Source organism: Xenopus tropicalis, chromosome 3 (assembly GCF_000004195.4).
Source record: "Xenopus tropicalis strain Nigerian chromosome 3, UCB_Xtro_10.0, whole genome shotgun sequence".
Taxonomy (NCBI): Eukaryota; Metazoa; Chordata; class Amphibia; order Anura; family Pipidae; genus Xenopus; species Xenopus tropicalis.
The window spans coordinates 122,358,222-122,481,836 of NC_030679.2; the positions used below are offsets into that span (position 1 = coordinate 122,358,222).

The 123,615-nt window shown below is 41.3% G+C and overlaps 2 protein-coding genes across 5 annotated transcripts; both read right to left on the reverse strand.

The window, feature by feature from the left end:
- Window positions 1-12,924: 12,924 nt before the first annotated feature.
- Window positions 12,925-50,279, reverse strand: gmcl1 (germ cell-less, spermatogenesis associated 1). 4 transcript variants are annotated; one of them, XM_012966753.3, is made up of 16 exons: window positions 49,952-50,257; window positions 43,099-43,148; window positions 42,175-42,335; window positions 40,404-40,527; window positions 39,328-39,424; window positions 36,194-36,291; window positions 35,812-35,924; window positions 34,889-34,954; window positions 34,456-34,540; window positions 27,363-27,453; window positions 23,538-23,678; window positions 21,649-21,718; window positions 20,731-20,806; window positions 18,985-19,130; window positions 18,315-18,402; window positions 12,925-17,389 (listed from the first exon to the last, which is right to left on the reverse strand). In XM_012966753.3, exons 3-16 carry the CDS (start codon window positions 42,324-42,326, stop codon window positions 17,261-17,263), a joined length of 1,476 nt encoding a protein of 491 aa, XP_012822207.1. In that variant the 5' UTR covers window positions 42,327-42,335; window positions 43,099-43,148; window positions 49,952-50,257; the 3' UTR covers window positions 12,925-17,260.
- A 4,863-nt stretch (window positions 50,280-55,142) lies between these two features.
- anxa4 (annexin A4) lies at window positions 55,143-78,265 on the reverse strand. The gene is given in 13 exon segments (NM_001016047.2): window positions 55,143-55,283; window positions 55,682-55,804; window positions 58,645-58,703; window positions 60,032-60,127; window positions 60,686-60,779; window positions 63,537-63,593; window positions 63,990-64,069; window positions 64,854-64,944; window positions 66,218-66,331; window positions 67,746-67,840; window positions 68,216-68,303; window positions 69,048-69,101; window positions 78,247-78,265. Coding segments are annotated over 12 exon segments (966 nt in total). The 5' UTR covers window positions 69,057-69,101; window positions 78,247-78,265; the 3' UTR covers window positions 55,143-55,223.
- Between the last annotated feature and the right edge of the window lie 45,350 nt (window positions 78,266-123,615).

Here is a 123,615-nt window from a genome sequence, read left to right on the forward strand (position 1 = left end):
AGAGGGGGGGGATATGTGGTATGGTGACAAAAAGGTCCCCGGTTTCCTGGGGAAAAGTGATTGACAACAGGTATGTTGGGCCACGGATTCTCAGACATTTTTACTGAGGTGGGACCAGCAGTGTTTGGGGCATAGAAACACTTTGTTTCTCTGCAGTTTTTTAAATTGTTGATCCGGGGCTGGTCTTACTGGGAATCCGCAAGAGCAGGGTGGGTGGATTCCCAAATCCATAGGCCAGGTTTTTCAGGAGGCCCTAGGCCTATTTGTAGTACACCTGAAGCTGTGCAGGAGAGCTGATGAGCCTGTGTGTGTGAGAGAGAGACACGCTGCTGGATTTGCTCAGCTTCAGGAGAAAGGGAAGCATTTATTTTTGTGTTAGCCAGGAGGCTTGATATTTCTGTTCCAACTGTTGTTTTATACCCCCTGCGAGGGGAAACTTCTGCAACCGCTGAAAAATAAACGCGGGCAGGAAGCCCTTACACCGGTCTTGGTGTGTGAAGTTGCCTCAGTTGCAGCCTACCAGCGAGTGAACCCCCACAATATATATATATGGAGGTGAAACTGCTTGTTTCTGAAATTGAAGGGTATTAGTTTTGAGAAATGGTATGATCTGAAACAGATCAGTACTACCTATATCTTTACCTAATTCAGTACAGGGGAACTGAACTGAATTTGCTGCACTGGGGACAAGACTGGATTTAAACAACTGTCAAAATCTCCCATCCAATCCCCAGTGCAAATACAGCCAGTGGTTGGCATACTGCACCCAGACCTTTGTAGCCTGCCCACAGATCCAGGCCTGGGTGCTGGAGGGCTGTTTGGGTCTCTGTGTACTTGAGTTGCCAGGGCCTATTTAGAATCCCAGTGCAGACCTGTCCTGCTGTAAAAGATCCAGTGCAACCACTGGTAACCTGCTACATAGAGGTAGAAAGGCGGAAAGAGTTTCAGAGACATACTTTCTTAGGAAGCAAGGTTAGATGAGAAAGTTGGAAACAAAATTAACAACAACCGTGCCTGATTCTAAAGGTAATTAATGGGTTGCTTGACAGCCCCCCTGAGCAGGAGAAGTAAAATAGTGTAACACCTATTTCAGCTCAATAGCTGCTTTCCCGGACTAGTACCAGTAGAACATGGGTTACACTGTACTCTCTCACCCAGAATGGGCCTTCGCTAAGTGGAAGAGGAAGGTGAGGGTGTTGTGCAACTACACCTCTCTTGCTGCTATGCAGAAAAATGAAACCAGAGGGCGCCAGAGGTTCTTGCAAATAACAAAATGATAAGTGTTTATTGAACATCCACAGGGTTTACTCACAATACAGCTTCAGAGGCCATTGGTACATGCAACACATACCGAGTGTATATTCAGACTCACACTCTCCTGCGGGCAGACTGGCAGGAATCTCCCTTCACCTCTGCGACACACCCTGTAGTGGATCCCTCAGGGAATTCTCTATCCTGATTCCCTATTCACTTGGATCCCTACACTACAGGCAATGTGGCCTGGGAGAGCTATCTCCAGAAAAACTGCAAATCCTATGCAGGAGCTCATGCTGCTCATTCTAGCTCAACCCTAACTGCCTTACACTCCTAGAGTGTACTATATAGGGAGCTACACCTGCCACTATCTAATGCCTCATTCACGGGGCCCTGTTCCCCGACTTCACTGGGCCTGGGCCCATGCCCTGGGCTCTCAGCACACATCCACCTTGTCCCTAAGGTGGAAGCAAACAACAGGAAGGTGCCACTCCTCTCCCAACACTATACCAAAGTCAGGCAGGATGTGGTCACTATACCTTCTAACCAATAGCACACATGTTAATGAACTCACTTAGATACATTCCCTTCTGCCCAGCAACTAAGGGAACTGAACCTGTAGGGATTTAAAGCCATAGGGACCATTTAACCCTATGGGTCCCTACAATAGCAACAGAATTTTCCAATCCTGCTACTATATATTCAGAACCAAAAAGGCTCCATAGAGCGCTTGCTTGGCTGCCATGTTGTCCCACACTAATTGATAGGCTCTGATGAACATCATGAAACTGGGCACGTACTGTGGCCAAGCAGCTTTTACTGCATATGGTCTGAGCTTCAACCAGGCAGGTGGATGGGAAGAGAGGTAAGCAATGATGCAGACGAAGGTTCTTTTGCTAAATTATGCTTCAGATTTTAGAAGAAAATGTGCTGAAAAAAAGGTAAATCAAGCCTGCATAGCCTGCACAAACAGGGTGAGCCTTACAAGGCTTTGTTTCCCCTTTAAATGTACAATTTATAAACAAGTTCTTCCTGACATAGCTTCTGAACTAAGGCACATCCCACTGATTTTTGAGAAGTGAACTTAAACTAAAATATACTGCAACAGTGACAGAATGAGAAGGCAGCACAATCTATAGCTCCCAGCTGCATGGCCAGCTTGCCAGGTCTCAGCCAGGTGTCCACTTGGAAAGGAATCAGTGTCAGTACAAGAAATAAATTACACATTGAGTAAGCCGCCAAGCCATGTAGCAGCACTTTGTGATTCCAGAGTGTTGAAATGGTTATAAACAGGATCGCCTGTAAGGACAATGTCCAACTGTGAGGCTACTGGCTGCTAATGGAGATGGAGGATGTTCAGTGAAATAATTAGAAACCATCTAGAACAGGTGTAAAATGACATGGAAAAAAGGACAAACCAAGTACAGATTGAGACATCATAGCAGAAGGGGACTTAGTATTTCTATATCTACAATAAGCAAAAACATTGCTTAGATATTACTTGATAATGAACTTCGTATGAATAGTGGAACTTCAATGGGAAATCTGAAGATGGGTCCGGGTGATTTCTGAAATCTAATGTATTTTATTTATTAAGGCAGTTGTTGCTAGACGTCAAGATCCGTCGATGGCCCATTCTTGACTGCCCTTGAAGATTCAGCCTTTAGTCAGAGATCCCTAACTCATAAAAGGATACTGATATACTGTAGGTGAATATGTTATTCAGCCATAGTTTCAAGAATATCTGGGTCAGCAAATATATATATATATTAAAAAAAAAAGGGAAAGTTGTGCTCAACCACTAAATTTTAACCCTTTTACTGCCAGCCATTTTGGTCAAAGCGGAACTTGTATTGCCAGACAGTTTTTGAACATTTTGCACTGTTTCACTTTAGGGGCCTTTCCTCGGGGGGACTTTTAGTTTACCAAGGAAAACAATATATCGTTTTTTTCAGAACAACCTAAGCTTTCAAAATATGGTAGAATTTTTGTGTAATTCCAATTCTGTAACAAGATATAGGCTTCTAAATGTCTAAAAATGCAAAAAAAATCAAATTTTCCATAATATAATCACACATACTAGAAACAAAAATTATTTTATGCACGAATATACAACTGATTTGGAAAGTCCCATGTCTCCTGAACGTGCCAATACCAAATATATATAGTTTTATGGAGATTTCTCACTTGTATAGGTCAAAAACTCCCAGCAGTACACTACCAAATTCCCAAAGCACTGCTCCAAAAAAACTGCATACTTTGGATTTCAAGGCCAAAATTCCACTAACAGAAGGTTTATCCCAGAAAATTGTACATTTTTGGAAAGAACAGATTCTGGGGAATACAGAATAGGCACAACTGTCTGTCTACTCCAAACTATCAAGTCGCAATGCTTTCCTAAAGTTATTGGTTTTTATCAAAATTTGTGATTTTTTTTAAAAATCGCTTCAAAGCTTCCAGTCTATAGTATCTTATCTCCTACAGGTCATAAAGTAACCAAATAAAACACCCTAAATATGAATGCCTGGGGTCCACTGAACAGTTTGATGCCCAATATGTATAGGTTTACCTAAGTATGTGGCATGTAGGGGCCCCAATGTGAACATACCCCATATGAACTGTCATTTCTGTCATTTCAGCTTCTGCAAAATCAACACATTTACATCATTATATGTGGGATAAAGCTAGTAAAAAGTATGCTCACCCCAGAAAGTCATATATTTTTGGAAAGTACACATTCCCCCGAATCTAAAATGGGTACCCATGTCTTTCTACTCCAAAGTACCAAGCCGCACAGCTTTTCTAAAGTTAGCAATTTTGATGACATTTCCAAAAATCCCCTCAAAGCTTCCACTTTGAAGCATCTTATCTCCCACATAGCATTAGGTACCAAGATAAAACACCCTGAATTTGAACGCCAGGGGTCCACTGAACAGTTTGATGCCCAATATGTATAGGTTTACCTAAGTATGTGGCATGTAGGGGCCCCAATGTGAACATACCCCATATGAACTGTCATTTCTGTCATTTCAGCTTCTGCAAAATCAACACATTTACATCATTATATGTGGGATGAAGCTAGTAAAAAGTACGCTCACCCCAGAAAGTCATATATTTTTGGAAAGTACACATTCCCCCGAATCTAAAATGGGTACCCATGTCTTTCTACTCCAAAGTACCAAGCCGCACAGCTTTTCTAAAGTTAGCAATTTTGATGACATTTCCAAAAATCCCCTCAAAGCTTCCACTTTGAAGCATCTTATCTCCTACATAGCATTAGGTACCAAGATAAAACACCCTGAATTTGAACGCCAGGGGTCCACTGAACAGTTTGATGCCCAATATGTATAGGTTTACCTAAGTATGTGGCATGTAGGGGCCCCAATGTGAACATACCCCCATATGAACTGTCATTTCTGTCATTTCAGCTCCTGCAAAATCAACACATTTACATCATTATATGTGAGATAAAGCTACAAAAAAGTACGCTCACCCCAGAAAGTCATATATTTTTGGAAAGTACACATTCCCCCGAATCTAAAATGGGTACCCATGTCTTTCTACTCCAAAGTACCAAGCCGCACAGCTTTTCTAAAGTTAGCAATTTTGATGACATTTCCAAAAATCCCCTCAAAGCTTCCATTTTGAAGCATCTTATCTCCCACATAGCATTAGGTACCAAGATAAAACACCCTGAATTTGAACGCCAGGGGTCCACTGAACAGTTTGATGCCCAATATGTATAGGTTTACCTAAGTATGTGGCATGTAGGGGCCCCAATGTGAACATACCCCCATAAATACTGTCATTTCTGTCATTTCAGCTCCTGCAAAATCAACACATTTACATCATTATATGTGGGATAAAGCTACAAAAAAGTACGCTCACCCCAGAAAGTCATATATTTTTGGAAAGTACACATTCCCCCGAATCTAAAATGGGTACCCATGTCTTTCTACTCCAAAGTACCAAGCCGCACAGCTTTTCTAAAGTTAGCAATTTTGATGACATTTCCAAAAATCCCCTCAAAGCTTCCACTTTGCAGCATCTTATCTCCCACATAGTGTTAGGTACCAAGATAAAACACCCTAAATTTGAACGCCAGGGGTCCACTGAACAGTTTGATGCCCAATATGTATAGGTTTACCTAAGTATGTGGCATGTAGGGGCCCCAATGGGAACATACCCCCATATGATCTATCATTTCAGCTCCTGCAAAATCAACACATTTACATCCTTTATGTGGGATAATGCTACAAAAAAAGTACATTCACCCCAAAAAGCCATATATTTTTGGAAAATACACATCCCCCCGAATCTATAATGGGTAAATATTTCTTATTGCTACAAAGTACCAAGCTGTAAAGCTTTCCTAAGTTTGCAGATTTATATGACATTTCGAAAATCGCATAAAAATGTTGCAATTTGCCGCATTTATCTCTCACAATTTCTTGATAAAGATCAGATAAAGACAAATCACCCCAAAAAGGAACACCAGAGGTCTACTGAACAGTTTGATGCCCAATATGCATAGATATACCAAAGTCTGCGGTATGTACTGAACCCAAAATGAAAATAGCGCATAAGGATTTCTCGCCTGCCAGCTCAGCTTTTGCACACAGAGCCCCCTGTCAGTGTATTATGTGCCAAAACTTCCCCTAACCATACAGTGACCCCCACAAAACCATATATTTTTGGAAAGTACACATTCTGACAAATCCAACAAGGGTAAAGAGTCCTTTCTACACCAAAGTACCAATCTGCAGTTATTGGTTTTTATGACATTTCAGAAAATCGCCTAAAAATGTTGCAATTTGTCGCATTTATCTCACACAATTTCTTGCGTACAAAGGCAAGTCACCCCAAATAGGAACACCAGAGGCCTACTGAACAGTTTGATGCCCAATATGCATAGATATACCAAAGTCTGCGGTATGTACTGAACCCTAAATGAAAATAGCGCATAAGGATTTCTCGCCTGCCAGCTCAGCTTTTGCACACAGAGCCCCCTGTCAGTGTATTATGTGCCAAAACTTCCCCTAACTATACAGATCCCCCACAAAACCATATATTTTTGGAAAGTACACATTCTGACAAATCCAACAAGGGTAAAGAGTCCTTTCTACACCAAAGTACCAATCTGCAGAGCTTTCCTAAAGTTATTGGTTTTTATGACATTTCAGAAAATCGCCTAAAAATGTTGCAATTTGTCGCATTTATCTCACACAATTTCTTGCGTACAAAGGCAAGTCACCCCAAATAGGAACACCAGAGGCCTACTGAACAGTTTGATGCCCAATATGCATAGATATACCAAAGTCTGCGGTATGTATTGAACCCAAAATGAAAATAGCGCATAAGGATTTCTCGCCTGCCAACTCAGCTTTTGCACACAGAGCCCCCTGTCAGTGTATTATGTGCAGTAACCCCCCCTAACTATACAGAGACCCCCAGAAAACCATATATTTTTGGAAAGTACACATTCTGATGAATTCAAAATAGGTAAAGTTATTTTTGTACACCAAAGTTACACCTGGCAAAGCTACGCTAAAAACAGATCAGGAACACTTATATAGGGATAAAATGTGATAAAACCACAAAAATTGTGCAAATCAGTGAAACAACAAAATAAGTTACATGACAGTGTAATTAGTGGCCAGAATATCTGATCCAATAGTTACGCTGTCAAAATAAACAGTTTTTAGGTAAAAGAAAATAAAAACAAAGTGGTAAAATAAAAAAATAAAAAAAAAAAGCAAAACAAAAAAAACCCAAAGTGTTTGTGTATACATGTGTGTACATGTGTAAAAGTTGTGTGATAGTGTGTAAGTGTGTATATGAGTGTAAATAAGTGTATAAAAGTGTGAAAAATGAAAAAAAAAAAAAAATGCTAAAATGTGTGCTGTAAGTGTGTGTAAATGTATGTAAGTGTGTATAAATGTATGTAAATGTGTGTATAAGTGTGTAAAAGTGTGTAAATGCAAGAAAAAAAAAACTCCTTACCTGTTCCTGAAGACCGATCGCCTCCTTCCTCATTTGGACCGGCGCTGGGGGAGAGGGAGGAAGCAGGAAGCAGCAGACGCGATGCGATCGCGTCTGCTGCTTCCTGGAGGGTCCTGCGAGCGATCGGCTCGCAGGACCCTGATGACAGCCCCCCTGGCACATTGCCCAGGGGGGCTGTCATTGTTAGAAGCCCTCTGCAGCGGCGGCACATGCCGCCGCTGCAGAGGGCAGCGCTTAAACGCCAACGACGTATGAGACACGTCGTTGGCGTTTAAGCCCTTTTACTGCCAGCACGTATGCCATACGTGCTTGGCAGTAAAAGAGTTAAACCATTAGGCAGTGGTGCAATGAGGTTGTGACCACAAAATACATAGAAACAACAACAAGAGATCCTCTGCACTCACCCATTATCAATATATATATATAGGACATTAAGACATTCTGTGCATTAAGCTACTAAGAAATGCCCTCCCCTTTAAACAAAACAGGGATTGTTTGTCCATACATTGCAAAATACTTCAAGCTGGCCAACTGTGTCAAAGTCATCCCTTCTGGCCAGTTCCTACACTGACTTATGTGATTCATTAAGAATTCTACTGCTTCAATATACATTTAGCCAAGGGACTAAGTTTTACCTGCAACTTTCTTGCTTTCAAGGTTAAAACTCCCAAATGATCACCCTTTTTATTGGCTCCACTGGGATCACCATCAGAAGGCATGAGTAGAGAAAGCATGAGTAGAGATGGTATGGGCAGAGAAGGCATGAGTAGAGAAAGCATGAGTAGAGATGGTATGAGCAGCGAAGGCACGAGTAGAGAAAGCATGAGTAGAGATGGTATGGGCAGAGAAGGCACGAGTAGAGAAAGATTGAGTAGAGATGGTATGGGCAGAGAAGGCACGAGTAGAGAAAGATTGAGTAGAGATGGTATGGGCAGAGAAGGCATGAGTAGAGATGGTATGGGCAGAGAAGGCATGAGTAGAGATGGTATGGGCAGTGAAGGCATGAGTAGAGAAAGCATGAGTAGAGATGGTATGGGCAGAGAAGGCACGAGTAGCGAAAGCATGAGTAGAGATAGTATGGGCAGAGAAGGCATGAGTAGAGAAAGCATGAGTAGAGATGGTATGGGCAACAAAGGCATGAGTAGCGAAAGAATGAGTAGAGATGGTATGGGCAGAGAAGGCACGAGGAGAGAAAGCATGAGTAGAGATGGTATGGGCAACAAAGGCACGAGTAGGGAAAGCATGAGTAGAGATGATATGGGCAGAGAAGGCACGAGGAGAGAAAGCATGAGTAGAGATGGTATGGGCAGCGAAGGCATGAGTAGAGAAAGCATGAGTAGAAATGGTATGGGCAGAAAAGGCATGAGTAAAGAAAGCATGAGTAGAGATGGTATGGGCAGAGAAGGCACGAGTAGTGAAAGCATGAGTAGAGATGGTATGGGCAGAGAAGGCACGAGTAGAGAAAGCATGAATAGAAATGGTATGGGCAGAGAAGGCACGAGGAGAGAAAGCATGAATAGAAATGGTATGGGCAGAAAAGGCACGAGGAGAGAAAGCATGAGTAGAGATGGTATGGGCAGAGAAGGCACGAGGAGAGAAAGCATGAATAGAAATGGTATGGGCAGAAAAGGCATGAATAAAGAAAGCATGAGTAGAGATGGTATGGGCAGAGAAGGCACGAGGAGAGAAAGCATGAGTAGAGATGGTATGGGCAGAGATGGCATTAGTAGAGGTGGTATGGGCAGAGAAGGCATGAATAGAGAAAGCATGAGTAGAGATGGTATGAGCAGAGAAGGCATGAGTAGAGAAAGCATGAGTAAAGATGGTATGGGCAGAGAAGGCACGAGGAGAGAAAGCATGAGTAGAGATGGTATGGGCAGAGAAGGCATGAGTAGAGAAAGCATGAATAGAAATGGTATGGGCAGAAAAGGCATGAGTAAAGAAAGCATGAGTAGAGATGGTATGGGCAGAAAAGGCATAAATAAAGAAAGCATGAGTAGAGATGGTATGAGCAGTGATGGCATGAGTAGCGAAAGCATGAGTAGAGATGGTATGAGCAGAGAAGGCACAAGTAGAGAAAGCATGAGTAGAGATGGTATGGGCAGAGAAGGCATGAGTAGAGAAAGCATGAGTAAAGATGGCATGGGCAGAGAAAGCATGAGTAGAGAAAGCATGAGTAAAGATGGTATGGGCAGACAAGGCACAAGGAGAGAAAGCATGAGTAGAGATGGTATGGGTAGAGAAGGCATGAGTAGAGAAAGCATGAGTAGAGATGGTATGGGCAGAGATGGCATTAGTACAGGTGGTATGGGCAGAGAAGGCATGAGTAGAGAAAGCATGAGTAGAGATGGTATGAGTAGAGATGGTATGGGTAGAGAAGGCATGAGTAGAGAAAGCATGAGTAGAGATGGTATGGGCAGAGATGGCATTAGTAGAGGTGGTATGGGCAGAGAAGGCATGAGTAGAGAAAGCATGAGTAGAGATGGTATGGGCAGAGAAGGCATGAGTAGAGAAAGCATGAGTAGAGATGGTATGGGCAGAGAAGGCATGAGTAGAGAAAGCATGAGTAAAGATGGTATGGGCAGAGAAGGCACGAGGAGAGAAAGCATGAGTAGAGATGGTATGGGCAGAGAAGGCATGAGTAGAGAAAGCATGAGTAAAGATGGTATGGGCAGAGGAGGCACGAGGAGAGAAAGCATGAGTAAAGATGGTATGGGCAGAGAAGGCACGAGGAGAGAAAGCATGAGTAGAGATGGTATGGGCAGAGAAGGCACGAGGAGAGAAAGCATGAGTAAAGATGGTATGGGCAGAGAAGGCACGAGGAGAGAAAGCATGAGTAGAGATGGTATGGGCAGAGAAGGCATGAGTAGAGAAAGCATGAGTAAAGATGGTATGGGCAGAGAAGGCACGAGGAGAGAAAGCATGAGTAAAGATGGTATGGGCAGAGAAGGCATGAGTAGAGAAAGCATGAGTAGAGATGGTATGGGCAGAGAAGGCACGAGGAGAGAAAGCATGAGTAGAGATGGTATGGGCAGAGAAGGCATGAGTAGAGAAAGCATGAGTAAAGATGGTATGGGCAGAGAAGGCACGAGGAGATAAAGCATGAGTAGAGATGGTATGGGTAGAGAAGGCATGAGTAGAGAAAGCATGAGTAGAGATGGTATGGGCAGAGATGGCATGAGTAGAGGTGGTATGGGCAGAGAAGGCACGAGGAGAGAAAGCATGAGTAGAGATGGTATGGGCAGAGATGGCATGAGTAGAGGTGGTATGGGCAGAGAAGGCACGAGGAGAGAAAGCATGAGTAGAGATGGTATGGGCAGAGATGGCATATGTAGAGGTGGTATGGGCAGAGAAGGCACGAGGAGAGAAAGCATGAGTAGAGATGGTATGGGCAGAGAAGGCATGAGTAGAGAAAGCATGAGTAGAGGTGGTATGGGCAGAGAAGGCACGAGGAGAGAAAGCATGAGTAGAGATGGTATGGGCAGAGAAGGCATGAGTAGAGAAAGCATGAGTAGAGGTGGTATGGGCAGAGAAGGCATGAGTAGAGAAAGCATGAGTAAAGATGGTATGGGCAGAGAAGGCACGAGTAGAGGAATTATAACCATGCGAAGTGCTTTGGCGCTACAAGAAGGTAAGTCAGCAGTTTAATACAGTTTAGGCAAGATGGCAGAATGAATGAGTGGTAGTTTCAGAAAGAAAGCCATAGAAATATGCAGTTACAGAGAAATACCTTTTAGCCTCAGAGCATATAAGGACCGAGAAACAAACACAAATCAATGTTAATCTACTAGATATCATGTGAAGTGCACTGGAGAGACCTTTGACCCATACATGGTATTCTTAACTCCAGATATTGAGCAAGGCTTGGGTATAACACACATTGATTTTAAAATGTCGATATGCCATTGCACAGTAATACAGATTTTTATTGGCAATGTAAAGCAATGGAGATAGAGATAAAATGTCATCTATACACAGGTAATAACCATCAGCCACTTGGATGCCTAGACCCCTCTCCTCTCACACACTCCCTACAGATAGGGCTCTACAACTCTGTGCTCTTGTTTTTAAAAAGTAAAAAATACCCATTTGCTATGCCCAATTTAACCAAACAAGAACATTATTCCCTTTTATGTTTGAGCCTCAGAGGCGAGCGCAGAGACCTTCTATGCTGCAGTGTCAGGGACCAGTAAGCCAAACAAGCATTGCATTGTATCTTCCCAGTAACAAGACTTATCCCCCACACTATTCCATTTGAAATGTCAGTTATTTTTTAATAAGGAGTTTTCCTTATTAATAAATAAACACGCATTAGAAAAGCGAGTATGATAGATAAGCTCATAAGTCTGTTATTTATTGAGCTAAATAGGAAACTTGAAGATACTGCATTGTTTGGTCCTTGTGAGGCAGATAAATAGAGCTCACATAATCCACCAACATTCAAAAGATTCCTAATAAAGTCACATTATGGAAAACCTCTGTGGTCAACTTTGAAGGGCTGGAAAGGTAAAAACTCAGTAAGCTTTATCAGAAAGGTCTATGTAAATACAGCCATAAGCACTCACAGAGTCCTCTATCAAAAGAAACACAGAATTTCTTGTCTCTTTTTTGGGAACATGTTCTTAGGGTATCTGACTTCCTCTCTCAGAAAAATCCTTCATTCCTGGGCCAGAGTCTACTCAGCTCTCTCCTCCTTCCCCTCCCATAAGAATTCATTAAACCCACCCCCCAACGCTTACTGAATGTGTGATCTGAGCTACCAATGGCTTAGCTACAGCAGGAAGATACTGAGACCGAGCTAAAATGGCAGCTGCTGTCTTAAACAAATGGAAGCTTCTAGGGCTGTTTATGCAGGTACAGTAATGCTTTCTGCAGAATAAATATAGCGTTCTAGGTGGCACTAATGGGGTGAATCCATTGGCAGTAAAATGCCAAAATGACTTTCCTTCCCCTTTAAAGGTCCATTTATCAGCATTCTCCTTTTCATGGTTTTAGAGGTTTTTGAAACCACCCATAAACTAATTTTATCTAAAACTACAAATGCCATTGACTTCTACATGGTCTCAACAGTCTTAAATGAGGTATTTTTATATTCGGATTTGTTGTAATTTTTACTCAAATTGTGTTTTTTTTTTCCATGATTTGTATTTTTGTGCGCAAAAATACTTTTCTTTCGTGGAAACCCCCCCCCCCCCCCACAACCTTTAGTTAATGGGCCCCTTAATGGCAACTTTAGTACATAATGCACTGCTTGATCTTGAACTCATGAGAATCTCAGGCACCATTGATGACCTGCCCAATATATAGCTCCATGGATAAGAAATTCTTTATTCGTTGTGCTGATTGGTGCACTAATACCGCAGCCCTATATATCTCTAATAAGGTGATTAATTAATTCTCCAATTACATTTTTTGCGCTAAAACAGCCAAATTTTAATTATGGTTTCAAAAACTCGACATTTATCAAGCTCAAAACAATCTGAAAACTTGAATGTAAAAGTTCAGCACCAAAATGATGCTTTTGAGTTTTCTGCCACAGTTTGATTCTATCAAATTTTTTATATTCATATTTTTACATAAATAAATAAACATGCCAGTTCATTCCATCTGAATAAACCTTTAATCCCGCAGCCCTAGAGTTATTTACAAAGTTACCATTGCAAGATACTTTTTTCAAAAACCTTTATTGAGGCCTTAGGAAGCAGAGTAATTACAAAGAGAGTTTTTGCCAAGACACAGTGATGAATGTGCATATAAATCAGGCCTTACTGGCTGCCTCTTCGGTACAAAGCATATTGGGAAAAGCATCTGTCGATTTGCGGACACAGAATTTCCTTCAATTTCACAGCAAAAGGACAAGTGCTCCCACTCATCACTTGAATAAAGCCAAAACGTTACACTAACCAAGTTCGCTTTGTCTTTATAAATATGTCAGTTTTACAAAGCAAACAAAACCAGCGTGGATGCAACATTAGAAGGATTCATCGTAAAAAATAATATTTAAAACAAACAGAACGTTTTTTTCATTTAATGACAAAATGCGGAGAATGAACTGTATCAACAAAGCACCAATATCTGCAGTTATACAAATGTATAAATAAAAAGCTTTTCACCATGTATGAAATAATACAGCCTTGCCCCTGCCCCTAGTATATTAGCGGCCCCTTGGATATGCACGCTTCAGTATGGACCCGTGCGTTTTTAGGGTACGGCCATTTAGAAGATTAATGTAATGTAATTAAAAATAAAAAAACTGTTCCAGGTCTAGTAAACATCAAGTTAATGCAGCCATGCTGGTTGGTTCTTATTGGTTCTTTGAATGGAAGTTGTGTTCCTGCTGTAAGATTAACCCCTTAGTAGGGGGAAATTGCTATTAAGCAAATATCAGGCCAAGAGGTTTAGCAATGGCCCCTCCCAGAGGGGTTACCTGTACACTGTACTGATGCAGGAGTGAGAATTCAGCTTTAAAACTACTACACTGCATACCCAAGTTTTACATTTGTACATTCTTGTACAAAAATGTACTCAATTAATAAACTTTTATTTAAAAAACAAAAAAAAAGCAATCACAGTGTTAAAGTACATGGCAAAGATTTGTCTTATAACAGTCATTTGAGCCGTATTTAGAATATACATATAAATAATGGTGACAAGTTGCAACACAACAGGAAGTATATCTACATTATAAAACAGGAGCCACAGATCAGATTATATCCCCATATTAGAGATGCACATGTATAATTACATATATTACATTGTAGGCACAAACATTAGCCTGGTCGATAAAGAGGTCTTACCTTCTCTTGTAATAAGAACATACATACATTTTATACATATATATACGCATGTGTTTAAATGAATAGATATGTGCCCAGAAAATACAGATATTTAGCAAGTATTTCCCTCTTTGGCCACTAGAGGGTTCAGTTTGCACCTTGTATAGTTTTGACTTATATTTATGTTTATGATCATCTCATATTTTGGCCTTTGAGGAGAGTTATTCAGAAAATAAAGATGGCTTTGTAACAAAAAATGATGGCAACCATTATCTTGCCAAACTTTACAGCATTTACAGCAAATGCAGAATAACGGGCGGACCTATGGAAAGCAAACAGAGGGGAGAATAATGAAAAGGTGTTGTGAATGCTAGGGACTGGTGTTGCTTCTATACAAAAGGTTTAGAAACCTAAACCTAGGGCGTCTTTCAGATGCCCTAGAATTAGGGGGACCAGTCAGGAGGATAGGGTGCTGGAAGCACGGTCCAGTGATTTGCAATAGGGGTTTACCTACAGTATATTTACACAGGACCATTAAGCGAAATGGTTTTCCCTTTTTCAACTAAAACATTAAACTGTGATGATGGTAACGCCTACTAGCCACATACAGCACAGAGCAGAGGTAAACACAAGAGGTTTTTTAGAGAACAATTCATGGGTCAGTATAGCAGGAATATCTGTGTCCCACATGTGTATTAGTATAGAGAATACAGTCATGTCTAATGCAGATGGAAATCAGGTATGTATCCCAGTAACCTTTCTGTTACCACTTGATTCAGGGTGTGAGGAAGGTGTTTAAATGTGTAACTGTGTCTCCTTGTTTTACACTGCTTTTCCCCCAACCTGGTTTCTTTGCCAAAGTAATATTAAGCTTTGCCACTAGCCCATCAGCATGCAGTCAGTAGCTTGGTAACGTTGGTAAGAGCTACAGTATGAAGAGAGTTTAATGATATGACATAAAGCTATTATACCCACTCAGCTTGGGGGGCAGTGGGCATAACTTACATCTACTCATTGAACACAGTAAATCTACCAAGTTTCCCCCAACTCTCAATCAGCAAGGGCAGAGGGTGGCTGTGTAACATGAACTTATACTTCAATAAATACAATAAATATGCAATATGCAGTTTCAAAAACTGATTTTCTAAACAAACAACTGATTTGGATCACATTGCCTGCCGTGGCCACACTTCGCTATGGTTGGAAATTCCTGGCGGGAAGTTATTGGCTGCTGGGCAGCACTCAGTACATTGCCCCTACACACTAGCCGGCATAGTGTAGCTCGGTGACTAATCCAATGGCAGCTACTGAAAATCAGTTCCTATTCAGTCCATCACACACACAAGCTGAAATTGTGCTGCTTACAAATAATGCTCCTGCACAGACATACTTGCCAATAATTAAGGCAACACTTATCACACTAATGATGTGTAAATAACTATTAATTGGTCATTGTTGTGATAATTGTTTTGATGTGTTCCTTCCTGCATTTGCAATCCTTGGATTTCTGAGATTCCCATGTCTGGCTCCTTTTCAAATTAATGGTCAAATAAATTTTCTGAACAATCTTATAAAGAAAACACCAGCACCATAAAACCCTGTTAGAATTAGCCAAGCAGATACTGCACACAAACTAAACCATGGGCTGGAAACCTAAAACCAGAGTGTGAATTCCAATCTGGCTCTGGGATCAAGCATTGGGGCACGCAGAAACAGCCAACAGTTTGCTCATTAGGGAAGATGTTCTCTGGTAATCAAAGGACACAGCACACTGTCACTGCACTGGCTAATGAAGCACGATCATTAGAACACAGTAGTTCAAGGCTACATTAGACAAGAAGACACGTAAGGCATTTAAGGCATGTGGCTGGTGACTTTTTCATACCTCATTGCTTACAGTGAGCTTACATTCTATTTCATTAAACAAGGGTAATGCTGTCTGGATGCATAGATAGGGCTGTCATTCTCTCTCACAAGTAGAAATCATCAAGAATATACATTATCCCAAATAAATCAGCCGTATCCCTGGAAACTTAGAAAGAAGTAAGAGCAATGTGCCTTGGTCGTTATATACGGGGAAGTAAATAAATGCTTCTGCACATCAATCCTTAACAAAGATCTGATCTATCAAGGCTGAATACTGCTCAGATACAACTGCACAGCCATTTTTGTAAAGGGGCACAAAGCTGACCCCTGCTTGCATGCACTCTTGCATGAACTCTTTCAGATCTTTAACAGAATTAAAGGAAAGCCGGGGGCACAGCAGCAGCAGCCATCCATGGTTTGGATGCATCTCTAGGCACAATTAAAGTTAAAGGACAAGTCAACTCAAAATATAATTTTTTGCCTAGTAAAAGAAAAGATAATTCTAAGCAACTCTGCAATATACATTCATTACAATGGTTTTGACTTGACCAGTGTTCCATTAAGAATCCAGTGAGAATGCCATTTGATTTTTCATAGTTTTTTATGATGCAACTGGAGCTGTAAACTTAAAACTAGTTTTTGTCTTGCAGAAACTAAACAGCATTATGTGCTGCTGTCTTGTGTCTGAATGAATGGAAAAATCATGAAACCAAAACACAATCTGTGCATGTAAGCTGACAGCAGATGACCAACAGTGCTGGAAAGCATTTTGCTTGGTGAATTGCATGTGTAATTAAATGTTAGAGAACGAGGGTGAGTGGTGGCACAGGTTATTAGAAGGAGCAGATCCCTTTCAATTTACACGTAAGTGTCCCTTTTACATGTATCAGAAGAGTAAAATTTAGTTAGCCCCACTTGTCTTTGGTGGCCCACTCCAACACTAATAACTGCTACGTGTGCTTCCAGCAAGGGTAGGGCTGCCTCTGAGCACCAGTGTGGTCCTTTGACATTCAGTAGCATAGAATGCAGACTTGGCTTGCTAAGAGGTTTGAAGTAGACATCCAATACTTTGGTTGCCACATAGTCACATATTAGCACATTTGCTATTATGGGAAAATGAAATATTTTGGGCATTGCTGCATTACTAAAGCATGAGGAATGTGCTTTTTCTATGTTAAATGACTCTATACACTTTGGGATATATTAATGTACAGCTGACAGTCGGGTCCCTGTGTAGCTTATATCTTTCCAGCATAAACATGGCTTGAAAGATAACAGCCAAGAAATGTGAACAAAATGCTATGGTCACTTGTAATAATGGGAAGGAAAGTTCCAATATAATGAGTGCAGGCTTATGCGAGTCAGTTCTCAGGATTATCTGTCCGCTCCACTCCATCCGCTCTTCTCTCGGGGGAGGTATACAAGAAGTTGCAACAGATGTACAGCGGGAAAAGAAGGAGACGGCTGTCCAAGTTCATCACCACTTGTTCCTACAAGGTAAAAACAGACAATGTTGGTAAAGATACAAAACTAAAATACATACTTGTCCTTTACCCAGGATAAAGTGAGTAAGAAATGACAAACAAAGCAGTTTTCTTGGCTACTATGCTCATATATAAGCCAAAATGTTTAATTAAACATAAAATAGCAGAGGAATTAACAAAATAAAATATAGATGGCAACAAACAGGCAGATTTAAACTACTGATTCTGCCTCTTCAGACTGATTTAGCAGTTTAGCATCTGCTAATGGATCTACCCGATTGATATCTTTCCAAAAATCTGGCAGATGTCAATTGGGCAGGTTTGATTTTCTGCACGTCGATGTGGTCCTCAATTGGACTGCCTATGTTTTATGATGTGATTGTTGTCCCTAGGGCCAAGTGATGGGATCATCCTGATACTGCCCATCTCAAAGTGGGTATATCAGTGAACGACAGACCTACATGACAAAAACTGGCAAGATGCCGATCGGGCAGGTTTGATATCCCCCATAAGATTGAGGACCGCTTAAGTGCATGTACCCCCAGGTCAGCAAGCTTATTGGTCACTGGCAGTCAGCTAGGTCCCTACATAGAAAGGCATGGCCCAGCAGGATATCATTCCTTATACAAAGCATGATTTGATGACATTTAGGCTATCACAAGCAAATTAAGTAAAAAGAAGAGACCTGCAAACACATCAGGCAGAATTGTTTGTGTAAACAAAGGTCAGTAATTCTTATATAAGGAGAAACGGTGGGCAAAAAACATGAAGAAGAAAATTCAGAGACAGCCTGTGCAATTGCCTGAACTGGGCCAATATTATCTAGGAGCCAGAACAGATTTTACACAGGGCAACCAAATAATCTTTGCAAGTTACTGCAGGAAGCAGTGCAATTTGCTACCCTGCAGTAACACCCAAAACCACTGCTTACCTGATCTTTTTCAAGGCTCAGTATCTGATATCCACTTGTCTTGCTGCATATAACTTTCCCATCATTATCAAAGGAGGCCAAGCGCAACCTACAGATACCAAAAACAGAATTATTTGTAATAATAAATATATAATATTAGAAATAGGTCTCCTAAGACTGATAAGTACTGTGAAATAACATAAAGGAAAACAAAATGCAGCTTTTTATATATAAATGCTACATGGAAGGGCACCTCTAGGTATGAAATGGGATGTGGCAATCAACACCGGAAATCAACATTTGAAAAGTCAAATTTAAAAAAAGTAAGAAGTATCAACACCAAGAATTTTGGATTTTCTTTGAGACTAAAGGTCCCCATTCACGAGCCGATAGTAGCTGCCGATTCGGCAGCTAATCGTCGAGTGTATGGGCACTTTCGACGGGCCTGCCCCGGATCGGGGACTGCATCGGCTCATTGATGCGGTCCCCAGAATGACTTTACCTATGCCCGTCATTATAATCCGATCATTTGGCCCCAGGGCCAAACGTTTGAATTACCCTGGATTCTCCCGATTTCGCCCACCTGTAGATGGGGGATATCGGGAGAAGATCCGCTCGCTTGGCGACTTCGCCAAGCAAGCGGATCTGCCAGTGTATGGGGACCTTAAGATGTCACTGATGCGCTCCTCACCTGAATGCAATGTTCCTATGAGGCTGCAGACTGACAGAGCAACTGCACGGCTGGTTTAGGGTGTTCCGCTTAAAGATAATGTAGCGGTTTGTGTATGTAACCAACAAGTCAAAGCCAAAGTTAAACCCGGTCCATCTCCAGCAGTACTACAAATAAGAGAATAATATGCAAATTTGTAAAAAAAAATCGCTGCCATTTTATTCATTGTCATTATATTTTACAGTCTAAATGTAACACAAGTTTTGTATGCAATAGAGAGAACATTGTGCCTGTAAATATGTAAAGGGAAAGTTACAAATTGCTGCTAGACCTGCTCACAATTACTGACTGGATTACACACATGGAAAAATCTATCCTGTAAATGGTTTCTGAGATTTCTTTTCCCAGCATGAAGTGTCTTCTCAGCACAGAAAGCAGCTGTGTTTGCCTATAGCACTTTCCCCCTCATTTTCAGAGGAGCAGGGCCATGAAATTATTTTGGCCAATTAGCCCCCAAGGAGCTGCTAGCGGGCTATCTCACAGTTACAAGGTATATATAAATACAATACAGAAATAGAAACCCTTATTATGGCAAGGGAAATGAGAAGGTATTTCTGCTACCAGCAACATTAGTAGAAAGAGAAATGCACAAATCCATTTTAATTGGATGTAAACCCATGAATTAAAGGGGTACTACGGGTTAGGAAAAAAATCCGCCAAAATCTTATTTGTATTAAAACAAATGTTTTTCTCAACAGGGATGTGTGTGTGTGTGTGAGCGTGTGTGAGTGTGTGTGAGTGTGTGAGTGTGTGTGTGTGTGAGTGTGTGTGTGTGTGTGTGTGAGTGTGTGAGTGTGTGTGTGTGTGTGTGTGTGTGTGTGTGTGTGTGTGTGAGTGTGTGTGTGAGTGTTGTGTGTGTGAGTGTTTGTGTGTGTGAGTGTTTGTGTGTGTGAGTGTTTGTGTGTGTGAGTGTTTGTGTGTGTGAGTGTTTGTGTGTGTGAGTGTTTGTGTGTGTGAGTGTTTGTGTGTGTGAGTGTTTGTGTGTGTGAGTGTTTGTGTGTGTGAGTGTTTGTGTGTGTGAGTGTTTGTGTGTGTGAGTGTTTGTGTGTGTGAGTGTTTGTGTGTGTGAGTGTTTGTGTGTGTGAGTGTGTTTGTGTGTGAGTGTGTTTGTGATTGAGTGTGTGGGGACAAGAGGGCTGGCAAGGCACCAGGGAAACTCATAAGAAATATCAGGACAGGAATTCTGGGGGAAGTAATTTTTAGGCATGGCATTTGTAAGCAGCATGTTTAACACGCCTACATAAGGGGCTGGGGAATGAAAGGGCTTTAAACACAGCTCCCCCAGAAGTGCAGCAGGACATAGATCCTAAAGGATTCTATTAAAGGAGAAGGAAAAGTAGAATCACTGGGGGCTGCTAAATGCCAGGCACCCCCCCAGTGATTGTAACTTTAACAAAAAAGCCAGATTTTTTGTTAAAGTTCAGCTTTTCACTCGACTGCACACGAGCACCCACGCAAAGACAGAAAAAGGAAGAGTATCAGTGGCTTACATGTGCCTTGGGCTGGTGCAGTTTTCTGCTAACAGGGGCACAGCCCGGGGCACCCCTCGGTGATCAAACCTTTCCATCTCCTTTAAAAGGGGCAATATACACCTCAGTTCAAAATTACCAAAGTATGGCGTGTGCTAAAAATGTACTGCATGTTTTGTGTTCTTTTCATGAAAAAGAAAAAATCCATATTTTTCCAGATATTTTAATTCAACCTTACATCACCATCTTTGGCCAGTTTCCTGCCACATCTCATGCTGTTGTTTTCCAGGTCATCCTTACTGATTTCCTGAGGCCTGCAAACATATAATGGAGATACAATGATTAGTTTACAATAAAAATGTGAAAAGCAAGCCCCGATACAAATTCAACTGTCTACTGTGACTTGTAAGTCACTTTGTATTTCTATGACAAAGCAGCCAAGGCTACAAGCCAGGTGCCTCTGTACATGTCCCAGAAATACAAGGTGCCCAATTCTCCCTCTCAAGAACTGCAACTGTATTAAAGGACAAGGAAAGCCTTATTCACTGGGTGCCAACTGGGCTGAAGGCAGGCTGAGGACAGTCCACTACAGTTACATTTATTTGAGTCTCAAAGTAGGCAGCCAGATCAGTAGGAGAACAGAGGGCCAGGCTTAAGGAACTGTTCCAAACCATATTATTACATTAAAAATCATGAAAAGGCTGCATATTTTTAAATTATGTAAATTGCAAAGTTGCTTTAAATTAGGTTTACTTTTCAAAAAGTTGTGTTTGGGTGGAGTTTCCCTTAAAGCACTGGTCCTAATCACGTTAAGGAATTAAGATTATATTTGGTAAATGGTAACTGGGACATAATTGCAAAGGATTTTAACCTTCCAATAACTAAAACTGTTTAAAAATTATTCTGCATGGATGTCTAGTACAGCTGTAACAATTGAAAAAGGACGTTATAGAATTCACTGCCACCCTGAAATGACATGAAGGCTGTATATCTCTAACAATCAGATAATTTGGCCTCCATGCAGAATGATCAGATCATCCACAGAGCTATCTTACTAGTACTACAGATTTCATGCAAAATGAATATACTGAATTACACCTTTTCTTCATTTAGATGTGGCTTGTGGAAAATCATTTCTAACAGGGATTATTCTTACCCCATATCATTGTCCTGTTCTGCTCGGAGCATGGTGAACCACTGTTGCTTGTAAATGGAAGACAGCCATTCTGTAACATAAGATGGTAGTGCATAAGTTGTGGGCAGCATGAAACCTTCTGCATTACCTACTAATAGCCCGCTAACATTTTCTCACTGAAATACATTGACTGTTGGATGGAGATGCAGGAACAAAACACACTATCCGGCTTTCTCTGATCCAATTAGAGCTGTGGACATCAGATTTTGTAGGATCCTACTAAATCTAATTGCATGCTGTTGCAGGACAAGATCAGATAAAATCTTTCCCACAAAATCTGATCAAAATCTCCCATGGAGTGTAGCCCTTAATCACTTGTGCTGGGACTTTTAGATGTAAGAACCACTTCCTTTGAGTGGGTCGGCAGGTTGCTACAGACTTGGAATAGTGTGAGCACAGTCTGTGGGGGTCATTTATAAAGACTGGGCAAATTTGCACCTGGACAGTAACCCATGGCAACCAACCAGGTATTTGATTTCACTGCTCAACCTGAGGTTGGAAAAAAAGGGCTATAGGTTACTGCCTAGGTGCAAATTTGACAAATGTTTATAAATTACCCCCATAAGAGCATGATCTGTGGGTCCCTTTTGCACTAATACAAATACAAAACAATCTGTGGAGCACACAGAAAATGTTGTATATCTTCACACAATCCAATACTTGCTTAAAGGAAAGATAAACCATAAAAACTAATCAGAACAGCAAACATTTTTTATATATTGAACTGACTGCAAAGCTAGGGTTCAGCACCCCGTATAATATCAATGATTCAAACCTTTAAAGTGTTGCACAGGAGTTCTCCATCTTGGATTTGTTAGAAGTGTCACTGACACTGCACATGCTGAGTGTGCTCTGGGTAGCTGTTGGAAAGCTAAGCTTAGGGGTCATCACAGATCATAAAGCAGAAATTAGGTCTGCCTGTCTTAGAGGCTGATGCTACAGGGTTTGACCAGCCCTGCATTGTGAAATTTATATTCTATATATACAGTACATTGCGTGTCTGCTCCTAAGCTCTGGTAACAGACAGCAGCACAAAGGATGTGCTGTAAATGAGCAGAAAAGAAGACGGGTAGCTATTAAATGCATTATTCAGAGACAGAGATCTTCACTATTAAAGAGCTGTGGTTGTCTGGGCTGATACAGAAGCCAAAAACTTAGGGCGAAGACACATGGAGCTACTAGTAGCAGCTACTTTTTAATGGCTACTAAACTTCAGAAAATACCCTGCTATACACAATACTGAGATTTGCTTCTGCTAAAACACATGTAGAGACAATAAATAAATGATCAGCATTGTTTATTTTAGTAGCCACAACATGTAGCTGCTACTAGTAGCTACGTGTGTCTTAACACTTAATTTGCAGAATTTCTACCCTACTTCTTATGACCCTCTACTTCTCCTTTAAAACCTACACACCGCTTTGTGCACACAAAGGGGTTTTTTTTGCACATATGCCTATAGACTGTAAGCGCTTGTGAGCAGGGCCCTTTGATCCAATTTTTTATTCTGTAACCCTAAATTATTGCAAGATCTCTGTTTCTATAAAAATGTAAAAGCCCTGTGTAACTTACTTGCACTGTATAAATGAAAGATTTGGGTAATGATATGAACTACACAAGTGAGAGGGAACACTGAGCACAAGCAAATATATAGATTGTGAAAGCTGTTAGAAACCAATGTAAAACCGTAAAGTTGCTCAAATAAAAGATGAAATAAAGAAAGAAAAAAAAAAGTAGCAGGGGGAGGGTTGAAGAATCATGAGGTGAAAGCAATCCCTCCAGGGTTTCTCACAAGTTTATCCTCCTGGCTTTCAAAAAACACCACCTCTTCCCGACCTTCACTTTCTTACCTGAAGGAACAAGGCAATCTCGCTCAACAATTCTCACTGAAGCCAAGTCGCTGATTATGTATTGTAACCTTAAGTGCCTGAAAACTGGCATAAATGGGGAGCCTTGCTCACATTCCAGGAATGTTATGTTCTCTTCAATCTCTAGGGAAGAAACACAGGCAGCAACAGGTAAACGATGCTGACAGCACAGTTTTCTACTATAGCTCACAAAGGAAAATGTGTTCGAAAAGACAAATACAGAACAGTATAAAAATTTAATCAAAGAGCCAATAAACTTCACCATCTACATGTATCATGTTCACTACTTCAGAGTGAGAAATGATTCTACCACTTGTATAAAGCTGAGCTCTCTCTCCCATTTCATGAACATGTCTTATCTAAAATCCCACCAAACTGGGGAAGGTTTGTTTAGACCATAAATAAAAGATGATTACATCAGAGCTGATATTAAACACTCTGCAGTAAAGATCGGGACTACTACGTTGAATAAAATATTGAAATGGAGTAGCTAAATTACTAGTATGTCTATATTTTAGTTACTGATCCTTTAATGCCTGTGGCCATACTCCTGCTGACATTTAGGTGATTATAACCCATTAGGAGGGATATGAGAAGAGGTGGCTATAATTGCTGTATCAGAAACACCTTGATGGAAACTTGAGGGAAAAAGCAAAACGAATACAGATTATTCATTCAGCTGTTTTGGAAAATTAAAACAAGAGATATAGTAACCCATTAATGAATATAGAAAAACTTCTGTTGGGGAGCACTGTTACAGATTTATGCTTCTCCCACAAATGGGTAGAATTAGGTAGGATAATACAAATACATGTAATTAGATTGAATTTTACTTGTTTTGCTTGCAGTGTTCCTGTTTGTACCATTGTGAACTCACAGCAACCATTCCAAGTCCTTGCTTTAGGCTACCAGACTACTTTCACACTACCTATCATGTTCTGTCACATTAAATTTGTCTCTCAGGAGCAGAACAGCATATAAATATTTCCAATACAAACTGCATTAGTTTAAATGAAAAAAGGGGAGTTTTAGCCTTGAGAATTCATCTCAGCAGCCTGAAAATGACATAAGGACTACAAAATGGATCAGGCAAGCCAACTATTATTTAATAAACAGACCATGGGGCTAATTATTAAACACTGTGCAAATTTTCACATAGGCAGTAACCCATAGCAACTAGTTAGCAATTGACTTTTTTTTATCCAGCTACAGACTGAACAATGAAAGAAAACATTTGATTGGTTGCTATGGGTTACTGCCCAGGAGCAAATTTGCCCAGTCCTTATACATGACTCCCCCTTAAGTACAGTTTTACACAAACCTAAAAATTTTTAAGGGGCAGTATACACTTGCTACACCCTTCTGTGTACTCTGCACCCAATCCCTAATTTTTGGATTCAAATAACAAAATCTTTTTCGACTTTTGTACAGCAAATAGGTCCCTCCCTGCATCATCTCTTCCAGGGATCCCCAATCTACACGCAGATGTGAAAAGTGTTGGTGAGCCACACCAGCATGGAAAATGATCTTTGGTGATGCCAAATAAGGACTGTGATTGGCTATTAGGTAGCCCAATGCAGACTGCTAGCCTGCAGGAGGCTCTGATTGGAGTAAAAGTATGCCTCTCTGCCAGTGTCGGACTGGGGTGCCAGGGACCCCCCAGAGAACCTTAGACTGTGGGCCCAGTCTCCAAGCATTTTTTTCTTTTGCATTATTTATTCTCTTAATCACTTCCCCATACATATTATTTATTCTTCCTTCTATTTATTTTCTTTGTTCTCATATAGAAATGAGGAATGACCGTGGCAAAGGCACAACATTTATGTTGAGAATGAAGATCAGAAGCAGACAGATTTCCTGTAAATCAATGCAAGACAGGTTTCTGGATCATAGCATTGTGTCTGACCTATTTAACCATAAGATATTGCTGGGGATGTGAGCACTAATAATAATGAAAATGTTTCTGCTAAGAGAGGTCCATTGTCTCCCAAGATAACTCTATAAGAGATGTGTTACAAGCATATCCAATAATGGCTGCTTTACGTCCAGCAGGGACATTCCACTGACCCAGAGATATCATACTTTTGCAGCAGGGCCATTAAAATAGATTAAAATGACACCAGCAGAATTACCCACTCTTATAAACATATTAAACATCAGAAAATACAAAGATGCTTGAAAGTTTGTGAACCCTTTAAAATGTGTCTATTGCATGACCCAATGTCTCTTGAGATTCATTTCAAACACACAAGTTGTTCTACCAAAGAATAAAGTGAATGTTCTGGAATGGCCAAGTTAAAGTCCTGACCTTAATCCAATTGAAGTGTTGTGGAAAGACCTAAAGTGAGCAGTTCATGTGAGAAACCCCACCAATATCCAAGAGCTGAAGCTGTTCTGTATGAAGTAATGGGCTAAAATGACTCATTCAATGTGCAAGACTGATCAGCAGTTACCGCAAATGTTCATTTGCAGTTATTGCTGCACAAGGGGGTCACACTGAATGCTGAAAGCACCATTGACTTACTTTTGGCACAAGAAGATATGATATTGGATCATTTTTTTCAATAAATACATGACCATCTCATCTGTTTAACTAGGGTTTCTTAATCTATTTTTAGGACTTTGAAAATCATGATTTTCATAGATTTTCACAAATAATGTTTTAGGTTACGTTGATATAAAAATATAGAAAATTTTAAAGGTTTCACAAACTTTTGAGAAAAACTGTACATTCAAAACTCTGGTAATATGTAATAACATAATGGCAAATCCTAATTCTTCAAATAAAGACGTCCTACATACTGTACTTTGTTGAGGGAATGGAAAGATTCACCAAAAGTGGTACGTGACAAAATAAAAACCATCCAGCAGCTTTTACCAAATAAAATCTATCCTGCAGTGTCTGTATTAGGCTAAAATGGTTGTCAAGATACAGATTAATAGTTCTGTTTTTGTAACATATAACCATCAGCAAATCTACTGCATTATATAAAATGTAAAAACTACAGCAACACCCTTGTTTACTAACACTGGACAAAGTTGTCCCAGTGCAGTTACCCATAGCAATCAATAACAAATGTACTTTTTCATTCTAATTGCAGTAAACAGATAAAAGCTTATTGCTGATTGGATAATATGGGTTACTGCATTCAAAAACAATTGTAGAATGCTGAAAAATGAAAACTCTTACTGCTTCCCTAAAATACAATATAATACTAGAAAATACAACACAGTATTACAATGTATAATATGATATTACGTCTAAAAGAAGGAAAAATAAAGATGGACAGGTGAATTCCAGGTACCAAAAAAGCAGCTTCTTACATCTCTTACATCACAGGATATTCGTATCTAAATGGGGAGCAATTTTAAGCATTTTATTCCCTCCTAAAAACAGAGAAAATACAAAAATAGTAGAAAATCTCTGTCTACCCATTCATGGGCAAATTTAAGCTGCTGATTTGGCCTCAGTCTACAGCTTATCTTCCTGTGTTTGGGCCCCTCCGATCAGCCCAACCCCTGAAATCAGGATGACATCCTTGCCCTGATGGCCATAACCCTGTTGTTGTGATCCGATCCGATCATTTGACGATCTCATCAGTCTGCTATAACCCACCTCAATACTCAATCCAATGGCTCTGGGGCAGATTCTCAGCCCCATTGTCAGGATTCTCTGTTTATCTGCAAGCCAATAATCCACATATACAAAAACTTGTATACACATAACATATCAGCTTATCATATTAGAATACAAAATGCTATACTGAGAGTAATTTGTTTATGTAAAAATGAACACATCCTACTAACCTTTACGGCGTTTGGAAAACCAAGCGTCAGCTTCAGGTAGCAGTTGTTTTAATGAGCCATTCCAAGAAGGCACTAGTTGCAGAAACATCCACTAAGAGGAAATACATATATTTATTTTTTTGTTTTTAAATATGCATGGAGAAAAAGCTTTGATTATAAAATTAATGACTATACAGAAATCCAAGAGAAACATCTATATATCTCTATATCTATCTATCTATCTAATATATATATTAATATATATATATATATATTATATATATATATATATATATATAGCAAAAAAGGGAAAGTTGTGCTCACTAAATTTTAAACCCTTAGGCAGGGGTGCATTAAGCTATTAAGATATGCTTCCCCTTTCAGCTAGTACAAAGGACCTCTTGTTGTTGTCTGTATATTTTAAATATACATACACACACACACACACACATATATATATATATATATATATATATATATATATATATATATATATATATATATATATATATATATACACACACATATATATATATATATATATATATATATATATAAATACATACACACATATATATATATATATATATATATATATATATATATATTATGCAGCAGAGGCCAGCACTCTCGTATAAAACGAATACAGATGCCTGGGTGCAGTTCCACAATTATTGTTCATAAGTACTCGAAGGAAGGTACCGCTCACTCAGGTCTTAGGTTCAATTTTGTAGTTTTATTGAAGAGGCAGAGGAACTGACGTTTCGGCTGCAACACCAGCCTTTGTCAAAGTTACAAATACAAGTGAAAAAAAAACCTTATAAACAGTGTTTGGCGGGAACACCAACGGACAATACCGTGAACGTGAGAAAACACCCCCCAAAAAATGCAAATGTGATGACATCAGACAGTACATATACACAATCCACACTGAGGTTACGAAATATAACAGATAATTATGCTAAACGATCCGAATAAATAAAAGAGTATGTGTTTATGTGAATTTACCCAAAAGAAGTAAAGGAAAAATAAATAAATAAAGAAAATGGGACACAGATAATATACACAGCGTGACACTTATTCAAAACAAGGTAACATTATTCAGAACCGGGTCACGATCTCGTGTTAAACATTGTTGTACAAATAAAATCCAATGATTCTCCCGAACTTTAGGGCTTGCTATGCCAAAGCAGCAAGCAGTCGGAAGTCAAAACCAAGAGTGACACGTATAACTGATGTATATAATGTATACAACACAAACATTCCTATCTTAATTATGTCTGTCCGCATACTCATCAGGGCCACTGATCACTATCTGTGACAAAAAACAGAAACTCACTCCGGGAGAAGGAAACTCGTCAGGCCGTTCAGTCACCTTGCAGCAGCAAACTTGAGGGCTCATGGGGAACCTTTAGCACACGTATAGGAGTTCAAGCAGAGATTTATACCGAGGATTGCTGTGCTAATCTGGGGGAATCAATCACCAGCATAGTTTGTCCTGTTGGATCGGGGGTATCTGTGGCTTTCCTCCGGATAATTAGAGGCATCAATCATTTATACTGCTAAGTTATTGCTTCTGCTGGGATAACTATTGCTACTTTAGCACATAATGAATGGTAAGAAGTCATCGTGAAAGAATGTTACAAAATGGGTACTAAATGTCAGTAAGTTGTTATCTGTAATAATATGTTCTCCCATGTGTCGAAACTGTTACACTTGTAAAAACTTATTCTCATTCGGGCCCCGTGTCATTGTCTTGTAATAAATTGTAGTTGTACCAAAAACTCATTGCTTACTAGTTACATAGTGACTATCCACTATCAGAAATCGGGATATAGCACTAATTTTTGCGGGATAGAACACGGATATAGTGTATACAAAAAGTGCACTTGTACTGAAAGTCAGCCTAAAGTTTTCTGTGTATAATCTAGTGGAGAGCAGTGAATAACCCATTCAAAGAGGTGAGTTTAAACAACTGCATAATTAAAGATCGGCCAGGCTGATAAAGATGCAGTCCCAAGGGTAAGGGTAAGGGTAGAGTATCACTTTAAGATGGCATAAAGAAGCAAGATAAATCCGTGTCAACACAGAAGAACAAGATAAAAGAAAAAGCATAGAAAGAAAAAGGAAAGCAAGAGTAAGTGTGGGCAAGGTCCAGGTACTTACCAAATATCCAAACTGCCGTATCCCGTGTTTAGTCACAAACTTAAGGCACAAGGTGTAGGGTATGGAGGTAACACGCTGTAGGCATTGGCAGCCTACATCAATCTCAGAGCGCCCAGAACTCATTGGTTGTTACTCATTGGAGTGGAGCCGGGTAGAGAATACCACATAAAGTAAGACAGTTACATGTCGTCAACAGAGGAGACCATCACCCCCACTGTGCTCTATGAGCCCAATGTTCAGCCGAACATATCAGAGGGGGGACTGTATAAGCATAATTTCCAACGTCTATCCGAGTCGCCCAGTGCCTATTTATTGAGGAGGAGCCAGGCCGGTATCAGGACATGGTATAGATTGGTTCCGTGTCTCAGTAACGAGAGATATGTCAGTACAGGGACTAGGTGACGGCTGTGATAGTAACACTCCTGTTCAGTGGAGGTCATTGATCAACCGACCGTGCCGCACGTATCCCATATCGCTGTTGGCGCGTGTACCTCTAACACCCGCTACTAGTTCCCGTGTCCATAGCAACTGAATACCTTAGAGGTGCCAGGCTAAATTTTGTGGTGGATGTAAAAAACGTAAGGAAACACTGGGAGGTTGGATAGGGTGAGTAAGCATGGTGTGAATAAACGTGATGATACTTGTTAAAGAAAAAAAGTTGTAGCATAAAGTGATCATATATCAGAGCGAAGAAGGTGTGAATAAAAGAGTTGGCTGCCGGGACTTAAGGGACCGGTTCAAACCAGTAGGGGTTAAAACAAGGGAGATGGTATTACATATAAAGCATAAGGGTTAAATCAGTTACATATAAAGCATTGTGCAGAAATCATTAATATATCAAAATACAATTATGGCAAATAAAACGGAGAATATGAGATTAGTTCATTGAGTCCAAAAGGACTAACAGTATTGAGTCTATGTATCCAGCGTAATTCAATCTTAAGCAGCAATTTCTCACGATTACCTCCCCTCTCTGGTGGAGGCACATGGTCTATAATCATTGACCGTAAACTGGCAAGGGAGTGTCTGAAATGCAGGAAATGGGCGGCAAGTGGAGTATCTGCTTTTCCTGTGTCCAGCGCGGTTCTAATGGTCGACCGATGATTTGCCATCCTATCACGAAAGGTCGTGATGGTCTTGCCTACATAGTATAGGCCACAGGGGCATTTAATAAAATAGATAATGTACTTGGAAGTGCAAGTGACACGGTGTTTGATGGAAATTGGTTTGCCCGTGTGAGGATGGTTGAAATGGGTGCCGGTGTTGAGGTAATTACATGTGGTACACGATGGGCATCTAAAACAACCCACTTTGGTTGTGTTAAGCCAAGTGGTAGTAGTATCAGTCTTGTAGCAATGCTTCGGGTCGGTTTTCACCAGCAAATCCCTGAGACTTCGACCACGTCTATAAGCAATACGGGGCTGGTCCCTGAAAACAGGAGGTAAGGTTCTATCCTTACTAAGAACTGTCCAATGATCTTTTATTGCTTGTGTTAAAAATCTAGTTTCAGGGTTGTAGGTGGTCAAGAAAGTCAGACATTCCTGTTGGTCAGGACAAGTGGCCGGCCTTCCTGGTTCAAGTACATCGTTCTGTGTGAGTAAGAGAGCTCTATCCCTGCATTTTAATAAGTGATTGTGATTATAGCCTCGGTGTTCAAAACGGAGCATCAGTTCATCCAGTTGTAGATGTAATTGAGTCAAGTCCGAGTTATTACGTACCATACGGATCATTTGTGAGTATGGAATGGACTTGAGCAGGTGGGGAGGGTGGCAAGAGGTGTGGTGTAATAATGTGTTCCTATCAGTATCCTTCCTGTAGGTAGTACTCCTTATTCCTGTGTCAGTGATGGTGATGTCCAAGTCAAGGAAGGAAATATTGTGGTCATTGATGTTCGCCGTAAACCGGATGGTGGAGGGAAGTTCATTCAATGCTTTTACCATCTGTAAAAATTGATCAGTTGTGCCCGTCCACAGTAGAAACAAATCGTCGATAAACCGAAAAAGCCTGTATATATGCGCTCCGAATTTTGATATAATACACGATTGTTCATAGTTTGACATATAGAGGTTGGCGAATGAGGGGGCTACATTCGACCCCATACTTGTGCCACTGATCTGAAGGTAGTATGAGAGTTCGAATTTGAAATAATTCATAGTCAGACAGCAGCGCAGTAAATCCATTAGGAAGTCTGTGTGTGGTCGTTTAGGATCAGGGTGTTGTAGCAGGGCATCCCTTACTACAGCCATACCATCTTCTGTTGGTATAACCGTATACAGAGAAGACACATCCATGGTTGCCAGTTTCGTGTTTCTGGGTAAAGGGCAGGCTTTGTGCAGTTGTAACAGAAAGTCTCCAGAATCTTTAATGTAAGTAGGTGTTTTCTGTACTATGGGTTGCAGATAGTAGTCAACAAATACCGCCAGAGGTTGGAGAACAGAATCACGGGCGCTCACTATTGGTCGACCAGGGGGGGAAATCAGGTTCTTGTGGATCTTGGGGAGAGTGTACAGGATAGGACAAATGGGAAAGTCTTTAGTAAGGTAAGCCCACGTATTTTCATTCAGGATTCCCAGGTTCAGGGCTGTGTGTAAAATTTGGTCAATTTGTTTTTTAAATTTGAATGTGGGATCACTGTTCACACGTTGATAGACTGTTCCATCCGAAAGTTGTTTCAAGATTTCAGATCGATAATCATTGTAGTTCTGTATGACAATGGAGCCCCCCTTATCCGCTGGTCTAATAACGATGTTTGGGTTTTTCGCCAAGTTGTGTATGGCTTCTCTCTCAGTCTTTGTAATATTAGGGTAGACTCCTTCACGTGTGCGTGTTTTCCTGGTCTCATCCACCAGGAGTCTGGTGAAAGCCTCAATAGATTTGGGGGTGTTGGTGGGCTCAAAATTGCTGGGTGCTCTGAAGGTATCTCGTGCAGTATTGGATGTTCTAAAATGTTCCTTAAGTTTCAGAGTTCTCTGAAACTTATAGATGTCAATCATAGTGTCCAGGGTGCTGGGAGAGTGAGTGGGAACGAATGATAAGCCCTTGGACAAAATACCCATTTCAGTGGGGGTGATGTCACAGGAGCTCAGATTGAAAATTACCTTCTCTGGGTTTTCGTTCCCCGGACGGATCTTGTGCTTACGCCCACCCCTTCTCTTGTGTGGCCGCCCCTGTGTATGGCTGGGGTATGCTGGTCTAAAAAAGTAGTAGGGTTACCCGATGTTATCTGAGTGGTGGGAGGTGTATAGTGGGTAGGCGGCTGTACCTGTGGTATAGGGCGTTGTGGTCGTCCCCTCCGTCTCCCTCTATGGCTCAAGGGTGTATCTGCGTCTGAGGAGTTTGATGTATATGGTGAGGAATCAAACTGATATTGGTGGAACGGTCTCTGACCCCGGGGTGTGAATTGGAACCGTTGGTTTGTTTCACCTCCCGTCAACCATCTGTAGACCCTCCTGCCCTGATAATCGGTTGTTACGGTGGTGACTTTTTGTTTTTTGAATTTGTGCAATTCAGAAGTGTAATGAGAAAGTTGGAGTTGTAATTTTGTTAGCCACTGGGTGTCCTGGTCAGATGCTAGAGAAGCCAGATGTGCCTGTTCAAAGGCGGCGATCTCCGTGCGCGTTTTGGTCAGATTTTTTGTGACTTCCTCGATAACTAATAGCATTAGATCCAGAGAACATTTGTTGAGTATCTGACACCAACGTTTACAGAATTCGATGTTGTTCCTCCCAATTGTCGGTATATTCCGGATCCTGAACCCACGGGGAATATGTTGTTTTTTATAAAAATCAGACAAGTATATGCCATGGAGTTTAAAGTCAATTTCACGTTCTTTCATATGTAATAATTCGTGGTAAAGGTCCACATTAGCTGCTGTAGGTGAGATTTCGTCAGCTGTTTCAGTAAACAGAATATCAGCGGCTTCTATATCCGAAAATTGGAAGCCGGAGAGGGGAATGTCGATCACATCATTCACTGCCGAGGTTGCCATTACACTGATATATGAGGTTTTCTAAATTAGGTGTCTTAAGTAGTCATAATATCTCGGGTGCCACGGCCAAACAGGAAAACATTATGCAGCAGAGGCCAGCACTCTCGTATAAAACGAATACAGATGCCTGGGTGCAGTTCCACAATTATTGTTCATAAGTACTCGAAGGAAGGTACCGCTCACTCAGGTCTTAGGTTCAATTTTGTAGTTTTATTGAAGAGGCAGAGGAACTGACGTTTCGGCTGCAACACCAGCCTTTGTCAAAGTTACAAATACAAGTGAAAAAAAACCTTATAAACAGTGTTTGGCGGGAACACCAACGGACAATACCGTGAACGTGAGAAAACACCCCCCAAAAAATGCAAATGTGATGACATCAGACAGTACATATACACAATCCACACTGAGGTTACGAAATATAACAGATAATTATGCTAAACGATCCGAATAAATAAAAGAGTATGTGTTTATGTGAATTTACCCAAAAGAAGTAAAGGAAAAATAAATAAATAAAGAAAATGGGACACAGATAATATACACAGCGTGACACTTATTCAAAACAAGGTAACATTATTCAGAACCGGGTCACGATCTCTTGTTAAACATTGTTGTACAAATAAAATCCAATGATTCTCCCGAACTTTAGGGCTTGCTATGCCAAAGCAGCAAGCAGTCGGAAGTCAAAACCAAGAGTGACACGTATAACTGATGTATATAATGTATACAACACAAACATTCCTATCTTAATTATGTGTATATATACACATACACATATATATTATATATATAAATAAATTAATGTCCTCACGACAGCACCTCACTCCAAAATGCTATTGGATAGCTGCACGGAATTCAAAATAAAAAATAAAACACAACCAGCACCAAGGGTCTTATTGGATGTATAACCAATGTTTCTGTCCCTTTTGGAACCTTTTTCAAGGAAGAAGGAAACAGCCATACCTTTTTGAGAGCAGTGTAAACATCCATTTCTACTTGCATGACAAGCAAGTCAGGGGAGGCGATGAGCTGTTCCATCACACCGATGCTGCAAACACATTTCATTAGATGTACAAGAAATAGCAGAATTACACAGATGGCGCAGCCAGGGACTAGCCCTGCATGCACTAATAGGAAAGAGAATATACCTATACATTAATTTTAAAGATTTAGCTGAACAGAGGTTTACCAGCAAATATCTGACATGATAAGAATCAGAACAAAAGTACAAATGAATCATAACAGAATTAAGAAGAAACAGAAAATTAGCTGCTTATGAAATATTATGTGTATAAGCAGAGTGGTCATGTGTTGCTACTCAGGTAAATTAAGGGCACAGATGGGGTCAAACTGCTTAACAGATGTCAGTTTTTAGGACTGTATGTATGAATCTTACCTTAGTTCTTTAAACAGGTCAACACTCTGATGAGTCATTAAGTTATTTAGAAGCCACTCAAGGCACCTATAATTAGGAAACCAAAGGATTTTAGAACACAGAGAAAAAATACGTGACTTACTTCATGTAACAGGACAGAGAAACCAAGCAAAAACATCACAAAAAAAAAATATCTCACAAAGATAAAGACTGAGCATTTCCTCCTATGTGAAACTAGGCTGGATGGCAGAGATGAGTGGGATTGGGGCCAAAACACATGGGATGGGCATGTCCAGGCTAATAGACCACCTGAAGGCATGAGCTGAAGGGCAGATTTGCAGAGCATCTCTCATGTGGTGATATCACAGCACATTCCCCTCTCCCTTTAGTAACCATACCATGCCCAACTCTGAAATCATCACGCATGGATCTTACTGAATCTTTGGGTTGGATACAGGTTATGAGAAGGCAGAAAGCTCATAACCCATGGACCACTAATTGGGGAGGGGAAACAGTTGCATGTATGTTATGTTTATGTATACAGAGCCCTATAAACTTCTACAATACATTATGTTTATAAATTGGTGTTATCCATCTAGGCATTATGGATGTAACTACACTACCACCGGGCCACATATCAGATCATAAGGTGGACCTATACTGACCCATATGGAGAGGACTGCATCAAAGGGCCAATGGGATCATTGTCCAGGGGGATCATCTAACCTAACAGGGAGATAACTGGATGGTTTCAGACAAGTATGAGTGGTCTGGCAGGCTGCTGAGCAAGGTCTATACACAGGTAAATAAGTTGCCAATTCAATCTAGATGGCCTGAGACAGAAGCTTATACCAGCCCTTGTATGGCCATCTTAAGTCAGTAAATGAAGACTTCCAATTACATAAATTATTTGTATTGCAAATAAAATAAGATACTGCACACACTTTTTCTTTACAGAGTCTAATCCGTAAACGCCGGCTGCAGATGAATATCCACAAACTGTCTGCGCGCTGATGGTCTCCTTCATGGTTTCCCCACACTGCTGGATTAAACCATCCTAATAGATCAAATAAGCAGCAGGTTTTCAGTCACAGAAGGTAAATTGGAGGCCGACATATTGAATTCTCTCAGCCACAAAAGCTGCTAGAAAATAGTGGCTAGCTTAATAAATGTAGTGTCTAAAGTTGGAAGTTAGAAGGCAAATGAAAAGAAAATTAACAAATGACAGTAGATCTAATGTTTAATTAGGTAAGAAACTGCTTGTTCCTATATACACTAGAGAAGTGATAGAGAAGAGGGATGCCATTAAGGTGCAAGAATACTTACAAGCTGTAGCATACAGGCAGCTGCTAGGATAGCAATGACACGGCTGGGCTTTATTAAGACATCGTCTCTGTAGAGGGAGCCAAATGCTACCTGTAGGGCTGAAAAGAGAGATCTAGCTGAAAGTAAGTTTGTTCATTGTTTGGGCAGGGGAAAGTCACTTGGGTACCCAAGATCCTCCTCCTTTCTCCCTTTTGCAAAACAGTTTGCTATGTTTAATTGCAAACGGTTCTTTTTGGTATCTTATAATCAGTGTTTCTGGAGAATTAAGGCTAAATGAGCATATTCATTGATATATGCCTTTATTTTACAGTTTAGTGATCAATTACTGGTTATACATTGTGGAAATACTGCCATCTACTGTCTGTCTGGCAGACTGTATTACTAAGCTGCGTGCACATGATTTACCTATTCGCAGTGAATTCCACATTTCACCATTGGCAAATTTTTTCGCCAAACTGCAGCAAAAATTTGCTGCAACAAAAAAAAAAATAAATCACAAAGAGAAAATGTCCATTGACTTTAATGTATTTGGAGAAAAAACGTGTGCGTGAGAAAAAACACCATTTTGCTACATTTTCAGCCAACCAAAACAGGACAGATTTGCTCATCACTTTCTCTCTAAAGCCCAGAGAATCAAATGATGGAAATAAAAACTTTTCATGAGTTTTCTGCCAAGATGGTCAATTAGGATTGTCAGTTCATCTATTTACTGTGACTTTGCTTCCAGCAGGTGGCAGCATAGGCAAAGTTTTCTTTTTTCTCAGCATAATATTCAGTATTTATTTAATAATATTAAGTACATAAACATGATGTGCCAAGTTGCATACTAAGCCTAGTACACTCGTACATACGGTTTTAAGTGTATGCATGAGCTTTTTCAGTGTGTATATGTATGTGTTTACAAAGTTTCCGTAAAGGAGAACTAAAGCCTAACTAAAGGCTAGAAAAGTTATACATTATGTTTTAGGCTTCTGTACAAGCCCAAGGCAACCCCAGCCCTTAGCAATGACGATCTATGCCTCCAAACATGCCCCCAGTAGCCCCCCCATCTTCTTTTCTGCTGATTCCCTGCCCATGTTCTGTGCTGCTGTCACTTATGGACCCACACACAATATACTGTGTATATAAAATATAAATGTCACATTATAAGGCTGATTAGTAAATAATACAGATTATTAGTGCATGGCGGCTCTAAAACCAGTGCAATTAGCATTATCAGAAATGAATAATCAACCCTGAAGCATCACCCTCTATGACAGACAAACCTAAGTTTCTGCTAGATAATTTGCTTTTCAGCAGCTGCCGAGAGCACACTGAGCATGTGAGTTCTCCTTTAAACAGCTATCACTTATCAAGTTCTCATCATCAGGCGACTGAAATGTAAGTTTATGGGGGTTGTCGTCAAAGGAGAACGAAAGGTTAAATCCCTGGGAAGCCGCCAATATGTTAGGCACACGCTGATACCCAGCCCGATGCTCCTGCTTGTTAAAAACTGCGAAAAGTCTGGGGTATTTTGGAATAAATTTGTTGTCATCTCCTTTAACTCAACTTCCCTTTGTTCCAGTTCAGAAGCTCATGCGCAGCTGAGTAATAGCTAAACTTGGACACAAAAAGCCTGGATTTTTCACTCTACTGCGCATGCATCTTCCCACACCTGAAGAAAAGAAGACCGAAGAGGAAGAAGATGGCACCCAACAGAGCTACTCCAAAAATACCCTGGGTCGGTGCCGCTTTCTGCTAACAGAAGCACTGGCCAAAATGTTGCCATCCCCCCAGTGATTTAACCCTTTGTTCTTCTTTAACACTACATCATTGGGACACAAAATGCATTTATTAAAATGCCTAAAACAGTAGTACGCCATTAACCTAAGGCTCATGACACACAGGGAGATTTGTCGCCCAAAGAAGCCCAGATTTACCCGCAGGAATTAAATCTCCCCATGTGCCATATGCCTTGGGTTCTCCAGATAAGTAATCTTTACATAGTTTGGATCTCCATACCTTAAAGTTCACCTGTAAGTTAACTTTTAATATGTTATAGAATGGCTAATTCTAAGCTACTTTCCATTTGGTCTTCCTTATTTCTTTTTTATAGTTTTGAATTATTAGTCATCATCTTCTAAGTCTTTCCAGCTTTCAAATGGGGGTCACTGACCCCAGCAGCCAAAAACATTTGCTCTGTGAGGCTAAAGGTTTAATGTTACTTTTATTACTTATCTTTCTATTCAGGCCTCTCATTTATATTCCAGTCTTATTCAAACCACTCCCTGGTCGCTAAGGTAATTTGGATGCTAGCAACCAGACAGCTGCTGAAACTCCAAACTGCAAGGTAGGGATGCACCAAATCCACTATTTTGGGATTCGTCCGAAACCCAAATCCTTTGGGAAAGATTTGGCCAAATACTGAACCGAATCTGCATATGCAAATTAGGATAAGAGAGGGTTAAATAGAACCGCACGTGCAGCACGTAGTGAAAATTTTTCAGTTCGGTCAGAGGCATGGATTTGGCCAAACCCTGCTGAAAAAGGCCGAATCTTGGCAGAATCCCAAACCAAGTCCGGGATTCATCCCTACTGCAAAGCCATTGAACAAAAAAGGAAATAATTTAAAAAAAACCCATAAATAATAAAAAGTGAAGACCAATTGCAAATTGTCTCAGAATATCACTCTCTGCATAATACTAAAAGTTAACTCAAAGGTAAACAACCCTTTTAACTCTGCTAAAAATCATGTATAAACTCTATAGGATTGCTTCGCCACCAATATGAATTATTGCAGCTTAGTATCCACCAAACTGTTTTATTATTAAAGAGAATAAGAATGGTTTTTAAAATTAGAACTATTTTCTTAAAATGGACTCTATGGGAGATAGCTTTCCTGTAATTTGGAGCTTTCTGGAAACATGTTCCCAGATAAGGTATCATGTACCTTCCACTTCTTAGAAAAGGACACAGATTTACTGGAAGAAATGCAATGACATTCTTTTAGAGAAAAAAATTATATGGCGCCTTTTTGCTATATAAACAAATTACCCACAGGGTACTGTAGACAAACAAGCTCAATAAGTGTTTCCTCAATTGTTTGTTGCAATATTGTATTAAAAAATTAATTGTGTCATGTGAGATCTTCTTACCTTCTGCATCAATATTGTGGTCAGGAATCTCCAGCTCTATCACATTCATACTGGACTCTCTCCAGGATCCACAGAACATACTTGAGAAATAACCAGACTGCATCAAGAAATAAGTCATGTTAAAAATACCTACAGGTTTGGCACTATGCAATGCATATCTTTATTTTCCTTTTCTCCCTAGCTTTTATAAAAGGCTACTTATCCTGTCTCTCAAGCTGACTGATGACTATTTCCTTCCTCCCATAGCCTCCTGTCTAAGAAGCCCAGAGATCACCCCTCTGCCTGAATGCCCGCATTACCTCTCCCCCCGTCTTCAGTATAGCTCCACAAGCCTTACGCAGCGCAGGCCGGCCGGCCTTGTGCGCTCGGCAACTTGGCCTTCTTCCATGCCCACCCCCTGTGCATGTGGAGGCAGGCCAGGTTGCCTAGGGTGCCCGGCTAGCTTGTCCCGACGCTGCGCAGTTGAATCTACATCCTCAATCAGCTTCTACTTCACATGCTCCATAAGATCCATATAAGCAAACTAACAGAAGAGGATCTGAAGAAGAAGATGATGGTGCCTTTGCACTCTGTGCGCAACTCAGATTTATGGCAGGTCGGTATAGAGGAAAACGTTTGAACAGAATAGATCAGTTATCCCCAACCAGTGGCTCGGGGGCAACATGTTGCTCACCAACACCTTGGATGTTGCTCTCAGTGCCCCCAAACCAGGTAGCTATTTTTGAATTCCTGACTTGGTGGCAAGTTTTGGTTGAATAAAATCAAGATTTACTGCCAAATAAAGCCCCCTGTAAGCTGATAGTGTGCATAGAGGTGGCCTAATAGCCAATCTTAGCCCTTATTTGGCACCTCCATGAACTTTTATGATGCTTGTGTTGCTCTCCAAGTCTTTTAACATTTGACTGTGGCTCATGAGTAAGAAAAGGTTGGGGACACCTGCCTTAAGGGGACAGGCCTTGTAGACCAGGTGGAATATTTTGATACCATTTGGGCCTTGGGCAGCAGTAAATAAATTCCTTCATAGTAAGGCCAACAACCTTGGCTCTCCCATAGCCTGTAGTCACAATACAACATACCTGGCAGAGGTAGATTTTGTGCAAGCTCCATTCTTGCCCAAGTGCACAAATCTTAATATCACTGTTTTCTCCATTGAGAAATAGAGTCTGGTAGATGTACTTTGATGTGCTTTTCAATTTCTTCCTACAAAACATAAACAATTATATGCAATCTAAATTTATTATTGCATTTTTGTGAGAATAAAGTAAACATTTTCTGCCACAGCAAAAACATTTTGCACCACCCACAAAAGTACCATCCCTGCTAAACCATACCATTCTGATAGGTCAGTGCTGTCCAACATATGTGGTGCCGAGGGCCAGTATTTCTCAATCATACTTAGTGGAGGACCGCAAATGGAAGCCAGTTTTGACCACTCCTTTTTAAACCACACCCACTTAAAGCCACACCCACACAAGCTTTTAAGACTATATTTCAAACCATCGTTCATATGTGAAAGAATTAAGACATACCCTTAAATCCATATGCCTCCTCCCCCCACTTGTGGATAGCACAGAAACCCCAAACACATAATTACACACCTTAGGGATCATTCAATGGCTATTTCCAACTACTCACAAACTCCCAGAACAAACCCCTGCCAGTTTCACCTACCACAGGCAGCATAGGGCAGGCAGAGTATGGCACACACAGGCAGCATAGGGCAGGCAGAGTGTGCCACACACAGGCAGCATAGGGCAGGCAGGATGTGCCATACTCTGCCTGCCCTACCCTGCCTGTGTGTGCCATACTCTGCCTGCCCTACCCTGCCTGTGTGTGCCACATTCTGCCTGCCCTACGCTGCCTGTGTGTGCCACATTCTGCCTGCCCTACGCTGCCTGTGTGTGCCATATTCTGCCTGCCCTACGCTGCCTGTGTGTGCCATATTCTGCCTGCCCTACCCTGCCTGTGTGTGCCATATTCTGCCTGCCCTACCCTGCCTGTGTGTGCCATATTCTGCCTGCCCTACGCTGCCTGTGTGTGCCATATTCTGCCTGCCCAACGCTGCCTGTGTGTGCCATACTCTGCCTGCGTGTGCCATACTCTGCCTGCCCTACCCTGCCTGTGTGTGCCATACTCTGCACACAATGTGGGTGCTTACAGTCTGAGCCAGAGGTGTGAACACTGTAGGGGGTGAACAATGCAGAGATTAAAAGGTGTTAACAGTACAGGGGATTACATGTTTAAACAATACAGAGGGATTACAGCCTGATTCTGAGGTGTAAACCATGCAGGGGGCCAGTTAACCTCAGTACTGATACCATTTAAAGCTTACACAAAAGGTACAGTAAGCCATCAAAGTAGCCAGCCAGGTGTTGGGGGGGCACGGGCTGCCAGTTGGACAGCACTATAGGTAAACAGAAGCACTTGCACAGGAAGGCAGTCAGGTCCAGGCTCCTGGTGGTTACCGATCAGCCCCAGAAGCCAGAAAGAATGCAAACGGACATGGTGGCCTCCAACCATGCTGCAAAGCTCTGTCTTTTGTATGAGGAACAGGGCTTTCAACACCAGTTTGGTCCAGGCGGTTTAGAGGTGGGGGGGGGATCTGTGGAGGCAGCCCAAAAAAGGCCTTACTTCTCCTTTAAGAATCTATACAAGACATTTTACAGAATGTACCGTGTCAGCATTTCTTGCATTCTGAATGTAGCTTTGTCTCATGAAAATTTGCAGTTCTGCAGTTTAGCAACAGAAGAAAAGTCACAGGCCGAATTTCACTAAATTACGGTATCACTCTTCAATGATGAGAAGAGAAAAAAAGATGGCTTAAAACTTTATAAACATACGGCATACCTTCTTGGAGTATTCAGTAGGTTTTCAAGCTCCTCATCAGTCTCAGTCTCACAATGGCACTCCAAGCTTCTTTTCCTTTTCCTGTGTTCGCACGAGCCAACAGCCTTCTGCTTGGACTCTTTCCATAATAGTCTGCTGCTCAAACTGCCCATTGTCAGAACCTATAAAAATCCAAAATATTCACTTAGTGATTAGTAAGAGCACAAATAGATGTTTTGAACATTCCACATGCACTCAATTTCATGCAAGAGACCAGTATAAACTGATCTCTCCTCTAAATGTCAAGAACTTGCTATTAATTTTACTTAAATACTGTACCACTCTGCAGTGAAAAGGAATTAAAACAACATTATTTTGCCTTCCAATCACCCACCTTTTCCAACTTTTCTCTCATACATGCCAACAAATAATTTACCATCTTACATTACACACTTACTGCAAATAGTGCAGCAGTGAAAGCTCACATAAGTTCTGTAGAGTGTATGCACTTTCCCAAGCCCAATAGGAGACAAATGGAAGACTGGAAGAAGTGCAAAATGTAACGTGGGCTAGTGTGTTCCTTAGGGCTCTGGCACACGGGGAGATTAGTCGCCCGCGGCAAAACTCCCTGTTTGCGGGCGACTAATCTCCCCGAGTTGCCTACCCCTGCCATCCCACCGGCGAACATGTAAGTTGCCGGCGGGATGGCAGACGCGGCGGCGCGATTTCGCGCAAACTGCCCTACCCAGCTGATATGAGCATCCTCCAACCATCTGTGCCACCACAGCAACAATGTCTGATCAGTTAGTTGGCCTAGTGTTAAAGTGCCCTGTGCTCTAAAGGTGGCTATACACGGGAAGATTTTAGCCAACTTGGCAGTGTATCTGCCCCTGCATGGGTACCCCCAACGGACCAACCCAACATCTGGCCTGAAACTGGACATACCTCGATCGGGTTTGATTCTCCGTTGGATCAGAGCGACTGCCAAATGGGATCTGTGTAAAGACAGATCTACAAATAAAATATAGCACTAAGCAATGGTCAGCATTCAGGTAAAACCCTGTTAATAGCCCAGAACCAGACATGAATCTGATTATTACAATAAACAAATACCTTTCCTATCCATAACTCACAAGCAAAACAGGCCGAAGCTTTTTTACAAATGCCACACCAAAGTCTGCAACAGAACAATCCCTTGCATGCACACAGGCAACCACAGGGTGCCAGCCCTGACAGCTAGTCTGTTGCTTTGCAACAGTTTCATTTGGTGGCGATACAAGGATTCATTTATGTTTGAAAATGGAACACTTTTGATACCCTTATTCTTGCCAAGGTTATGGCATACACTTTGCTTTTTCTAAGCTAAACACACTGTGGCGAAATGGCCAGAAATGTCCTAGTCGCTTCCTATTACAGCCAACTAAAAACCTATGAAACAGGAAAGCAATAGTGAGGTCTGTATTTTACTAATGCGTGCAAAATTGCCTTTATGTATAACTAGGAGGCTTTGAGACAAATTCTGATGTTTTGTAACACCATTAAACACATACTGTATAAGTCAATGGCCTTATAGTTTAAATTCTTACTACTGCTAAAAAAAAAATGACAAAGGCAAACAAAATATATGAAACCGTTGCCAAGCACTTACTACAGTGGACAACTGGAATCACCCTAAGTATGGCACACCTGCAGAACTGTCACTTGAAAGCTTAGACATTTTCGTACAGCTGACAGCTGTGTATGTGTGCCATATTTGGGCATATTCCACTTATCCACAACAGGAAGCAACTGGAGACAACTCCATATATTTTTTAATATACAAAAGAAGAGAAGCCACAGTAACCTCTAATAAATGTCAATTATACTTGACTAGAGAGATACAAAGGTGGAGAAAACATCCCCAAGTAATGTGCAAATGAAGTATATATATATGTAAAAATCAAAGAAATTAGGAAACACCCCAATAGATGTTCCCTGTTAGACTTCAATAGTATGGCCCATTACCCACATCAATTGTTAGGCAAAAGGACTCACCGAGGATGGTAGGAAACTCATTATTAAAATTAAACCTTTATTAAACTTCAAACTCAAATTATACTAATAGAAAAGAAAAAAAAACCCAATTAAAAATAGCGTGGGGTGGAGAACAAACTGGACATTGGCCAGGGAATGTATATATTAGGTAGCTACCTAACCTCCACATATTTTTTCACTGACCGTTTTCCAGAGATAATCAGAGCTACTAATTTACATCAAACCCAATGGTGAGAAATTAGCCAAAGATACCGTTTGTATACTAATTATGGGGCATGGAGATTTAAAGGAAAAAGAAAGGTAAAAACCAAGTAAGCTTTATCATAAAGGTCTATGTAAATACAGCCATAAGCACTCACAGAACTACGCTGCACTAACTTCTGTCACAAGATTTCTTGTGTCTGTAATTCATGTTCCAGAGACATGCAGCTTTCTGCTCTCTCCTCTCTGCTGCTCCCCCCCCTCAAGAATGCTAAGAACTTACCTCCCCCCCTTAGGAATGTGGATCTGAGCCAATCAGCAGGAAGCTGACTCATAAGTCTTACTAACTGAGCATGTTCACTTGGTCTGGGTGTCTGTGCAGGAGCGAGGTATTATGGGAACTGTCTTACACAGCTCAGCGTTTTTTCTTCCTGTTTGGCTTCTGATCATCTGAACAGGTGAAATATGGGGAGACTTAAGGGCACTATTGAGACAACAGAAGGTATGCCTGCAGCTTGAGATTAACCCTTTATTAGCCTTTCCTTCTCCTTTAAGTCCTGAAAGTGCCTAATCGTGTAGTTGTCAGACCTTTTCTTGGCTCAAGTCCCTATTGGAACATATTTCCTGGGCTCCTTCATAAACAGGTTACAGATATAGTTACACATTGCAATACCAGTGATTGTTTCATGAATATCTGGGAGAGCAAACAGATGTTCATCCCAAATCTCATGCTAACTGACCATCAATCTGAGCTTTTATGTGCTTCTAAATAAACCATGGGTCCCCAATCTTTTTTTTTTAACCTGTGAGAACATTGAAATGCAAAAAGAGTAAGGGAGAAACTTAAACAAAAAATATACCTGGGGGTGCCAAATAAGGGCTGTGATTGGTTATTTGGTAGCCCCTATGTGGACTGGCAGTCTACAGGAGACTCTGTCTGGCACTACACTGGGTTTTTATGTAGCCAAAACTTGCCTAAAAGCCAGAAATTCAAAAATACGCATCTGCACCACTGGAAGCAACATTTTGCTACTGAGCCACTGGTTGGGGACCTCTGTAGTAGACCATATAAGCATTCACCCCTAAACCTCACCACAGGGGCTCTATTAAAAGCGTTTGCCCATGCATTCTCCTACACTAGGGGGCTGATTTACTAATCCCCAACCGTCCGAAGGCGTCCGAATGCGTTTTTTTTCGTAATGATCAGTATTTTGCGATTTTTCCGTAAATTGACGCGACTTTTTCGTAGCCGTTACGACTGTTTCGCAAATTGTCGCGACTTTTTTGTAGCGTTACGACTTGCGCGAATTGTTGCGACTTTTTCGTAGCCTTCGCGCCGAGTACGAAAGTTTCGGATTCATTCAAGCTTCAGTATCGTGACTTTTCTTGGGCCAGGTTGGAGCTGCAGAGTGCCATTGAGCCCTATGGGAGGCTTTCCTTGGGCCGGGTTGGAGCTGCACAGTGCCATTGAGCCCTATGGGAGACTTTCCTTGGGCTGGGTTGGAGCTGCAGAGTGCCATTGAGCCCTATGGGAGACTTTCCTTGGGCCGGGTTGGAGCTGCAGAGTGCCATTGAGCCCTATGGGAGACTTTCCTTGGGCCAGGTTGGAGCTGCAGAGTGCCATTGAGCCCTATGGGAGGCTTTCCTTGGGCCGGGTTGGAGCTGCAGAGTGCCATTGAGCCCTATAGGAGACTTTCCTTGGGCCAGGTTGGGGCTGCAGAGTGCCATTGAGCCCTATGGGAGACTTTCCTTGGGCCAGGTTGGAGCTGCAGAGTGCCATTGAGCCCTATGGGAGACTTTCCTTGGGCCGGGTTGGAGCTGCAGAGTGCCATTGAGCCCTATGGGAGACTTTCCTTGGGCCGGGTTGGAGCTGCAGAGTGCCATTGAGCCCTATGGGAGGCTTCCAAAATCATGCAAAGTCTGAAAGTTTTGCCCGCTGTTTACGAGCACTCAATACGAAAAAGTTGCAAAAATATACAAGCAAATCGTAACGGCTACGAAAAAGTCGCGACTATTCGCGCAAGTCGTAACGGCTACAAAAAAGTTGCTACAATTTACGATAAAGTCGTAACGGCAACGAAAAAATTGAAAAAAACACGAAAAAGTCGCAAAATGTTCACTTCCAATCCGAATTTTTCCCATTCGGATTCAAATTTGTGGATTAGTAAATCAGCCTCTAGATCTTTCATGCATTCCAGCTCAAGGGAACGCAGGAGTTAATGCAGCCCTGTATTTCCTAAATGACCGTGAGGTTGCCGAAAAACACAGAATGCAGGTGGAACACAATTTATTAACATTATTAACATTTATTTATAAAGCGCCAACATATTCCGCAGCGCTGTACAATAAGTGGGTTTATACATTAGACATACAGAGTAACATATAAAGCAACCAATAACCGATTCATGCATTCCACCTGTGTTTAAAGCTTGCCTGCGCTACAGTGCATACAAACTAATAGGAAATGAGTGAACTGCACTGACCAACAACCAGATCATACTGCAGGAGTAGGGGGGGTCCTGTCACACAAGGGATGCATTACCATGCCAACGCAATCAGTGTCTGAGGGGATTTTTAAACCTGCCCAACAAAAATAGACAATTTTCTGACAGATATCAGTTGGGCAGGCACTGGAATGTGCCCCACATAATAATATATATATATATATATATATATATATATATATATATATATATATATATATATATATGTGTGTGTGTGTGTGTGTGTGTGTGGTAAACTCCTCTACTGACCTGCTCTGACTCCTCTCTCATTAACCCCTTGCTAAAAGCAATGCCCTGTGCTACATCTCATATATTACTCTGATGTGTCCCACTCCCACACTCTGTGTATCAAGCCCTTATACTTATATCACCCTTTAGTATCAGTTATTACTTTGTACGTAATTATGTATACCCAATGTATTGTACAGCACTGAGGCATTTACTGGCGCTTTATAAATGCATGTTAATAATAATATATATATATATATATGTATGGCTCCATCAGGTAACCCAGTATATAAGAGATAAGTTTAGTGAATATGAATGTTCAGTCAGTGCAATTTCTCCTGCCCCACACAGAGAGTGCCTGTAACAAATACAGTGTCCGTGTGCCCGCGGTGCCATACACAGGGAGCCAAAGCATTCCTGGGTGCCACCCACCTGTATGTGCCAGTTCCTGTGCCCCAGCCCGGCGGAGCCATGGAGGGTAAAGGCGGGTTAGCGTTCAGCACATCCAAAGCAGATCTCTCAGGCGCCCCAGGCAAATCTCTAACACTTTGCAGCAGCGCACATCCGCCGCGGGTCCCACTCAGCCACAGCTACAACTCTCTGAGACACTTTCTAGCCCCTCCCACTCTCCCTACACCCCACTTTGCTACGGTGTCCGTTTTGGGACATGCTTCCGAAATTAAACGGAACGCCCGCTCCTTCCCTGCTCTAAAGTCTCCGCTAATATCTCCGGCCTGAGTTACACGCCTGCTCCGCTCTGCCTGATTCCTCCGCCTTGTGCCGTCCTCCCTGGGCGATAAGGCTGACTGAATGGGGAAATTTGGATGGATTGTAGAATTTGACCCAGAGCAGAGGAAGGGCTAAGTATGTTTGACAGCAGGTAGAGGAGGGCCCAGAAGGCGGAGGAAGCAGACAGACAGGGAGAGTATGTGGCAAGCCTGACAGCGCCGCACGAAGCTTTAATGTAATTAGGGACAGAGTGGGGCATGGGAGGAGGCACACTGACAGAGTGGGGCATGGGAGGAGGCACACTGACAGAGTGGGGCATGGGAGGAGGCACACTGACAGAGTGGGGCATGGGAGGAAGCACACTGACAGAGTGGGGCATGGGAGGAGGCACACTGACAGAGTGGGGCATGGGAAGAGGCACACTGACAGAGTGGGGCATGGGAGGAGGCACACTGACAGAGTGGGGCATGGGAGGAAGCACACTGACAGAGTGGGGCATGGGAGGAGGCACACTGACAGAGTGGGGCATGGGAGGAAGCACACTGACAGAGTGGGGCATGGGAGGAAGCACACTGACAGAGTGGGGCATGGGAGGAAGCACACTGACAGAGTGGGGCATGGGAGGAAGCACACTGACAGAGTGGGGCATGGGAGGAGGCACACTGACAGAGTGGGGCATGGGAGGAAGCACACTGACAGAGTGGGGCATGGGAGGAAGCACACTGACAGAGTGGGGCATGGGAGGAGGCACACTGACAGAGTGGGGCATGGGAAGAGGCACACTGACAGAGTGGGGCATGGGAGGAGGCACACTGACAGAGTGGGGCATGGGAGGAAGCACACTGACAGAGTGGGGCATGGGAGGAGGCACACTGACAGAGTGGGGCATGGGAGGAAGCACACTGACAGAGTGGGGCATGGGAGGAAGCACACTGACAGAGTGGGGCATGGGAGGAAGCACACTGACAGAGTGGGGCATGGGAGGAAGCACACTGACAGAGTGGGGCATGGGAGGAGGCACACTGACAGAGTGGGGCATGGGAGGAGGCACACTGACAGAGTGGGGCATGGGAGGAGGCACACTGACAGAGTGGGGCATGGGAGGAGGCACACTGACAGAGTGGGGCATGGGAGGAGGCACACTGACAGAGTGGGGCATGGGAGGAAGCACACTGACAGAGTGGGGCATGGGAGGAGGCACACTGACAGAGTGGGGCATGGGAGGAAGCACACTGACAGAGTGGGGCATGGGAGGAGGCACACTGACAGAGTGGGGCATGGGAGGAGGCACACTGACAGAGTGGGGCATGGGAGGAGGCACACTGACAGAGTGGGGCATGGGAGGAGGCACACTGACAGAGTGGGGCATGGGAGGAGGCACACTGACAGAGTGGGGCATGGGAGGAGGCACACTGACAGAGTGGGGCATGGGAGGAAGCACACTGACAGAGTGGGGCATGGGAGGAAGCACACTGACAGAGTGGGGCATGGGAGGAGGCACACTGACAGAGTGGGGCAGTACGGGAGCGCACTGTGCCATTCCCGTGGGATTATGGTGGCCAACCTCCCTTCTACCCGTACAACTTTATACTCCCGCCCCAAGCAAGCTCTGTATCCCCGCTGCACCACTGATCTCTGTGCTACACTAATGTACAGGCAGGTAGATTGTAAGCTCTTTTGGGCAGAGCCCTCTTCACCTCTTGTATCGGTTATTGATTGCTTTATATGTTACTCTGTATGTCCAATGTATGTAACCCACTTATTGTACAGCGCTGCGGAATATGTTGGCGCTTTATAAATAAATGTTAATGTAATGTAGATAAAGACTCAGTGCCCGGCAGGAATAGGGAACATGTGAATGCGGCAAGAAGGATATTTGAAAGTTGAGGGGCGGAGCTATGGGTGTTGTAGGGATGACGTAAGGTAGGTGAAGCCACGCCTACCCAAGCTGCTAATTTTAATTGCTTTTGTATTCACATATAGTTCCACTACATACGTTACTTTTGAATCATGGATTATTCCACTTTAAGTACAGTGTCACCTGGTCACTACTGTTACACAAACTGCCGGCTGCTTGTTTCACTCTCAGGCTATTAATATACCTTAAGGTGCTGTCACATCTCCATTGGCACAGGTCTCCTTTCCAGTGTTCCCTTAGCCCCCTCTTGGTCCATTCTCTCAGACGTTTGTCTCTTTTCAGCTTCCCATCCGGTCCCGAGTCCCCTCAACCTTCGGCTACTTCCGGAAAACTTCTGAAGTCGCTTCGGTTTGTTTTCGGGAGGCGGACACACGCCGCGAATCTCCGCCTACCGTTTTAGCGTCAATAAGGAAGTGAGAGACAGTTCTCTTGCTTTGTCCACATCTGCCTTTGGTTAGTGCGCTCGTCCTCACTTAGCCCCAGCGTAAGCTCTAGTTTTGGAAACTGTGTATGGGCGGGGCATGGGTCGGCCCCTCCTACTAATACATGAGGCGACTTCTCACTACGCCAAGGAACTTCTGTCTGTAACGCTGCTGTACATGGCTTGCATGCATAGCCGCAAAGGAATCTCCAGGATAGTTATTAAAAATGGCAAACTGCGTAGCACAAACATGATATTATGGCCAGAATTAAATTACTGCCAAATTACCAGTATTAATACTTGCACTCTTGCTTAGTACAGCATGCTATGCATTAGCTGAACATGGAACTGGTGTCATTGTTAGAGTATAAACTCAGTATAGCAGGGTTTATCCTTTTGGTTTCATTTTTGTATGCTTGGTGTATACTTTAACAGTTGGAGCCATGGAAGCCATTCCTATTTTAGTTGCAGTGTAGTATTGTACAGATCAGGAAAAACTCAACCCGCACCCAACCCTAATCCACAAAACCTTAACCTTCACACAACCCTAACCCGCCATTGTAGAACCCACACGCAACCCTAACCCGCCATTGTAGAACCCACACGCAACCCTAACTCGCCATTGTAGAACCCACACGCAACCCTAACCCGCCATTGTAGAACCCACACGCAACCCTAACCCGCCATTGTAGAACCCACACGCAACCCTAACCCGCCATTGTAGAACCCACACGCAACCCTAATCCGCCATTGTAGAACCCACACGCAACCCTAACCCGCCATTGTAGAACCCACACGCAACCCTAACCCGCCATTGTAGAACCCACACGCAACCCTAACCCGCTATTGTAGAACCCACACGCAACCCTAACCCGCCATTGTAGAACCCACACACAACCCTAAACTGCTATTGTAGAACCCACACGCAACCCTAACCAGCCATTGTAGAACCCACGCGCAACCAGGGCCGCCATCAGAAATCACGGGGCCCCTCACAACAAAATTTTCTGGGCCATCCACACCCTGCCCCCCAATGGCCCCTCCCATCAGTAAAAAGGACACACAGACATAGGTAGCCAGGGCCCCCTAAAACATTAGTAGCCAGCATCTCCCCAGCATCCTCCAGTTAACCCCCTCCCTTGTCCTCCAGCTCCTCCCCCTCAGCATCCTCCAGCTCCCCCCCAGCGTCCTTCCCACTATCTAAGGTGGTCCTGCTCTGGAAGTTTGGTTTTATTATGACACACTTTGCTCTGTTCAAAGCAGTACTGCTAACAACCTCCAACATATGTCACCACTTTGCCTGTATAAAAAGACACTGTGGCCCTCAACTATAGCCCCAGAATAATCCAGCACTGTGACACCCAAATAAGATTATATTTTGCCCCAACAAATCCATGCAATTAAACAGCATGGAGACCCTTAGCATCCAATTATCTGGGATCCAGAATACCATGTGAATACCATCTCTTGGACGCCACCTCAAATTGAACCTAACAAAAACTAATGATCTTTCCGCCTAAGCCTGGTCCTACCCCCCCCTTTTCTATCTCAATTGATGGCACCCTCATCAACCCTGTTGATTCAGCGCGTTGTTTGGGGGTGATCTTTGACTCCAGCCTCTCCTTCTCTGACCACATTAAAACCACTGTCAAAACCTGTCACTTTTTCTTACGCAATATTGCCAAAATCCATCCCTTTCTTTCTACTGCAACAGCTAGGCTGCTCATGCACGCACTCATCCTATCCCGACTTGACTACTGTAACCTGCTACTAACCGGCCTCCCTAACTCCAATCTTTCCCCCCTACAGTCTATTTTAAATACTACTGCCAGAATTCTCCTCTTCTCATCCAGGAGAGTTCAGGCCCTTGCCCTGCTAAAGTCCTTATCGTGGCTTCCTATTAAATAAAGAATATCTTACAAACTCCTTCTCTTAACCTTCAAAGCCCTCCATTCCTCTACTCCTCACTACATCTCTTCTCTTGTGTCTCCGTATGTTCCTGGCCGACTCCTTTTGTTCCTCGCAGAGCAATCGTTTGGTTGCGCCCCCCACTACTACTGCTGTTTCCCACCTTAAACCTTTCGGCCTTGCTGCCCCTTACATTTGGAATGCCCTCCCTGATTTCCTCCAGAGAGAATCCTCCCTCAGTCTTTTTAAAACTAAACTTAAAGACTACCTTTTGGAGCACTCACCCAGCACCTGATCTGGGAATCAGCACTTATATTGTAGTGTCACCCACTGTGACCTACAGCACTTTTGCCTATTTGTGTCTGTAAGTTACCCTCCCATATAGATTGTAAGCTCTACGGGGCAGGGACCTCTATCCTCTTGTGTCTTTGACTCTTAACTTATTGCAACTGTATTTATCTTGTATCTATCTGTATTTATTGTTGTATTTGTATTTATCTATTATCTTAATAATCCCGTTTGTATTAATGTATTCTACTGTACAGGGCTGCGTACATAAGTAGCGCTTTATAAATAAAGATTTACATACATACATATGTTTTAGCAGAGACAATTTTCAGTATTGTCTATAGCAGAGTATTTTCTGGAGTTAAGTAGCAATGAAAAATTAGCAGCTAGTAGCCTCATGTGTCTTCACCCTAAGTTTACTTGATTAAAATTTGAATTACTTTTGTCCTGTTAATGCTTTAATTTGCCTATCTAAGGAGCATCAGTGCCCATGTGTTTCATTGGGGCAGAAAACTTAAGTCGATTTGGGTTGTTTTCGGGAGACGGACACTCACTGCGTATCTCTGCCTACCGTTTAAGCAACAATAAGGAAGTGGGAGACAGTTCCCTTGCTTTGTCCACATCTGCCTTTGGTTAGTGCACTCGTTCTTACTTTATTTTCAAGTTCAGATAAAAAAATATATAAAGTAGATGAGAATATTCTGGGACATTTTTTAGTTGTTCAGTTTTTTTTAAACCCTTAATCTCACGTTTTGGAAGTTTTCGTGACTGAATTTCAATGCAAAAAAAGATTCTAAAAGGTTGCACAATTACATGAAATGCTAAATTACTGTAAACATCATCAGCAGCAATTATGTTCCTATTTATTCTTTCCAATTTTCCTCTAAATACACGAGTTTCCTACATTTCTGCAAGACTTCTCTGCCAGCTGCATATGCAGCCTACTTGTTTATTAATCCCATTAAGCACATTGCATTGGGCTTGTATACTGACAATTATTCATGTCATTTCTTTCCACACTGAAAAAGCTCGCTAATAATACAAGGAGGCTGTAAATGCCAAGGCAAGTCTTAATATCAAGTACATAGAATTCAGCATTTGCCATATTCAAGTGATGTATGCCTAATTCAAACTTAATAAGAACAGTGCTATAAAAATAACATTCCATTTACAACCCAGTGTGAGGGCACACTGGGTGTATGGTCTGCTTCTTTCCACCTGCGTTTTGTAGGCAGGCACAGATTTGGATCCCTGTATGCTCTTGTAAGAAGAAATCAGTATGGCTTTATGAACAACAGATCATGTCAAACAAACTTGGTTTTTTATGATATAATTGGACGGTGGTAGGTCCACTTAAATGTTGCCAAAGCTTTTAAAGGAGAACTAAACCCCCTACCAACAAAAGCCCCATCTGCCTTCCATATTGCACAGTCTATTACATAGAAAAGTGCCCCTATGTGAAAACCTGAGGCAAAAAATGCAGAGCAGTTAAGAGTTTAAGGTGCCATCTACTGCTGCTTATGTTTCTCCTTATGTCTTTTCGCCAACACAAAGCTTGCAGGAGCATGTGCAATTTGAGATTGTCCCAAATCGGCCCATTCAGGCTCCATGTTGGTTTTTAAATAGAGGCATGTTTTTTATGTAATAGATGGTAAGGGAGAAATTTTTTGCAAATTGAGATTTCAGAATCCAATCAGTTTTTGAGAGGAGATCAACCTCTTCAGCTCAGATTTGCCAAGGTACCATATAAATCAATGCTTTTTTTCCCCCACAAACTCTATAAAAGGTGAGATATTGCCTGACTCCTAGAATCCAGCAAATCATTTCTTGGGTAGTCCTATTCAAGATTTTTCTAGAAGTGGATCCAGAGGATCAACTGTGATGGGCACCACCAATAATTTGACTGGCTCCCACTGCATAGAGGAGAGAATGTGGCCAGCAGCTGTTTTAATTTCAGCACAATGCTGAAAAAGTCATTTTAAAAACCACAGGCAAAAACCCATTGTGCACAAGCAGCTAGATATGTCATTTAGCTTTGCTATCTGTCTGGACCATTCTGATAATAATAAGTCCAGTTGGATAGCATTTCTCTGCAGAAAGCTATGGGGCAGATTAATCAAAATGAGAGATTAGAGATCACCATAGAAAAAACACCCACTTTCTATTCATTCCTATAGGATTTTAAGAAACAAGAAACATCCCATAGGAATTAATAGAAAGTGGGTGAATTTCTATGGTGAGCTCTAATCTCACATTTTGATAAAAACTGCCCCTAAGTGTATCCCAGTGCCTTGTGCAAGAATTCCAAAGAAGGCCCATCAAAACCTGGGGTCACCGGTCATTTACCCGCTACCCAGTGGGCTAGTCTGACCCTAGCTATATAATATTTTATACAACTCTACTACAATGCTATTTGCAAGAAGAAGACTATGAATTATAATTAGAACGAAAATGTCATAATGCACTCCTCATCCATTGGGCTTAAATGCTGTCCAAACTAAGGGTGCTGGCAGATGAGGAGTCTTCTCCACTGGCAGAGAAAATGCTGATTCTGCCAGCACCTGCAAATGAGATCTGCCCATCACTAAGCACAATGGGCATTTTTGGGCCAGCAGACTCTTCTGTGTGCATTTTCTGGAATGATACCGCCAATGTGGTTAGACTGGGGGTATCATAGACTGATGATGATTGCCATTAGCCCTAGTCAGGCACTTTAATTTCTGGACCTTCAAATAAGTTTAAAACAAAGACATTGTAAAAAGGGATAAGAAGGTTTTTATATTGCGTTCAAGAAGACATGACAGATTGATTTCTTGGATACACAGAAAGGTTATGTTGGTTAGTCTTCCCCTCCACAAAGTTTCAAGAGCACCTTCCTATAATCTCCAGAGCAGTCACCCTGCAGAAACAAAATATAAAATATATTACAACCAGCAAGCATGCAAGATTCTTGTCTAATGCAGTAAAGCTGGAGACTACCTTATATTATATAGATGCCTGCATTACTCTGGATTTCCTAGAAATACGATCCCAAGTGTATCATTTATCACTGCACTCGAGGAATAGTTTATCAATCGTTGATAGCCCAATTTCATCACACAGATAATTAAATCTCTAGCCATATTTTGTGTTTATGTGAATGGAGGATGCTGGGAGGTGCAGGTTAAATATGCCAGTACATAATAATCAGATGTGTTTTATTCTTTTTCTGGTCAGTTATTTAGAGCCGACAGATGGGTAGTGCTTATGTGTCACTGCTGAATGATTCAGCTGCACAGCAGTGAATTCCTCTCTTACCTTAATAAAGGAATGCAGAGATTTGCCATACATCTTCTTGAACTCGCTGCGGATTTCCAGCATGTCAATTTCACAGCGAGAAACCATAACTCTGATCAGAGTTTTATCATCTGTCCCCAGACCCTGCAAAACAGAAGAACATAGCACATATGTTTATATATAGAGTATACACACACACCAGGAAACAATTTATTTTCTTTCTGGAAAGAATTATTTATGTTACATATGTCATTACAATATCCAGCTACAAAGGAGGGAAGGGTGCAAGGATTCTGTGCTATGAGAAGCACCCAGGAATAAAAATGTACTGCGAGACAGCTCCAGTGCCCTGCATGCAGGGAAAATCTATTTTATAATTAGGGCTGCATCAGAAAAATACTGAATCCTCCACAAATAAAAAAACTCCAAAGTCCTGCCCTAATTTTCATATCAAAGTTGAAAAAAAAAATTGCATTAAGTCATCCAAACTTGGTCCACTGGGTCAAGAACACTTTCTTGATTTAGTGCATGCCTTACTTAGAATTAACCATTAGTATGAAATAGACATCAGATATTATGGGTCCTTATTTCTGACTGCATTTGCTTTTCGATTCTGCCTGCCTCTGCCACAGCCAAAGAGAATCACAGTGTTGGAATGGGTATGTGGGCCTGGGAGGGAAGGACCTGCTGGTATTTCTCTCAGTGTCCCACCAGCTCAGCCCGACCCTGGAGATACATTACTGTATTTCTGTTTTTTTCTGTTCATTTTCCAGTCTATTATTCAAACCACTGCCTGGCTGATAGGGTAGGTGAAAAGCTAGCAACCAGATAAAAAGCTTATTTGAAAAATAAAAAGTTGTTGAAAATCTAAGACTTGAATAGATTTGGACCCAAGTGGGTTAAAAGGAGCTCAGCAGCTTATTATAAATTGCTTATAAATGAAAACAGTAACAGCTTCATAGTAATAGGAAGAGTGTAGGAAGAGGGATACATGTTTGCAGAGGTTTAGTAACCCATAGCAACCATTTAGCATAAACTAGACTAGGGATATATAATATTTAGAGTGAATATTTAACTGGTTGCTAGTCCTAGAGGAACTCTCTCAACCCAGTACGTGAAACTACCTATGGAAAGAGGCAATCTGTGGGGCTGTTTGGGCTTCTGTGTACCTGAAATGGCAGGACCTATTTTGACTCCCAGTCCAGCCTTGTGCTATACTTGGAGGACAAAAGTCTGTTGTGTATTGAAAACATGGGCCCTTACGTAATCAAAACCTTCCAATAAACTCAAACTGCAATGCTATACACTGACTGTCAAAGAGCAAATTGATGAAAACCTGTAGGCTACTTGCCACTGACTGCTTAATGAAGCCCCTTCAGTGGCCCTACAGATGAAATGTAATTTTACTTCTGCTCAAGCATATACAGAAATGTATAGATGCACAGAAATGTATAGATGCACAGAAATGTATAGATGCACAGAAATGTATAGATGCACAGATACCTCTACATTTACCTCCTAATTTGCTCCACAATTTGGGACATAAGAGAACAATGAGACAGAAATGAATAATGTTAAGTTATTTTCAGAGAGATGGATACAATATATGCTTCTCCGCCAGCTCTAAGTGAGAAAGTAAATCACCTATTTATTATATCGCTGACATTTGTGCGCATCCCATAATGCCCTGTGAATCACCATGGATACGGTTTCTTATCAAGCTGATTGCACCAATTATTAAGTTTTCAGTTATATGCTCTGCCTTTTGTTACATGCTGCAGGATTGTGCACATACTGTGAGAAGGGCACCCAGGTCCTACCAAAGGTCAGATCACCAAGAAAGGGAGGCTCCTATCACCATTTAGATACACCATATAGAAGTGTTAAAATGCTTTTCAAGGTTACATAGTCATTTGTAAAAGCCTTATTATAAACACAGTGGTGTAATTTCAATACAGTAGACCCTGTGACCTTGGGGGATACAGGGGAGAGGAGGACCTGGTCCTGCATTCCACCACCGCCAGCCAGGCCCTGGCATTTCAAGTAAATAGAGGCCCAAACAGCCCCCACCAACCCATTAAATAGGAACCATCTATGGCATCTTCCATCAGGCCCTCTTGCATTTGCAAGAACCCACAGATTGCCAGTCCGGGCCTGCTGCCGTCCACATCATTCCTCCAGCCTTTGTCAGTGCTGTTGACTATGCAGGAAAAAGTTGTCAGTCCCCATAAGTAATGCCCTGAGCCCCAAATTTTTCTTTGCTGAGGGCCTGGCTGAGAGATCTATTGCCACTGTAGAAAAAGAATCTGTTTTCTGTGAATTCAAAATGGTTCTTCCATATCACATTTCCATATCACAAGCTGTGCATTTAGTTTGTGACGGTATATATAATTTTTTTTTTTTTTATTCTATAATGGTTTGTTTTTCTGCAAAGATCATAAGACAATTAACTGCTAAGAATTCATTTAGGAGCAGCAAGATCATAATAAGCTAGCCAGGGTGTCAGTGGTTCAGCACTCTTCTGTCCGCCTCCCCACATCACTAAGGAAACAGCAGCCGCTTGCTACATATATGGTTAGGTACTGAAAATATCACCAAGGATCACAGGGGCAAAAGACACTCCATCTGAGGTGAAAAAAAAGCTACTTTTAAAGGTTGATATTTGGTTATACAGGGGACCTATGATGCCCTCTATCTGCTGCAGTAGTGTGCTGCTCTAAATAATAGATCATGCATATTGCCATAAGCCTTGTATGTCACACAAGTGTGAGAATGGAACTTGTCCCCCACATTCAGACAGGTGGCAGTGGTGGCTTTGGGCACTGCTCTGTAGGCTGAAACACGCATGTGGAGAATACCTTGGGTGTCATCAGCCTAATAGTAAAAGACTTTACCCATCACTACTTTAGACAATATAAGATACAGTTTTCAAGCACAAAGAAGTAGACTTTGAAGTGTATACAGGACAAAAAAAAAGGGCTCACCTTCATAGATTTGTACAACCGTTCTGCAAAATAGCCTGGCCTACTCCTCAAGCATTTCACTGCAAGGCAAAGAGACAGCAATTACTCAGTGCAGAATGCATACCTGCATGTCATGGCCAGCTTGAAAGAGCTTACAAAGCTTACAATGTCTGTACAGGCTATAAAAAAATCTCAAGAGCTGTCATTTTAACTATGGCCCTGTTTGGCTGGCATGGTCCCTATGGTTATAGCTGAGAGCACCATTCACTTACTTTTGCCACACACAGATATGTTATTAGATCATTTTTTTTTTTCAATAAATACATGACATAACATAATGATTTTTGTTTAATTTGTTTAACTAGGTTTTCTTCATCTATTTTTAGGACTTGTTTGAAAATCAGATGATGTTTTAGGTCACATTCATATAGAAAATAGGCACAGAGCCCTATCCTTACCACCTGCTCTAAAAAACAAGTGGTACGTACAGAGCTAGTCTGAAGCCCAGACTGGCAATCTGTGGGCTATTTAATGGGCTAGTCAGGGGCTGTTTTGGCTACTGTAAACATGAAATGCCAGGGCCTAATTTGAATCCTAATCTGGGCCTGCTCATCTGCACCTCCTGCCGCAGTTTAATGAGCAGGTAGTAGGGACAGGGCACCTTTGCAGTCTGCACCTCCTGTCTCCTACATATGACACCCCTTGCCAGCCCCTATTTGATGCAGCACACCCTGGCACACCCAGCCCTAGTCCATCACTGATCAACTTCAGTGTATATGCACATTTTTGTGACACACACCAGACCTAACCCCCCCCAGATCCAGTCATTGAAAGAGATGGGGTGAGCCTTTAGGCTCTTGTTTCAAGACTGGCCAGTCACATACACTAAAGCTGGCCATAGATGGTCAGATATTAGCTTCCTATGCAGTCCCTCAAGACTGCCCACAGATATCTGTCTGGGAATTGACTAGATGATATCTATTGAACAGGTTGGCCTATGGATATGGTTCTCTCCCAGGGATATGCATAGGCCTATATTATTATATATTATACACACACTGCTTTTTATAATGTGAAAAAAAAAATGAAAAGTATAGTGCATGTGAAAGTACAGGTATAGGATGTATTATCCGCAAACTCGTTATCCAGAAAGCTCTGAATTACAGGAAGGCCATCTCCCATGGACATGTAATAATAAAATTGTACCTAAAATATAATTAATCCTTATTGGAGGCAAAACAATCCTATTGGGTTTATTTAATTTTTAAATAATTGGAGTTTGCAAATCCAAAAGACTACCTAGGTTCTAAACATTCTGGATAGCAGGACCTAGACCTGCATAGTGCATGGTGGCCCTTTGAGATCAGCCTCCAAAAACATTGATTTTTGAAAATCCTAACGTACTCACCGACTGCCAAAAGAGCATCTTCAAAGTGTCCAGACATTTCGGATTTTATACTGGCCTCGAGATCTTTTTTTGCAATCTTTTTATATTCATCAAAAACTGAGAATAAAACCAGAATAAAGAGGCTTTAGTTCAGAGTGCGCCACAGCAAGCATCATTAGAATGGCTGCCCCTAGGAAACCTGTCCCATTTACAATGTGCATTTATATACATTTCTGAGTGGGTTAAGTCTGTCCATACAAATTGTCCAATACTGGATCCAATAAACTGTCCTTAGCACATCTGCATGATGAATCCTTCATCCTCTTCTGTAAGGCACCGCATGGTTATCTCACCTATGTAGTCATGCTCCAACTATAGATTCTCTCCTCTAGCTTTAACCTTCCTGCCCCTCTTCACCTTTCCAATTTCTAGGTGTATTTGAAAGTTTCTATTGCACCTTTCTGACAAGCTAAATATCTGACCAATGTAATAACATTTTGCAAAAGGCTAAGTTAGACCGGGATCAGTAACCCATAGCAATCAATCAGCAGGTAGAATTTAATGGTCACCTGTTTAATAGCAAACATCTTATTGGTTGCTATGGTTTACTGCAACTGGGCAAGACTAGTGCCTTTTATTACATATGGGGGATAATATTACAGGAGATAAGCTCACCCTTCAGCAAGTGGTTCCGGTTTCTGCTGCAAAGGATAGTTAGAAATTTCACCTCATCAGTCCCCCACTTCTTCTCACCGGCTTCATATAGTTCCTGGGAAGAAAGTATTACAATTATGCATCACACATAATACCAACTACAAGCAAACGGGTTTGAAGTTGGCAAACGGGTTTGAAGAAGCAAGCTTTATTTATTCAGTACTATTCACCTGTCAGGGAAACAACACCCCATATTTATACTGCAAGGGTTCTTTTCTATTTACTAAACAGTAACAGTTTAAGGGCATATTGTGCCTTACTCTCTGGGCTTGATAGCTCTATGTTCTGAAATATGGGAGATAATTTGCAAATGTGCATGATATGTTCTTTCTGCATCTGGCACGTGGAATATTTTAACTATGCCAGTAGGGCCTCCGATGTATTATTAAATACCTCCTGTTTTTCAAATGTTCGAAGAAAACCAAAAAGTGACAGGTACCAGCTGCGCTGAAAAATGCCCAAGCGGATATAGCCTTTTTACAGCCTACATTTAATATGCCGATTGAAAATGATGAGAGAAAAACTCCTGTGGGGAGGCAGTCTAAGAAAGCCCAGACACTGTTAAGTGTTCTCATCTAGATACTGTGGCAGAGAACTCTACATGTGCTATAGGCCTTAAAAAATTAAATTTCCTACTAACCATTTTATTATTATTATAAATGAATAACTAAGGCCTTTCACTCGACATAAAACATGTGTATATATCTGTGAAAAATGCTTATACCCAGAAAAAGATGAAAGTTAATTTCATTAAATTTAAATATATGGAAAATATAGGTTATTTACCAGACAAATGTGTGTGCTGTGAAACTATTCTGAAGAAACATAACATTGATGCTGAAAAATACATTTGGAAACTACAGTCAGGTTTATCCTGAGTTTGTTGTGTATAGACACATCACTGTATTCATTCTGTTTCATTTTGTCTCCAAGGTGAAATGCTTGTACCGTAGATAGGTAGTATGTCTATCTTCTATCTATTTTCAGCACAACTGAAAAGAACCCTGGGACTATATTACTGCATATACAGGGGGCCTATAATGTGTTCAATTTGCCCCCGTTAAAGAAACCCATAGCAGCTAATCAGATGGTAGCATTTACAGGTTTGCTGTAGACGTGTAGACGTCTCTCTAAATACTGTGCACCAGGCGGAACAGAGTGGAAAGGCCAGGGTGTGCTGGTGAGTGTGGATTGCTGTAGGGTTAGCCACAGCATATATTTCACAGACTCTGGCTTTAACTCATGCTATGCTGAAATCCTTTAATGTGTATGGGGAAGCAGGCTCTCTATGTATATCTTTATTTATAAATCGCTACTTATGTATGCAGCGCTGTACAGTAGAATACATTAATACAAACGGGATTATTAAGATAATAATAGATAAATACAAAGTACAACAATAAATACAGATAGATACAAGATAAATACAATTGCAATAAGTTAAGAGTCAAAGACACAAGAGGATGGAGGTCGCTGCCCCGTAGAGCTTACAATCTATGAACGATTTGCAGTACTGGAGTCAATACCAGCCAAGGATAAGAATCATTATAGCCATTATAGCTAAAAGAACCGCAAGAAACTGGTAAAAAGAGAACGTTAAAAGAAAACCCCTAGCCATTTAGTGAACTCAAACAGACTTTTACCCAGAAGCCAGCCCAACAGAAAGAAATGATTAAGTCTATGATTAAGTTTCAGCGGTGCAAAACACAAAGCTTTTTTATGGACATGTAAACTTTAATAAAGATAGATTATTTTTATTAAACCTGTCAATGTTGGAATTTCTGAGTGCTTGCTCATTTATGTGTTTACAGTGCAATTCGTTCCCTCTGGCTGTAGGTTTGGGGCTTGGCACCCAAAACCAATGTCTCTATTGGAAAATTCTTCAGATTTTCTACATCTACTGGGTTACCCCTTCTCTCCTCTTTAATTCCAGAGTTCCCAGAGTGGGTTGTGTCAATAGGCACAGCAGAGCAAAAGAATTACACTAATATCATATTACTGCTAAGTGCCGAAAGTGATCATCACGTTTCTAATTTTCTACTGCACACATGCTCAACTGCATCTGTTTTGACATAGACAAGAGATCCAAAGGTGGCGCTGCTGCAGATTACAAAGACCAGTACACAAGACCACAATGGTCAATAAAAACTAAATATCAAGGTAGAAAAGTTGACCATAAACAAAGGCAGACAAACACATTAGTAAATAATTCAGATATAACCATCACAAAGGGGAGGTATGGGGTCTGTTATTCAGAAAAAGCTACCCAGAAAATTATCCAGTTATCCAGAAAGCTTCAAATTATGGAAAGGATGTATCCCGTAGACTTCATGTTAATCAAATAACTCAGTATTTTAAAAAATCTCCATCAAATCATTACCATGTACTTGATCTCAACTAAAATATAATTAATCCTTAGTGGTGGCAAAACAATCCTAATGGGATTAATTAATGTTTTAATTATTTTTTAGTAGACTTAAGAGGTCTTTCCATAATTTCGACATTTTTACCTTATCTGGAAAACCCCAGGTCCAGAGCATTCTGAATAATGGATCCCATACCTGTCCTAAAGGCTACAAACATATGTTGAACCGATAACAGTCTATTAAGATGATTAGGGAGCCTTGCTCACAAATACTGTAACTACACAGCTTTTCTACCAAATTTTCTCTTAGGAAGATGGGTTAGAAAAATAGGTTTTAAATATATAAAGAAATAAAGCCCCATCATTTGCTTGGCTGCTAAATAAGCTGTAGAGCACTACATTAAACTGGATGAACCAAAATGGAGAGAGCAGGATAGACTGACTTACATTGGCATCCTGTTTAGCAAGTGCTTCATTCACATTGGTGCTCTGGTCTCTCCCACCCTGCAAAGGAATGCAGAAAGACAAATCAATAAGTTGGGGGCCAGTTTGTAGTAAATTGCAGACACTGACTCTTACAGAACTTTTACATACATCACTCAGAGCGGCTGATTTATAAACATTGTTGCTGAAGTGCACCAGTGCAGTTTACCAGATCTTCAAACAGAAATGAGGTGAGACTTATAACTTGAAAATCACTGTATTCAACTGATTCCAAGCAATGGAGAAGCTTTCAGTATGTGTTTAGCAATGCACAAATTACTAGAGGTCTGTTGAGGTTTCTCAATCTACCCATTTGCTAAGTTTTATGTAAACTACAACCTGCACCTGCAATACTGACCAGTATTTTACCCTTACTGTACAGGGCTAAAAGGAGAAAGATGTGGTTGTGGTACTTACAGCAGCCAAAGATACCAGAACTCTCTGGAACATAAAAGATGTGTCTGAGCAAATATCGTCCTCCAGAGATTTACCATATTCTGTAATGCAAAAAACATAATCAACCTGCAGCCTGAAAAGAAGACACCTAACTGCAAATAGTTTTTATAAATGGAAAGACAAACATTTGTCTAAGAAAACAAATAAAAAACATGGCATTGGCTATTGTTCCCCTGAAGTTATATTTGCATATCTGCATTTTCATATGTGTGGGAGTAATATTCAAATAAATATTGTATCATATTCATAAAATAAACAGAACTTCCAAATGCTAAATGTTTAATTTTTTCACAAGAAGCCACACTTTGGAGTACCCATGCTCGGGCTATCCTTCCTGCTCCTGTGGTGCAACTAATTTACCAAGAAAAAAAGAGAAAAGTTCAGCTGGCAACAAAGGCCTCATTGCAGTATATCGGACTGATCACCCAGAAGGAAAAGCAGTGGATATTAGTGCAAAATAGCTGAACCTATGGCCCATGTGCTAAACTAGTCTGCTTAAAGGAATACTGTCATGGGAAAACATGTTTTTTTCAAAACTCAGAGTTGAGAGGAGACGGCTTTCCCCTCAAGGAGAAGGTTCCCGATATATAAAAATGCCAGCTTACCCTGTCAAGCAAGTATTAAAGGTCAGCATTTAAAATAACCAAAATAGTTCAAACTGGTGCAGAGTCCTGTCCTACCTAACAATTTATTTAGCAGAGAAGCCTATAAGATAGGCCCCTAGTCCCCAGCACAGGAGAGCACAGATGCCGTTATAATATGGACACGGTTGTGAAACCAGGAGGGGTATGCTTTAAACAGCCTCTTCTTGCTTTTTCTACTTACTTATTCTGTAGGTGATATTTATGTTCTTGATCTCCTCTGCACTGCGAGATGCCAGAATCTCAATCAAACAGCCCTCATCTGTCCCTGCACCCTGAAAAAACAAACACAAAAGAAAAATGTTGTTATCATAAAGCACATAACTTGTTGGTGTTATAGTGAGAACTGAGAAAGAAGAATAACAGTGACACTATGCAAGTCGTTGTCTCTAAACCAGTTATCTATTTGCTTATTTGTCTTTAGTTCTAATGATTTAGAGTAGCCATGATTCAGAGTTTGTATGTTTTCATGTTCTCCCTGTTCGCATGTGTTTCTTCTGTGTATGCAGTTTTCATCCAAAACTCCAAAATATGTATTTTGCAGGTTAACTGACTCCTGATAAAATTGAACATAGTGTGCGTAAATGTGATAAAGACCATACACTGTAAGATCAACGGACTCTTTCAGTAAAGTACAATCCCGGTGGTGAAAATGTGTTGGCACAAAATAATTAGCAGGAATTAAGGTAAATCAAAGGAGACGAAAAATCATAATCATAGGGTGGGGGGCAAAATGTTAGGCACCACCATGTGATTATAATCATTTGCCTGAGACCCCACTGAAAACAGTGGCAGCCCAGGGTACTACTGAACACCATGTCACACTCGGCTTGGATCCTATGTACTTTACGGGTGTGCATTCACAGTAGAATAATTATTTTTTATTATATTTTATTTTCTCTTTAAATTTTACTCTGGACTGGACAGGTTATAGAGAAGATATAGAAATAAGAAGGTCCTGTGGCACTACTACATGTTCGCCACATTGAATTTTGCTTGGCTTTGCCTCTACATATAGTTAATTACCTTGGTTCTAAGTTGCTGCGAGGATATACACACAAACTGACAGTACAACCATCAGGGAGAGAATAAAACCTTCTTTTTAAACAATTGGCTGTCTTACATTTAGGTTTAGAAAGAAGCTGTAGAAGCTTTGTATTGTTGGTTAACCTGACTCCTACAGAAAATAAAGAGCATCAGTCTGTAAGATTAAACAGCTCTGTGGTGCGTGACATGCTTTGTGGAGAGACTTTATTATAGCATCTAACAAAAGCTGCCTTGATATCTGTGCCTGCACTCTCTCTCCCACCGCTCCTGTTTCCAATCACAAAGCCTGTGTCACAGGAGAAGAAAGTACTGGGAAGTATCAGTAAGCTGCGGTGCCACTGTAAATAAATGCATGTTGTAAAAATAGTAACATATAATGGGGTACCTTACTATAGAGGGTGCAAAAGTGCATGTGAAAAATTCATATAGAGGACTTGGGGAAGTGTTTTGTTTCTTATTAAATCTCTAGCAAGATCTCCACATATATTTCAGAACACCCACCTTCATGGCTTTCTTCAGTTCCTCCACATCATAGAGAGTCGATGGCGTTATAAGGCCCACAATGACTTTTTCAAAGTTCCCTGTCAGTTCTGATTTTAAATCATCCTCCAGATCCTAAAAATAAGAACAGTACAATTAAGGAATCTGCAATAAATGAGGCAAATAAGCTGCTGCACCTGTCTTTGTGCCACACTGGCATGCTGTGTGTGCAGCAAAATGTTATCAATATGCTGAAAATTGTATGCTGCAAAAAGTAATCACCATGTGGCCAGTTTGGTATTTAAAGGGATGTGCTTATTCACTGCCTATAATAGCTTCTATGCCAGGAGTAGGTGTGGGTGCTGCCTCTGCTTTACAGGAAAAAGTCAGCTTGGTGCAATGGCAGTAAATTACATAGTGCTCTCCTAGAACAGCAAGCTGGGCCTCCAACAATGGCAGGAGACTTGTTTGGGAATGTAGTAAAAGGTGCACAGCTTGCTCAGCTATAGCAACCCATAGCTATTTGACATTAAGAATGAAGAAGTTGGAGAAAGTCACTCTGGTGCTCCTATAGGATGTACCCGGGCAAATGCAGATTTCAGCAAACAGAACGAGCTTAGAGTATAAGGTAAGCAATTATAATTACTAGGGGGTGCCTGGCGGATATCAGCTGCGTGTTCCTGCACCTGGATGTATGCAATACGTTAAGAGTCAAAGAGACAAGAGGATGGAGGTCCCTGCCCCGTAGAGCTTACAATCTAGATCGGAGTGGATTCAGTGCTTCCAGCTGCAGGCACAATTAGAAGATTTTTCAAGCGTACAGGCAGATTGTCAGTCCAAGCTTATAACAATCTGCCTTGTGAGGCCTTGCCCTTAAGAACAAACAAGAGGAATGTAATTAAAAAGGCACAGTATTTGCCAAAATGCAGTAACCCATAGGAACCACTAAGTTGCTTGCTTTTAAACAGGTGACCAGCATATGCTACCTGCTGATTGGTGACCAAACCTATAGCACACTTGCACCTTTTATTACATAACCCCCTACAATCTGGGAGGTAGTAAGTCATATTTTTATGCTCCCTGCAATCCAGTACAATGCCTTGACGGTAAAGATTACAGGGAACTAGCACCTTAAATGGCCTCTAATTTTGAAGCTGTTAAAGAAAGAAATATTTTTTATTTTTTTCACAATTTTACATTTTCTTTTATCAGTTCCTGTGAAGGATATGCCGAATCGATCATTCAGCTGCATTCCAGCACTTTGTTCAGGATTCAATTCGGCTACTCTTAGTGCTGTCCATCTCTTTTCATGTAGTAGGCCAGTTGGATGACATACTACATGTTCATGGGCTGAATGGTATTAGACTGATATGCAGCAATCTATGGAGCCCACAGCCAGGCAGTGGGATGTGAAAATACCTTGAACGCTACATTTGGCCCAGACAGCTCTGAACATGAATTGGCAAATTCTTAGGGCTATAGCACATGCCACTATCCACAGTCGGTAGCTTCCCAGGGGTCACCCAGCATCCACATTGGTTTGACTTACTTTTCCAATAGTGGTTTTATAAGCAGTCTTGATTTCCTGGCGCTGGGAAAGGGTTCTATTTGCAATGACATCAATGATAGCATCTTCATCGGTGCCTAGAAACGGGCACAGAGAATCCTTGTCATTGAGAGTTAACACTAATGGATCCTTCTCACAACAGTCATGTTTCAGCATAAGAAACACAGTGATGAATGCAGATATATGTGGAATATGACCAGTGGAAATAAATAGGGATGCACCAAATCCAGGATTCTGCCTTTTTCAGCAGGATTTGGATTCGGCCGATGAACTGAATCCATATAATCACATGACTTTGCATATACAAACTAGGATTCGGGTCGGTATTTAGCCAAATCTTTCACAAAGGATTTATGGTTTGGCCAGATCCTAAATATAGTGGATTCGGACATCCCTATATAAAAAGAAACAAACGGATGGGCAATTTATCCTGGAAATATATCAGTACTCACCTGCTCCTTTCATGGCTTTCCTCAGCTTCTGCACATCATCGGCTGCATTGAAATTGGCATAGGGTTTAATTGTACCCTTAGTTCCTAGCTAGAGAACAGAAAAAAAAAATTGTCAAAAATTGTATGTTTGGCCATATCATAAGCTTCCGCTGCATTTCTGTGTTTTGCGGCATAGGTTTCATTACAGATCTCCACCCAAGAACTAAAGACAATACAATATGCAATACATTACAATATACATATATAAAGCATGTTCTCTGGTTTTAAAGTCATTTGCAAAGGTAACTGCTCTTTAAAGCAGTGTCAGTCTGACTTTGCATTATCTGCACTGCTGGTTCTGACTCTTAAACAATGTAGCAAATTACATATACAAATTATATACATTAAAACCAGTGTATATATACGTATGACTTCATTTTTTTTTTTTTTTTTTTTTACAAGGAGTTCTTAGGCTAATGTTCCATAAGAGACTTTAGTTACCCCACATGGAGCAGATTTCAGTAACAAAATGCAAACATGCATTTTGTCGCCAAAATCTGCTGTGTGCCTGTCCCTGGGCCGATGCATTGTGCAAGGTAAGACTGATGCCAAGGTAGGGAGCGATTCTCTACTGCATTTAGGCTGAGAATAAGCCCTGTGTGGCATAGCTTTAGCCCCATATTGGCCATATTGGCTGTATGTTTCCAGTGGAGTATGCTAGACCAATCAGGGATGGCATGGGATTTTGATATAATACCAGCAACCGTTGGTGCAAGGGTCATGTAATCAGTTATAGATAAGGTGCATGCTTTCCTAGCACAAATTCATTGACCTATTAGAGGTTCATACTTACTGTTGCCATGATATCAACCAACTGCAAAGCAGAGACTCTCCAAGCAGATGTCAGCTGCAATAAAACAGATAAGGCATGTTTTACAACTGCACTAACTGGCATCTGTGGCCACCATATATCTGCATGCTTTGTGTACATGTAATATAGAGGCCTGGGATGACAAGGAACATAAGTGTTTTGGAAGGGGGGTGTTAGGGAATACAGATGCTCACTACCTGCTAATCCTTACTTTACAGCACATGATCATTACATGGTCATTAAGCCGATACCCTTATCTCCAGGAATAGGCAGCACAGCATTAACCTTCTGCAATGGGCATGAACTTTTATTTTATGGTTTAAAAAAACAATCCCATCTGATAAGGTGAACAAAATCCATCAGGCCCTGCATCATTAGAACCAGACTGGAGCAAAGGACATATCAGCTTCAGTTATTTACATTCCACTATCACTATAAATTCCTATTTTACATCTTATTGAATCTTCCTTTCTTCTTATCAAAGAATGTGATCATATTTACCTTTAAAAGGGCAAGAAAACCCATGTACACATCACACCATGTGACTTATGCTAATGGCACATGGGTTATTTTCTCCACTGGAGTATATATGCTCCCTTTCACACATCATATGTGCATGCAGTGACAGTCACAGGATCACAGAGCGGGTTTTGTTTCGGAAATACCAAAGTTTACATTTTTGTGCTGGAGCATATAGAAATATAGAAAATTACCCGTGTGCCATTAGCCTACTAAGGCCCCATCTGGAATATACAATGCAGTTTTGGTACCCAGTACACAAAAAGTGATAACACACTGTGTAACATTAAGCTAAGGGTTAGGGTTATAGGACAAGGAAATCTGTGTATATAACATCCCAAGCGACTTTAAGGCCCCATCTAGAATATACAGTACAGTTTTAGTCCCCAGTACACAAAAAGTTACAATGCTGTGTGTGATTTTAACCAAAAGAGTAAAGGGGCTAGGAAACCAATGTATATATCATACTACCCCTATAGAGACCACCCTTTGGAACCAACCACCCGCACTGACCAGAACTGCCCTGTTTGCCCGTACCTGTTAATAAAATGAAGAGAGATGAGAAAAGGACATCAAGCAGCCAGTGATGGCTACCAACCCTGCATTTTAGGTACAGGCAAAGGGGCCGTATTGGGTTACATTGGTCTTTAACCCTTACAGTTAAAGTATAGGACAATACTGCCTTGGTAAGTACTCCTAGATCCCTCTCTGTTAAAGGATAAAAACAACACACACATATGAATGATAATATACCTTCTAATAGGATTTTTTAGTTTGTCAGGGCACATTTGTATGTCTACACACCCCTTGCCCAACAGAGGAGGAACAGACCCAAGTCACGTCAGATAAGAAAATGAGCTGCTCTGTAGTCCATACTTTGCATTGCAAAAAACATATTAGCCACAGAGAATTCACTAGATTTACTATGCAATAAGAGACCATTCCCAGATGCCAACTGAAGGGTAAATAAACATTATTATCCCAACCATAACATTTACTCATTTTTAAATACTAGTTTATAATCACCTTATGGGGGGGATGCATCAATATCTTTAAAATGGTATATCTACCTAAGTAGATGAACTTCTTTCATATGACCTGGTCCTGCCCACCAACAGCCAACTTCTGGCACAACATCATCAACATCCTAGTAAATGACCTAGAGTTCCCCCACATATTGTCGCCTAAAACCTGCCTCTTGGATGAGATTATCCCCACTAACTATACCCGCAATTAATACTGGTCCCTAATATTCTATGCGAAAAAAAGATATTCTACCTAGCAACTCTACCTAGTGTCTCTTCATGGCAACAACTGGTAAACACAGCAATACCCCTTATTAAGCTTACATCAGAAACTAGGGGTACCCAGACCAAATATGAACACATCTGGACACCATGGCTGGATGCAGGGCTTAAGCAACGATGTGCTATATTTTTTGTACCAATTCACAAACTCTGAAATCTACAAAACATGTTGTATGACCTGGCTGACTCTGCTATGAAAAGCTGGCCATACACGCACCGATAATATCGTACGAAACCTCGTTTCGTACGATATTCGGTGCGTGTATGGCAAGTCGGCGAGTCGAGCGAGTTGCAGGAGTCGACTCGCTGATCGGCCAGGTTAAAAGATTTTGATCGAGCGCCATAGAAGGTGCCTGAGCAAAATCTGCCATCAGGGCTGAATCGGCAGAAGGAGGTAGAAATCCTATTGTTTCTACCTCCTTATCTGTCGTTTCAGCCCTGAACGGTTAGTGGCTGATTGAACGATCTTTTGTGCGACCATCGCAAATCGCCACGTGTGTGGCCACCTTAATATTCTAACCTGGACACCAGTGTTTATTTTGTTCACTTTTTTCTTATATTAACAAAATAGTAAAAATCAACCTTTAAAAAAAAATAAAAAAACTAGGGTGATATTCATTGTTTGTGTTACAGAATCTCCTTTGCTCTCTGTTGCCTCCACCTCTTTCATTCTGACCAAAAATGAGCTGAGGGAAACAAAGGGGTCGCTCCCCGTCTCATAACAGATGAACACTGTTATATTTAGGATATAAATCTAGCAACAAAAACAGAGAACGCCCAAGCTCAGCTGATTTTTTCCAAGGGTTGGAGGAAAATAACAGTCAGATGAAGTATCCCCACCCCACAGGAAAGTGACGCCAGCACCCAGCTCACTCCTACTTCATGTGTGCATTTTAAAGGGCAGCAAGCAGTAAGGAACTTGTATCCCTGTCTGTAAAGTTGTAAATGATACATACCATTCAGATTTGTTTCAGACATTTCTAGCCAAGCAATCATTACTATGTGTTATAAGACTATGCGTATATAAGGCAATGTACCCCCTCAAGCACCCACATACAAAAAAGCCTTCAGAGCAAAAAAAAGAAATGTTTCATCTCTGAACAAGGATTTGCAACACAAATAATAAATGACTCTCTATAAACACTACGCCTTATTGCTACACCTACCTAAGGGCAACAGCACCCAGGGCAATTTTAAAGGCTTTGTAGCTCCGGCATTCTGTAGCTCTGTGGGTAGGGGAGAAAACCCTTGAGAGTACCCTCATCATTCACTTAAAATAGCAAATGCTTCTGAGTAAAGCAGAATTAGGGGATAAAAAGAAATCAAGAACTGGATCACCCTCGTGACTTGGGGTTAGCTGACATGCCTGTGGATTTAGGTAAAATAATGGGAGAGAGATTCAGATGGCTAAAAGTTAACCATAAAGGGAATGTAAATTCAAAAATGTAATTTTGCCTAATGAAAGAAACTGTAATTATAATCAGGTTAACAATATAGGTTTAATAGGGGTTGTTCACCTTAAAATGAACTGTTAGTATAATGTAGAGAGTGAAATTCTGAGATTCTTGTTCAACTTTCCAGTTTTGAATTTTAGCATGTATTCTCTGGTTGCTAGGGTCTAAATCACTCTAGCAATCAGACAGTGGTTTGAATAAGAGACTGGAATATGGAATGGCCTGACTAAATAATAAAAAAGTAAAAACAATAGTTTTTTGGTTGCTCGAGTGTCAGTGTCCAGCATTTGAAAGCTGGAAAGAGTCAGAAGGCGGCAAATAATTCAAAAACTAGATAAAATGAAAAATGAAGACCAGTTCAGTTGCTATGAAATAGCCATTCTGTAACATAGTAAAAGTTAACTTAAAGGTAAACTACCCATTTAATTACACATTTTCAATGGCTTTTACAATTATTTGCAAACATAATTCTGCTTCCTCCATTTCAATCTATGCAGTGGCTTTTTTCTTACAACAATGCAGCAGAAGCCAGCAGACTGACAGACATGTAAAGAAGCATGCAAGGCTGCTACATTGTTACAAGAAACAGCATAGCAAAAAGACACATAAACTAATTGCAATTGCATATGCACTTCACTTTAAAACCTTTGAAAATGTTGAATGCATATTGAAAAGTTGCTTTTTTTATTTTTAGGCTTATACCCCCTTTAAATCTGCCGGTCATTGGCAGTAAATGGAAAATCATTTTATATAATAAGTTCCCAGGAGAACCTGACACTTAATTACAATGCTCTGCACCGGCAAGCTCCTCGCATTGTCATTCTACCCAAACTGGTTTTAATTTAAACACAGCTAGTAAGTGCTGGTATTCTTACAACATGCATAGGAAACACAAGGAATGTGAAGCAAACAGGAATATTGGGTTACGGGGGAAGCCCAGCAAGCACAGTGTTTAACTATACAAATCCTCCTACAATGAGAGATCACAAAGTTTGTACTAGGGCTAAAATCCCTAGGCAACCGATTAGCAGGAGCATTTAATGATGCAAAGTGTGAAAACAAACATCTCCTAGACCTCTTTTCTTTTACATTACCCCTGTCTATTATCTAAACATGCAAATAAAGAGGTAATTATCACCACTGTTACTACAGGTACTGTCACTCCCTACTATACCTGCTATCCCACAGCCACAGTCCCTTCCCAGAGGCTATTATCCCACTGCTACTATAGGCACCATCTCTCCCTACTATACCTGCTATGTCACAGCCACAGTCCCTTCCCAGAGGCTATTATCCCCCCACTGCTACTATAGGCACCATCTCTCCCTACTATACCTGCTATCCCACAGCCACAGTCCCTTCCCAGAGGCTATTATCCCCCCACTGCTACTATAGGCACCATCTCTCCCTACTATACCTGCTATGTCACAGCCACAGTCCCTTCCCAGAGGCTATTATCCCCCCACTGCTAGTATAGGCACCATCTCTCCCTACTATACCTGCTATCCCACAGCCACTGTCCCTTCCCAGAGGCTATTATCCCACTGCTACTATAGGCACCATCTCTCCCTACTAAACCTGCTATCCCACAGCCACAGCCCCTTCCCAGAGGCTATTATCCCCAGTGCTACTATAGGCAGCTGACCAGTAAATACTATGGGCTATTATTATTATTAACATTTATTTATAAAGCACCAACATATTCCGCAGCGCTGTACAATAAGTAGACCTGAACTAAACTTTGCCCCTTTTATTACACAGCCCATTGATTGACAATGAAAATCTCAAAATTGTTTTATCTAGGTAGATTTGACAAAATGCAGGGACAGGGGCCAAAGACAGCATCATACTAGGTGGCACTGCTGTTAAACTTAATTATGGAAAGTCAGGTGGTTGATAAGATATTTGTTCTAACATATATTCACTTTAAAGACACTTGAAAAGGAAGAGAATGGGTAGAGGCGGTAAATGCTTATGCTGTTGCAGTTTTTGGTCTAGTAATATCCTAACCCTAGTTTTGCATTACTACTGAATAATGTTTGGAAGTTCTCCGACAAGCAAGCCCGCCTATGCCACACTACAGACTCGGAAGTCATTCTTCATACTCAAGCACGGGAGATACATTATAAGACAAGTATCACACACAGACTGCAAAATGTATTTCCCCTATTTTACACATGACAGTGAATGCCTTGTACACTGCTCCACCCTTTCTGAGTGTAGTCTCTGCCCCAGGCCTTGCAACAGTCTGCAGCCCTGAACCACACCCCATACTCTGTACAGCAGGCACACACACACACAAACCAGAACTGAACAATGGAATCTTGACCTTTTATTTTCATCAGAGTTTCAGCCATGCGCATGTAATTTAAATCTCAACAAACCCCAGGTCACTGTCCCAATGAATTCCAGTCCATCTATAGGGCTTGCAGGAAATTCACTGATAAACCAGTTAAAGACTCAAGCGCCTTAAACTTCTCCCTATTTCTAAATTCAAAGCAGATGGCCGCATTCTTCTCTGTCCAACTGAAAAGGAGGTGACAAGTTTTCACACACAGCTATTCCATGATCCAATAAAAAACAGCCCACCCCGTCTCTGCCAGAATCGCAATAAGTGCATACATCTAATTATACATCTAAATACAGGCAAGATGTTGGGATGCAATGATTAAATATGTGACTATAGATAAGAAATTTCATCTGAACCAGTTCAGTATCCAAAACCAGTCCTTATAAATTATAAATTGGGGATCTTGTCACCTTTTGTTTCGGTTATTGGTTGCTCTGTAAGTTAATTTGTATGTAATTCCTTATGTATAAACCCTCTTATTGTACAGCACTGTGGAATATGTTGGTGCTTTATAAATACATGTCAAAATTAATATCACCTCTACATGTAAAATCTAATTTTCCTCAGTACACTGCTACTAACAGAGCTGTGTTTGCAGATGCTGGGTCCCAAAGCTGGGTTACATAAAGTAGTGCTGTCTCATATTTGCCTCTTGTTCAACTACAACCTTGTCCTCGACAGCCTTCAGCTGTCATGGAAGCATTTAAAAGGTTGTAGGTTGGGCAGCACTCATTTAACATTACTTTAACCAGAAGCTATTATCCCCACCGCTAATATAGGCACCATCTCTCCCTACTATACCTGCTATCCCACAGCCACAGTCCCTTCCCAGAGGCTATTATCCCACTGCTACTATAGGCACCATCTCTCCCTACTATACCTGCTATCCCACAGCCACTGTCCCTTCCCAGAGGGTATTATCCCACTGCTACTATAGGCACCATCTTTCCCTACTATACCTGCTATCCCACAGCCACAGTCCCTTCCCAGAGGCTATTATCCCACCACTGCTACTATAGGCACCATCTCTCCCTACTATACCTGCTATCCCACAGCCACAGTCCCTTCCCAGAGGCTATTATCCCACTGCTACTATAGGCACCATCTCTCCCTACTATACCTGCTATCCCACAGCCACAGTCCCATCCCAGATGCTATTATTCCCCCACTGCTACTATAGGCACCATCTCTCCCTACTATACCTGCTATCCCACAGCCACAGTCCCTTCCCAGAGGCTATTATCCCCCCACTGCTACTATAGCAGGGGTGGGCAAACTTTTTGGCTCACGGGCCACATTTACTCACCCCCAGGCTGGACCGGGCCAGGGCGGGCAGGGCCAGGCCAGCGTTACGCCCCCTTCGTCTCTTTAATTCCGGCCCGCCAATGACACCAAGTCTCGCGTGATGAGACTTGGCGTCGGCGGCGGGCCGGATTAAAAAGGCCAAGGGGCCGGATGTGGCCCGCGGGCCGTAGTTTGCCCACCCCTGTACTATAGGCACCATCTCTCCCTACTATACCTGCTATCTCACAGCCCCAGTCCCTTCCCAGAGGCTATTATCCCCCCACTGCTACTATAGGCACCATCTCTCCCTACTATACCTGCTATCCCACAGCCACAGTCCCTTCCCAGAGGCTATTATCCCCCCACTGCTACTATAGGCACCATCTCTCCCTACTATACCTGCTATTCCACAGCCCCAGTCCCTTCCCAGAGGCTATTATCCCCCCACTGCTACTATAGGCACCATCTCTCCCTACTATACCTGCTATCCCACAGCCACAGTCCCTTCCCAGAGGCTATTATCCCACTGCTACTATAGGCACCATCTCTCCCTACTATACCTGCTATCCCACAGCCACAGTCCCTTCCCAGAGGCTATTATCCCACTGCTACTATAGGCACCATCTCTCCCTACTATACCTGCTATCCCACAGCCCCAGCCCCTTCCCAGAGGCTATTATCCCCCACTGCTACTATAGGCACCATCTCTCCCTACTATACCTGCTATCCCACAGCCACAGTCCCTTCCCAGAGGCTATTATCCCACTGCTACTATAGGCACCATCTCTCCCTACTATACCTGCTATCCCAAAGCCACAGTCCCTTCCCAGAGGCTATTATCCCCCCACTGCTACTATAGGCACCATCTCTCCCTACTATACCTGCTATCCCACAGCCACAGTCCCTTCCCAGAGGCTATTATCCCACTGCTACTATAGGCACCATCTCTCCCTACTATACCTGCTATCCCACAGCCACAGTCCCTTCCCAGAGGCTATTATCCCACTGCTACTATAGGCACCATCTCTCCCTACTATACCTGCTATCCCACAGCCCCAGCCCCTTCCCAGAGGCTATTATCCCCCACTGCTACTATAGGCACCATCTCTCCCTACTATACCTGCTATCCCACAGCCACAGTCCCTTCCCAGAGGCTATTATCCCACTGCTACTATAGGCACCATCTCTCCCTACTATACCTGCTATCCCAAAGCCACAGTCCCTTCCCAGAGGCTATTATCCCCCCACTGCTACTATAGGCACCATCTCTCCCTACTATACCTGCTATCCCACAGCCCCAGTCCCTTCCCAGAGGCTATTATCCCACTGCTACTATAGGCACCATCTCTCCCTACTATACCTGCTATCCCACAGCCCCAGTCCCTTCCCAGAGGCTATTATCCCACTGCTACTATAGGCACCATCTCTCCCTACTATACCTGCTATCCCACAGCCCCAGTCCCTTCCCAGAGGCTATTATCCCCCCACTGCTACTATAGGCACCATCTCTCCCTACTATACCTGCTATCCCACAGCCCCAGTCCCTTCCCAGAGGCTATTATCCCCCCACTGCTACTATAGGCACCATCTCTCCCTACTATACCTGCTATCCCACAGCCACAGTCCCTTCCCAGAGGCTATTATCCCACTGCTACTATAGGCACCATCTCTCCCTACTATACCTGCTATCCCACAGCCACAGTCCCTTCCCAGAGGCTATTATCCCCCCACTGCTACTATAGGCACCATCTCTCCCTACTATACCTGCTATCCCACAGCCACAGTCCCTTCCCAGAGGCTATTATCCCCCCACTGCTACTATAGGCACCATCTCTCCCTACTATACCTGCTATCCCACAGTAGCTGTGCACTGTCACTCCTCAGCACAGGTTAAACTTTAGTGAAAACTGACCGGCAGTTTAAACCACCTATGTGAAGTTCCCAAACAAACTTTGTATACATATTTATTTTTTCCATAAATGTTAACGCAGATATAAAAGTAACGGCCACAAAATTTCGAACTCCTATATAAAACTAATTCATTAAATTACAGAACTACAGCTTTCAGCAACCCCATTCCCCACCAGCGAAAGTTATGCTATCCAAAAGCTTTAATGACTGTCAAGTCTCTATTGCGTTTCCTCAATTATTGAGCCCTCCCTACCGCTGTCGGTTTCCAATGTGCGGGAATAGCTAAGTGGCACAGAACTTTACCCTGCGCACCCCCCGGGGAGAGAGTTGACCTCACCCGCTCTGGAAACACTCACCTGAGTCGACGGATCCAAACAGGGCTGGGCAGGGAGAAGAGCGAAGGTGGAGGGGATAGTATATAAGTGAAAGCTGAGTGGGCGGTGGCCGTGCCAGGGGTGGGCAGTGCCGGGGCCCCGCCTATTGACTGCGCAGCGCGGATAGTTCCTGTTTGCTCTGTGGGTGGGTCAGGGGGTTATCAGGCTGCAGAAGGGCGCTCTGTGCAAATGTTCATACGCACATGTATTGTACAGTCGTAAGCTTAGCTGTGCGCTCTATATACTATGTGCGCTGAATTGGGTTTCTTTGTTTGACATACAATGGGCTTTAACTTCCAGGGAGAGTTAATGTGATTAGTACCACCATTTTAGCCTCCTGCTGACACGCCTTTATGGAATTTCTCCCAGTGTCACTTCTATGGACTAGATACGTGGGCCTAAACTGTGGGTCAGCACCCCCACATGGGGCCTGTCTGTAGGCCAGTTAGGATTAGGTTTGAGGAAATTCTCTTTAGTTACAGTTGTCATCTGGTTGGTAAAAATAATGCTTGATGCCCATGTTATTAACCCTTTCACTGCCAGCCGTTTTGGACAAAGCAGACAGTTTTTGAACATTTTGCACAGTTTCACTTTAGGGGCCTGGGTAAACTTTAAGTTTACCCAGAAAAACAATATATCGTTTTTTTTCAGGACAACCTAAGCTTTTAAAATATGGTAGAATTTTTGTGTAATTCCAATTTTGTAACAAGATATAGGCTTCTAAATGTCTAAAAAATGAAAAAAAAATAATATTTTCCATAATATAAACACATATACCAGAAACAAAAAATATTTTATGCATGAAAATACACCTGATTTGGAAAGTCCCATGTCTCCTGAACGTGCCAATACCAAATATATATAGTTTTATGGATATTTCTCACTTGTATATGTCAAAACCCTCCAGCAGGACACTACCAAATTTCCAAAGCACTGCTCCAGAAAGCTGCATACTTTAGATACTTCCGCTAACAGAAAGTTTATCCAAGAAAATTTTACATTTTTAAAAAGAACAGATTCTGGGGAATCCAGAATAGGCACAGGTGTCTGTCTACTCCAAACTATCGAGTTGCAATGCGTTCCTAAAGTTATTGGTTTTTAGCAAAATTTGTAAAAAATTTTAAAAATCGCTTCAAAGCTTCAAGTCTATAGTATCTTAACTCCTAAAGGTCATAAAGTAACCAAATAAAACACCCTAAATATGAACGCCAGGGGTCCACTGAACAGTTTGATGTCCAATATGTATAGGTTTAGCTAAGTATGTGGCATATAGGGGCCTCAATGGGAACATACCCCCATATGTACTGTGATTTCTGTCATTTCAGCTTCTGCAAAATCAACATTTACATCATTATATGTGGGATAACGCTAGTAAAAAGTAAATTCACCCCAGAAAGCCATATATTTTTGGAAAGTACACATTCCCCCAAATCTAAAATGGGTACCCATGTCTTTCTACTCCAAAGTACCAAGCCGCAAAGCTTTCCTAAAGTTGGCAATTTTGATAACATTTCCAAAAATCACTCAAAGCTTCCAGTTTCCAGCATCTTATCTCCCACATAGCATTAGGTACCAAGGTAAAACACCCTAAATATGAACGCCAGGGGCCCACTGAACAGTTTGATGCCCAATATGTATAGGTTTACCTAAGAATGTGGCATGTAGGGGCCCCAATGTGAACATACCCCCATATGATCTATCATTTCTGTCATTTCAGCTTCTGCAAAATCAACACATTTACATCATTATATGTGGGATAATGCTTGTAAAAAGTACATTCACCCCAGAAAGTCATATATTTTTGGAAAGTACACATTCCCCCGAATCTAAAATGGGTACCCATGTCTTTCTACTCCAAAGTACCAAGCCATAAAGCTTTCCTAAGTTTGACGATTTTTATGGCATTTCCAAAAATCACCTCAAAACTTCCACTATGCAGCATCTTATTTTCTACAGGTCATTAGGTACCAAGACAAACCTCCCTAAATATGAACCCCAGAGGTCTACTGAACAGTTTGATGCCCACTGTACATAGGTTTATCAAAGCACATGGCACTTAGAGACCCCCAAATATACCTTGTACACACTAATTTCATGGCTTATCTTTACCTAATTCATAAACACACGGCAGTTTTATGAGGGGTAGACATTTTAGAAAATCGCATAAAAATGTTGCAGTTTGCCACATTTATCTCACACAATTTCTTGTGTACAAAGGCAAGTCACCCCAAATAGGAACACCTATGGTCTACTGAACAGTTTGATGGCCAAAATGCATAGATAACCAAAGTCTGTGATGTGTACTGACCCCAAAATGAAAATAGCGCATAAGGATTTCTCGCCTGCCAACTCAGCTTTTGCACACAGAGCCCCCTGTCAGTGTATTATGTGCAGTAACCCCCCTAACTATACACAGACCCCCAGAAAACCATATATTTTTGGAAAGTACACATTCTGATGAATTCAAAATAGGTAAAGTTATTTTTGTACACCAAAGTTACACATGGCAAAGCTACGCTAAAAACAGATCAGGAATACTAATATAGGGATAAAAATGTAATAAAACCACAAAAATTGTGCAAATCAATGAAACAACAAAATAAGTCACATGACAGTGTAATTAGTGGTTAGAATATCTGATCCAATAGTCACGTTGTCAAAATAAACAGTTTTTGGGGGAAATAAAAAAAATAAGTAAACTGAAAAAAAAAAACATTTAAAAAGTTTTTGGGAGTTTGTGTATACATGTGCACATGTAAAAGTTGTGTGACAGTGTGTATATGAGTGTATATGAGTGTACAGGAAGTGCTGTAATTTTCTCCAGAAAAGATGGCAATCCCATCTAAGGTTTGTGTATTGTAGTCCAATATATCTTATGGGCAGGATGTGTCTATGGTCATAAATTCTGGTTTAGGGCAGAAACCCTCTGAATTGCATCCAACAGACGCAATAAACCCGCCTGTGACATGATGATATTACATGATGACAACGGTGGTTTGTGGATGTCATCACACGCACCCATTTGGCCGGATTTAAAGCAAAAGTGGCAACCCTATTTTGTCTGTACCACTCACCCTAACCTCTTGATGCAGGTAGTGTACATTTGGCAGCCTCCTAAACTCTAGTCAGTAGTCTTTGTGTATCCAGACCTTTCAAAGCCCCCATATTTTTCGGTAATTGCTGTATGATGTGGATGAAGCGACGACGTGGCCAGAGCAAAAGAGGAAGCTATCAGATCGGATTTCGCAGTTGAGCATTATCACAATGCAGTTTCACATTTGTGGCCTATCCTACATCATCTCTGCCTTAAACTGTGACTGGTGTTTCTATGCAACCATAGGCCTTAAAGGAGCCTAACTAATCTTCTATATGGCCAGGTTACATATGTACCTGTACATATCACTTACCTTGTCCTCTGTGTGGGGCCCAGCCCCTCACCGCCCTTCAATAGGTACCCAGGTTATGAGCCTGTGACTAGGGGATGGGCCCTGCCAACTAATTAGAATGGGGCCTCAATTTTTAAATTCTTTTTTAATTTTCCTATGGCCCATTTGCCATTTCCAAAAATCACCTCAAAACTTCCACTATGCAGCATCTTATTTTCTATAGGTCATTAGTTACCAAGACAAGCCTCCCTAAATATTAACCCCAGAGGTCTACTGAACAGTTTGATGCCCACTGTACATAGGTTTATCAAAGCACATGGCACTTAGAGACCCCCAAATATACCTTGTGCACACTAATTTCATGGCTTATCTTTACCTAATTCATAAACACACTGCAGTTTTATGAGGGGTAGAAGCTGCAGAAATGTAGGGTGACCCCTAAAAACCATATATTTTTGGAAAGTACACATTCTGACAAATCCAACAAGGGTAAAGAGTCCTTTCTACACCAAAGTACCAATCTGCAAAGCTTTCCTAAAGTTAGTGGTTTTTATGACTTTTCAGAAAATCGCATAAAAATGTTGCAGTTTGCCACATTTATCTCACACAATTTCTTGTGTACAAATGCAAGTCACCCCAAATAGGAACACCAGAGGCCTACTGAACAGTTTGATGCCCAATATGCATAGATATGCACCCATTTGGCCAGATTTAAAGCAAAAGTGGCAACCCTATTTTGTCTGTACCACTCACCCTAACCTCTTGATGCAGGTAGTGTACATTTGGCAGCCTCCTAAACTCTAGTCAGTAGTCTTTGTGTATCCAGACCTTTCAAAGCCCCCATATTTTTCGGTAATTGCTGTATGATGTGGATGAAGCGACGACGTGGCCAGAGCAAAAGAGGAAGCTATCAGATCGGATTTCGCAGTTGAGCATTATCACAATGCAGTTTCACATTTGTGGCCTATCCTACATCATCTCTGCCTTAAACTGTGACTGGTGTTTCTATGCAACCATAGGCCTTAAAGGAGCAGAACTAATCTTCTATATGGCCAGGTTACATATGTACCTGTAGATATCACTTACCTTGTCCTCTGTGTGGGGCCCAGCCCCTCACCGCCCTTCAATAGGTACCCAGGTTATGAGCCTGTGACTAGGGGATGGGCCCTGCCAACTAATTAGAATGGGGCCTCAATTTTTAAATTTTTTTTTTAATTTTCCTATGGCCCATTTGCCCTTGTCACACTCCATTATGTCCAAACAAGCCCTCCATCTGGCCCAATGCCAAGGGTGTATCTACAGTGGAAGCAGGAGTTAAAGGAGAAGGAAAGGCTAATAAAGAGTTAATCCCAAGCTGCAGGCATACCTTCAGTTGGATTTCTCGCCTGCCAACTCAGCTTTTGCACACAGAGCCCCCTGTCAGCGTATTATGTGCAGTAACCCCCCTAACTATACACAGACCCCCAGAAAACCATATATTTTTGGAAAGTACACATTCTGATGAATTCAAAATAGGTAAAGTTATTTTTGTACACCAAAGTTACACATGGCAAAGCTACGCTAAAAACAGATCAGGAATACTAATATAGGGATAAAAATGCAATAAAACCACAAAAATTGTGCAAATCAATGAAACAACAAAATAAGTCACATGACAGTGTAATTAGTGGTTAGAATATCTGATCCAATAGTCACGCTGTCAAAATAAACAGTTTTTGGGGGAAATAAAATTTAAAAAAATACTGTAAGTAAACTGAAAAAAAAAAAAAAACATTTAAAAAGTTTTTGTGAGTTTGTGTATACATGTGCATATGTAAAAGTTGTGTGACAGTGTGTATATGAGTGTATATGAGTGTACAGGAAGTACTGTAATTTTCTCCAGAAAAGATGGCAATCCCATCTAAAGTTTGTGTATTGTAGTCCAATATATCTTATGGGCAGGATGTGTCTATGGTCATAAATTCTGGTTTAGGGCCGAAACCCTCTGAATTGCATCCAACAGACGCAATAAACCCGCCTGTGACATGATGATATTACATGATGACAACGGTGGTTTGTGGATGTCATCACACGCACCCATTTGGCCGGATTTAAAGCAAAAGTGGCAACCCTATTTTGTCTGTACCACTCACCCTAACCTCTTGATGCAGGTAGTGTACATTTGGCAGCCTCCTAAACTCTAGTCAGTAGTCTTTGTGTATCCAGACCTTTCAAAGCCCCCATATTTTTCGGTAATTGCTGTATGATGTGGATGAAGCGACGACGTGGCCAGAGCAAAAGAGGAAGCTATCAGATCGGATTTCGCAGTTGAGCATTATCACAATGCAGTTTCACATTTGTGGCCTATCCTACATCATCTCTGCCTTAAACTGTGACTGGTGTTTCTAAGCAACCATAGGCCTTAAAGGAGCAGAACTAATCTTCTATATGGCCAGGTTACATATGTACCTGTACATATCACTTACCTTGTCCTCTGTGTGGGGCCCAGCCCCTCACCGCCCTTCAATAGGTACCCAGGTTATGAGCCTGTGACTAGGGGATGGGCCCTGCCAACTAATTAGAATGGGGCCTCAATTTTTAAATTCTTTTTTAATTTTCCTATGGCCCATTTGCCCTTGTCACACTCCATTATGTCCAAACAAGCCCTCCATCTGGCCCAATGCCAAGGGTGTATCTACAGAGGAAGCAGGAGTTAAAGGAGAAGGAAAGGCTAATAAAGAGTTAATCCCAAGCTGCAGGCATACCTTCAGTTGTCTCAATAGTGCCCTTAAGTCTCCCCATATTTCACCTATTCAGAAGATCTGAAGCCTAACTGGAAGAAAAAACACTGAACCTGGTAAAGAGGATTCCCATAATGCATTGCTCCTGCACAGACCATGGGATCAGGACACTGTAGATGGTGCATGCGCACTGCTCATTTTCTGTAGCAGAAGCGTGCGCGCCCCCTTCCTCTCCCCTACCCTGGCCCCTGTGCACACAGACGCAGAGGAACTGGAACAGAATGACAGGCAAGCGCTGCGAGTAGCAGGGGGTGCGGGTGTTTGCCCGGACGTTGTTTGTTTGGGGGGGGTGCGAGCGGTTGTTTGTTGCGGGGGGTGGGGTGGGGGGGTGCGAGCGGGTGTTTGGTGACAGAGACGCACAGAAGTACAGCAACAGTTTGTGGTTTGAGTTGGGAGGTTTGTGCTTTTTCTGACCCTTGCATCACTATTAAAATAGAGAACAAGCTGCTGATAAAATATTTTCATTCGTTGGTATAGCACTGCAACCAACCTTTCCTGTGTTTGGTGGAAGGGGAGAAGGGGGGGGCGAGCAGGGGAAATCAAAGATGGCGGCCGTGACAAACTGCAATTACTGCAAAGTTAGAAGGCAATTTTTGGGAGAAGTTAGCATTATTTTAAAAAATAAAGTTGGCGATTTGCTACAGGCAAGGGGGCTCTACAATATATTAAGGGCTATAGTAGAAGCCTTTCCTTGCTCTTTAAGGAGTCCGTTAAGGCCCCAATTAGTGAGCAATTCCAATATATCTTGGTAAAATAGATAGATCGACTTACCAATGTTTTGGGGTCCTAAATTGTCCTACATTGAATTTGCTGTGGGGCCCAGTAAGATATATTTAGACCACTGCCCGAGCCATATTTTTGTAGTTACTTATTCAATATGTGCCACTCACACTGGCCTCTGTTGGACAATGAGCACCTGTGGAAATATTAGAAACAATGTCTTTTCTGGGAAAAATATACTTGAGTTTATTGTTGAACTACTGTGCCTCTCCCATGCCCAATGTGTCTAGCATACTTTAACTTCCCTATTGATGTAACCACCAGAGAGCCCATCCCTCTCCATTAGGTATTTCCTCACCTGTGTATCACTACTGGGCTTCCTGTCTTTATTATCTTTCATACTTTCATACAATAAAATTGGCATAAAGGATCATGTCTACCAGCCAAGTGGCAACATGACATGTTCAATAATCGGCAGTATTGCCATACTCGCTGTATTAAATTCGATTTGGTGATATGTAGCAGCTGTAAACATAAGTTTCTGTTTAGTGATCTGGTTAATGCTCATAACTGAATCACATTAGATTTATCCGTTGCATCATTAACTTGATTTTGGAATGAGGAACAATTTTTGGGTTAATTATTAATTTTTTTAGTTACGAGTCATAGCAAACACAGGTAAGGTGCCCCCCCTCACACAGTTGCAGGATCTGCTTTTTTCTATAGTTACACCCTTGGTTAATATACTAGATTAGCGATGCCACTGCTATTGTTTCTATCCTATATTTTAGGGATTGGTAACAGTTTAATAGGGTTAAAGCATAATCCACTGAATCTCAAGATTTCAAAGCAAATGTTCTCTGTTTTATACTCACCCAGACACACAAGCCCTCACTGATCCAAGGGATGTACAGTACAAGTAACAAACCAACAAGAAACCAGAGTGGTTACATTCCAACAAGATTCACAGAGCCAGCTATGCAGGAGGCTGCATTAAGCACCTTTCACCCTCCTGGCCAACAGTTGGGGTCTTGTGGTCTGTGGTCATGCTTTCATATCTTCTAAATAGAAAGGATTTTAAAGGTTTGATCACTTTTCCACCCATTTTCATTGTAGGAAATGTGGCCTTTCATAATGTGCTTGGTACTTAAGCACTATGATGTTTACACAAAGGTTGAGCCAGAGGACTTTCATGTGGGTCTTGCTGCAGCCAGATGGCCATGTATTACCCATGGCACTTGCCAGGGATTTTTTTTTTATTGAAGCTCAAGCCATGCTTCAAAGCAAAATACCCAGTGCACAAAGTGAAACAAGCAAAAGGTGCCTACAGGTCTCCTTATAAAAGGAAGAGCCATTCGGTTGGCAAAAATCCCTTACGCCCAGGCCAAAAAGACTCTAAGGGGCAACAGCCTTCAGCTTTCCCTTTACTGCAATGCTTGGAGAGACCCCTTTGGTCTTTGGAACAACCACCCCACAACATTTAGAAGGTCCTTTCTTCCCAATCAGTGTAGCTAAAAGGCATTCAAGGAAAAGGGCACCATCTAACATGCCCTCGTTGGGGCCAGGCTTCAAGAAGGGAAGGAGCCTTATGGCCACAAATTCCCCTAGATCTCAAGCACTCAGCCAATAAGAGCCTCATAGCACCTTTGTTCCAAAAGAAAAGAAAACACACAAAAAAGTGAAGTGACATACAAAAGGTGAAATAAATAAATAGATAAATCATAGTGAGATTTGACTGTGTATGGCCCCAGCCATTTAAAAATGGCTTAGCCTCAGCCAAAGGGCCAGGGCATAAGAGCAGTGTCAGCCATGAAGTGAAGATATGCTGTGCCTCTGTCACCTGGACCACGAGGAAACATGAGGTTTCGGCACCTCAGCCTTGCAAGGTCTGGGGCACTAGCACTTGATCTTCAAAGCCAGGGGTTTTTATGTGGTTTTATTAAAAACTTCACAAGAAAGAATTAACATAACTCAGGATCAAGTGGATTGCTAAAAGTGGTGCATTCCAAGTCACTCTCACCTGTGCACAGAATTTCAAATAACTCGATACCTATAGTTGTAGCCTATTTCCATAAGCCTTGCTGTGCGCCACTTGCTTATCTAGTTCAAATCTAGTTTAAATCTGGTAATACTATAATATCTTATAACCTAATTGGTACAACTTTAGGTCTATCTTGCCTAGGGTGGAAGCAAAACTTTACTCACTGCAAGCCCAAACAAAAAGTATGAATCATGGGAGGTGGTCTTTAAAGCCTAGAGCTAAATGCAAAAGAGAAAGGTTTGAAACTACACAACAATAGTCCTACTGGTCATTGCTTAGATATGTGACTGACTGGTGGAACCTGAAACCAAGAAATGAGTAGAGGGGGAGGAACAGGCCAGATGAAAAGAACAAGCTCCTGATGTGGCTGCCATATGTAGACAGATAGTCATTACAGTATATGGAACAAAGAGTTTACTCATTCATATCAGTCATTAGTGGAACAGATAGAGGTTCTAAATAGTTGATAAGATCTTGCCCCTCCCTCTCCTTACACAGTGATACAGGATTACCAGTAATGGGGGCAGTTTTGAGTAATGGGGACCGTTTTGGGCAAGCTGAACTTTTTAAGTATCCCATGAAAAACAGTGCCAAAAGACCCTATAGTTTGATTTCCATGCAAGTGCTTGTGATGTTGTTTTTGGGCTAATTAAAAATGTGACACTCTGTGTCTAAGGCTAATGCCTCACAGAAAGATTATTTGCCCGCAATAAATCTCTGCTCCAAAATGCTTTTTTCATTGACAGCAAATTGAATTGCTGGTGGAGAGGCAAATGCGAATCACTTTGCTGCCAGTGAAAAAGCATTTCAGAGATATTAGTTGCCTGTGTTAGCAGAGATTTATCGCAGGTGACTAATCTCTCCATTGACCATTAAGGTGGCCACACATGTGGCGACCATCGGTCGCACGAAAGATCGTTCCAAACGGCCACTAACGCTCAGGGCTGAAACGGCAGATATGGAGGTAGAAACAATAGGATTTCTACCTCCTTCTGCTGATTCAGCTCTGAAGGCAGATTTTGCTCAGGCGCCTTCTATGGTGACCGATCAAAATCTTTTAACCCACCCGATCGGCAAGTCGACCGATATCAGCAGCCTCCTGCGATATCGGTCGCCTCGCAGACTTGCCATACACGCACCGAATATCATACGAAACATGGTGTGTGTATGGCCAGCTTTAGACTAAACTACCTCTATAGTAATGGCACATTGGGCATTTTCTACCATTTCAGTCTGTGGAAGGGGGACAAAATACTAAAAATTGTCCAAATTCAAATAAACGGAAATTGCTGCTTTGTGCCAGGCCAAGGTGATGGGTGCAGGTGCAGCTGGTGTGTCAGTAACGGTATTGGTGACTATTCCATAGGGCATTGATAGGTGTTGTGGTAGATTGATCTAGGAAAAAAGCCAAAAGGTGAGTTTTCCCTTTAAGTTTTCCATAGTGTGAGATTTAAGGGAGATGTTACTAAACAGAGAATGATTTCTCTGTTTAATGGACATTGTGGTCTGGTCTGGGAACCTATAGTGTTCAAGAAGGAACAGTCAGATCAGGCGATCCATTCCACTAGTACAGATCACATATTGGAGCTTACTTTCCACAGGAAGGTTGTCCTGTGGAAAGGTATTTAATTGTATGGAGAATGTGTGTAAGGTCTCTCAGAGCAGGAAGGCTGCCTGTTTCAAACTCCCAGAGGGGCTGGGGGTGCTGCCTGCCACTGCAAAAAGCAGAGGGAGCCCTTGACAAAGTGACTGAGAAACTGAGAGGAAAGACAGGAGGCTGAGAAATCCCCCCCCCCCCAAAAGTATTATAAGTACAGGAGCGACCCCAACCATTGGTGTGTTTTTACTTGTAGTCCACAAGGAGCCCAGTGTAGCTAGGGAACTCATCTAATGTGTGAAGGCAGTGCCCAGATGGCAGGATTTAGTTTTATGGTTTATGTTTTTTGCTGAATGGGCACCCCTGTGTTAAATAAACTGCCGTAAATAACAGTAACACCAAAAAATGAAATTATATAGAAGTAATTACAATACAATGTAATGTTGCCCTGCGCTGGTACAACTGGTGCGTTTGCCTCAGAAAGACTACTATAGTTTTTATAAACAAAGCTGCTGTGTAGCCATGGGGGCAGCCTTTGAAAGTTTATTTAGCAGATTGCCCCATTATTCTACAGAGCTTATCTGTTATCTGCTATGTAACCTGTGCCTTTTCTCCTTTTTCCAACTGAAACGCTCAGAGATTACTGACAGGAAATAATGCAATGTTCTAACTGTAACAGGAAGAAGTATGAGAGCAAAAGACAGAACTCTGTCTATTGGCTGATGGGACCTAAAATACAGTATATGTGCGCCTTGGCTTGTTTGCATGCACCGTGAATCCTATGATCCCAAGAGGTGGCCCTTAATTTTAAAAATTCCAATTTTCTATTAGCATTACGCAATATCACATACTACTAAAAAAGTATATTTTTATGAGAATGGTTTATTTAGAAGATGCAGGGATTTACATATGAGCTGGTTTATATATAATATAATATAATATATTATTATAGAGACCTACATTGTTTTCTTTTACGTTGTATAGGGCAAGCTTAGAACGATGAAGCATCACTGAAACAAATTTTCTTGTTATCCAGATTTTTATTTATTTTTTTTTTTGAACAGCAGTAGGTTGCAGCGCTAAGCCATCCATATATATCTAAAGGACAGCTGCAGAATTTGTTTTTCATTGGTTACTTAATGGTTACTGAATAATACTGACCAGCTCATGACCATCAGCAGATAGTGACAGCAGATAGGGAGAATCCCGGAGCAATAACCTGTATTCCATCAAGGGCATTGCCCTTATTACTACATCTGTCTGGAATGTATCAAACTGGATGTAGCTGATATTGCTACTTTTGGCAAAGGGCATGGTGTACCTGTGTCCATGAAACGTCTGTTGGTCCTACAGGATGGTTATTAGATTTTGTGCTGTTTCATCTAATATGTCTGTTCAGCTGTTCAGCCACAAGCCCTTCCTCTTCACCAAAAAATGCTGCCAGTGTTCCATGGAAACAGTAGTTTAAAAAAAATTCTGCTGAATTAGACTGCAGACTTGGCGTGGCCTTGGGACTCCTATGTAAAGTCTATGCAAAGTTTTTGTGTTTACAGCATATTTCCACCTCACGTGGCTATGTAAAGTGAATTGATTTTCATGGCTTTCAGGTGCATGTTCTGCGGTTAAAGGTTTACACAGGTTTCTGGGCAGATTGCTATGTGTGGATTTGGACACATTCATTAAAGGAACACTATAAACTTTATAGTATAAAAGGATATACCCATTAGATGGTGCTGTCAGCAGGGGCAGGCACTCATCCTTCAGACAAACATATAAGGGTGAAGACACAGAGAGCTACTATAATAGACAAAGCTGACCATTTACCGTTAACTGTCTCTATGTGTGTTTTAGCAGAGGGAATTCTCAGTATTGTCTATGGCAAGGTATTTTCTGGAGTTTAGTAGCCATGAAAAAGTAGCTGCTACTTGTAGCCCAGTGTGTCTTCACCCTAAGGGGCACTCACTCTTGACAACAAAAGCAACTCCTCCTTTTTGCAAAACTTTGAAAAGTTTATTCAGCTTTTAATTTTGTGTTATTATTTTATTTATTTATAATTATTTTATATAGTGCTGACATATTCTGTAACAATCTACAGAGATTATACATAATTCACATCAGTCTCTGCCCCCAGCACATCTTACAGTCCAAGGTCCGTATCACATTCATACACACGTTATGGTTAGTTGCATCAGGAGCCAATAAATCTCTGTGTCAAGAAAATTCATTTTTCCTCTGTTGTTATTAAGATATTTTTAGGCATTTTTGCCAATGTTTATCTACTTATTAGATAATTAAGGAATGATGTCATGATTTTTTGGTGTACTTTTTATTTCTAAATTACACTGTTTACATAGCAAATAATTCACTCTTCATTTAAAACTTTATTCTTAAACCAACAAATGTATTTTTTAATTGAAATATTGGTATGACTGCCTCCTCCTGGGCAGCTGCACTGATCTCCCCTGTCTGCTTTTGCTGGGGCTGCTGTGGGTTTCTTGCTAAGCAGACACCACTGTCTCCTGAGCACACTGTAGCACACAGTAACACAATGCCACTCTAGGGCTAATTTACTAACACAGGTGCTAAACTGCAATAAATGCTTCTATTTCCCAACTTGTACTGTAATAGGCTCTGTAAGGGACAAGGAAAGGCTAAGTCACTTGGGGGTGCCAAAATGTTAGGCACCCCCAAGTGACTTTAATCGCTTACCTTGTACCCCAGGCTGGTGCCCCTGTTAGGAGAAAACAGCACCAGCCCGGGGTACCTGGAGCGCTTCCTCCTTCCGCCCCGGGCGTGCATGCGCATTAGAGTGAAACGCTGACTTCTCTGTTAAAGTTCCACTATTCACTCTACTGCGCATGCGCACGCAAGCTGTTCTCTCCGTACAGGGGCACCAGCCCGGGGTACAAGGTAAGCGATATAAGTCACTTGGGGGTGCCTAACATTTTGGCACCCCCAAGTGTCTTTGCCTTTCCTTCTCCTTTAAAAATAATTGCTGATTGGTTGCTATAGGCAACTGCACTTGTTCCATTTATCTGCTATATTTGTAAACCAGTCCCTCTGAGTTGCTTTCTGAACAGGGCTGATCATCTTGACTAGATTGGTGCAGCAGTGTGACAGGTATATAGCGCAGTTTCAAGCCTAAAAATAGAAAGGTGGCCATACTATGTATATCTTCTTCTCTTCTATGTGGCTGACCCATGGGCTGCTCAGTTGGATAGCGTACGGGTTTGGTGTGTGTGTGTGTGTCCACATTTATGAGTTTAAAACAATCCTTCTTCCCAACAGAACTTTTTCATATGAAATAGGTACAGCTGGTATCAGGAATGAGTTTTGGTGATCTTAGATCCCTGATAGGGTAACAAAGAACATTTTGCCACATTTCCAAATCTTAAAGGAGAAGGAAAGTCATTTTAGCATTTTACTGCCAATAGATTTGCCACATTAGTGCTACCTAGAACACTATATTTATTCTGCAGAAAGTATTACCATACCTGAGTAAAGAGCCCTAGAAGCTCTCTGTTTGCATAAGATTGCAGCTGCCATTTTAACTTGGTCTTCATATCTCCTTGCTTGAGGGGGGAGCAGGAGAGAGCTGCACAGACTCTGGCCCCGGGAATGAAGGATTTTTCTGAGAGAGGAAGTCAGATACCCTAAGAACATGTTTACACAAAAGAAGACAAGAAATCCTGTGTTTCTTTTGATAAATGACTCAGTGCAGCTTTTCTGTGAGTGCTTATGGCTGTATTTACATAGACCTTTCTGATAAAGCTTACATAGTTTTTACTTTTCCTTCTCCTTTAATTTAATCTATATTTGCAGGTAATTCCTGTCAATGAAATTCCAATGTGCATGTGAAACCTTCTGCATTGTTAGTGGCTTCATGATGTTAAACTAACACCTCACCTTTCAGATTCCTATCTGGCCAACATGTTTGTGCAAGAAATTTTGGGATAATATCCAAGTTCATGAATCAATTGCAGATCCATACTGAAGTCTAAAGGTCAGACTACACACAATGCTGTTTCTGTCTCGGCCATGGGAACAATGGCACACAGTCACAGAGAATGAGGAATCAATTGAAGCCTTGCCTTATGTATTCAGCTTCATTGACCACTATCGAACTACAGGTTAATAATGGCAGAGCTTGGCCAGAATAAAACAAGAAAGCCTTGTAAAAATAACAGCACACCTTAGTTAAACATGAAGGTTAAACTTTTTTTTTTTTTTTAAACGAATGGCAGGAATATCTGGGGAGGGGTACAGAGATGCTCTTTTTTTCTGCTCTTCATTAGGTTGTGTGTGACTAGGTGTGGTCTCCATTCTGAGGGAGCTTATTGTATCCAAAGTTGGCAGGTTTGAGTGTGCCTTCCCAAATACGACACTATATCATCCTGCTTGTCCATATCATAATTAATCTATAAGATTGAAATACAACATGGGAGCCATTAACATGCTGCTTCTGTGCCATTCCAGGGACTTTCCTTTCTGCTATCTACCAAGGCAGATCAATTACTTGTGTGTTCTTCTACGTTTGTAAAATAAACATTTCAAGGAGTTGTGAAACGCTTGGCTTTTTAGTTGTGGGCAGCTACAGACCCAGCAGATTCCACCCTTTTTTTTATAATTTCTTTTATTGAGCAATCAAATGATAACAGTCATGTACAGTGCAGTTTTTATTATTGACATTGCCCTTGTTTTACAGTACATTAAAATAAAAATAAAATAACATTTGGTATAACATTTAAACAGGTGTGGTGTTTTTTTCCGTTGTATTTATAGCCTGTAGGTTATTTGCTGTAACACGTAAGTATTCCATCTGTGGGTCAGTGGAGACTTGCTTATATTTATTCTTTAGCTATGCTTTCCCCTCTTTTTCACTTGGGGCGGGGGGGGGGGGTGTTCTTGAGTGGGGTTGTGGTGTGCTAAGTTTCAGGATCCACTTCAATCCATTTGTCCCATATTTTATTAAATTTTTCAGGACAACCTCTTCTCAAATAGGTAATTTTGTAAAGGGGGATGCTTTTTTCTATTAGTCGCTCCCAGGACCTTATAGTTGGTCTTAATTGGGATTTCCAATTTATAGCTATACTCTTTTTTGCATATAGGCACAGTATTGATAGTAAGGTTTGGTCTGCCCTTTTGGATGTAACCTCATCCATCTGGTTCAGTAGTAATAGCCTGGGGTCAAGTGGTAGTTGTAAATCGGTTTTTACCCTGATAGTATGTGTTACCTGTTGCCAAAATGGCTGAATTTGTGGGCATGACCATACCATATGTATGAATCCCGCTGGATTATGACTACACCGTGGGCACTTCGGGCTTTGGGTTGGATTCATTTTGTGTAGTCCTAATGGAGTAAAGTATAAATAAAAATGTATTTGGGTCATTTTGTCTTTGCTACATATTAACCCATCAAATGCAGAATCTAGTATATCATCCCAGGCCTCCTCTGTGAGCTGGGGGAGATCTTGCTGCCATTTTGCATACAATTTGCCCAGAGATTTATTTCCTAACTGTGATAATTGCCTATAAAAGTGTGACAGAGGTTTTTTAAGGTTGACGTCGTAGAGTCCCGATTCTATTCCCCTGGGGTTTGTGTCAATCGGTTGGTTGTTAAATTGGGCTGCTGTTGCGTGCCTCAGCTGTAGGTATCAGAATAACATTCTATTGGGAAGGATGTATTTTTGTTTGAGGTCTGGAGAATGACAGTAGTTTACCGTTTTCCATTATGTCAGCAAGGTATTTGATGCCATATTGCGCCCATAGTTGGGGATTTGGTATGGTGCTGAAATGTTGTAGGTGCGGGTTACACCAAAGTGGGGTGTGGGCTGAACAGTGCTGTTGATTTGTTGGGTAGTACTGGAGCACTTGTTGCCAGGCTTTCACTGTTGATTTCATTAGGGGGGAACATTTTATGTTATATTTAGTACCCCTATACAGTATATTTTTCAATTCCTCCAGAGATCCCAGTATTTGTGCTTCTAGGAGGGTTGCTGCGTTTGTCAGAAATGGGATGACCCAGTTGTGAGCTACTGTAAATTGGGTTGCCAGGTAATATGAGTACAGATTAGGGGCTGCCAGTCCACCCTGGTCTGTGGGGAGTTGCAGTTCTCAAAGCTAGTCTGGGGAGGCTTTTGTTCCAGAACAGTGTCAGCATTAGGCTCTTCAGTTTAGTAAAGGGTCTTTTTGGTAGGAGTGGCAGGGCTTGTCTGAGTATGTAAGTTAGTTTTGGCAGTATTATCATTTTGAAAATATTTATTCTACCTATTGTAGAGAGGGGAAGTTGAGCCCATGTTTCAACTCTGGTTTCCATGTATTTTATTTTTGGTTGTATGTTAAGTTCGGCAAATTTGTTTAGATCAGCTTGTATCCATACCCCTAAGTATTTGAATGCTTGTACCCATTGTAAACCTTGTATGTGTGGTGGGGTATTGTTCGGGAGAGTGTCTATTGGAAAGATTACTGATTTGGACCAGTTGATTTTCAGTCCCGAGTATTCCGTATGCGTATTTATCACTTTAAGTGCTAATGGTAGGGCGTGTTGATGATTTGCTAGGTATAGCAGTGTATCATCCACATACATTGATATTATCTCTTCCCTGGGACCCAGTCGCAATCCGTTGTTTGTTAATGCTTGTTTAATTCGGCTGGCCATGGGTTCCATGGCCATTGCGAATAACAGTGGGGAGAGCGGGCATCCCTGTCTTGTTCCTCTGCTAATTGAGAAGGGATCTGAGATTTTGTTGTTAGTTCTCACTTTTGCTACTGGGAGGTGGTATAGTCCTCTCACTCAGGTTGCATACGGTTGGGGGATTCCCATTTTTTGCATTGTGGCCCAGAGATACTCCCATTCCACTGAGTCAAAGGCCTTCTCATTGTCAAGTGAGGCTATCAGTCTAGTGCCCGAGTTATCATGTGTGGCTAGGTTAGTGTATAGTCTCCTTATATTAATGTCTGTGGCACGCCCAGGCATAAAGCCAGTTTGGACGGGGGAGATTATAGTGGGGAGATGCTATGCTAATCTAGTAGCGAGGACCTTTGCAAGAATTTTTGCGTCTGCGTTAATTAGGGATATTGGTCTATATGACGCACATTCCAGTGTGTCTTTCCCTGGCTTGGGGATTAGGACTATGAGTGTTTCTCTCATTGAGATTAGCAGGGGTTTGCTGTTTCTAACTCCACTGAATAATTTTACCAATATTGGGGCTAATTGTTTCACATATTTTTTATACCATTCCATTGGTATCCCATCCAGCCCCCGGGGTTTTGCCTGCTGGGAAGGCACTTATTGCCATTTCAACCTCGGAGAGGGTGATCTCCATTGCAAGTTGTTGAGAAATCTGCCCCGGTAATTTTGGAAGGTCTGTGTTTTCTAGGTATTGTTGTATTTCGTTCCGGGGGGTTTGTAGTTTAGAGGTATATAGTTCTGAGTAGTAGCTTGCCAGTCTATGATTAATTTCTTCCGGTGTTGTGACTATTTCCCCATTGGTTAGTTTTATAACTGGGATGGCCATGTGTGGTGCGGTCTCTTTGGACAGGATTGCTAGAAGCTTCCCATTTTTATCTCCTTGCTCAAAGATCCCGGCTTTCTGGTATAATATATGTTTTTTTGTAGTTTCTAGTTGGGCTAAAGTTAGGGCTCTTTGGCTTTCCTGCCACCTTTGAAGGTGTAGGTCTGTTGGGTGTGCTATATACTGTATACAGCTTCATTCTCCTGTAGTTTCTGTGTTTTTTGGGTAGTGTCTGCTTCATAGCTTTTGTTTAGTGCCTTAATATTGCTGATGTATTCTCCCCTAATGTATGCCTTAAGTGCGTCCCATGTTACTTCTAGTGGGATTTCTTCTGTGTTGGTTGTAAGGTAGTTGTCAATACTGTTCTGTATTGTTTCACTCATGTGGTTGTGATTGACCCAATATGGGCTTAGTCTCCAGATCCTGTCATTTGGTTCTGGGGATGTAAGTAGGGTAAGTGTTATGGGCGAGTGATCTGAAATCCCTCTAGTTAGAATTTCTACTTTCTGAACTTTTTTATTTAGGTCTTCGCATCCTAGAGCGAGATCAGTTCTGGATAGATTGTTGTGACCTGTTGAATAACAGGTATATTGCTTTTTTGGGGATTTCTTACTCTCCATAAATCCACCAGTTGAAACAGTGAGAGCCACCTGGTAAAGGCCGGAGTGCCATTTCTGGGAGGATTAAGTTTGTCTAGAATGGGGTTAGAGATGGCATTAAAGTCTCCCATTAGGAGTAGGGGTGCCACAGGGAGGGTTAGTATTTTCCCCATAATTTCATGTAACGTCACCTCTGTAAAGGGTGGCGGCAGATTAACCAGTGTTATTTTTGTTCCCTGTAGGGTACCATAAAGTATAATATACTTGCCCTGGTTGTCCGTAATGACCTTTTCAGTTGTGAAGGGGCAGGAATTACTTATCAGTGTGGTAACCCCTCAGGAGTAGGTGGAGTAAAGGGAGTGATACATTGAGCTAATCCAGGGCCGTTTTAGTGCCAGCACTTTGCTGCCTGCCAGGTGGGTCTCCTGTAGGAAAATAAATTGGGGTTTGGTTTTGCGAATAAAATCAAAGACCAGGCGTCTCTTTATCGCATCCCCAAGACCCCGCACATTCCATGACATTACTTTAATTGTAGACATTTCTATACATTGCTAAGTAGTTTGCAGGGTGTATGATCTTGATCCTGTGCACAGCATTTCTTGTTTTTGAAAGGTTGGTTAAAAAAAACATAAACATTTAACTGTATTCCCTCCCTCTCCCACCCCACCCACTCCATGTTCCCAACTGAGTGAGTTTGCACCCTTAAGTGTAGAACTATACAGTCTGTAGTAAGGGTATTCTACTGCAGTCTGTTGGTGTGAGGGGGTTTCTATGGGGTAGTAGAGTACCTCGCTCGCTGGGCTATGTTTGTCATCGCACTTAACCCCTATGTTTGTCTGAACTTCTATAACTTATCTGTAGGTGTCGAACTTCTGCTTCTATGGTTGTTCAGTCCAGTGTTATAGTCCGGGCTGTATCCCTGCCTGTTGTTGTGTTCGGGTATCTGTAGTTTGTCTTGTTGCTCCCGGGGACGGTGTCAGTTGTCTCCTTTGCCATTAATCTCGCCGTGGTGACCGTTGGGGCCTTGTTTCCAGCCAATTAATCGCTTCCTCTGTTGCGTTGAAAAAAAAGCGTTGAAAAAAAATGTTTTTCCGTTTTATGTAACTCTCAATCGGGCAGGGAAGACCATTGCATAAGGAATTTGCCTCTGTCGCAGTCTTGCCTTTGCCTCCGTGAACTTTGCTCTTTGTTTCCGTATTTCAGAGGAGAAGTCTGGGTATATGGAGATTCTTTGGTTCTCATGCATTATTTCTCCTGCTTTCCTTGCCTCTGTCAGCGCTGCGTCTCTATCCCTGTAGTTTAGGAGACGCGCTATTAGGGGCCTTGGAGGGGCTCCCGGTGGTGGTGGTTTTTTCTGGTATCCTGTGCGCCCTCTCCACAGTAAAGGTTGGGGAGAAAGCTGGTTGGCCAAATTTGCTTAGTAGCCATTGTTCCACAAACTTTTCAGTGTTGGCCCCTTCTACTCTTTCAGGCAGGCCCAGAATGCGGATGTTATTGCGTCTTAGTCGGTTCTCTTGATCGTCTGCTTTTGCTTCCAGTATGCTCAATTGCTTTTCAGTTATTGTAATGCGTGCTGGAAGTGGTGTGGTGGTATCTTCCAGATCACTTATCCTCCTTTCTGCTTCTCCTGTTCTCTCCCTTAATTTTTGTACATCTTGCTTAAGGATTGCAAAGTCTGTCTTTATTTCATCTATTTTTCCTACCAGGGTAACATGGTTGGATGTAATCGCATTGAGGACTTCTGCAAGTGTTGGCTGTGTATTTGTGTGTGGCTCTGCTGAAGTAGTTGGCGCGGCCCAGTCCTCCATGTGAGAGGTCCCTGCCATAGCATCTGGGGATTCATTTTGTATTGTGTGCCTGGCTTTGGGAGTGCGTTGTGGCTGTGAGTCCCTGGCAAACTGCGCCAGTTTTTGTACTGCAGCTTCCCCTTTACCTGGTGTATCGTGCACATTGCTGCGCTTCAGGTCAGAGTCACCATTTTGGGACATCTTAGCTTGCGTGCTGGATGAGCGTCTCTTGCCGGTTCCGTGTCGGGTTCTGCGCACCATCTGGTTGCACCGATTGGTTCGGCAGGCAAGTGCGGTCCTAGTTTATCTTTTTGTGGGGCTAAAAGTGTCAGGATAGTCCCAGGGTTATTCGCCTCAGCGTGGAGCTCTGTGCTTTAGCTTCCTACCCAGACGCCATGCGGCCACACCCCCGATTCCACCCCTTTTTACTGTAAATCAATGTGTAACATGGAGAATTGGTTTATATTGACCCTTACAATGTGACTACAGACCTCTACCACTGAATATAGACCCGAAGGGTTTGAATAAACAGAGAAATATGTGGGACATTTATAAAATAGCTACTGGTAGTAGAACAGGATAATCTGACTGACTAGCAGCACTTTTGCAAAATCTTGCATTAAACTTGATGAATGCCAGCACTTTTTGTATGGCTAAATATATACTCAGCCAACCATATCTGAACCCAAGGCTGTTAGCACACAGAGCACATGGGTGTCCCCCAGCATGCCCTTGCTGGCGGGAATGTATTCTGCCTTCATAGTTACAAATGTTTATATAGATTTAAGTTTATAGTTTTAATATATATAGAGTTTAATAGATTAGCTGCTCTGTGTAGAATTAGGGCTGTAACAAACCAGCACATCTATAATTATGAAAGTTTGATTTCCCAGCTGATGTGTATTGGTCACCCATATTCTGTATCATACTTTACCAACCTTCCTTCAAGCTTTATCAGCATAGTTAAAGCAAAGAGTATTGTGTTTCCATAAAGATAACAGTAATCAATTGATACGCATGGTTGTAGGTTCACTGACTCTATACAGTTACTAGTCAACAGTATAACTCTAGTCCTGTACAAATAGCTTCTTCTGCAATTGATTCAGACATTTTCAGTGCATTGGGAAACAGTCAGGAACACACTAATGCAGAGCCTGCTATATCTTGAATAAAGATGATCATACATTAGAAGATACAAGTGTTTGGCATAGTTTCTGGTTTAGCCACTGAAGCTTGTTTGGTCCCCAGGCTAATATTGAATACAATTTATGGATTCTATGTTTTTTTGTAATAGTCTGTAATATTCAATAGACAGTGCCATTTATATAAGGTATTATTTTCAGAAAACTACACAAGGTGGTGCTATAGCTTGTTGGGGAATGCAAGCTACAGTACTTGATTCTGTATCAATTATTTATTTCCCCAAAACTGCCCAAAGTTGCTAGTGATAGTGATGTGTAGTGTATATTAACTTGTATTTGTAGCAATTGGCAGAGCTGGGATTTTGGCCACCAAACTCACCGTGCACCGATGCATTCTGTTACTGGGGAAGGTGGTGGGAGGTCCTTGAAACATTTGGTTGTTTTGCACTTTGCAGTAAACAATTTGGAGGTATTTTTTTTTTTTTGCACCATTTCAGTTGTAAAATGTAGATTGGGACTGTTTACATTTGTACTTATTGCACATATACATTGATTTATAAATACATTTATTTCTTGTTTGATCATATAGCACATAATGCAAAACTGTACAGTCCATCTACGTAAAAGTAGATCTCTTTGGAATTTTGTTGTTGGCTACATTTTTCTGCTTTCTACTCCCTGGTTATTTTTTTTATACTGGAAATGTTATCAATCAACAAATGTTGCACAGATTTTGCATTTTGTTGTAACAGTATAGGAAAAAGGAAAAAAATGCAGTTTGCCTGCAAGGCAATTGTAACCTTCTCGACACAGTTTGGCCCTGTAACCATAGGGCTCACCATACTAAGATTGCTACATACAGCTTTTAAAATGAAAAAGCCCATAGAGAAGAGGTTCACGCTAGGGGGAGTAAGTACAAAATATAATTCTGGAATGAAAAACAACATGCATGCTCTTTTATCTTCCAGCAAGGTTGGAAGAGGTGTTGTCGAAGAGGTGTTGTCGAACTGGTAGCCCACATACTGCATGCAGCTGCGCCCCCCTCTGTGTGGTTTCAGTACCTGACTTCCTGTACTGTTTACACCCATAAACCCCTCCATTCTTCACACCTGTAAGCCCCCACCATTGTTCACACCTCAGATCTACTCTGCTTGTGTATATTACTCTACCTGCCCTATGTTGCCTGTGTATAATACTCTGCTTGCCCTACCCTGCCTGTGTGTGCCATACTCTACCTGCCCTATGCTGCCTGTGTGTGCCATACTATGCCTCCCCTATGCTGCCTGTGTGTGCCATTCTCTGCCTGCGCTATGCTGCCTGTGTGTGCCATACTCTACCTGCCCTATGCTGCCTGTGTGTGCCATAATTTGCCTGCCCTATGCTGCCTTGTGTGCCATACTCTGCCTGCTCTATGCTGCCTATGTATAATACTCTGCTTGCCCTACCCTACCTGTGTGTGCCATACTCTGCCTGCCCTGTGCTGCCTGTGTGTGCCATACTTTGCCTGCTCTATGCTGCCTTGTGTGCCATACTACCTGCCCTATGCTGCCTGTGTGTGCCATACTCTGCCAGCCCCATGCTGCCTGTGTGTGCCATACTCTGCCTGCCCTATACTGCCTGTGGGAAGTGAACTTGGCGGGGGTTTGTTCTGAGAGTTTGCTTGTATTTGTCAATAGTTATTATATGGTCTCTAAGGTGTATAATTATGTGCTGGGGGTGACAATCTCATATGTAATGACTTACTTTTTCCTTCTTTAGAATATTCATAAATCTCTCTCTTACTACCAGTATCTAGTTCTTTCTTATTAACCTCTACATCATCCTTTGCCTCTACTCCTGCATCTGCGGCTTTTCTGATCAACAATAAACATTTGCACTTTCTTTCCTTACTCTTAAAATGTCTCTCTACATGCCTTGCATGTTCTAATAGTAATCTACTATGTGTTTAGTTATGAAACTGCTGATGGCAGATTGTGGTAGGCACCCTCTTAAGAAATGCATTTTTCAACTGTTGTTCAAAAGGAGTGTCATTTTGCATGTCATTTGTAATACATTCCACTGTGATTATCAAAAGTTTCTTTAAGGCGACCATAATGGTGATATACTTAGGCAGGGTGTTCTGGAATCGATAAATCCTTAGGTCATTACTCTTACATGTAGAGATTCTTATTATGTCAGTACAACAATGTATACTTGCATTTATGTATATATTTATATATATATATATATATATATATATATATAAAGGGAAAATGGCAAAAGTATTATTGGTGGGAGATCTAGGCATTACAGGAGAACATGGAGCTGGGGCACGGGGAAGTGTTGGATCATCTGATACAGGAAAATCAGGATATATTTTCTGTAATACTATAGGCTGTATTGGGGTTTAGGGTGTAGGTTGTTTGACATACTGTGGAGGTGAGCGCTCAATGAAATTCGGGACAACGGGGACAGAGGGCACAACTTGTGGGCCCCGTGGTCATGAACAACTAAGTGGTCATTATCTTCTGCCTGAATATACATAGCTGTATTGGCTTGTTTAGGAATAGTTTTAGTCTTATTTTCCCTCCTCACAGCCTCCTGTAACCATCTATGAGCTACATGAAAACCTCTTTCTTCTGTTTCTTAACGCTTGTACCTGCGCCTGCATTTATGGATTTAACTAGAGTTTTACATTTTTCCTTATCAAGGATGGGATCAAAGGCATAATCCTTTTTCCATCTCTTCAAATACCTAACATTCTCTAGGTGTTTATTACTCATGAACTGAGCGTCCACAGTTAAGTCAATGGTACCTTTACAACATTTATTTCCCATGGTTAGTAATTACGTATAGAATTATGGCTTGGTTAATTCCCACTCACTCTCATTCACACCACAACAAATTAAAATTAGTACTTTTGTTGCACACGCAGTTATTTATTCCTGTAGTCTTGTCCCATAGACTATGAACTACCAGTCTGTCACTTCCAGAGCTTTACATATTGTCAGGCAATCCAGCCACTTATGATTGTTTATGTATCACTAGGTTCATGACCTGGTTAACTTAACAGTATGTTAACTTAAAAGCATTGTTGCACAAAAGGACCCCATGTGGGAATAAATTATTTCAGCTGCAAAACAAACAATTGCAAAAGGATGGATATTCAAGTAAAAATCAGGTTGGATAACTATTTAGTAATGGCGCGCCTCACTAGCATTGCGATGGTTCTCTATGATGTCTTTAGGAAAACATGGGATCCCTGGATCCAACATAGGGGCCTTAACATAGTATGAAGGTTCACAAATCTTTATGCTTAAGTGATGACGTCCCCACAAACATATTTTAGTCCAAAATTCTTTATATTTTCTTTGTATTTAGCACCATGAAAATAGTTTTAACTAATGTTACAATTAAGTTTCCTGTTTCCATTTTTTTTGTTATTTATTCTTTTCTTTTATTTGTATAATGCTTGATACTGATGTACAAAATATATCAGATGTTGCTCTATGGTAAAAGTACAATCTGCGAATTAAGGTTAACCTTCTATGACAAATGTAGATTTATTTTGTATTCATTGCAAAACAAAATGAAAAAAAAAAGGCAGGCTTTGAGCCTGGGTTTTACACTTAGCACCTTGCTCCTGAATGTTATATGAGTTCCTGGGTTAATTAATGCTACTGCTAAAGGCTAATAAAAAAAAAAAAAACAACCACTGTAGGTATATAAGTGAGCAGTCACAAAACCACATTGCTAAAATAACATATAAATGAATTCAGTGATCTACATTGCCATCTTGTGGGCATTTATCTCATCTTTACACATTTTGCAAATGGAAAGCATATTTATTTAAGTGGACCTACACCTATACTTTTTATATTTTAGCTTTCATAATATTAGCGGTATTACCATGAATTTGCCAGGTCTTTCTTCACCTGTTTTAAGCAGATTTATTTACAGTGGCTGGAGATGTAGTTGCATTTTTCCATGGTCCTCTTAGGTTTGAAACATTTCTGGAAAAAAAATAACATGACATGTATTTTATAAGGCAGAGGAGCTAAGGGCACTGGGCCTAATGTGTTTTTGCCCTCAATTAGAACCTATGATTAAGGGCATAGCGCCCAAAAAGTATTAGTCCTTAGTTTTTCTGCCTAATAAAGTATGTGTCCTTTTATTAGAGTGCTGCTAAAATTCATTATCAGAATACCACAGAGATACATTTGGTCTATTAAATGATTTACTTGGATATTAGTCTGGGATAACTAAATGTGGAAGGCAGACCATGGAACTGGGGCAGGAAGCTCCCTATAAGCCTAAAAAACTCTGCCTTTTTTAAAATGTCAAAGTAAAAAAAAAATGTGGCAAAGGTAAGCAGATGATGACCTAGAAAAATGTATATTCTATTTGGACACTATATACAGCATACAAAAATCTAATGAACCTAATGGAAGTATAATTAATTATCTGGATGCAGAAGTTACTGTAACAGAAGGAAAATGTGATTTCCACACCAAATGCTAAAAGTACATTTTTTGTAAACTCGTTTTCATCCACTTGGGGTCACTAAAGGCTTGTTAAAGAGTCGGTTTCTAAGACTTAAAGAGGCACTATACACTGTGGTTCAGTATGAGTGCAATGAATAGGACTTGTGCTGAAAATTTTTTTTCCTATTATTTTAATCATTATTTTTTATTTCTTGAGCTAAACAGGGCAAACTGGGATATTGAAGCTACTCCGTGTTTTTGTCCTTGTGAAGTAGTTAGATATTCAGTGCATCCCTATGCATAATGCCCATTATGCATTATTATCCCTCTGCATAATGGACATCTGCTTGTCTGTAAGTGAAAACACTCCCAACAAAGGGTGTAGGGAAGGGGTTGTCATTGTCTCTAGTTAAAATAACACAGCTCATTAAAAGATAGATTTTGTGAAAGCAAAATAAGGATTTACAAAAAAATAGCTAAGAAAAATGATACATTAAAAGAATAGGCAAAATGTATTTTCAGCAAAAGTTCTGTTTATTTTGTGCATGTTGAAAAAAGGTGTATACTGTCCCTTTAAAAGGCTAGCACTGAGGAAGACTATAACATAATGAAGAAATTCATTGAAATTGATTATCCCCGAGAACAAGTGGAAAAACAGATTTTAATTTTTTATCATAAAACATTATTAGTTTGCTTTGTGGATTCTTATGACCCACATTCCAATATGACAGGACTTTTCTTAAACTCTTTAATGACTACCCCCTAGTCATAAGAGATGGATAAGTATTGGGGACATGTTGGCTAGATGGATTAGTACTGGGGACTTGTTGGCTAGATGGGGTAAGTACTGAAGATGTGTTGGCTAGATGGGGTAAATACCTGGAACATGTTGGCTAGATGGATAAGTACTGAGGATGTGTTGGCTAGATGGGGTAAATACCTGGAACATGTCGGCTAGATGGGATAAGTATTGGGGACATGTTGGCTAGATGGATAAGTACTGAAGATGTGTTGGCTAGATGGGATAAATACCTGGGACATGTTGGCTAGATGGGATAAGTACCATGGACGCGTTGGCTAGATGGAATAAATACCTAGAACATGTTGGCTAGATGGGATAAGTACCAGGGACGTGTTGGCTAGATGGGATAAGTACTGGGGACATGTTGGCTAGATGGGATAAGTACCGGGAACATGTTTGCTAGATAGGAGAGGTACCGGGGATATGTTGGTTGGATGGGATAAGTACCGGGGACATGTTGGCTGGATGGAATAAGTACCGGGGACATGTTGGCTGGATGGAATAAGTACCGGGGACATGTTGGCTGGATGGAATAAGTACAGGAGACATGTTGGCTAGATGGGATAAGTACCGGGGACATGTTGGCTGGATGGAATAAGTACCGGGGACATGTTGGCTGGATGGAATAAGTACAGGAGACATGTTGGCTAGATGGGACAAGTACTGAAGACATGTTGGCTAGATGGGATAAGTACCGGGGACATGTTGGCTAGATGGGATAAGTACCGAGGCCTTTTTGGCTAGATGGGATCATGGTAGAACATGGGTCACACTGGACCCTCTTACCTATTTGGGCCCCTGCAAAGTGGAGGAAGGTTGAAGAGGGAATTGTGCTGCTGTGTAAAATAAAAAATAGGATGCCAGAGACAGGGTTAATACTCACAGATGAATGAGGTAGTATTATATGCGATCAGACACAGTCATAGGTAGAGCAGGGTTCTGTGACACTGCTCTGGAAATGCTTGGTAGGTTAAGATTTTTAAGGCTACCCGCTAGTGGTTTGGATTCCCTCCACTGGAAACTTTTTAAGGGAGTGATACACTTAAGCCTGAAAGCCCTTTACACTTTGGTTCCTTAACGTTAGGACAGTAATGCCTCAGGGAGAGCTGCCTCCAGCTATCAATCTTTAGGTAAAGCACAAAGTGGAGGGCCCACCTAAGAGGAAAGAGTCACATGTAGCACATATTCAACCAGGAGTTGCAGGAAGTCTCTGCTAGAATAACCCCTAAATGTAATCTAATACAGTGGGTGAATAGTGGATATCCAAGGGTTGCCGGGAACCACAACTCCCAGAAGTAAGTACAATTCTATGTGGAAGAAGGTGGGAAATCTACATCCACAGAAATCAGAATCAATCAGATTACACTGAATTCAACCCTACAGTAGCCAAATTATGGTTAAATTAAGGAATATTAGCCCAGAGCACAATATTTATACTTGGATAGAGAAATAACTGAAGGATAGATTACAAAGAGTGGTGATGGAACATTTTCTAATTGGACCAGTGTGGTTAGTGGAGTACCGCAGGGGTCAGTCCTTGGTCCTTTGCTTTTTAACTTGTTTATTAATGAGCTGGAGGAGGGCATAGAAATTACTGTTTCTGTTTTTGCTGACGATACTAAATTGTGCAAAACTTTAAGTTCCATGCAGGATGCTGCCACTTTGCAGAGAGATTTGACAAAACTGAGCAGCAAACTGGAAATTGTTGAAAAGTGCAAAGTTATACACTTTAGTAGAAATAATATAAATGTAAGTTATATACTAAATGGTTATGTGTTGGGGGATCCTTTATAGAGAAGGATGGTTGACAGTCTACAGTTGGTTGACAGGTCTTGACTTCTACAGTTGGTTGACATAGGTACCAGTATATATAGGTTATATACATGAATGTATAGATAGGTCGGTATAAATATGTGTATATATGTGCACTGGGGTTTGGTTGGAAGGGTTGAACTTTGGACTTGGTCTTGGTCATGGACTTTGGTCTTTTTTCAACCTAATTTAACTATGTAACTATGTAAAGCAAGAGAAGCACTTAGTTGCAATGTTAAGTATGACAATGAAAAATACAGCATTTCTACTTTTCCAACCTACAATTTAATCTTGCTTACTCAATGCAAGTTCTCCTTTGAATACTTTTTTTCCCCTTTAGTAGCACTGCATATGTAACTTGAGCATTACTAAATGTATTAAAAGCAGATCAAAGAGTCCCTAATATATTCTGCTTTGCACAGACAGGCTCCTCATTAATCTCTAGGTGCTCAGCCCTGACTATAAACAGCAGATAGGGCACTCTTTCAGAAAGTGAGGATTCTATTTGCACATAAGGCAGTGTCTCTGTATTAAGGCAAATCTGAAAATCAGAGAGGTTTGTAATTAGGTCAAGAAGTGCTCTATCCTCCTTTTATGTGCTTGGCATTAACTGATTAATCCCGGCCCAATAAGTATAAGGATTCCTTTGTTAATAGGAAATATTGCTACTAGCACATATACCCAGCATCGTGCCTTGCATGTACTCAGTGATACAGTAAGGGCATGCCAGGGGACACCTATGTGCTGCCCATATGTTATGCAGCTGTAACAGGCACTGCTGGTGCTACATATATAAATGGGTGCAGCTCTTTGCACTCAGTTTTGTTAGCACAAAGAATTGCGCCTGATGGTGCAAAATGGGAACATCATAGGAAAAAAGGTTTCATAAGTGTAAACCATTTCGTTTTCATTTTGTTTGTGTTTGGGTAGCCTCCTCCACCTGTTATTCGGGTGTTTTATTTACCTCATTCTGGATCAACATGGAGAGAAATCTTACAAGAGTTAGATTACGGTATTTTTTTCAACTTCACAAACTATGTTTCTGTGCTAACAAACATTTTTTTGTTTCTGTTAAAAAAATTAAATAATTCCTTAAAAGAACCTTAGGGACTTCTAGAAAATAGAACTAATTAATACTTGAAAATAATTCTCCAAGGTTCCTCATGAAACAGAAAGTGCAAAGAGAGACACAGTGGGTGTGATTAATGCATTGGCTGCAAAGTGTAGTGTTTGAACAGTTACACAGGAGTTATAGCAGGGATCCCCAACCTTTTTTACCTGTGAGCCACATTAAAATGTAAAAAAGACTTGGGGAGCAACACAAGCACCATAAAAGTTCATAGAGGTGCTTGTGTTGCTATTTGGAAGCCCCTGTATGGACTGGAAGCTTACAGGAGAGTCTGTTTGGCAGTACATCTGGTTTTTTGCAACCAAGCCAATAATTCAAAAATAAGCACCTGTTTGAAGGCCACTGGGAGCAACATCCAAGGGGTTGGAGAGCAACATGTTGCTCACGAGCCACTGGTTGGGGATCACTGAGTTATAGGCATAAAGGTATTCCTCTGTTTGTGTGATTCCTTTGTGCATAGGCCTTCATCCTTTAGTAATGGCCTTTAGTTATTTCTCATCTATGCAAAGTCTTCAAAGAGAAAGCATTTGCCCATAGACTGGGCCAAGAAAAAACTTTGGAAATCATTGGAAAGAGGAAATCTTGGATTCTAGTGCTAGATATATAGTACAGGTATGGGATCCCTTATCCGGAAACCCATTTTCCAAAGGCCATCTCCCATAGACTCAATTACAAGCAAATAATTCTAATTTTTGAAAATGATTTCCTTTTTCTCTGTAATAATAAAACAGTACCTTGTACTTGATCCCAACAACGATATAATTCATTCTTATTGGAGACAAAACAATCCTATTGGGTTTATTTAATATTGAAATAATTTTTTGTAGACTTAAGTTATGGAGATCCAAATTACGGAAAAATCCCTTATCTTGAAATTCACCCACTTTCTATTTATTCCTATGGGATTTTTAGAACTGTATTTATTAAATGCTGAATTCTAACTTTCATCTATGAAAAATTCACTTCTAAAAATCCCATAGGGATGAATCCAAAGTTGGGGTAAACTCTCGTTTTGATAAATCTGTCCCTTAGATTTCATGGTGTCTTTGATTTTTCTGTGATTCAACTAAATGTACTATTATATATATCACAATAATGTACAGCAAAAGGACCCTGCAGTATAATACACTACTTTGAGATTCTATAATACAGGAAAATAATATTGCCTGCTTCTCACAGGGAATAGATAAAGCCCCAATAGAAAATATATATATTTACATGGATTATAAGAAAAAAAATGCATCATGCTGGGCTTTGAATACATGCTTTTTATATCTAATCCAAGGCTGATATGGGCAGTATGTATTGTAAATGGATTTTCCAACACTGGGTTATATCCTGTTGGGCAGCTTAGACTTGCACCTAGTATCTAGTATAGTGTAAGCTAGCCAGATCATTCTTTCATCTCAAAATGATTTTAAAATGTTAGCATTGCTAAGATTAATTGGAAGCTTAAGGATACATTTTATTTAGTATTTATTTATTTCTTGGAGCTTATGGATGGGATACAATTCTACGATTAAACATTAAAGTACAGCTAGGTTAGCCCAGAGCTATAGTTGCCTTTTAAGAGCTATTAATTCAGAACCACAGAAATGTATTCTTTCTTCAAATGAACATTGTGTTGGCTTCAAGACCTGTTTTATTATAACATGCCTTTTGAGGGTTTGACCCCATGTTTTGGTTCACTAACTGTGGTTTGCACTTTAGAGATCTTTAACTAATATAAGTGCTAAACTGAACGTATGCACTTACTGATTTAAACCAAAAAGCAATTTTAATCAATCTCTAACAACACAAAAAAATAAAAATGGAAGATCTGATTGGTTGCTATGGCTAACTGTGCTGATACCATTTATTGCACGTGTTAATTATTCCACTAATGCTATTTTCCACTTTACAGAGACAAAGAATATTACAGAGCAGAATATTGTTCTGTTTGTAGCTCTGCTAAGAGTTGGAGAGAATATTGCAGCTTTGCCCTGGTAAGTATGCCACAAGTTACAATATATAATTAAAAATAGTATTGGTTTACCCAAATGTGAACCCAGACACCAGAATTAGTAATAGGCAACCTTAAAGGTAAGTTAAAGGTACCACCTCCTGGCTAAAGGCCCCCATACACGGGCCGATAGAAGCTGCCGATATCGGTCCCTTGGACCAACTCGGCAGCTTATCGGGCCGTGTAGGGGCAGAAACGAGGGGCCTGGCCGACCGATATCTGGTCTGAAATTGGCCAGATATCGATCGGCCAGGTTAGAAAATCCAGTCGGATCGGGGACCGCATCGGCTCGTTGTTGCGGTCCCCGAACCGACTGCCCCATGGCCGCAAATGTAATCCGATTTTTTTTTTTTAAGCTACTTGCTACCCGATATCGCCCACCCGTAGGTGGGGATATCGAGTGAAGATCCGCTCGCTTGGCCACATCGCCAAGCGAGCGGATCTTATAGTGTATGGGCACCTTAAGACTCCCTAGTTCTGTAAGAGCTCTTCCAGTGGGTCTTTACACTGTCCAGATTCATTCTGCATTTTCTTTTTAGAGAAAGCTATCTGCAGTTGAATGCCATTATATGATTGGCTCATGTGCAAGTCTTCCATTTTTATGTTGTCTCTCAGATAATAGATAAGAACATTGTGTTACTGATATTCATGGCTCACTATAGTCTTTTTGATTTTCTCTTTCATTTGTATATCATTCATATCTTCCTGCAATTATTCATTGCTAGTAATGTACTTTTACTTCTAGACTTAATTGCTTTCCTAGTCAGGGCATTCCCCCAGCAATTCTGCTACCTGGGGGACTGTTGTCCCTCTGCGCCATAATGGCCCTATCTATGGTTCTTCCACACTCACTAGGGTAGAGGCCTTGTGTTTGCTTCTGCTCTCCCACTACACTCCAGAGCCAAAATGTCTAGTTTAAAACTAGAAGTTTATATTTTACAGTTAAATGCGCATTCAGCTTCAGAGTTTGGATGGCATAACATGCGGTGCACCAAATAGTAGTATCAATAATGGCATAAATGTTTAGTTTGCTTGGCACAAGTTAGTTGTATCCACAATGCCATCCACTAAGGGAACCTTGGAATTATTTATCGGTCCAGTAGTAGTACTAGCAGTGGTACTAGGGTTTACTAACGTTTAGACTCCATTTTAAACAAGTGATTATAATTTTTAGAAAATATTTCCTTTTTCTCTGTAGTATTAAACAGTACCTTATACTTGATCCCAGCTAAGACATAATTAATCCTTATTGGATGGAAAACAATCCTATTGGGTTTATTTAATGTTAACTTAAATCATGGAGATCCAAACTACGGAAATATCCCTTATCCAGAAGACCCCAGGTCCTGAGCATTCAGGATAACAGATCCCATACCTGTACTAAATAAACATTTGGTTAGTATCTGTCTTAGCAATGAAAAAATAGCCCAGTGGCTGCATTTCTGTGGTAAATAGTTCCCAAAAAGAAATGCATTTATATTGTATACTTTCCCTTGCTAGTTCAGAATTATTTGTGTAGAAGAGAAACTATACTAACAAAATAGGGGCTGAATATTTGTGACTTGCTCAGTAAAGCATGAGTTTCCCCCATGAGCTTTCCATTTGTCTTGTCAGGGGAGCCCCACACATAGCAGCTACCATACATATTAATAATACCTTAGATACCAAATAAATATAGCTCTTTGTGCAGCATTATTTATGCTAGTATGATTAACGTACCACTTAATGTATCCTACATAGAAAGTAAACTCTTTTTTATAAATAGGGTTTATTTCATTTCAGGCATTTGAGTTTTATGGGTAACGGTCATCTGCTTCATTGGACTGAATAATGGTATGACTCTCCAAGGGCTGGACCAAACTTGAAGAGGTCCACAACTGAATATTACAATATATACAAGGCTTTAACAGTGATTCCTAAATACATATTTATGTGATGGGTATTCAGTCAGAGGTTGTTTAGCTCTACCCAATACACTACAATACAATAGAAATGGAAGAATGATTAGGCTAAAGCAAAGGCATGTTTATACCTGGGTTGTGGCAATGCCCTCTAATTCAGTATTTCTGGAAACAAGTAATAGAGGAAATAAGCCAAACATTGGGGTCGATTCACTAAAGGTCATTAATGCTTAACGCATAGTTTTATGCGTTAAAATGGTTTTGTTAATTAAGTACCGATTCATCAAATAATTTTGCATGCATTGTTACTCATATTGCATGCACAATAACCCCAATTATTGCAAATGGTTATTTCCATCTCATTGCGGTGATTATCTAATAGAAATAAACGCATAATTTACAGAAATATTTTAAGCGTTAAACGCATAAAATGTGTTGATAATTACTGTGAAACTTAATGCCTCCCAGGAGTAGGCGCCAGGGGCGGGTCAAGCCGACCGGGCGCCCTAGACAACACGGTCGGCCGCCACACCCCTCCCCCCACCCCATGCTTTGGCGCGCATGCGCAGTCACGCGTGGGGGAGCGCGATGCGATGGGTCATTGCCCTCGCCACTAATGACAAGCGGCAGGGGCAATGGCAAAGAAGGAGGACTAGGGGTAGGCAGGAGAGGCTCCTGCCTGGTGCCCCCTAATCGTTGCACCCTAGGCAGCTGCCTCTTCTGCCTACCCCTAGTTCCGGCCCTGGTAGGTGTTACTAAACAACATTGCAGCTGGTGATTGTCTGTGGTGACAAGATGGATTTTGCAGTCGGATTTTTTCTGGAATCTGAAGAAGAAATTCAAGTATGTGTCGGCCCTAGAGTGATGCATCCTCCAGTTTTCAGGGAAATGGTAATTTTCAGAACAGTAGTTTTCAGAAAGTAATGGTTACGTGTGTAATAGTGTGCGCTAATATCGCGTGCTACGAAATAACGCATAAATATATTGCATGGTTTAAAATAATGCTTAAAAATATGTCATCGCAACATATATAACAACAATAAAATCGCTTCTTAATTCAGACAAGTGTCTTTTTTGTGAATCGATCGTTAATTCTCTAAATATAAGAAGTGATAATATTTTTAACGCATGATAAAAATAACACTCGTTTTTTTGGCCTTTAGTGAATCGGCCCCATTGGCTCTTATTGTCCCCCTAGATCTATAAATAATATTACGTAAACCCTCAACTGCTGAAAAACACCTATTTACCTTTTGTATTAATTATGGCTACTTTTCCCCTCCTTCCCTGCAGGCTAACAGGATCACTTGTTTCAAAATATCTCTGTTTATTATTAGTTATGTTGAAAGTTTATGATGTTACACAATATGAGGTATTACTGGTAGCAATACCATGATCAAGACTGTACATGATTTACTTTGTAACACTTGTAAGCAATGTTCACATATTCTTTTTTTTTTTGTAAATCTGAGAAGCTATACTTTGGTTTCTATCTTCTCTCTTTCACTTTCTGCCTTCAGCCTGCATCATCCAAACCCCACAATTCCCTGGTGTCAATAAGTATAGTAACATCACATTGTGAGGTTATGTAGTTCCTGCATGCTGTCTGTAAGCTGTGGAGAAGTTGATACAATTTGTAACTTCAGTGTTTCAGTCACTCCTCCCCTGCCAGGATTTCAAATGATGCAGACAGAGAAACCCTGTTTTGCAGCTGGAATTCAGGATAAAAAAATTATTCATACTTTTTAAAGGAACAAATTACAGTGATACATATATTAGGGGTTTCTGTGCTGTGTGGTGCTTTAACAAATTTTGATTCAGAAGCCAGAGTTCCCCTTTAACTACGTAACTATAAGCTGACCTAGGATCACTTAACAAGAGCTAAATAAGATGATTAAAATGAAAATAATCATATATTTCGAGTGTATATTTGTTTACAACAAAATGTGTAAAACAAAGAAATAAAGGTATAGTGGCCTATTTCGTTTTTAGTATGCTACTGTCTAAGCATCCGTGAATGGTGAAAGCACAAGAACGATTTAAGCACCCACTACAAGTTGTAGATCTGTATCTAGGCGATACTAAAGGGACAAGGGGGCTGATTAACATTAGTTCTAAACTTGTAGTAGAGGAATCCAAACTAAATGCTGATTATTTGTAATGTGTAAATGCACCCGTGCTATTTAGCACCTCAGTTAAATTATCAGTAAATTATCCCCAAGATCTTCACAAGCCCTAAATTCATGTCCCTGGGGTTATGTAATGCATTTTACATTATACAGTAGCACTGTGAAAATACATCCCAACCGGGTGCCTCACAGTCACAGTTTTCTCTCTTCAAACCACATAAATATTTCTCATACAAACATATGATTATTTTTGAAAAGGCTCCATCTGTCTATCTGAATGACATTTTTCCTTAAACTCCTCAATATCCCCTTCTGTTCCATGCCTTGAATGAGCATTCTGTCTTGAATTCGACCCTCTGCATTTGCGATTCCAAATTTCCTTCCACAAGGTCCCTTTGTCTTTGTCAGTCGGTAAATCTCCAGCAAATGTCATTTTCCATTTATTCAAATGAAATCCTATCTGCAGAATGTAGTTCTTTATTAATATTAATACATGACTCTGACCTAAACTAAAATATCGGCATCATTTAATGGCTACATTGGACTCCTACCATAAATGTGATACCGGTTAAAGTAATGATAAAGATGTTGCTAAAAGACTGTAACACTATGGGGCATATTTACTCAAATGTGAAAAGTCAAATTTGATAAACTTTCTCCAAAAACCAAAATTTGCCACAACTTTAGCAACAGACTAAATTTTTATACTGACTTCACGCTGGCCAACATTCATGTAATTGCATCACTGCAAAATTTCAAAAATAGGTTTTTTTGCCAAAAGCAATTTGATCAGGTCGAGACTGGCAAACTGCCAATATGGGTATAGAATCTATTATCCATAATGCTTTGGACCTGGGGTTTTCTGGATATAGGACCCTTACATAATTTTGAATTGCATACCTTATGGCTGCTAAAAATCATTTAAACATGAAATAAACCCAACAGGACTGTGTTGGTCCCAATATGGATTCATGCAACTTAGTTACCATCAGAAGCATAACTAGATGTTACTGGGTGCCACAGCAAATTTATTTTAGGGCCTCAAAAGATTGCAGAGTTGACTTTTTCCACTACAGGTATTGGACCCTTTATCCGGAAACCCATTATCCAGAAAGTTCTGAATTACGGAAAGTCCATCTCCCATAGACTCCAATTTAATAAAATAGTTAACATTTTTGAAAATGATTTCCTTTTTCTCTGTAATTATAAAACAGTACCTTATACTTGATCCCAACTGAGATATAATTAATCCTTTTTGGAGCCAAAACATTCTTATTGGGTTTATTTAATGTTTAAATTATTTTTCTAATAGACTTAAGGTAGGAGATCCGAATTACAGAAAGACCCTTTATCCAGAAACCCCCAGGTCCCGAGCATTTTGGATAATGGGTCCCATACCTGTGCAATATATTGAACTTTCTCATCAATTAGGGCCTCACTGGGCTCTGCACTTCTGGGCCCCCAGCCACCGCAGGGCCTGCTTCCTCTGCAGTTACACCCCTGCTTGCCATCAAGTACAAGACACTGTTTTATTATTAGAGAGATAAAGGAAATCATTTTTAAAAATTTAAATTATATTTGGGTTTATTGGAAACTGCATTATTCCAGATTCTGAGCTTTCTGGATGGGTTTTGTGGATAACAGATCCTATACCCGTATAAAGATACAGCTGCCACTTTAGCATCTCATTATCAGCATGACACAAATGCTTTATGGCATGAATTTGACAGAGTAATTACCCATTACAATTGTATGTACACAGAAAATATGCTCACAAAATTCCACAAATTATGTACACCAGCAACATTTTAGCACATAAATGTTATTACAATTTCAATTGAATGCATGATATCCTTAAAAACAAGCCTGACATATAGGTGCAAACTTTGGTGGAAAAAATTCCCAAAGTAAAGGCCCGTGTAAATAACAGTGTAGGACTGCCCTATGTAGTGGTTAATGTGCATACCCTCAGTGTTTTGTGTTTCACCGCCCCAGGTAGCTAATGAGGAATCAGAATTAGAGGTTGAATTTCTGTGACCTGCCAACCCTCAAGGTGGTGCAATGGTTAGTACTGCTGTCTTGCAGCCACTGGGTCTGCTGTTCAGCCAGGGCTCTATCTGCACTGTAAGGAGTTTTATGTAAGTTTGTATGGGTTTCCTCTCACACTCCAAAAACATGCTTAGATCTGCGCTACTTGGGTGACATACCGCAAGTAGAACATATTACTTATGATATGGCGGGAAATTGCTTCCCTTTTCCCATTTTCCCACGATTGATCCAGATTGCCGAGAGTAATATGTATTACTAGGAGCGATCCTGTTATGTTATGGCAAGTCATTTTTGGTAGACTAGATTTAACCATATTATATGATATTAATAGATTTTCAGTTTTGTTGTAAGTTTTGGGCAAATGGCACACCAGTATCATCCGATGAACTGGAAAACCTGGGGCAAATCTGCCTCAAAGAATGGACCCAAGTCACTTCCGACCAGTGTACATAGTTTACCCCAAAACAACTTAAGCTGTAATAGCTGTAAAAGGTGGCTCTATGTAATAAAAGTGACGGATCTCAGTACTTACACAAACAGCATAATGTGATTTTTTTTTTTACCTTTAGATTCTTGTTTTAACCAGTACAAGAAAAATCTGAACAATGTTTTTGACCTTTTAATCTAGGAAAAATCATGATTGCTGCTAAGGAAGCAAAAATACATTTTTACCAACTTATGTCAAATTGGCAAGAGCAACAGGTGGGGGGTCTCATATTCTTCTGGATTACCAATGGCAAATATGGCACAGCACAGCAGCAGGCAATGCACTGACAAGCAGCTGTTTGTGTGTTGCATATACTAAAGTTATGTAACCCCTTCTTGGCTGTAAACAGACAATGTGCAGCTAGGTTTGCTATAGAGCATGGGGTACACTGGACTCTAACACACAGGATGGACATTCACTATGTGGAAGGATCAAGGTGGAGGTATAGTGCAACTACTCACTTGTGCTTTCAAAAAATTAAATGTTGCCAGAAGGTTCTTGCAGCAACCTCAAACAGAACTAGTTTATTCTGCAAGATAATGCAAGACAGGGTTGATATTCACTGTCCACAGAGGCAAATTAGCAGCAGTAAATAAATGATGGTACATTTGTCAGGACAGTAGAGGAGACAGCACAATGCGACACCATGCAGAGTTAGCTTAGGGATGTTTAAATGTGGTGTGGTCTGGATCACATACAGCAGACATGGATCAGGGAGATAAACTTAGCCTGATACCCTCATCAGTAATGCGGTCCATTGACTTAGGCAAGCAGAGCCCAGGGGAGAGATACTCCCTGCTATCGATCCCAAGTTGGAGCACAGGCTGCTCTTACTAGCTAAATCTATCTATCTCATTTTCCTAGAAGGTGCTATTACAATTAGTAACCTGTCTTGATTTTACTAGAAGGAAAGGGTCCCTCTAGGGCAGAACACTTACTGGGCCTGGATCCCAGGCGCAGTGGAACATCCACCTGGTAGAAAAGTGGGTGGGTTCAATCAAGTTATGAATTACTTCTACTAGAAATATTTTGGTGCATTCCATAAATTGAATTGAATGTCTCTATATCTTCAATGTCTCTCTATATCTATATGTGCATACTCACAAGTGCACCTGTAATTTAGAATATTGTCATAAAGGTTATCTTTATGGTATGTCAGTGTGATTTTTCTGTACTACATAACAAGACCCATTCTGGAAAATAGTAGAAGCATGTAGAAATACTTACATATATAGACGAGATACTAATTACTAAACTAACTGTAGATCTTAAGATCCCAAGAGCCTTGTATATTGTTCAATAAATCATCCAAGCCACTCTTAAAGACATTAATAGAATTACTCCCAGAATCCACTGAAGGGCTGGGGATGGCTAACAGTGCAGTTTTTTGTCCCTGAATTGAATCTGGACCCACCTTTAGCCCTCATCATTTTGTGCTAAATTAACTGTGTGTTTTTCTCTTAATGTTGAGAGGTTTTGCTTCCGGGCACCCGTAGCAAGTTGTGTCCACGTTCAGTCCAGTGCTGCAACTCATGTGAGATCTACCAGACTAGATACTACTTTTCCAATAAAATTTTTATTGATTTTAATAACAAGAGGGGAAGGGAACAAAAAAAAGGGGGGGTGTACATATATTGGTAATTTACATACAATATCTTTTCCAGTTGTACATTAATGAACTTATTACTGTAGAGGTGAGGGAGGGGAAAGAGGTGGGGGGGGGGGAGCCCTCTAGCAGACTAGCTTATGGATTGTTTATAGAAGTCCGATTCTTTGAATGATAGCCAGCGGAACCAGATTGCGCTATAGGTGTCGTAGTTTTCTGGGGATGAAAGGGAGCGTTCTTCAAATCTGTGTATTTCCTCGATTTTCCTGTACCAGTCTTATAGTGTCGGCGTAGCAGTTTGTTTCCATCTTTGTGGTATCAATATTTTGGCTGCATTTAGTAAATGCGGTTCGAGTGAGTTTCTAAAGCTGGACAATGGTTTATCTATATGAAATAGCAAGACATACTCAGGAGCATTGGGTATTTCTATATTTGTAATATGGTGTATTGCTTTCCTGACATTCTCCCAGAAAGGTTGGATAAGTGGGCACGTCCAAAATATATGTAGCAGTGAGCCTTTTTCTTTATTGCATCTCCTGCAGGTATCACTGGTATGTTTATAAATAAGTTTCAATTTGGAGGGGGTGTAATACCATCTTGTGACAATTTTGTAATTTGTTTCTTGGATTCTGCTACATCTGGAGCTTTTGAGTAGTTTCTTCATTAGGTTGCTTAACTGTTCCTCTTGGAACTGTATTCCTGTGTCTCTCGACCAGGATTCAAGGAACCCGGGTTTTGTGAATGCATGTGATTGCCTTAGGTTCTTGTATACTTGGGAGATGGTGTGTGTAGGTGGTATTGACATGGCATTTAAGGTTTCAAACGGAGATAGGGGTCTGCCCAGTGTGGATGTGCCTCCTAGACTTTGGTAATAGTGTTTTATTTGTGCGTATTTCAGATGGTCCATATTGGAGAATGGTTTGATTGCTTGGAATTTCCGTTTATCTATAAATTCTCCTTTATCCATAAAGTGTAGTAGTTGGAGGTTGTCTTCTATCAGCCAATGTGTAAAGTAGTTTGGTTGTTGTCCTGTGGGAAAGGCTGGGTTATTGATTAGTGGCAGGAGGGGAGATGGGAATTGTGTTAATTTGTATTTTAGGCGACATCTATCCCAGATTGCGAGGGTATTTGTTAGTAATGGGTGGTCTGTGTATCTAATTCTTCTATATCTTTTGTCTAGCCATGGGAGGTGGATTAAATAGCTGTAGGTCGCTTGTTGTTCTATTGCAATCCATAGCTTGGTGTCGGCATGGTGGGACCAGTCAATGATGCGCCCCAGCACGGAGGCTAGGTAGTACAGTCTGCAGTCAGGTAATGTTGCCCCACCTTGTGTTCTGTCCTTTGTTAGTGTTTTGTAGCGGAGCCTGGGTTTTTTACCCTGCCATATGAATCTAGTGATGGTGGCTTGGATTGAGTCAAGTATGGATTCTGGGATATGTAGAGGTAGAGTTTGGAAGATGTAGAGGATCCTGGGTATTATGTTCATTTTAATGACATTCATTCGTCCAAACCACGATAGAGGTTTGTTTAGCCAATTGTCTAGGTCTTTTCTTATAGATGATAAGAGGTTTTTTAGGTTGTTGAGTGTCCAGGTTTCGTAGTCTTTGGAAATTTTTATTCCTAAGTATGTTATGGTGTGAGAGGCCCATTTATAAGGGAATTTTTGGGATAGGGCCTGTATGGTTTGTGGAGTAAGCGATATGTTTAGGGCCATGGATTTCGTGAAGTTTATTTTGAAGTTGCTAAGGTGTCCAAAGTTTATTAGTAGTTGATTGAGAGTTGGGATAGATATAATTGGTTGGGTGATAAAGAATAGCAGATCATCTGCATATACTGCGATTTTATGGTGGCGGTTAGCAATGGTTAAGCCTCTTATATCGGGGTTTAGTCGGACGTGGCATAGGAATGGTTCAAGTGCTATTATAAATAGTGAAGGTGATAGGGGGCACCCTTGTCGTGTACCATTTTGAATGTTTATGTGGTTAGATAGGGCGCCGATGCGGGCGTGTGGGTTGTTGTATAGGGCTTGTATCCATTGTATTATTTTAGGGCCTAGTCCGATATGTTGGAGACATGCGAACATGTAGGTCCAGTTCACCCTGTCAAAGGCCTTTTCTGCATCCATTGACAGTAGCATTAGCTTGGAGTTTTGTTTTTTAGCCATATATAGAATATTTATTAATCTGTTTGTATTATCTCTGCCTTCTCTACCTGGTGTGAAGCCAACTTGTTCCGGGTCTATTATTTTGTGTAGTATATTTTTTATCCTGTTGGAGAGAATTTTTGCAAGGAGTTTAACATCTCCATTTATTAGGGAGATGGGCCTATAACTGCCAGGTTCTTGGGGATTTTTTCCTGGTTTGAGTATTAAGCTGATATGGGCTTCTAGGGATTGTTTGCTAAACCGGGACCCCGTTTGTATATCTTGGAATGCCTTAAGCATGTGGGGGAGTAATTTATCTTTGAATGTTTTGTAGTAGAGAGTGGTGTATCCATCTGGTCCTGGTGCTTTACCTGTGGGGGTTGTTTTCATGGCTGTTTCCAGTTCTTCTGTAGTTATATTAGAATCTAATATGTCTGTGTCTATAGTTTGTATGCGTTTCATGTGGGATGATGTAAGAAATTCAGAGAGGCGTTTTTTGAAGTCGGATTGCGTATTTGTAGATTCATCTGGTAGTTGATATAGATCGCTGTAGAATGTTTCAAAAGTATTGAGTATTTGTTCTGTAATATAGGCTGTGTTTCCATTTTTTAGTTTTATAGAAGGTATGTAGTTTTGGTTTTGCCTTTGTTTTAATACTCTGGCAAGTAAGCGGCCACATTTATCTCCATGTTCGTATAGTTTATGTCTGAAAACTGTAATTGCTTTCTGTGTGAAGTAGTTGAGATTGTTCGCTAAATTTTTCCTCGCTTCTGTTAGTTGAAGGAGTATTTGGTCTGAGTGGGTGTCTTTATGCGTGCGTTCTAATTGTTGGATTTGTTTAATTAAGTCTGATCTCGTTTTTTCTTTTTCTTTTTTGCGTCTAGCTCCATGTTTGATCAAGTGTCCTCGTATTACACATTTATGTGCTTCCCAACAGGTTAATGGGGTTGTGTCAGGGTTGGAGTTTTCTTTGAAGTAATTTGTTATTTGATTTGCCAAGTCTTCCCTGATATCTCCGTCCCTTAGGAGGGCTTCATTAAGGCGCCATGTGTTATGCTTTGTATTGGGAAGTGGGGTTTGTAGTGTAAGGGCAGTCATTGAGTGGTCCGACCAAGTTCTGGTTAATATTTCGCTTTTTATCACCTCGTGTAAGAAGTAGTGGGATACAAAGATGTAGTCAATCCTAGAGTACTGGTTGTATCTATGCGAGTAGAATGAATAGTCCCTCTCTCTGGGATAGAATATACGCCAGGGGTCTATTAGTTGAATCGAGTGGAGGAGTTGTTTACAACGGGCTATTTGTTTGTGTGGGATGCTAGAATGGCCCGTAGAGCAGTCTAGTTTTGGGTCGAGGGGTATGTTGAAGTCCCCTCCTGCCACTAGTGTGCCTTCTGCGAATGTTTGTAAAGTGTCAATTATGCTGGTAAGTTCTGTTACTTGTTCCGTGTTAGGTAGATATATGTTTGCGAAGGTGTACATGTAGATACTACTTTTCATCTGCATTTGCAAATGGCTCACAAGTTACTGCAGCTGTAATAATGCTGGGATTCTGGGAAAAAAATGCTGCATTGTCAGAAATCAACATGGCAATTTCCATCTGAAATTTTGCAGTTTGCACGGAGTGCTGCTTTGGTAAATGAGCCTTGCTGTGTCCACAGTCCACTACGTAATTCCACGTGTGATATCCTTATTTAATATAATTGCAGTGACCGAATTTTTTCCAGCCCTTGGACACTGGGCCAGTGGGTGTGAGAAAGTGTGACAGCAAGTTAAATGGGTACAGCCATATGGAAGGCAAGGTTCTTATTTCCAGCTTGATATACCTGCTCCACAAGTTCCCTGCATGGAAATGTCTCTACATTCTTAACCCCTCTCAGGTCAACAATTTAAAATATTCTATTGCTTCTTTTAACTGTCATATAACAAATGAGTCTTGTGATTCAATAAACAATCAGTAGCAATTGATCCAGGGTACAATACAATTGCCATTTGGGGGGGTCTTTACTTTTTATAATATTGAACTGTCTGTTTACCTTCTGGAATTTGTATTAGCTAGGGTGTTTTGCAGAGGATATATATATATACAGTATATATATTGAAATTATTCATTGATTGAGGTTCCATTGGGCCCTCTAAACATCTGTATGTCTGGGTCGTATAGCAGTACCCAATGTGGGAGGGAAATAGCCTCTGGGAAGGGACTGTGGGATAGCAGGTATAGTAGGGAGAGATGGTGCCTATAGTAGCAGTGGGGGGATAATAGACTCTGGGAAGGGGCTGGGGCTGTGGGATAGCAGGTATAGTAGGGAGAGATGGTGCCTATAGTAGCAGTGGGATAATAGCCTCTGGGAAGGGACTGTGGCTGTGGGATAGCAGGTATAGTAGGGAGAGATGGTGCCTATAGTAGCAGTGGGATAATAGCCTCTGGGAAGGGACTGTGGCTGTGGGATAGCAGGTATAGTAGGGAGAGATGGTGCCTATAGTAGCAGTGGGGATAATAGCCTCTGGGAAGGGATTGTGGCTGTGGGATAGCAGGTATAGTAGGGAGAGATGGTGCCTATAGTAGCAGTGGGATAATAGCCCCTGGGAAGGGACTGTGGCTGTGGGATAGCAGGTATAGTAGGGAGAGATGGTGCCTATAGTAGCAGTGGGATAATAGCCTCTGGGAAGGGACTGTGGCTGTGGGATAGCAGGTATAGTAGGGAGAGATGGTGCCTATAGTAGCAGTGGGATAATAGCCTCTGGGAAGGGACTGTGGCTGTGGGATAGCAGGTATAGTAGGGAGAGATGGTGCCTATAGTAGCAGTGGGGATAATAGTCTCTGGGAAGGGACTGTGGCTGTGGGATCATTGGTATAGTAAGGAGAGATGGTGCCTATAGTAGCAGTGGGGGGATAATAGCCTCTGGGAAGGGACTGTGGCTGTGGGATCGTAGGTATAGTAAGGAGAGATGGTGCCTATAGTAGCAGTGGGATAATAGCTTCTGGGAAGGGACTATGGCTGTGGGATAGCAGGTATAGTAGGGAGAGATGGTGCCTATAGTAGCAGTGGGATAATAGCCTCTGGGAAGGGACTGTGGCTGTGGGATAGCAGGTATAGTAGGGAGAGATGGTGCCTATAGTAGCAGTGGGATAATAGCCTCTGGGAAGGGACTGTGGCTGTGGGATCGTTGGTATAGTAAGGAGAGATGGTGCCTATAGTAGCAGTGGGGGGATAATAGCCTCTGGGAAGGGACTGTGGCTGTGAGATAGCAGGTATAGTAG

What these genes read in the sequence shown, in the direction of transcription:
- gmcl1 (XM_012966752.3), bottom strand. Translation starts at nt 42,326, where the DNA reads ATGGGCAGTTTGAGCAGCAGACTATTATGGAAAGAGTCCAAGCAGAAG. An exon ending in CTACTGAATACTCCAAGAAG is followed by an intron (nt 40,528 to 42,174) that starts GTATGCCGTATG and finishes TATGTTTTGTAG; the next exon opens with GAAGAAATTGAAAAGCACAT. An exon ending in AACTGGCCAAAGATGGTGAT is followed by an intron (nt 19,131 to 20,730) that starts GTAAGGTTGAAT and finishes TCTTATTTGTAG; the next exon opens with TACTGCTGGAGATGGACCGG.